Source organism: Eumetopias jubatus, unplaced genomic scaffold (genome assembly GCF_037043125.1).
Source record: "Eumetopias jubatus isolate StellerSeaLion01/CBP00866 unplaced genomic scaffold, mEumJub1_p1.0 scaffold_9, whole genome shotgun sequence".
In the NCBI taxonomy this organism is placed as follows: Eukaryota; Metazoa; Chordata; class Mammalia; order Carnivora; family Otariidae; genus Eumetopias; species Eumetopias jubatus.
Window position 1 is genome coordinate 94682493 of NW_028274815.1, and position 144179 is coordinate 94826671.

Sequence of the window (144179 nt, forward strand, 5' to 3'; positions counted from 1 at the left end):
TTTTAAGGAACCTCCATACTGTTTTCCAGAGTGGCTGCACCAGCTTGCATTCCCACCAATATTCTAGTTTTATTAAATCATATAAAAATTTAACTACTTGTGAACTTTAAACTTAAGACTTTAATAGATATGATTAAACCACTAATCAGAGTGGTAATGAATTGCTGGTAGCATAATTTTGTCAGGCTCTATTCTAAGTGTTCTGTATGCATTAGGTCATTTCTTTATTACAACAACCCCATGAGGTAGGTGCTGTTATCATCCACCTGTAGCCAACAGGGTGAATAAGCATGGTTTGTAGACTGTAATCCCAAAGTAGCTTCAATTGTGCCACTGCTTTTTGACATTTATTCTTTTGGAGTCATTCTCCTCTTGCCCATAGATGAAAATTAGGGTGTCTCATGCACTTTCTGGCCACTTTCATGTAATAAAATGCCATCTAGTCAATAATTAATATGTATAGCCCAGGTTGTAATCGGTACTTTGCACATGACTGATGGTTACATTTTTTCCCCTTCTCTGTAGGTGAGGGTAGAAGTGGAAAAGAAGTAGGTGGAAAGAATTGGATTGGGGATGGGCGGGGGTAAGGGGAGAAGCAGGAAACTTGTTATTTGGTCACTGGATAATGTAGAGAGTTGGTGTTGGTACTCTCTGGGTTAGTAAGTCTTAAGGCTGACCCTTTTCCTCAAGGGCAGGTATTTGTGGGTTCTCCCACTTGTTGGGGGATTTGCCACCTTTGATTCCCTTATTACTAATGAAAGCATCTCTCTTCAGATGGTCACTTATGACTCCTTCCTCCCCCAAAAGGCATCTGGTGGTACCTCTACCTTCTTTCATCTTTTTTGCTTCTCCAGATGACTCCCAGGAAGCTTCTAGGATGATGATATGATGACACTCCTTCATGGATGGTGTATGAGAAACACTCATACATTCTTTGTCCTTCCAGACTCTGGGAGTGAATGTCCCCAGGACAGCTACCTCGTGTTGCTTCTGCCATTAGAACAGCTGGCTTTTCTCTTGCCCTTTAGGGTCTCTGGCTCAGGTCACACCACTCCACTAAGTCTGCATGGCTGCAGGAGATCTCACCATGCCCCCTGACTTCTCTATAAAGTAAACAGGGGAACACCCAACTCTTCTCCAGTGTGAGAATGCAGAACTTGGAGCAGCAACTACTCTTTCAAAAATTTCCTCCTTTTTCTCCAACCCTTATATTTCACTTTTGTGGGTGAACAATTAAGAGTCATATAACCAGTATAAACCACCTCTTCACAAAACCTACATCATGGCCTTGCAACTCATTTGGAAGGAGCATGATTGTCTTGGGTTGAGACCCACTTGAATATCTTGTTAGATCCCATTTTAAAGTTGATGACCCAGTGGAAAAGAAGGATGAAATAGTCTGTTAAAGGTAAGTGGTAGAAGGTATAATTCCAATCTGGGTAATGTGGTTTCAGACTCTGAACTCTAAATTCCTCTGCTGAACTGAGCTCTCCCATACACATGTGCAAAGGACAAGTCTGGAATAAACTTACCAAGATGTTAAACAGATATATTTTTTAAAAGATTTATTTATATATTTCAGAGAGAGAGAAAGAGAGCGAGCATGGGGAGGGGCAGAGAGAGAGAGAAAAAGAGAATCCCAGAGCAGACTCCCCACAGAGCACCAAGCCCTATATGGACCTTGATCCCAGGACCCTGAGACCATGACCTGAGCTGAAATCAAGAGCCAGACACCCAACTGAATGAGCCACTCAGGTGCTCCCTAAACAGATACCTTTGAGTAGAGGGAGTAATTTTGAATTTCCTTCTATATGTTTGTCTATGTATTACACATTTTCATAATAGATTATATGTATATATGGAAAAGTTATATTTGAAATATATGTAAATATAAATAAAATATATATACATTAGGAAAAATTATGTTTTAAGGATTGCTCTGGCAAAAACATGCAGGGGATGTTTGGTGTGATGAGAAATTGGAGATGGGAGTAGTAGATAAGACAATGTCGAAAAATCAAGAAATAAGAATGCAACAATATCAGTTATAATAAAACTAACAGAGCACTGGCTGAGCACTCTGTGTCATTCTAACTTGATCCCCTCAACAGCCCACTGTGCAGGTACTCCTGTTATTCTAAATTTAGAGTTAAAGACAGAGTTGTCTGACCCTCTCCATAGATTGCAAATACCCTGATGGCAAGAACCAATTATGTTCATATTTTTTCTCAGTGCCTAAGACAGAGTTGGGACATTGTGTATGCTCAGTACACATTTGCTGAACTAGAGAGGGCAAGGTGATGGTACTTGGAGGTTGAACTAAATGGGAGGAACTAAATGGGAGGACCCTGTGATGAAACCAGGCGGTTGGCTGGATCGTAGAAGCAGTGATGGCTACCACCACATTCTACAACCAAATCCCTGCCAAAACTCATACACGAAAAAGAAGACTAAATAAAATTTTAAATTACTTGGATGAGAAAATTACAGAGCAGCCGGAAGTGAAGATAGTTTTAAAAATGCATGGTGAAAGGTTAAATACAGTGGGCCACAAATTTGGTCTGAATTTTGTGGTGGTCAATACAAAGAAACTGGACCAGATGATTATACCACATGACTCATGATGTAATAAAAACTTAGTTCTTTAGGAGATTTCAATTGTTCTAGGTACTAAAACGAGAAACAATCCCCCCCTGGCTTTCCATAGAGTGTCCTCAATAATGTCCTTACAGCAGATATAAGCATAACTATTATGAAGATTTTCTACATGATTTCCTCCAAGATATACTGATGGCATAATGCCAAAGCACAACCTAGTAGAAGATGCTCTGGGAGAATGAAAACAATTCAGTCCTAGGACATAGCTCTCTGCCACCTGGGATTACTACAGAAAGATGTTTTAGAGAATGTGGGCAATGGATGGATGGCATAATGTTCAGGCAGTCTTCTGTAAATATTGTTTCTTTTCATCAAGGCTTTGATAAATATTGAGTGGCAGGGAGTTCAAGGTTACCTGGAGTAGTTCAAATGCAGCTATTCACTATGTTAGCTAAACACAGACTTTAGCAGTCAGTCTAGCTAAGAGTTATGCTTCTAGGCAATTTGATGAGTCTGACAAGGACAGTTGTTTATATTTGTGGCAATCAACCACTGCCACAGTAATGGTGTGTAACAAATCCTCCCACAGCCCAATAGCTTAAAACAATGATTATTTATCATCAAAATGTCCAAGGTGGCTGGTTCAATGTGTTTAGCTCTGGGCAGCAGTTTGTCCAGCTCTTCTTCACATTTCCCCTCCTTACTTGATTGGTGTATTAGCTGGCACATGTTTTTCTCGTGCCATTGGCAGAAGTGTTAGAAGGCAAGGCTCACGGAACAAGGATACTACATACTTTTGCTTCTTTCATGTCCATTAATCTTCAATTGGTCAAACCAAGTCACACGGCCAAGTCCAATATCAAAGGAATGAGGAGGTGCACATTGTCACCATGGGAGGAGAGTCAATAATATTCACTCTAAATAATAATCCAAACCATCACATTTCCCTTAAAATTGGCCACGTTGATGAGAAAGGCTAAAATTAAAACGACTGACAAAACTGAGTATGGCAAGAAAGTAGAACAACTGGAATTCTCCGATACTTCTTGGGGGAATATAAAATGGCACAACCACTTTGGAAGACAGGTTTTAAAAGTTAAACTATCAGCTCTCTACTACTAGGTATTTACTCAAGATAAATAAAAATATATAATCACACAAAGACTCATACATGAATGTTCATAGTGACTTTATTCATAATAGCCCCAAAGTGGAAGAAACATAAATATTCATCAATAGGAGAATGGGTGGGCACCTGGGTGGCTCAGATGGTTAAGCGTCTGCCTTCAGCTCAGGTCATGATCCCAGGGTCCTGGGATCGAGTCCCGCATCAGGCTCCCTCCTCCTTGGGAGCCTGCTTCTCCCTCTGCCTCTCTCTCTCTCTCTCTGTCTCTCGTGAATAAATAAATAAAATCTTTAAAAAAAAATAGGAGAATGGGTAATCAAATTGTGGTATATTTACACAATGAGATATTACTTAAAAATGGAAGGAACAAACATATTAATATATGCAACAAAGATAAAACTCAAAAACATCATGTTGAGTGAAAGGAGCCAGACTAAAATATATATACTGTAAGAATACATTTATGTCGGGGCGCCTGGGTGGCTCAGTCATTGAGCGTCTGCCTTCGGCTCAGGTTGTGATTCCAGGGTCCTGGGATCGAGCCCCGCATCGGGCTCCCTGCTCTGCGGGAGGCCTGCTTCTCCCTCTCCCATTCCCCTTGCTTGTGTTCCCTCTCTCGCTGTGTCTCTCTCTCTCTGTCAAATAAATAAAAATCTTTAAAAAAAAAAAAGAATACATTTATGTCGGCCCCGGCAGAGAAGCTGAGGTCATCATTGAATTTGAAATATTTAAAGTGGTTACAAAACTGTTTCAGCAATGCAGACAAGTATGTTGTTGTGGGTGATGGTGCCATTGGTAAAACATATCTTCTGATATCCTACACAACAAACAAATTTCCATCTGAGTATGTACCAGCTGTTTTTGACAACTATGCAGTCACAGTTATGACTGGTGGAGAGCCATATACTCTTGGACTTTTTGATACTGCAGGGCAAGAGGATTATGACAGATTACGACCGCTGAGTTATCCACAAACAGATGTATTTCTAGTCTGTTTTTCAGTGGTCTCTCCATCCTCATTTGAAAATGTGAAGGAAAAGTGGGTGCCTGAAATAACTCACCATTGTCCAAAGACTCCTTTCTTGCTTGTTGGGACCCAAATTGATCTCCGAGATGACCCCTCTACGACTGAGAAACTTGCCAAGAACAAACAGAAGCCTATCACTCCAGAGACTGCTGAAAAGCTGGCCCGTGACCTGAAGGCGGTCAAGTATGTGGAGGGTTCTGCACTCACACAGAAAGGCCTAAAGAATGTATTTGACGAAGCAATACTGGCTGCCCTGGAGCCTCCCGAACTGAAGAAGAGCTGCAGGTGTGTGCTGCTATGAACATCTCTCCAGAGCCCTTTCCGCACAGCTGGTGTCAGCATCGTACTAAAAGCAATGTTAAATCAAACTAAAGATTAAAGATTAAAATTCGTTTTTGCAATAATGATAAATGCCCTGCACCTACCCACATGCACTCGTGTGAGACAAGGCCCGTAGGTATGGTCCCTTTCCCCCTCTCATTACTAGTTAATTTGAGTAATTGTGTATTGTCAGAAAAGTGATTAGTACTAGTTTTTGTTTTGTTGTTTGAATTTTTTGTTGTTGTTATTTAAAAGCAAGGCATGCTTGTGATGACTCCATCCACTCTGGAGAATGATCTGGGACATTTAGGTTTTGTTTTGTTTTTCTTTTTTCTTTTCTTTTTTTTGTGGGGGAGGGAGGTGGGGTGCGGGGAGTGTGTGTGGGGTTTGTTTTTATTTAGTCATGTTTTTTAAATTCATTAACCATTGGACAGCCCTTAAGGGGAGGAGGACAGATTGATTCCACATTCCACTTCCTAGATCTAGTTTAGAAAACTTGTTCCCCACCTGGTGCTCTTAGGAAGGAGTATAGTAAATGCCTCATTTAATAACATACTCCTTTTTGAAAGTTGCCTTTTCTCTCCACCCTTGAGTAGGCCCAGTATTTGATGAAACTCATGAAAGTGGGTGGAACCTGTCTTGCCCCTCCTCTTTTCTAGGATGCACTATATATGTGACTGTGACTTTCAAGGAAATTTGTTTGCCATTTGCTGATTTTTTTTCCTGAAGTTAATTTCTAACTTCTTTCACTGATAAATGAAGAAAAGTATTGCACCTTTTGAAATACACCAAATGGATTGAGTACATAATTAAAAAACACTTTTTTCCCTGTCAAAAATAAAAGAATACAATTATGTCAAGTTGTAGAACAGACAAAATTAATCTAAAATAGTAGAAATCAGACCAGTGGTTGCCTTTGACTGGAAGAGATATGAGGGAAATTTTGGGGGTATGAGAAATGCTCTGCATCTTGGCTGAGATGTTGTTTATGGGGTGTATACATTTGTCAATACTCATCAAATTGTTTACTTAAAAGTATGCATTTCAGTGTATGTAAATTTACTTTACTTAAAAGAAAACAAAACCAAAAAGTAAGAAGTGGAATTTGGGGTTTGGTCTGGCACATACAGACTGGACTACAAACTTTTTGGTACTGCCAGACTTTTTATGTATTAAACCTGGTTAATTCAGCCATTATTGAACTCCTCAGAAAGTGCCCAATCACTGGTCAATCCTGGGTAAGTTATACTCTTCAAACAAACTGGCTGTAAAATCTCCTTCCCTGAAGCTGTCTTAGTGGGGGCTTCTGGAAAAGCTAAGCCTGAGACAAGGACTTGGATGCAGGTGGTTTATCTGGGAGATGAGCTCAAGAAGAAAGAGGGAGGGAGCAGGGAGAGTGAGTTTGGGAAGAAGGAGAAGAGCAAACATATCAGTGTCATTGCCTTCTACAATTAAAGACAGTGGAGGGGGGTGTCTGGGTGGCTCAGTTGGTTAAGCGACTGCCTTAAGCTCAGGTCATGATCCTGGAGTCCCAGGATCGAGTCCTGCATTGGCCTCCCTGCTCAGTGGGGAGTCTGCTTCTCCCTCTGACCCTCCCCCCTCTCATGCTCTCTTTCTCTATCTCATTCTCTCTGTCAAATAAATAAATAAAATCTTAAAAAAAAAAGACAGTGGAGGGGCTGATGTTAGTGCCCTACAACAAATATGCCCAACTGCTGTGAGGATTGTCTTCTCAGGGTGTAGTTTCGCCTTCAAGGAACTCTCCTCAGCAAACAGAACACTTTGCCCTGGAAATACACCCAGGATGGCTTGTGGCATTGACTGACTGATATGATGGCATAAGAAGCTGGTCCCCTTGCTTAAAGATGGGACTGACCCTGGTAGAATTCATTCTTTAGAGCTCCCTATGGGATAGGGCTGTAGCTAGTCTTCACCTGAGGCCATGTCCTCACTTAGCAATTCCATTGTCCTCTCCTGCTCCCCTCCCTCCCCTTTTTCTGAGGGTACAACCTCAATAAATCATTGGAACAAGAATCCTCATCTCAAGCTCTGCTTCTAGGGAATTCAACCAAAGGTAGATGGTGTTATGGGTTGAAGTGTGTCCCCTTCAAATAGTTTGAAGTTCTAGCCCCCATCTCCTTGTACTTGGGAATGTGTCCTTATTTGGAAATAAGGTCTTTGCAGACAAGTTAAGATGAGGTCCTTAGGGTGGATTCTAATCAAGCATGATTGGTGTCCTTGTAAGAAGAGGGTAACACCATGTGAAGACAGAGACATACAAGGAGGAGATGAAGCAGATTGGGGTGTCACAGCTACAAGCCAAGGAACACCAGCAGTCACTGGCCACCACGAAAAACTGGGAAGAGTCAAGAAAGGAAGGATTCTACCCAGAAGGAGAATAGCCCTGCTGACAATTTGATTTTGTACTTTTTGCCTCCAGGACTGTGAGAGAATAAACTTCTGTTATTTTAAGCCACCCAGGCACTGGTATGTTGTTATGGCCACCCTAGGAAACCAACAGTAGCCCTGCTACTCAGATTGTTTTAAGGTTCTGCTTCAGTGTAGGCTTCATTAAGAAGGGGGGATCCTGAACAGGAGCAGCCAGCCCTCAAATCATGTCTTCCCATAGTCTTCAGCGAAAGGTAGAGAAGAATCAAAGGACTAGGAAGAAACATCTCTTTGACTGAGAAGGCTTGCCAGAGATGGTGAGTTTGGGGTTCTCTCACCCTCCAAACCTATTCATATACAGTAGATTCCTTCCATTTATCTGAGTCTTATTCTTTCTTGATCCAATGATAGAAGATGATTTCTTTTGCTTACTGCCCCATCCACTCACTACCTTCATTTTTGTCCATTACCTAAAAATAAACTCTTTAGTAATAACTAAGGGAAGGAAAGGTAGAGTTTAATACCCACCAGCTTGGAGATAGTTTTGTTTCAATGGAGGGACAACTCAGAATGATCAGTGTTTATTCGTGGGTTACACTTTTTCCTCATTATCCTTACCATCAGCAAATAATGGAAGGAAGCCAGAATGGTGCCTAAAACCATAAAGTCTCTGAGATCCAACCAACTGTATTCGTAGAAATTAGTTTGAATCTATTGCTAAAAATTTAATTTGTATAAACCCATGAGCTTCTTAAGAAGAAAAGAATACACTATGGGTTGTTTTTCAAAAACAACCTGCTCTTAACCTGCTCAAACTACCTCTGGCAGGTTTCTGTATGTGTACATTTCTAAATGGCCACTGAGGATGGAGTATAAGGAGTCTTTCATTGGATTAAAGTGCAAATAATCCCAAACCTGTTTTAACCTTCCTGGTCTTCCTCCTTAACAGGCAAATCAACAGTGAAATGATTGATGTACCCTGATCTTCACTTGCTGTTCAGTGCTCCAGAAGCTGAGTCCAGGTTTGGAAGGACAATGAGTGATGAGCCAGAAGACTGCAAAAATGTAGGCAGGAAGAGAAAGCAATACCACTATACAAAGCATAAATGATAGAGCATTGTGGTCTTTGTGAAATGCAATAAAATAGTAAGTGGATTCTGGGGGGAGTGTGAACTGATACCAACCTTCTGGGAAAGTGTTTAGCTATATCTACTAAAACTGAATATACACATACCCTATAACCCAAATTCCACTCCTAGGTGTGTACCTGAGAATTGAATACCTCTCTCCAGCAAAAGAGCAGCTTTGTTCATAAAAATCCCAAACTTAAACAGCTCAGCTTATTCATTGACAGGAGAGTGTGAAAACAAATTAGGGCATATGCATACAATAGCATCTGACACAGCAATGAAAATAAACTACCGCTACACAAAGCAACATGGATGAATCTCCTAAGCAGAGTGTGGAGTAGAAGAAAGCTAAGCACAAAAGCGTAGATGGCCTATGATTGCACTGATACAAAAATTTCAACACAGATGAAATGGATACTCCAGTGCAGGATAACACTTTTTCTTGAGGAACATTTTTTCTTTCTACACTTCTTGGGGTATGGAGAAGAAGGTTCAGGGGGGTTAAGTGCTGACTGCATACCATGTTTGCTTTGTGAAAATTCACTGGGCTGTAAACCTGTCATTTGTGCACTTTCTTCATGACTGTTAAACCAATTAAAACTCTACAAAAAAAAAGCAAGTGGAAATTCATCATCTTATTTTTGCACACACACACACACACACACACAAACACATCCCTTGATAAAGCGTCTTTCACGTGGCTGTAAAACAGGCTGGAAATGATTGAATAAAGAACACAAGTTAATGTTCTCTAACTGCAAATCTTTATGAAGAATGACAATTGCAAGTTAAGAAACATATGTGTCTTCAACATTCAGCTGTTACATTATGCACTGGTGTAGTACAGAGTCCTTCCAAAACAGATACAACAGGACCAACTCCAGCTTTATATTTAAGAATATCAAGAAGGCTGAACCAGAGAGGATTCTCAGATTAGTTTTCTTAAGAGTTTGCTATTATCCTGGAGGTTTGCAGAGCAATGTCCCCCACCACAAAAATAAAAGGAAATTTTTATACTTACTCCTTCAATGAAGATTTTGATGGTAAAATGGACACATTCCAACAACTCACATCAAATCAGTTTTCCATTTCTCGAGACCAACAGGCCCGCCTTTTCTTCCTTCATCACATATCAACAATTACCTGCTTCAGACCCTACTGAGTAACCAGCTAATGTTTGCCAAATTATTTGACCAACAGAGAGGTTTGAAAGGGAACCATTGGCTGATGTTGTTTGCTTCTGCCATCAGCTAGCTGAGTGATACTGGACACTTTATTGAACCATCCCATGCCTTAATTTCCATGTATGTAGTAGGGGATAATGACAACATCTGGATCATAGAGTTTTTGTGAGGACTGGATGAGTCAATGCCAGAGAAGTCTTGACACAACATACTAAGCTCTCATCAGGAGTTCTCTAATATTGTCATTATGCTGGCAACCTGACTTCAAATTCATCAATGTGGGATTGTCCTGGATGGAAAGTGGCACATAGTAAGAAGACTGGAATGGGCTGCAGTAGCATACTGCCTCTCAGAGCTCCAGCGGCACCGTGAGAACTTGGCCACGTGGGCGCCAGCCTGTGGAAGACATCCAAGCTCTGAGCTCACCACCTGCCCCGGGGCCCATCTGGGACCTAGCTGTCCCCCACCTCCCCCTTGTCCAACCCCCTTCTCTGCCTGCTGCTGTTGCTTCATAGCCTTCTAATGTTCTCCTAATTCCTTACCCACTGGGGATGGTTTTACCCTGCATAGAATACAGATTCTTTCCGGCATGGTGCCATTAGCAGAAAGAAACCCAGATCTGTAATAACTGCTTAAAATGGCCCAGCTGCCTCCATCAGGGGTCACCACACAGACCAGAAAAGAAGGCGGCTGTCTTATAAAATATAGTTTTATTTGAATAAGACCAGTCCACATGGGATTAATTAAATACATCCATAGTGAGTGAAAGGATGCATGTTGGATTTGCTCTTCCGCCTTTCCTATCACGGCTCTGGAAGGTTTAGCTTCTGTTGCTTTTGTCTGCATGGGATTAAGAAGGAGGAGGTTGGACGGGGTTATTAAAAGAAAAAAGAGCATGCCTAGTGACCTAATTCCCTTCTGCATCTTTATCATGTACCGGGATGTACAAATCCCCATATGGGACAACAATGCAAATGAGTTTTTCTGGAGAATAAAACATTTGAGACAAAAAAGAAACATGAGTTTGTCATACAATATCACTGCAACTCATAATGCTCAGACTTTTAAAAAATGACATTCTATTATGGAGTTTTATTTCCTGTCCCGGTGGGCAGCCAACCACGCATAGCAATTCAGAATTCAAATACTGTACAACGATATACAGTAACTGCGATTCTCTGAGGATTTGAGCAAATGTCAGAAAACCAAGCCCCAACTCAAATTTATTAGTTGGTGCTGATATCTAACAATTTTACATAGATGCTGATAAGGCCATCTGGGAATCCCTTTCACCATTAAGTGATTTAGAGGCCTCTACAGAAATTTCCTTGTCTGCTACATCTCACAAAGCAGCACCCCTCCCCCTGCAACAGCAAACCATGTGAAAACAGCAGTACTAGTTATGTACTCTCTCCTATAGACATCTTTTTCTTGGAATGCTCATTTCTATAAGACCCACAGACTGATGAGTTTCTCGTGAAATCTGTCAAAGCCAGAATGAGAGATGTGAAACAACTTCAAAATTTCAGTATTAGGGCTAAGAAAGAATCGTTCTCTTTCGGACTTACTCATCTCCCAAGCTCATGCTTTCTGTGTGGTCCGTAGGGTTCTGCTGGAAAAATAAGTTGTTGCTAATGGATGGAAGTTTCTGGCTTCATCTGGATCAAACTTAGCACTTGATGTTCAGTGGAAAGGAAGGCAGAAAGAGACCTGAGTGTTGATGATCAGGATTTGAGTTTAGACTGGCCTGGGACTGGCTGGATGCATGTAGACAAGCAGCTAAGTCATCCAGGACCCCAAGTTCTCATCGTGTAATTGACACTTGGACCAACTGAGCTGCAGCATTTCTTTCTGGGACTAAAATAGGGTCTCAAGCCACAGTCCCACTCCCATGCTCTTGATTTCTCCTCTCCCTCCAGCTGTCAACCTCCCTCTCTAGGGAGGTTGCCACTCTAGGATTATCTCCACCCTATAACTGCCAAATTGTTCCTCAACCCATCCCAGCAATGTCATGTAAATGACAAAATGTGGGGCTTTATTCTGCTATACATAACTTGCATGTTTGTTGAACTTGGAAATGATCTCAGAACTTTAAACAAATTTGGAAAATTTGTTCAACAACCTTTTGATTGGCAGTAGGGACAGAGTAACTTCTGGGATGGGAAGCATGAAGGCTGGTCAGGAGGGGTTTGGGGAGTGGTGATTCCATGCCTTGTAGATGTGCTCTGAGAGAATCCCCCCAAGGAGGGTTTCTAACATAGCTTAGGGGAATCCAAAAGTGCCTTCTTGTCCAAGCTAAGTCTCAAAGGGCAATTAGGAATCAATCAGGCAAATGCAAGGAAGGACTGGCCAGGCGTGAGTGAAACAATGGATGCTTTGGTGAGCTATAAGTAGACAGCCACTTCTAGGGTGCAAATTACAAGGCGGAGAGCAGTGGGAGAGGAACTGTCCACCATGGGGTCTCTTAAGATGCCACAGAACTTGACCTTTATTCTATACTTAACAGGGTAGGTTTCAAGAGTTTTAAAGAGTGGAGGAGGTGCAGGGTTAGATTTGCATTTCCATGGGGTCGCTCTATTCTGGTGAATAGGTAAAAGGCAGGTCTATGAAGGGCAGGGAGGATGAAGACCATGTCAGGAGCTAATGCAATAATGGCAGGATGACCCCAAATCTGAACCTGAGTAGTGGCAGCAGGACTTGTGTAATAATCAAGGGCACAGTGGCAGTCATAACACACAAACACTCAGAGTTCAGTGGGCTTAGTACCATACAAGCTTATTTTGTATTCATATTACAGTCAGGGTGGGGAGCGTTTTGCTCAGTTGGAGGGCTTTCCTTCACATGGGAGTGCAGCAGCCCAGTCCCTTTCCTTCCTATGGTTCTACAGTGCTGAGGACCTCAGTTTCCCTGCATCTGGGCAGAAGGGAGCAAGAGAAGTGGGAGAGGCTCACCCACTTCTTGGGGACCTTGGTCTGGAGGAGACACACATAATTTCCAGTTTGATAGATGAGCACTGGTCATGCAGTCCACTCAGATACAAGAGTGGCCTGGATGCCAGTACTGCAGACAAAAAGTATGAGGTTTTGGCAGACAGCTAGATGTCCCTGCAACAGATGAGAGGGAGGAGTGATGGTGGGAAACATGGAGGAGTTGTATTGTTGGGATTTGGGGAGGATTTCCATTCGGGTGAAAGTAGTAGGTAAATGGGGGAAAGATGTGACATATTCCTTTCTTAGGTGGTGGTAATACCACGTGAGGGTTGAAAAATAAGAGAAGGAACCATGTTTGTTGGGGAAAGAGAATGCATTTTCCCGGGTGTATATCTTAAGCCAGATTTGCTGGAAACAGACCTTGAAATAAGGATTTGTGTGCACGTAACTTATTAAGGACATGCTCCCAGGGGAGAGTAGTAAGGAAATGAGGAAGCAGGATAGGCAAGGGAATCAGCTGAGCAGGGTAAGATTTCAGGTCAGGTCCCAGCCTCAGCCTGGTCCCACAAGGGACCTTGGCACTTCTAGCTCTCTGGGTATGGAGGCAGGTAGAAGAAGAACCACACAAAAGCTAAGGAAGGAGAACAAGAGATAATAGAAGGGATCCAAGGGCATTTGGGCAGAGCATCAAACATGTCTGTTCCACAGTCCCTGTGGATCAAGCCAGTATGAAAAGTGAGCAGACAATGGGATATTTGAGTCTTGAACCTGATTGCTCAGGACGAGGGATGCAGATCCTGACTCTGCACAATAGTGGAGGTTGAAACCATCACAGTGCAGGAGATTGTCATGGGAAAGATTGTGCGAGAATAAAAGGTACAAGAGCTAGAACTTAGGGGAACACCAATGTTTAAGAGTTGGAAGAGAGAAGAGATAAGGAAGAAAATTGAGAACGAGTATCCAAAGAAGTAGGAGAACCAGGAAAATAGGTGGTCACCTGTCTCAAATTAAAAAGACAAGGACCAAAATTAAATCTGGCCATCAGGAGCCCATTCCCTATTTTGGCAAGAGCAGATCTGGTTTCATTCTGCCAAACACCTCCTTTTTTTCCTGTCTTTATTTTAAAAAAAACAACTTTATAACTTTGTATTTTATTTGGCAATGAGCATTTATGTGAAAATGCCATGAGGAAAGGGTTAAATGAATCTTTTGGCTTATTATTAATACCCAAAGGAGCTCACTTCTTACTCACTCTCACACTTAGGATATTTTATCATCCTGCAAGATAGGGGCTCCTCATTTCAATTAGTGGAAAGCTCGCCATTAGCTAACTAATTAATGCTCTTCCCTCACATCTACTTTCTAATTACAGTCACCACTGAGATTTTTTCACCCAAGTGGCCAGTGATGCTGTGGATTTATTTTAAATTTAGTTTGACAATAACAAACACCTAATTAATGTTTATAAATATAATAAAATCCCTCCTGATGAGTTGTGGGTATTGCATACACTAGCAACTGGTTTATTAAAACATTAATTGCAGTTGGATTTGTTTTGGGATTCATGCATAATCCATTTAGTACATAGCGGGACTAACTCATTTTGAAGGGATTATGAATGAAATCCTCCACAAAGTCTTCCGTTTAATTCACATTGCAGTCAAGGAAGGGAAGAGTTTGCTTTCAGCAAATTCTGTGGCTCTTCAGTGTTCTTCAGTGGGCTCCTTCATTCATTCCTTCCTGCCTTCATTCATCCATTTTGTAAGTATTTATCAAGCATCTATTGTGTGCATAGCTCTGTGAAGATACCCAAAATGTGTTCATGGGGTATAAAGATGAACCCTGCAAATGCCAATCGATTGAATTCTACTTCTGGCTGGAGTGTAAATTGGTACCCCCATTTTAGAAAATTTAAAGCATTTTCTAAAGCTGAATACACACTTTATGACAGCAATTCTACTGCTAGGTGTAGAAGTGACAGTAATATGTCCACATGTTCACTAACAAGACACATATTAGAATGTTCACTGCAGAACTAGTTATAGTAGTCCCAAGCTGGAAACTGCCTGAATACCCATCAGCAGTAGAATGGATAAATCAATTATGGCATATTCCCATAATGGAATAGTATATAGCAATGAGAATGAACAATCTATAAAGTTCAAAAACAAGAAAAACTAATCAACGATGCTAGAAGTCAGGATAGTAGCTCTCCACAGAGGTGGGTAATAAATGAAAGCTTTTGGGTTCTGGGTAATATTGTCTCTTGATCTAGTTTCTGGTTATAGAAGTGTGTTTGGTTTGTGAACATGTATTGATCAATTATGATTGGTGCACTTTTTATGCATGTTGTATTTTAATAAAATTTGTAAAACTCAATCTGTTAGCTAGAGACGTGCCTTTGTTTTTGTGTGTTGGTGCTTATTCTAATCTAAGTGGCTACATGATCATTTAGATCTGATCATTCATTCATTTCAAAAGCCTTTACTGAGTACCTAATTAATTTGTAATGCTGGTGGGTGTATGTATGAAGATATAAAAGCACATCAATCATGGTCTCTGTCCTCAAGGTTTTCACAAGGCACCTGTGGAGAGAATCACATAAAGTAACTGTTACAGTACAGTGTAGCCAATGTTAAGTTCACAGAGGAAGGGTACTTGGTTCAAGCTGGGTGGGTGTACTGAGATGTTCAGGAAAGGAGTAGAGAGCATTTGCTGCCTGTGTCCTTCGGCATCCCCTCACCCTATTTAGGCAGGAGCCCTGAGTTTTGTTTGTGGAGCAATTCATCACCCATTGGTTCAGACAAGGCCCTAGCCCCTGGCCCCAGGGCTAGAGCAAATGACCCCGGCCAAAGGCAAAGGCATATTTCTTCCCCTGGCTACATTGATTGGTTCAGAGATGAACATGTAACTTAAGCTGTCTAATGCTAGCAAATTGCAGGAGTTGTTTAAGAGCCACTGAAAAAACATCTCTTTCCTTTCCCTTGAAGATGGCGAGTCAGCGCTGTGGCAGCCATCTTGCTATTGAAAATAAAGTGACTATGTGGAGGTGAACAGGGCTGAATCCAGATGCCAAGAGAAACTATGTTCTGGTGACCTCAACTGAACCTTGGTCAAGCTGGGCCTGAAGTTTGATCTCCCGTGGGACTTTGCAGTTTAATGAGCCAATAATTTTGGTTGAAGCCTATTTGAGTTGAGTGTTGTTGTTTTAAAGATTTTATTTATTTATTTGAGAGAGAGAAAGTGCAAGCAGGGGGAGCAGCAGAGGGAGAGAGAGAAGTAGGCCCCTGCTCAGCAGGGGGGCTCGATCCCAGGACCTCGGGATCATGACCTCATGACCTGAGCTGGAGGAACATGCTTAACCGACTGAGCCACCCAGGCGTCCCGAGTGTTGTTTCAAATGTGTGACGGAAAGAGATTTAACTGATACTGAAAGGTTCCAAGAGGAGTCATGTTCATTTTGACCTTTGAAGGTAAAGTAGGAGTTAGAATGATGGAAGGGGAAGGAGCACCCCAAGGAAATGCTACATCATGCCAGGAGGAACTGGAATGAACTGTCAGGAACAGGTAAAGAACCCAAGAAATCTCATCCAGTTGTGGGTTTGATGAGAGGAAATGAGTTAGGTGTTGCACAAAGGGGCTGGACCATGTTGCCTGCAGCTGCTTGTGCTCTGCTCAGAGCCTGCAATTTGCTAGCATTAGACAGCTTAAGTTTCTGCATGTGTGACAGCTACCTCCGACAAGTACCTGTCTCTCTGGCTGTAGGAGTAGACACTGCTCTTACATAAATGAAGTTGACACTCTAAGGAGAAGCCCTCCATCCAGGACTAAGAGGTGTTAATGAATAAACACCCCAACTTCTTTACCTTTGAGGTATGTCCCACCCCATCTCCCAGAGGCCCCACACAGGAACCTGCCCATTCTTGCCACTGGCATTCATTTCCTTTAGTAGTCTCTTGCCGTACAATGATCCCCTCCCCCAGAGACAGGGCTCAAAACAATGATTATATATTGTTTCTCTCAATTCAGTGAGTCAGAAGTTTGAGCAGGACTCAGCTGGGTAGTTCTACTGCTCCAAGTGGTGCTGGCTCCATCACTTGGCTGCATTCAGCTGGCCATGGCGCTGAGCTGGAAGGTCCAAGCTGGCTTCACTCAGGCTGGGCACCTCTGGGCCTCTCTTTCCTGTGGTGTTTCATTGTCAGTGGTCCAGTCCAAGCTGCTGTACAGCTGGGTGGCAAGATTCCCCAGTGGAGGGAAAGCAGAAGCTACCAGTCCTCCTCTGCCTGAGCCCAGAAGTCCCAGAATGGCAGCTACAGAGGCTGCCCACATCCTGGGGGTGGGTGGCTGGGCACAGACTCTGCCAGTTTGAGAGCTGCATGCTGGCCAGGGAGGGAATGGCCATGGTGGATGTCCTTGGAGATTACACAAAGGTCCCACTTCCCCACTTCCACTTCCTACCAGTTAAATAAAAGCCCGGTCACAGGGTCTGCTTCTGGAGACCCCAAACTTAGGCAGCCAAATCTTGTTTTTAGACTTAATCTTGATTTTGCTAGTTATTTAATCCCCACTTTAGAAGACAAATATTTTTATAAAAAACTGATTCTAGCATGATATATAAGCTCTATGCTGGAGAATTTGCCATGAACAGAGTCAAGCGACCTGGGATGCCAGGAAGCTGAACAGATGACTTGTCAACTCGGGGCTCCTAACCACTGAATACCTGGAAGGCATCTCCAAGACAGCTCCCCAGAAACCTCCACCGCCTTCCAAGAGCTTTAACACAGAATGGGTCTAATTTCCTGATGCTGGAAGTTCATCTTTTCTTCTCTTTTCTCAATCAGTCTTGTTAGAGGTTTATTAATTCTGTTAGTCTTCAAATAGCCAGCTTCTGGCTTTCTCGATTTTCTGTCCTGCACATTTATTTCCTGTTTCATTGATTTTTGCTCTTGTTTTTTATTTCTTTTCCCGCATTTTGTAGTTCCTCTTTTGGCTTCTGGAGATGGTAGCTTAAGTCATGGGGCTTCAGCCCTTCTTCTTTTCTAATATCTGAATTAAAGGCTCTGCTGCATCCTGCAAGTTTGATGGATCACGGTTTATCTTAATGCCAGCAAAAGGATTTTGGTCTTTGAAAGCAGTTTCCTGTGACTTAAGTTTACCCACATGCAGTCCCGTCAGCTTAGAGCTAGAGGACCACAAAAGAGTTTTCCTCGTCCTGCTTTCAGAATGTGGATATGATCTAGATCACAGCAAACCCCTAGGAGCCCATTTATGTGAACATGAAGGATAATGCCAACTTTCATCCATACAGCACTTCAGTTTTCAGGCTGTTTTCATGTGGACTTATATGACCCAGCTTGACTACCAACAAGCTTCTGACTGAGCTTTTGAGGGATTCTGTGCTGCCCTTTCAGGCTGGCAATAATGTTGGCCTGTCGTGGCCTCACTTCCAGCTAGAGCTGACTTGTGTCTGCTCTTGACTTGCTTCCTTAGCAACAACCCCACTTTACCCCTGCTATGATATTGCTTCCCACTGCTCTTTTAATAACCTGCCTAGCCCAGCCCAACCCCCTGGACATTGTACCCCACATAGGTCCCCATGGCTCACAGCAAGCTTCAGTTCAACTGGTCTTGAAAGTTGGTCTTAGACAATGGCAACCATGTAAAATTAGTTAGTTAGTCCAGGAATTAAAACTCTCTTTTAGTTTGGGTCCTCTAGAGGCAGAGCCTGAAGCAGGGATTTTGGTGCATGTGAATTGTTGAGAGAGGGTTCTTAGTAAGGGAGGGAGCTAAGCAGATTAGGGCAAGGGAAAGCGCCCACCAAGGATGTGGTCCCAGCTGTGGTCTGATCCATCGGATGGGTATGGGGGCTCTGGAGCATTATCTAAGCTGCTCTGTATTGCTCCTCTTGGGGCAAGAGGTGTAGCCTTTTGTGCCTCAACGGCAGTCAGTCACTAGTTGGGAGTTGTCTGGGGAGGAGGCTCGGGGTTCTAATTTCCCAGGTGAGGCAGATCCATCAGATGAGGGCAGTTCTCTGGAAAGGTGGGAAGCTGTGAGTGGTCAGCAGCTCACACTTCCCACAGCATTGAGGGTAAATGTGCTGGCCCAGTACTGGGGATCTGGGTGGGACACTAAAAGCATCTACCGCTGGAGCCTGTTTTGCTGAAGAGCAAATCAATCCATAATTAATTGTGACCTAGATGTCCATAGATCTCACAGGGCTGTGGGTATACATGAGGTCACATTGACATTAGTAGCCAATTAAGCTAGTAATTAGGCCCTATCTCTTAAACTTTACCACTCTGTGCCAACATCAGTTATTTCAGAGGGGTCCCAGAGGAGCATCTCATATGTGCTTATTAAAAACTCTGACCTACTGCCTTCAGCTGTCCCTGCTCATTCTGTGACTTCGGGTCAATGCCTGATCCTATTGCCATCACCACTATCAGTTGGTTGCAATTGATGGAATAGTGTGGATATATTCATTTAAGTTAAAATGAAAATAAAGCAGTGGAGCTGTATGTTGCAACTTTACTCACTCATCAGTGACATGAGTGACTTCTTTCTGAATCAGATATGAGTTTTTCAATGATGAAAGAATACTTAAATTTTTTATGCTACTCCCAATGTAATGGCTACAAACAAAACAAAAGTTTAATCTGCATTATTCACATTTTCTCAACTATTTTTTAAAGCTTAAGCCCTGATATGAGCCACAATATTATTTCCCCTTTGACTTGACTTACTTTGTCACGCAGATGCTTTGCATTATATTCATTTCTATCTTTTCCTTTGTAACTTCTGGCTTTTGAGTCAGCATTAGAAAAGTGTCATCTCCTACAAGGTTATTAAAAATAATCCTCCTGTGTTTTTTTGTTTTTTGCTTTTTAAGTAGGCTTGTGGGGCCCAAACTCATGTGAGATCTGAACTCATGACCCTGAGACTAAGACCTGAGCTGAGATCAAGAGTTGGAGTCACCCAGGTGCCCCTCCTCTTGTGTGTGCGTGTGTGTGTGTGCGCATGTGTGTTTGTTTTGTTTTGTTTTTTAGTATTTCAAGTCAAAATTTATTTTTAAACATTTAAATCTTTGACTCATTTTGAATTAACTCTGTTTCATTAAGGTAGGATGGATCAAGCTTTATTTATTTTCAGATGGCTACTGAAAAACACTGTATAACACAATAAGGATAAAAGTAAGTTGCTGGGCAATGTGTGAAAATGTGATTTGTGACAATAACACATAAAGAGAGGAGAGATGGAACTTTATAGGAGCACTAGAAAGAGTGACTAGTAAGTTGTCCCAACTATTGAAGAGTTCACTTACTCCCCACTGATTTGAAATGCCTCCCCAATCATATACTACTTTCTTTTATATTTGGGGGTCTATTACTGGCTCTTTTTTTGTGTTCAATGGGTACATGTGCCAGTATCACACTATTTTAATTGTTAAAGCTTCATAAAATATCAAACACCGTATGCTCTAATCTCCCACGAATATAACACTTTTTAAGATTGTTTCTCACTATTTAATAAGTCTTTTTTCCCCTATTAACTTAAAAATGAACTGGACAATCCCGTTTTTAAAAAATCTTAAAATTTTTATTTGCTTTGTGTTCAGTTTCTAAATTAATTTGAACAGAAATGACATCTTTATAATATTGGCATCTCTTGTCCAATGGGCTTTCCATTTATTCAGTTTTCTCTTTACCCTCCAGTGATATTTTAGTTTTCTTCATAGAGGCCGTGCACATTTCTTATATAAGTGCTTCCCCTGTACTAATGTTTTTATAAGCAGGGCCTTCTGTTATGTCGTTGATTTGGTTGTTATTTGTATTTATGAAAGGTGTTGGTTTCTATGTATTAATTTTGTATCTTACTTCTTTGCTGACTTTCTGTACTGTTTGTTGTAGTTTTTCAAGTGTGTCTTCGAATCTAAAGTGTGTCTATTGTGGATAGCATTATATACTTGAATCATGTTTTTTTTTTTAATTCATTCATTCCCTTAACCTCTGATTTTTAATGGGAGAAATTAATCCATTTTCATTTAATGTAATTGTTGATAGGGGAGGATTTATATCAGCCAAGTTGCTATTTGTTTTCCATATCTTATGTGGGTTTTTTTGTTGTTCCTCAATTACTCTATTACTGCATTCTTTTGTGTTTAATAGATATTTTCTAGTGTACATTTTTATTCCCTTGTTGTTTCTTTTACTTTACTTCTGCCTTATTTTCTTATTAATTTCCTAGGAATTGCCATTAACATCTTAATTTATATCAATCTAGTTTGGATTAATAGCAACTTAATTTCAATAATATATAAAAACTTTGCTCCTATAAAGTTCCATCTCTCCTCTCTTTTTATGTGTTATTGTCACAAATCACATTTTCACACATTGCCCAGCAACTTACTTTTATCCTTATTGTGTTATACAGTTGTCTTTTAAGTCAAATAGGAGAAAAGGAGTTACAAACCAAAAATACATTTATACAGTCTTATATTTACCTATGTAATTACCTTTGCTGGTGCTCTTTATTTTCTTCATGTGGATTTGTCCTTTCTTTCATTTCTAGTCTGAAAGCCTGCCTTTAGAATCTCTTATAGGCAGGTCTGTTAGCAATGAACTCTCAGTTTTGTTTATCCAGGAATGTCTTAATAGCTTTTTCATTTTTGAAGGATAATTTTGTCAGACATAGATTTCTCCATGGGCATTTTTTTTTTTATTTCAGCACTTCATGGATTTTTTTACGCCATTTTTTTTTTATTCAAGTATAGTTAACATACAGTGCTAGATTACTTTCAGGTGTACAATATAATGATTCAACACTTCTATATGTTGGTGCTCACCAAGATAAGCACTCTCATTTCCATTTATCTATTTCACCCATTCCCCCCAACCACCTCCCCTCTAGCAACCACCAGTTTGTTCTTTGTATTTAAGAGTCTGGTATTTTTGTTGTTTGTTTGCTTTGTTTCTTTTTCTTTTTCATTTTTTAAAAGATTTTATTTATTTATTTATTTGACAGAGAGAGACACAGCGAGAGAGGGAACACAAGCAGGGGGAGTGGGAGAGGGAGAAGCAGGCTTCCTATGGAGCAGGGAGCCCAATGTGGGGCTCAATCCCAGAACCCCAGATCATGACCTGAGCTAAAGGCAGACGGTTAAAGACTGAGCCACCCAGGCGTCCCTGTTTGCTTTGTTTCTTAAATTTCACACCTGACTAAAATCATGTGGTGTTTGTCTTTCTCTGACTGATTTATTTCACTTAGCCTTACACCCTCTAGGTCCATCCATGTTGTTGCAAATGGCAAGATTTCATTCTTTTCAATGGCTGAGTAATATTCCATTGTGTGTATGTGTATATACATGTATGTATATGTATATAGATACATATGTACCACATCTTCTTTATCCATTCATCTATCAATGGACATTTGGGCTGCTTCCATTTCAGCACTTTGAATATGTCATCCCATAGCCATTTGGTCTTCATGTTTTCTGATGAGAAATCAGCTGATAATTTTATTAAAGATCCTTTGTACATGATGAGTTCTCTCTTACTAGATTTAAGATTTTTATCTTTGCCTTTGGCTTTTGGTACTTTGATTTTGATGTGTCAAGGTATGAATCTAAGCTTATCTTGTTTGGAATTCATTGAGATCCTTGGATGTGTGGATTAAAGTTTTTAAAATCAAATTTGGGTAATTTTCAGATATTATTTCTTCAAATATCAACTTTGACCGCTTTTTCTCTCTCCTCTCTTTCTGGGACATTTATTATGTGTATATTGGTATCTTGATGGTGTCCCACAGGTCTCTGAGGCTCTTTTCATTTTTCTTTTTTCTTTTGCTTCCCAGACTGGATAATCTTGATTGACCTATCTTCAAGTTCACTGATTCTTTTACTGTCTCCTGAAATCTGTGGTTGAATCCTTCTAGCTAATTTTCCATTTTAATTATCACACTTTTTAACTCTAGAACTTCTGTTTGATTCCTTTTATAATTTCTACATCTTTATTGATATTCTCTGTTGAGACATCATTTTCATACTTTCCTTTAGCTCTTTGGACATATTTAAAATATCTAATATGTCTTTGTCTAATAAATCCTATGTCTGTGCTTCCTCTGGGACAGTTTCTATGAATTGCTTCCCCCCCCTTTATGTATGGGTCATACTTTGTTTATTTGCATGCCTTATAAAATTTATTGAAAACTGTACATTTCAAGTAATATAATGTCGAAATTCTGGAAACTAGATTCTCCCCTCTCCTCAGGATTTGTTGTTGTTGCTCATTGTTGAAATTATTGTTTATTTAATGAATTTTCTGAATGAATTCTATAACGTCTCTATCTTTGTCATGTGTAGCTACTGAAGTCTACTCAGTGAGCTTATGGTAGACTAATGATTGGACAGAAATTTTCTCAAATGTCTGGAGGCTATAAGCCTCCAGTTTTTGCCCTGGGCCTATGTGTATCTTGCTACATGAGTTCATCACACAGCCAGGCAGTTTACAACTCTGCTTTAGCCTTCATTTTCTGCTTGTGTAGAGCCTCCAGGTAGTCAGAGATGAGAGCTTAGAGACTTCTCAGGTCTTTGCTGAGTATTCTCACAGCTACACCCAGCCCTAGGCAGACAAGTAGCCTTCTAGATTCCTAGAAATTCCTTAAGTGAGGCCAAATAAAAACAAGCTATTTGCTTGTGGTCTTCCATTGAACCACCATGACAAAAAACCATGATTATTTGGAATTGAGGTTCATTCTACTCTCTCTGGAACTAAGAATACAGACTGTTATTTTTTACGGCTACCACTGAGCTGGGGAGCAGGTTATTGGGGGTCAAAAATGCCACAGGTTTTTGTTCTTACCAAGATTCAGCCATATTTGTATATGTTCCCAAGGATGCTAGAAGCCTTTTGGTTAATTTTCAGAGTTCCAAAAAAGTTGGTTCCAGCCATTTTTGCCATTTGATTCATTGTGTTTATGGAGGGTTGAACTTTCAGAGATACTTATTATGCCACTTCCCACTGCACCATTCTTGCCTCTACTTCTCTTTATACATCTGCCCACTCCTCTGTTGTATGTGCCCTGTTACTGCCAGCAGAACTAAATGACTATATTTCTTGTGCTAGTCATTCCCTAACTGGATTCTCTGTGTCTCTTAGTTCAAATTGTTGTGAGAGAAAATCTGATTGAAACATCTCAGGCAATGGAATGATTCACTCTGTACTAGTCATCTATTTTTGTTTGGAGCGAAAGACAACATATAAACATGGCCACCTGGCCTCTTGTCTTATGCAGGAGTTGTGTTGGGAGGTAGTGACAAGGAAAAGGAAGACAAGCAGTCTTGCATTTCCAGCACAGACTTCATAGTTTATTTCTGTCCATGTGCCAGTGACTCCCATTCTCTCATGCATATTCTGAAAACTTGTTACTGGGAATGCAACCCTCAGGTCACTCCCCTCAGGACTAGGCTGGTACTCTCTTCCCACATTTCTGTCCTCTTTCAGGCCCTTTCTTTTATTCTGCCTGGGTCATCTCTTTGCAGGGCCCCTGAAGACCAAGAGAATCAACTGCCCTTGAAATAAGCATACAAAACCATCATTTTTCAAGAATGTTCAGAAGAAGGAGACACCGTTTAATAAATTAAAAAGTTAAGCCATTTCTTCTCATCTGCCTGCATGGTTCTGCACCAATATTGTGCTAAACTTTGGGTGCTGGTTACCTCTTCACTTCTACCTGCCTTTGTGTCTTATCCTTTACTTTGGTCTTTGATTTATGTGGTCTCCCAGCTCTCTAACTACTTTCTAACTCCTCTTGACTTTGCATTATGCCTAGTTTTTCTAGATTTTCTGTTTTGAGTTTATCTGCTGCTATTTCCAGGGTGCAAGACTACTCATTCACTTATCAAATCCTTCATAAACAAATCATTCAGTATTCAGAAATATCATATGATAGGCAAAGTTAATGGTTTGTCTTACACAAGCTGTTGGTTTGTGTAGCAGGTGATATTGATGCTCCTTCATATCCGATTGGCCCACAATAGAAATCACCTTTAGCTTGAGTAAACTCTTCTTATATAGGCTAATGGCTTTCTACCTTAAACACCTGCATCTCTCTCTTCCTGAGGCCTTCATCTGGTTATAGGACATTCTTGGCCTACAAGATGGTCATGCTGGAACTGTTGGAGAATTAATCCTCCCAGGAGCAGCCCTCAAGCAATGATAGATTAAGGTTGATGAATAAATGCCCTGGCTTGCTCAGGAGGATAACCCTGAAGTGTGTGTTTGAGAGTCCTAGAGATTCAAGCAGGATTAAACCCTAGTTATTCATAGCATTATTCTACTCTTTAACACTCTGTGTTGGTTCTTTTTCTTCCCTCACTTCCTTTTTTCCTCACAATATTTCCTGGAATTGCTTCCCAAATAAATTACTTGTTCCAAAATTCTTGTTTCAGTGTCAGCTGTTGGAGGAACTCAAGCCAAAACAGTAGGATAATTGGCTTTACTCAGAGTCACTGAAGACAGTGATGCTATCTATGGTAGGAAAAGGGAGGCTATGATTACCCTTTTGCACAGATACAACTTTGAAAGTGTTACACATATTCTAGTATGGGACTGAGTTGGGGAGACATCTTGAACTTTGGAGAGAATTCAGAGAACCAAGATCGAGTTTTGACTGCCTCATGAAGCCATGAAGATTTTTGCCAGGAGAGCTCTAATCAGAGAGTGCCAGGTGGTTTTCATAAAGCAGAAACAAAAGGTATGCCCATTTTATGCAAGAAAACTGCTGCACAGAAAGAACATCTTTATCAACTTTTAGCCCAACATCAGGGGTACTGATATGGTCTCACCAAAAGCCATATTATTATCACATTCAAGTCAACAGCCACTTAAGAATCCTTATGTTTTTGTAAGAACTTGTTGCAAGGTGATGATGAGAACAACTAGACTAAATATTGCTTACCACCATGGTGAGTTATAAGGCCAGCTGAAGGTGCTCTCTTGATCACAGTGGCTCATTAGGTAGTTGAAGATAGAAGAGTCTCAAGCAGACCCATCCAGGTGTGTAGTGAGGTTATAACAAACGCCAGCTGCTGAGAGGTTAGAGAAGCTTTGGAGAAAATTATCTGGGTCCTCAGATACACTACTGGAGAGGCAAATTGAAAGTTACTGATTCACTTATGTGTATCCAACTCCATGATACTTTCTTCAAAGGAGAGATTCTGCAAGCTCATGTTGGTATTTCTGGAGGAAAAAGCATGGGCAGGATTGAAAAGAGAAAAGACATTGCAATGCTACTATTTGTGTCCAAGAAGCAGAGAAATACATGATTACAAGAGAAACTCTTTATGTCAGACATCTCATTTGCAACCCAGATTTTGAAATCTCAACCATTTACTGCCTCAGGAAAGGGCACCTATCAGAAAGGACAGAGGGTGATCTGTTATGTAGTTTCACATATGATTTCCTATAATATAATAAGAGTGTATAAGCTATTATCCCTCATTTTATTGGTAAGGGAATTGAGATTTGGGGAGAAGGCATGACAACCAAGATGTAAGGAAATACCAAGTGCTGATTATCTCTAGTTCTGTCCACTCCTTAAGGTGGGCTACTATTCCCCAGACCCTGGGATTGCCCAATACAGTAAGGTGGCTGACCTCCCAGGTGTGATGGTGGAGATGGAGGCCAGGCCTACTCTGCCCCTCTCCAATGCTGCCTCCTCCTCTCAGCGGGGGACACAGGTCTCCTTTCCAGCATCCACCATTTCACATGGTCCTGGTTCTGTTTATGTGTTTTCACAATGCAGATCATTTATGCCCCATGCCTTGCCTTGTCCTGCCTCTTCTGTAAAATGAAAAATTTGATAAAGGGCATTTAGAACAAATAGTTTACAACTGTAAATATCAAAATGGAAAACCTGAATTCATCTTGGTTCTCCTTCCACCTCCAAGAGGAGAAAGAACTCCCCAGGGCTAAGGTTTTTGACTTATATCTAATTCTATGTCCCACCTCCCACTATACTGTGGAAGCAGAAAATCTAAAACACTAGACTCCCTAGCCTTTCCAGGCTCCCTTGCAGCTAGGGTTCTAGATTCTTCTAGATCTTATATTTATTCATGCAAAATTTGGATGGTGGAAGGGATGTGGAGGCCACCTTTCTGCAGAGATGGTGGCTGGTGGGCAGCTGTGACCTCCATGTTTGCAGTGATGTGTTGTGAGGGGGACTGTGCTGGTGGCACTTGTGAGGGCAAGAGCAAACACAGTATCGTGACCTGCTGCTGCAGTGGTGTGGTTCAGCAGTGGCCCCTGACTTCTTTATTTCCAGCTTTTCCACAGATGTTGTGAGCACCAAAGTACCTTATTAAATGCCTTCTAAGAATAGCTGCTTACCAATTCTCTGGCTAGCCCTCTGTTCCAGTTGCTACCACTGTATAAGAAACAATCCCCTGGGGAGGGTATGTGCTATGGTGAGCGCTGTGAATTGTGTAAGACTGTTGAATCACAGATCTGTACCTCTGAAACAAATAATGCAATATATGTTAAGAAAAAAAAAAGAAGAAGAAGATAGCAGGAGGGGAAGAACGAAGGAGAGTAAATTAGAGGGTGAGACGAACCATGAGAGATGATGGACTCTGAAAAACAAACTGAGGGTTCTAGAGGGGAGGGGGTGGGGGGATGGGTTAACCTGGTGATGGGTATTAAAGAGGGCACGTTCTGCATGGAGCACTGGGTGTTATGCACAAACAATGAATCATGGAACACTACATCAAAAACTAATGATGTAATGTATGGTGGTCAACATAACAATAAAAAAATTTAAAGAAAAAAAAACAAACAATCCCCAAACTTAGTGGGACAAAATAACAATTTTATTTTGCTCAAATAAGGCATAGTGGCTATGGTTTGTCTCTGCTCCACAATATGAGGGGAATGAAGCTATGAAGACTTAATGGCTGAGGGTGACTTAGTTGGGGGCTGGAGTCATTTAGAAACCTCTTTACTCACAGGTTTGGTAGTTGATGCTAGCTAGGCTGGAACATAAGCTGGGTCTGCCAATAAGAGCACCCACACAGCTAGGGCTTCCTCCTAGCACAGAAGCCTCGGGTTGATCAGACTCCTTATATGTCAACTAAGGCTCCCACAGTGAATGTCCCAAGAGAAACAGGTGAAGATTCCCAGGCTTCTCTGGCTTCAGAGGTCATACCTTGACATTCTCACTGCATTCTTTGGGTTGAAGCAGTCACAAGCTGGCCCAGACACAAGGGGAGGGGACATGGTTTACATCTCTAGATGGGAGGAGCTTCAAAGAATGTATGGCCTTAATTTAAAATGCCCTTAGCCCTCTTGGGACACCTGGGTGGCTCAGTCAGTTAAGCACTGACTCTTGGTTTGGGCTCAGGTCATGATCTCTGGGTCCTGGGATCGAGCCCCATATTGGGCTCCTCACTCAGTACAGAGTCTGCTTGTCCTTCTCCCTCTGCTCCTCCCTCTCTCTCTCTCATAAATAAATACAATCTTAAAAAAAAAAAAAAAACCGTTAGCCCTCTTTCCACAGGGTATCTCAGTAATTGCTCTTTTTCCAGTTTCACTGTGTAAGTTGAAGGCGTACAGCATGATGGTTTGATTTACACATATTTGTAATGGTTACCACAAGAGGTGCAGACAACATCTATCTTCTCACACAGGCACAAAATATGGGATGCTTCCCAAATTTGCATGTCATCCTTACACAAAGACTATGCTAGTCTTCTCTGTGTCGTTCCAATTTTAGTATGTGTGCTGCTGAGGCAAGCACTTCAGTAGTTGTTTAATGGTGGAATGGGTATTCAGACACTGAGGTTTTATTAGGATAATGATGTCCTTGGAACTACTTCTGTTTCTCACTCAAACCAACAAATTTCAAGTTAGGAAAGAAAACAGGCACTTTAACAAATATAGAGGTAAGAAGAAAAATATACCTGCTTAGTATTATATACTTTGAAGAGTTTCTCTACCAAAAAAAAAAAAAAAAGAAAGAAAAAGAAAGAAAGAAAGAAAGAAAGAAAGAAGAAAGAAAGAAAGAAAGGAAAGGAAAATGGCTTTCATAATATATTTCCAAACACAGTATTTTTTATTATGTTATGTTAGTCGTCACACAGTACATCATTAGTTTTTGATGTAGTGTTCAATGATTCACTATTTGCATATAACACCCAGTGCTCATTACAATGCTTGCCCTCCTTAATACCCATCACCCGGCTACCCCAACCCCCACTCCCCTCCCATCTGAAACCCTCAGATTGTTTCCCGGGGTCCATAGTCTCTCATGGTTCGTATCCCCCTCTGATTTCCCCCCCCTTCAATTTTCCCTTCCTTCCCCTAATGTCCTCCATGCTGTCCCTTATGTTCCACGTATGAGTGAGACCATATGACACTTGTCTTTCTCTGCTTGACTTATTTCACTTAGCATAATCCCCTCCAGTTCTATCCACGTTGATGCAAATGGTGGGTACTCATCCTTTCTGAGGGCTGAGTAATATTCCATTGTATATATGTACCACATCTTTTTTATCCATTTGTCTGTTGAAGGACATCTCAGCTCCTTCCACAGTTTGGTTATTGTGGACATTGCTGCTATGAATATTTGAGTGCATGTGCCCCTTCTTTTCACTACATCTGTATCTTTGGTGTAAATACCCAGTAGTGCAATTGCTGGGTCATAGGGTAGCTCTATTTTTAACTTTTTGAGGAACCTCCATACTGTTTTCCAAAGTGGTTGTAATAGCCTGCATTCCCACCAACAGTGTAAGAGAGTTCCCCTTTCTCCACAACCTGTCCAACATTTGTTGTTTCCTGCCTTGTTAATTTTTGCCATTCTAACTGGTGTAAGGTGGTATCTCAATGTGGTTTTGATTTGAATTTTCCTGATGGCTAATGACGTTGAACATTTTTTCATGTGTCTGTTAGCCATTTGTATGTCTTCTTTGGAGAAGTGTCTTTCATGTCTTCTGCCCATTTTTTGACTTGATTATTTGTTTTTGGGTGTTGTCTGAGAAGTTCTTTATAGATCCTGGATACCAGCCCTTTATCTGTAATGTCATTTGTAAATATCTTCTCCCATTCCATGGGTTTCCTCTTAGTTTTGTTGACCGTTTCCTTTGCTGTACAGAAGCTTTTTATCTTGATGAAGTCCCAAAAGTTCATTTTTGCTTTTGTTTCCCTTGCCTTTGGAGATGTGTCATGAAAGAAGTTGCTGTGGCTGATGTTGAAGAGGTTACTGCCTATGTTCTCCTCTGGGATTTTGATGGATTACTGTTTTACTTTGAAGTCTTTCATCCATTTTAAGTTTATCTTTGTGTATGGTGTAAGAGAATGGTAGAGTTTCATTCTTCTGTATGTAGCTGTCCAATTTTCCCAGCACCTTTTATTGAAGACACTGTCTTTTTTCCATTGGATATTTTTTCCTGATTTGTTGAAGATTGGTTGACCATAGAGTTGAGGGTCCATTTCTGGAAACTCTATTCTGTTCCATTGATCTATGTCTCTGTTTTTGTGCTAATACCATGCTGTCTTGGTGATCACAGCTTTGTAATATAGCATGAAATCAGTCAACATCATGCCCCCAGCTTTGTTTTTTTTTTCAACATTCCCTTGGCAATTTGGGGTCTTTTCTGGTTCCATACAAGTTTTAGGATTGTTTGTTCCAGCTCTTTGAAAAATGCCAATGGTATTTTAAGTAAGGATGGCGTTGAAAGTGTAGATTTCTCTGAGAAGCATAGCCATTTTATTATTTATTTATTTATTTATTTATTTTAAAGATTTTATTTATTTATTTGACAGAGAGACACAGCGAGAGAGGGAACACAAGCAGGGGGAGTGGGAGAAGGAGAAGCAGGTTTCCCACGGAGCAGGGAGTCTGATGCGGGGCTCTATCCCAGGATTCTGGGATCATGACCTGAGCCGAAGGCAGGTGTTGAATGACTGAGCCACCCAGGCACCCCAGCATAGCCATTTTAACAATGTTTATTCTTCCAGTCCATGAGTCCGGAATGTTTTTCCATCTTTTTGTGTCTTCCTCAATTTCTTTTGTAAGTGTTCTGTTGTTTCTAGAGTATAGATCCATTATCTCTTTGGTTAGGGTTTATTCTGAGGTATCTATGGTTTTTGGTGCTATTGTAAATGGAATTGATTCCCTAATTTCTCTTTCTTCAGTTACATTGTTAGTGTATAGAAAAGCAACTGATTTCTGTGCATTTTGTATCCTGCCACATTATTGATTTGCTGTATGAGTTCTAGTAATTTGGGGGTGGAGTCTTTTGGGTTTTCCACATGAAGTATCATGTTATCTGGGAAGACAGAGAGTTGACTTCTTTGCCAATTTGAATACCTTTTATTTCTTTTTGTTGTCTGATTGCTGATGCTAGGATTTCTAGTACTATGTTGAACAGTAGTGGCGAGTGTGGGCATCCCTGTCATGTTCCTGATCTTAAGGGACATGTTCTCAGCTTTTCCTGATTGAGAATGATATTCACTGTGGGCTTTTCATAGATGGATTTTATGAGATTGAGGAATGTTCCCTCTATCCCTACACTCTGAAGAGTTTTAATCAGGAAAGGATGCTGTATTTTATCAAATGCTTTTTCTGGATCAATTGAGAGGCTCATATGGTTCTTGTCTTTTATTAATGTGCTCTATCACAATGATTTATATGCGAATGTTGAACCACCCTTGCATCCCAGGAATAAATCCCACCTGGTCGTGATGGATAATCCTTTTAATGTACTGTTGGATCCTATTGATTAGTATCTTGTTGAATATTTTGGCGTCCATGTTCATCAGGGATATTGGTCTGTAATCCTCCTTTTTGATGGGGTCTTTGGTTTTGGGATCAGGGTAATGCTGGCCTCATAAAATGAATTTGGAAGTTTTCCTTCTGTTTCTATTATTTGAAACAGCTTCAGAAGAACAGGTATTATTTCTTCTTTAAATGTTCGGTAGAATTCCCCTGGGAAGCCATCTGGCCCTTGACTCTTGTTTTTTCAAACATAGTATTTTTAAGTAAATAGAATCAATACAGAAAAGCAAACATCCTTTCCTGCCAGGGAAACCTCCCTTGGGCTCCCTGTTAATCCGGCTCACCTGTTCCAGTTCCTCATGGTCCCCCGTTCTTGGTCCTCATAACATATGTCTCCATTTGTAACAAAATATTTGCATGATCTTTTCTATAAACTTTTTATTGTGACAAATTGCAAACATACAAAAGTAGACAACACAGTATCATAAACTCCCATCATTATCAGTTTCAGCATTTTGTCAACTCATGGGCAGTATGATTTTATCTGCAGCTCCTGTCCACTTCTTCCCTTTTGAAGCCAATCCGAGACAGCCTATCGTTTCATCTGTAAAAATTTTAGTATGTATTTGTTAATAATAAAGGCTCGTTTTTCTAAACATAACTGCCATACTATCACATTGAAAATAAGAACAATAATTATTCAACAACAAAGATCCAGTCAGTTCCAAATGTTTAGCTGTCTTACATAAGTTTTAGAGTTTGTTTGAATCAGCATCTAGGGATGCCTGAGTGGTTCAGTTGGTTAAGTCTTCAACTCAGATCATGATCCCAGGGTCCTGGGATCGAGCCCCACATCTGGATCCCTGCTGGATGGGGAGTCTGCTTCACCCTCTGCTCCTCCCTCTGCTCATGCTCTCTCTCTCTGTCAAATAAATAAATAATCTCTTTATGAATCAACATCTAAATAGGAGTCCCATTATAGGATTAGTTGATAGGTCCTTTTTTTAATAATTTTTTTGTTATGTTAATCACCATACATTACATCATTAGTTTTTGATGTAGTGTTCCATGATTCATTGTTTGTGCATAACACCCAGTGCTCCACGCAGAACGTGCCCTCTTTAATACCCATCACCAGGCTAACCCATCCCCCCACCCCCTCCCCTCTAGAACCCTCAGTTGGTTTTTCAGAGTCCATCGTCTCTAATGGTTCATCTCCCCCTCCAACTTACTCCCCTTCATTCTTCCCCTCCTGCTATCTTCTTCTTCTTTTTTTTTCTTAACATATATTGCATTTATTTGTTTCAGAAGTACAGATCTGTGATTCATCAGTCTTGTACAATTCACAGCGCTCACCATAGCACATACCCTCCCAGCCACCCAATCCCTCCCACCCCCCACCACTCCAGCAACCCTCAGTTTGTTTCCTGAGATTAAGAATTCCTCATATCAGTGAGGTCATATGATACATGTCTTTCTCTGATTGACTTATTTCACTTAGCATAACACCCTCCAGTTCAATCCACATCATTGCAAATGGCAAGATCTCATTCCTTTTGATGGCTGCATAATATTCCATTTTCTGTATATACGACATGTTCTTTATCCATTCATCTGTCGATGGACATCTTGACTCTTTCCACAGTTCGGCTATTGTGGACATTGCTGTTATAAACATTGGGGTGCCATGTACCCCTTCCGATCCCTACATTTGTATCTTTGTGGTAAATACCCAGTAGTGCAATTGCTGGATCGTATGGTAGCTCTATTTTCAACTGTTTGACGAACCTCCATACTGTTTTCCAGAGGGGTTGCACCAGCTTGCATTCCCACCAGCAGTGTAGGAGCGTTCCCCTTTCTCCGCATCCCTGCCAACATCTGTCTTTTCCTGACTTGTTAATTTTAGCCATTCTGACTGGTGTGAGGTAGTATCTTATTGAGGTTTTGATTTGGATTTCCCTGATGCCGAGTGATGTTGAGCACTTTTTCATGTGTCTGTTGGCCATTTGGATGTCTTCTTTGGAAAAATGTCTGTTCATGTCTTCTGCCCATTTCTTGATTGGATCATTTGTTCTTTGGGTGTTGAGTTTCATAAGTTCTTTATAGATTTTGGATACTAGCCCTTTATCTGATATGTCATTTGCAAATATATTCTCCCATTCTGTCGGTTGTCTTTTGGTTTTGTGGACTGTTTCTTTTGCTGTGCAAAAGCTTTTTATCTTGATGAAATTCCAATAGTTCATTTGTGCCCTTGCTTCCCTTGCCTTTGGCGATGTTTCTAGGAAGAAGTTGCTGTGGCTGAGGTCGAAGAGGTTGCTGCCTGTGTTCTCCTTTAGGATTTGGATGGACTCCTGTCTCATGTTTAGGTCTTTCAACCATTTGGAGTCTATTTTTGTGTGTGGTGTAAGGAAATGGTCCAGTTTCATTCTTCTGCATGTGGCTGTCCAGTTTTCGCAACATCATTTGTGGAAGAGACTGTCTTTTTTCCATTGGACATTCTTTCCTGCTTTGTCAAAGATGAGTTGCCCATAGAGTTGAGGGTCCATTTCTGGGCTCTCTATTCTCTTCCATTGATCTATGTGTCTGTTTTTGTGGCAGTACCATACTGTCTTGATGATGACAGCTTTCTAATAGAGCTGGAAGTCCAGAATTGTGATGCCGCCAGCTTTGCTTTTCTTTTTCAACATTCCTCTGGCTATTCGGGGTCTCTTCTGGCTCCATACAGATTTTAGGATGATTTGTTCCATTTCTTTGAAAAGAGTGGATGGTATTTTGATGGGGATTGCATTGAATGTGTAGATTGCTCTAGGTAGCATTGACATCTTCACAATGTTTTTTCTTCCAATCCATGAGCATGGAACGTTTTTCCATTTCTTTGTGTCTTCTTCAATTTCTTTCTATATATAGAAAACTATATACTATACTATACTATATTTCTATATACCATATATAGTATATAGAAAACTATAAAAAGTATTTTATAGTTTTCTGAGGACAGATCCTTTGCCTCTTTGGTTAAATTTATTCCTAGGTATCTTATTGTTTTGGATGCAATTGTAAATGGGATTGACTCCTTGATTTGTCTCTCTTCTGTCTTGTTGTTGGTGTATAGGAATGCCACTGATTTCTGTGCATTGATTTTATATCCTGCTACTTTACTGAATTCCTGTATGAGTTCTAGCAGTTTTGGGGTGGAGTCTTTTGGGTTTTCCACATACAGTATCCTATCATCTGCAAAGAGTGAGAGTTTGACTTCCTCCTTGCCGATTTGGATGCCTTTGATTTCTTTTTGTCGTCTGATTGCTGTGGCTAGGACTTCTAATACTATGTTGAATAGCAGTGCTGATAGTGGACATCCCTGCCGCTTTCCTAACCTTAGGGGAAAAGCTCTCAGCTTTTCCCCATTGAGAATGCTATTTGCTGTAGATTTTTCATAGATGGCTTTTTTGATATTGAGGTAAGTACCCTCTATCCCTATACTCTGAAGAGTTTTGTCAAGAAAGAATGCTGTACTTTGTCAAATGCTTTTTCTGCATCTATTGAGAGGATCATATGATTCTTGTTCTTTCTTTTGTTAATGTATTGTATCATGTTGATTGATTTGTGGATGTTGAACCAGCCTTGCAGCCCAGGGATAAATCCCACTTGGTCCTGATGAATAATCCTTTTAATGTATTGTTGGATCCTGTTGGCTAGTATTTTGGTGAGAATTTTTGCATCCATGTTCATCAAGGATATTGGTCTCTAATTCTCCTTTTTGATGGGGTCTTTGTCTGGTTTTGGGATCAAGGTAATGGTGGCCTCATAAAATGAGTTTGGCAGTTTTCCTTCCATTTCTATTTATTGGAACAGTTTCAGGAGAATAGGTATTAATTCTTCTTTAAATATCTGATAGAATTCCCCTGGGAAGCCATCTGGCCCTGGGCTTTTGTTTGTTGGGAGATTTTTGATGACTGCTTCAATTTCCTTAGTGGTTTTAGGTCTGTTCAGGTGTTCTATTTCTTCCTGGTTCAATTTTGGTAGCTGATACATCTCTCGGAATGCACCCATTTCTTCCAGGTTATCTAATTTGCTGGCATAGAGTTGCTCATAATATGTTCTTATAATTGTTTGTATGTCTTTGGTGTTGGTTGTGATCTCTCCTCTTTCATTCATGATTTTGTTGATTTGGGTCATTTCTCTTTTCTTTTTGATCAGTCTGGCCAGGGGTTTATCAATCTTGTTAATTCTTTCAAAGAACCAGCTCCTAGTTTCGTTGATCTGTTCTACTGTTCTTTTGCTTTCTATTTCATTGATTTCTGCTCTGATCTTTATTATTTGTCTTCTCCTGCTGGGTTTAGGCTTTATTTGCTGTTCTTTCTCCAGCTCCTTTAGATGTAGGGTTAGGTTGTGTATTTGAGACCTTTCTTGTTTCTTGAGAAAGGCTGGTATTGCTATATACTTTCCTCTCAGGACTGCCTTTGCTGTATCCCAAAGATTTTGAACAGTTGTGTTTTCATTTTCATTGGTTTCCATGAATTTTTTTAAATTCTTCTTTAATATCCTGGTTGACCCATTCATTCTTTAGTAGGATGCTCTTTAGCCTCCATGTATTTGAGTTCTTTCCGACTTTCCTCTTGTGATTGAGTTGTAGTTTCAAAGCACTGTGGTCTGAAAATATGCAGGGAATAATCCCAATCTTTTGGTACCGGTTGAGACCTGATATGTGGCCTAGGATGTGATCTATTCTGGAGAATGTTCCATGGGCACTAGAGAAGAATGTGTATTCCGTTGCTTTGGGATGGAGTGTTCTGAATATGTCTGGGAAGTCCATTTGGTCCAGTGTGTCATTTAAAGTCTTTATTTCCTTGTTGATCTTTTGCCTAGATGATCTGTCCATTTCAGTCAGGGGGGTGTTAAAGTCCCCCACTGTTACTGTTTTGTTGTCATTGTGTTTCTTTGCTTTCGTTATTAATTGCCTTATATAATCGGCTGCTCCCATGTTAGAGGCATAGATATTTACAATTGTTAGATCTTCTTGTTGGATAGACCCTTTAAGTAGGATATAGTGTCCTTCTTCATCTCTTATTACAGTCTTTGTTTTAAAATGTAATTTGTCTGATAGAAGGATTGCCACCCCAGCTTTCTTTTGGTGTCCATTAGCATGGTAAATGGTTTTCCACCCCCTCACTTTCAATCTGGGGGTGTCTTTGGGTCTAAAATGAGTCTCTTGCAGAGAGCATATTGATGGGTCTTGTTTTTTAACCCAATCTGATAGCCTCTGTCTTTTGATTGGGGCATTTAGCCCATTTACATTCAAGGTAACTATTGGAAGATATGAACTATTGCCATTGTATTGCCTGTAAGGTGACTGTTACTGTATATTGTCTGTGTTCCTTTCTGATCTATGCTGCTTTTAGGCTCTCTCTTTGCTTAGAGGACTCCTTTCAATATTTCTTGGGGGGCTGGTTTAGTGTTTGCAAATTCCTTTAGTTTTTGTTTGTCCTGGAGGCTTTTTGTCTCTCCTTCTATTTTCAATGACAGCCTAGCTGGATATAGTATTCTTGGCTGCATATTTTTCTCGTTTAGTGCTCTGAAGATATCATGCCAGTCCTTTCTGGCCTGCCAGGTCTCTGTGGATAGGTCTGTTGCCAATCTAATATTTCTACCATTGTAGGTTACATATCTCTTCTCCTGAGCTGCTTTCAGGATTTTCTCTTTGTCTCTGAGACTCGTAAGTTTTGCTATTAGATGTCGGGGTGTTGACCTATTTTTATTGATTTTGAGAGGGGTCCTTTGTGCCTCCTGGATTTTGATGCCTGTTTCCTTCCTCACATTAGGGAAGTTCTCTGCTATTATTTGCTCCAATATATCTTCTGCCCCTCTCTCTCTTTCTTCTTCTTCTGGGATCCCAATTATTCTAATGTTGTTTCATCTTATCATATCGCTTATCTCTCGAATTCTGCCCTCGTGATCCTGTAGTTGTTTCTCTCTCTTTTTCTCAGCCTCTTTATTTTACATCATTTGGTCTTCTATATTGCTGATTCTCTCTTCTGCCTCATTTATCCTAGCAGTTAGTGCCCCCATTTTTGATTGCACCTCATTAATCGCCCACTCCTCAGTGCGCCCCCAGAGAAAAGCAGTCACTCCCGCCTCCCTGGTCTCCGGCCACACTGCGTGCTCACCCGGCCTGTGACCGAGCATTTGTATCTCTGGCACCTGACCCCGTGTGGAGTCTCCAAACCCAGCAGATCCCTGCGGTGCGCTCCCATGCTGCTCTTCCCCGGGGAGGAAGGGGAGTCTCCCCGGCTCTGCCACTTGTTGGGTCCCTGCTGGAGGAGCAGTGGCCCGACTGGGCCGCAGATCACAGTTTATGGCAACCCCGAGCCGAGAGCCTGCGCCTCGGCTCCGTCTCTGCAGCCGGCTTCCCCGCTCCAATACCTGGGAGCTCTGCTGCACTCAGGCGTCCCCGGTTTTTCTGTGACCCCGAGGGTCCTGAGACCACACTGTCCCGCAAGGGTTCTACCCCCCTGCTTAGCCACTGGAGCGACGTCCCTCCACGGAGCCGGCTTCTAAAAGTTCCGATTTTGTGCTCCGCGGCTCTAGCACTTGCCAGAAGCAGCCGCGGAGGCCCCCTCCCCCACCGTCTATCCTCCCAAATATTGCCTCAGATTCACTTCTCCACACGTCCTACCTTCCAGAAAGTGGTCGCTTCTCTGTTCAGAGAGTTGTTGTTACTCTCTTCTTGGATCTCCTGTTTAGTTCGTAGGTGTTCAGACTGGTTTGATCCCTATTCAGCTGAATTCCTGAGACCAGATGAAATCCAGGTCTCCAACTCCTCTGCCATCTTGCTCCCCTCTCTTTTCCCAATTAGATCTTACCAGAAAATCTATATGATTCTTTTGATTAATGCCTGTCCCCTTCTTTAGACAGTGAACTCCATGAAGGTAGGCTCATGAGTATTTTTCTCGCAAGTGAAAATTTAGCATTTAGCATGGTGCCTTGTTTATGAGAGGTACTCAGTAAATAGTTGAATAAATGAATGAATGGGAACACACATGGGAACTATGCACCTAGGAGTAAGCAGCTACACTTCTAGGCAATGAACTGTAATGCTCCTGGGCCCCATCAATACCTGCACTTAGGCCCCTGAAGACGTTGCAGAGTTTAGCTTCATTCATTCATTCATTCATTCATGAGTGCATGTCATATGCCAGGCACTGTTCTAGGCACCAGTATACATCAGGAAACAGGGCAGAGTCATACCTTCTCAGGCCTAATAATCTGGGTCAGCCGATTTTTCATAAGGTGAAAGCTTAGAAGGGTCCCCAGAGGCCCCTGGATGCACAGCAGCCATTTGTGACAGCAAAGAGGGAGATTCTGGGGCCAGTTCAATCCAGGTGAGGATCCTAGCTCCATCACTGGCTAACTGTGTGACCCTGGACAGATAGTCTAACCTCAGAGCTTCATTTCCCCAGTCTGTAAAATGGGGTAGTATTGCTGTCCTCATGGCTTGTGTGAGAGTGTAGCTGACTCTTGGAGCTCTGCTCTATCATCTTGGCCAGTTCTTGTGTCTTTCTGCCTGAAGACTTTGCCTGGTGCAGCCATGATGCAGACCCAAAGTGCCAAAGAGGTGACTCCCCTCAATTTCTCCAGCAATCTTCAATCAGGGGAGATGGTAAATAAATACTCCAATTTTCACACTCCTCAGCAACCCAGTAATGAGGTATGTCCCTGCTGGGTCTCAGAGGGTCCCCATTGCATGTTCCTGTCACCCACACGGTAATCTGCTCATTAGCACCCCTTTTGCTGGCTGCCTTCCATTTTCTCCTTCCTCCCACACACCCTCACTCTGCATCCTGAGATCACCTCCCAAGGACTATGTTCACCCACACCTTTACTCTGGCTCTACTTTGGGAAGGAGCATCAAAGGAAATGAGGTAGAAATGATAGCTAGTATGTCCCCCAAACAGAGCAGGATCCAACATATATATCCAATAATATATATTATATAAATATAAATATTTATATTTAAAGGACAGCTGAAAGTGAGAGAAGCAGCAGAAATGTTCAAATCAGAAAAGAATTCAAAATCACAGGGATTGGTAAAGATTCAAAGTAAAGGAAGGGTCCCCATCCACTCAGGTCTCTCTCAGATTGGGCACTGAAATGTCACAGCTCAGGGCTAGTCAGGACTATGCCCCAAAGCATCAGGAACTGGTTACATGAGGATCACTGTACTCTCAAGGCGAAGATAAGTGTGGGATCTATTTAAAAAAGATTTCCATCAAAAAATAAGTAAATTAAAAAAAAAGAAGTTGGCACTTTAAACAGATGGTAAGCTTCTATTATTTTGGAAAATTCACCAGCGTAGCTGGCTGGGCTCCTTCCTGGGCAATGGCAGATAAATGAGATGTGATTGTTCCAGCACCTGCGCCAGCGTTTGTCTCGCTGCTGGCAAGGTGTAGCCGGGCATTGTCAATGGAGTGGGCTCCTCATTATCTCAGCTATTGTTCCAGGAATCAAAGCTGTAATCAATGCCCATGACTTATTCTGCATAACTCAGCCACAATATGTGGAGGAGTGAGAAAATAGGTGATCGAGTGAATAACGTTCCCAGGACCACATTGCATGCGAACCACTGCATTTCCCAGCGGATTCTTTTTATTTATTTATTTTTCATTACCAGGGTAATACATGATCATCACAAAACGACGAACAATGAGAAATATAGAAAGTGAAAGCCCCTCTCCCGTCCTCCAGACCCACTTCTGGGATGCACCATTATCGGTGTCGTGTGAAACAGCCAGAGACATGACCCCAGGCACACACCCGCATTGCTTTGCTGTTCTCATTCCGCCATCTCTCCATCCCCATTTTATTCAGTGGGTTGTCTCACGGATGTCCCAAGCTCTATCCAGTCCCTTTTCGGACATTTATTTTGTACAAATATTTAAACACGGGACATCTTTGAACATAACTTTGTGTATTGATGAGATAATTTCTGCAAAATGAATCACTGGAATTAGGAGTAGGTTTAAGGGCATATGCACATTTTTGCCTTTTGCTTAATGCTTTCAAACTGCCCTCAAATCAAGGGGAAAAAAGCATTTCATGGTTGTTTATATTTGCATTTCTTTTAAAATTAGTTACACTTAATCTCCCCACCCCCACACATTTATTGCTCTTTGGCATTTTCCTATAAGCTGTGTGAAATAAACAAGGACTACCCAAATGAGAACAAGTAAAGGCTATTTACTCAGAGCTTGCTCGAGCAAAGGAGCTGGCCACAGTTTTTTTGTGTTTGGCAGAGTCTCAAAGGCAGGCAGAGGAGCTGGAAAGGTTTGTAGTGTGAACAAGGGAGGGCTTCAGGTCAGGGGTGCTCTGATGGCAGGCTGTTGGCCTGGGGAAGCCGGAGCAGGCTAACTAGCAGCCAGCGTCCTACGGGACTGGTTAGGGGCGCACGTTTGGCTTTTTCTAGTCTGTCCCAAGTTGGATGCAGGGGCATAAATTAGGGAAGCTATCAGTTATTGATTAAGTCCTGGCTGTGTAGGGCCAGTTGCTGTGGAGATGGTGGTTTTGGCTTCCTGGACTGATGGCTCCACAAGGTGGATTCAGTTTCTATTTTCATGTATGGTCCAGCCATTGTCTGTCCATCTGTCCAGTCCCCAACTGCTTTCATTTCTGTTACCTAGATTTCTATTGGGCTGTTGATCTTGTTTCCTAGCAGGGACTCCAATGGTATGGCTCCCATTGTCAGATTTCGTAACATAAGTAAAGTCAAGCTCGTTTCTGTTGGCATGGTGGGGAGACTTTTCAAGACTAAGAAGCACATGTGGACAGTCTTTCCTGCAATGCAATTATGTTGCTCAGGAGGAAAAAGGGGATTTTCAACCCCACAAAATAAAGTTCTCTGCAGAAACAAAGCAAACCTGTCTGACTCTTGTTTGAGGCATATATAAAGTTGGAGGTAGGGGTGCTACTGGGGGCAGAGTTTATGGTACCTTTACAGGGTGGGACAGAATGGAACCCCCAGAGGCTGTGCATTGTGGGGCCTCCAGAAGGAAGATGCCTGTATGCTAGCTCTTGTCGTTGGTGCCACTCTGCACAAGGCTTACATTTAAAGGCCTGAGAACCTTCATCATACTTCAAACTAAAATTTGAAATGAATGTTATCCATCCATTAATCTTTAATCTTGGGAGAGCGAGCATCAAGTCACTTACCAAAAGGTCTATATGTGCCTCCTTTGCAGGGTGGGGCAGCAGCATGGGGTCAAGAAAGCTTGGTTGTCACATTAGCTACCTTCCACCTGGCTTTGGAGTCCCCTTTCACTGATTCTGAGCTCTGTCCCCACCTGACATCTGCAGTTTCATTTCTGGAGGACTGCCCTTGGGCTACTGGTTCCTGGAAGTTCATTTCCACCTGCCTTTTAACCCATGAAGAGGGTGTGCAGATGTGAAAGCTGATCCATTCCTTGGGCACGACTTACACTCCAGCGCTCCCCGTGGGACCCCCTTCCCTGGCAGGTATTTGCCTGTGAGGCACCCTGCCTGACCTGCTCCTTTTCTCTGTCCTGCCTCTCTCCCCTGGGAGCACCTCCTTAATAAATCACTTTCCCACCAATCATTGTTCCAGGGTCTGCTTCTAAGGCAGCAGACTTAAAATAGCATCAAATTCCTAACTCTGTCACCAATTTGTTGTGTGACTTTCATACCCTCTCCAAATCTCTGCCCACATCTAGAAAATGAGAATATGGAATAAGTCCTTTCTAAGGTTCTTTAATGAGTTCACACCCCGTGACTTCTTTAAATCATGGTTACATGTTATGTTTCCTTTAGAGAAGGCGTTCTTTTTTATTATTATTATGTTATGTTAATCACCATACATTACATCATTAGTTTTTGATGTAGTGTTCCATGACTCATTGTTTGCGTATAACACTCAGTGCTCCATGCAGAACGTACCCTCCTCAATACCCATCACCAGGCTAACCCATCCCTCCACCCCCCTCCCTTCTAGAGCCCTCAGTTTGTTTTTCAGAGTCCATCGTCTAGAGAAGGTGTTCTTAATGTGAGACTCATGCATGACTTTCAGATGGTCAGTGAACCCCCAGGAACTGTATGCAAAATTGTAGGGGGTTTTTCTGGGGAGTGTTCATAGCTTTCATTAGATTTCCAAGGAGCCCATAACTCCCCACCAGTTAGTAACCACTCTTTTTTTTTTTTTTTAAAGATTTTATTTATTTGAGAGAGAGAGAGACACAGAGAGCACAGAGGTAGAGGGAAAAGCAGACTCCCCGCTGAGCGGAGAGCCTGACATGTGGCTTGATCTCAGGACCCCGGGATCATGACCTGAGCCAAAGGCAGACACTTAACCATCTGAGCCATCCAGGTGGCACTAGCAACCACTCTTTCCAGCTTGTTTATAGACTTCAGAAGGACTGTGGAGAGAGCATCGTCACTTTCCCCAAATGTTGATCTTTTCAGATTAATAATGATTTTGTTGAAACCACTTAATATTTATCTTTAAATGGTATAAAGTATGTTCTAATTGTAGTTGCACAACAGAGTTAACACATTCTTCCTAGCCCAGTTTTTAATGGCATTTTCTCTTGTAGATACAATCTTGTGGGTTCAGGCTGCTTTTGACCTTGCAATTGCGGTTTAATATAAATGGCAACTTTTTCCTTTTCAGTCAAGTTTGGCCAACTTGACATTGCTAAAGGGGAAAATATGTTTGCCTGTGATTAATAAAGAATATGAAATCCACTTACCTGAGTTCCTCTCCATGTACCTCTCTGTCCCTCTCTTTTCATACACAGACAGACACGATAGTATACCAGAAAAACACCCTAAAAGCTTCCATCAAGTTTTCAAAGGATTCAAAATCCGGTTTTGACAAAAACAGCCCCAGCTGGTAATAGTTAAGACCCACTTGTTATGCACACAGTAGGTCAATAAATTATAAGCCAAGCAGCTGCTCCAATCTTTAGAACCATTATGTCCCACGGGTAAACCTCATGGAGCAGGGAGGTGGCGGGGCTCACAGAAGGCTCTTCTTGAGAAATGAAACATCTCCTCTTGTGCATCTGGGTCAGCCATGTATAGTTCCTCTTATAAAGGATATTTTATGAACCTGAATCATAAGAATTTATATAAATATACATGCACAAACTCACACAATGCATATGGAGGTAATAAAGAACAAGTAAGTAATGGTGAATTAAATGCATTGAAGTGTTCAGCCAGCCTTATAATAAACCAAGAGAGGGAGGCTTAAGTAGTGTGATGCCACCTTGATATTGAAGGGTATTTATATCTTTAAACAAGGCTTCTATGGGCTGGAGGCTTTGGGAGGAGGGGACTGGACTCCAAAACTCAAATGTAGGCCCATTGCATACACTCATTTATGACTTTGCTCACTTTCTCTGTGGCTTCTTCGTTAATTTATTAAATATGTAGTAACTGAAAATCAGGTCCCATACTCATTGTTCAAATACTGGTTTCTGTCCTGGAACTTAAAGTTTAGAGAAAAAAAAGAAGTAAACTAGCACACAAACACATGAATATCTAATTACTGATTGTGAAAAGATTTATTAGGGAAGTGGCCCCAGAAGAAATCAGCAAGTCCTGAGAAGCAGGACAGAGAGGCAAAGGGGAGCCCCACAGCAGGCTACCTAGGGCAGTCTTGCAGAGGGTGCTTTCGGCCTGATCCCACAGGAGGCTCTGGAGTGTAAGGTGCCATTGAGAGTTTGTGTTGCTCCTGGAAAGGGGCTGAGCTGTCATATACATCTATTGGTCACTGCCTAGGGGCTGTAAACTCCCAGGCACTCTGGTTCTTTGGGAACAAAGTGGCTCCAGTAACCTGATAGCCATCCTCTAAATAAGAGTCATTGGCATGAGCCAATACGGAAGGGCTGGGGAGAAGCACACAGACACTGTGGTGGAAGGGCTCAAGGGAATCTGGTCTGAGTGCTGACCGGGTCCATTGCAGGAGTGAGTGGTGCTGAGATCTGAAGGTGGTAAGAATCAACTAGATGAAGCGATGCATTGGGGGTGGGGTGGGTAAGAGCATTTGAGACGGAGAATAAAGCCTGCACAAGTTCCTGGTGCAGAAGGAGCCTAGAGTAGCCAAGGAGCCAGCTAAGAACAGGGGATGGAGGCAAAATGAGGTTGATAAGGCAAGTGAGTCTTCTGGTCAAGATGAGCACTGAGCTCCCACTTCAATAAGCCCTACTTCTCCAAACACAGGGCAGTGATGCTTGAGATATAAAGAGACAAGCAGTGATTACTCATCTCTGAAAACAACAAATATAACAAAAACACAAAACAGCACATATAGAGCTGGGGCCTCCAGCTTGCTGGGCTGCTGTCCTGAAGAAGGCAATAGCAGCTGGGAGTTCAGCTTCTGAGAGGTCTAAAAGCAATACAGACCTGATGCAGGCTCTCTGCTTAAAGCAGGGAATTCTATACTGAGAAACAAATGTAAAAATAAACAAGACCAAACCCTGAGTAGTCAGGCAAAAATCAACAAAAGTAACAAATATCTGGCCTCCTCTTGGCATGTGTTTTTGATTACAAGGGCAAGAAAAGCATTGCTATTTCTTGAGCATATGCTATATGCCAGGCACTAGTCTAAGGCACTTGTCTTTCATTTGATTCTCATGGTGACATGGCGACATGATTCGCATGAAGTAGGTGTTGTAATACACATTTTCAGATGAAATAAGTAAAGCTCACAGCATTGAAGTAATTTATCCTAGGTCATAAGTTGAAACTGGAGTCCAAACTGCCTATTTCTAGAACCCATGAATGTTAACCACTTTGCTATATTCTTCAAACATCCAGACAGGGATCAAAAGAGGAAAGCATATCAGCTGACCTCATTTCACTACCACTCTAAGTGGCAGAAGACAATGAATGTTATCAACAAAATGCTGAAGGAGCAAAGTGTGTTCAGTTTCATTTTCTTTCCTATGTGAAGTCAAAGAAAGATATTGTCAGTCAAACATGCAAAAGTAAGAACAAGTCCAATGTACTCTCTTCAAAAGACTACTTGAAAATGGACTCTGGGCAATCAACAGAGGGAAGGGAGGGAGGGAGGGAGGCTACTGGGTTTTTGTTTTATCTTTGTCTTTATTAAATTCTCAGGTTGAAGCTTTCTTAACCAGGTCAATATATTTCTTCTCAATCATTTTGTGAGATACACATTATCCCTTTCTAGCCACCCATCCCATAAGCATGTAAACCATGACTCAGAAAACCAAATTCTGAGGCTTGGTGTCATCTGAGACCATAACACTGCCATATTCTCTTTTAAGATTTACTTATTTATTTTAGAGAGAGAGACAGAAAGACAGCATGTAAGCAGGGGGGAGGGACAGAAGGAGAGAGAGACTCTCAGACTCCCCACTGAGCAGGAAGCCTGATGCGGTACTTGATCTCAAGACCTGAGATCATGACTTGAGCCGAAACCAAAAGTTGGACGTTCAACCGACTGAGCCAGCCAGGCACCCCTGAATAATATTTCCTTTAACAAATATTACTGAGCACCTGCTCCAGCCCAGGTATTGTAGGACTGCTGGGAATTCTACAGTGGAAAAGACAGATGAGGTTCCTGTGTGTCACATGCCCACGGGGATAGGCCAACAATGAACAAGTAAGGTGTCATGACTGTATCGGACATCAGGGCCCAGATTATTACTGATATCGGCAACTTGGTGGCTGGCAGTGCTATTCACTAAAATGAAGAAGACTTATTCGAATTAAGGAAGCCAGGGACCAAAGGCTCTATGTGGACCTATGAAATGTGAAATGACTGTTTGACATTCATATGGAAATGCTGAGCAGATAGGAATAGATGCATCTAGAGCTCAGGGGAGAGGAGTCTATTTAACTAGAAATAAAATGGGGAGTCTTCAGCGTGGACTGATACTGCACTAAAGCTGTATAAGAGGCCATCATTGGAGGAAACAGGGTAAGGGGTACACAAGACTATTTTTGCAACTGCCTGTGACTTTATAATTTTTTCAAAACAAAAAGTTAAAAATAAAATCCATGGGTCCAGACAAGATAACCTAAGGATGAATTTTAAAAAAGATAATGTGACAAAATACTTAAAATTTAAGCCATCCCAGAAAATCCAGAAATGTGGATTCACGATAACTATGGGCTTTGTTTGTTCAAGTCCTCCAAGAAATGGATACCAAGATGAGATTAGATATGTAGGAGACTTGGGGAGAACACCTGTGAAGGATAAAGGGAGGCAGCCCAGGAGGTAAGGAGAGCATTCAGACCATGATACAGACCTGATCCTTGATGGAAAGAAGGTGGTAGGAGGACTGATGAGGAAAGTCCCAGACTGTACTGCAGTTCTCAGGGAATTGTAACCAGGCCCGTGGGAAGTCTTTGAGCCAAAGTTATCCCTTAAAGGAGTCCCACAAGTCACAGAAATGAGCCTTAATCAGTGCCCCGCCCCCGGTGCTTATCTTTGGTTGGGAGCAGTCCTGGGAAGCATGGGGTCTTAGGGACATGCCTACTTGGAGCCTTCTCCCCTGGACCATGTTGGAATAACCAGGAACCCAGAATTCACAGTCCATACAGCCTTGAGCCTGCAGGTGAGTATGGATGGGTCTCCATGCTCATGTCCAGGCATTTCACAGTGAAGGAGGGAGGTAGAAGCAGAAAGAGGACAGGTGGCCATGTGTTGAGTACTGCATTACCACATGCTGATGGGAACTCAGAGGAGTCCAAGAATCCTGAATGCAAACCTGGTATTCCAGTTCATTTTACAAAGGAATATTTTTCAAGGTAGAAGGATAAACACCTAAAAAAACTTGATGCATAAGTCTCAAATATCTGGACACATGTTATGGCAGCTTCCACCTGTACCTTGTGTTGGGCTTTGCCAATATTTACTAGAAGCCATGGTTATACGTTCCTGAAAAATCCATGTATAGACAGATGATAACATTCGGAAGATTTAACAATTTTGAGAACTGGTAAGTAATATAAATTAATACACAAGTCAACATACAAATCTTTTAAAATTTCTAAATAAGCTAGATTTATGTATATATTTATCTTATATCTCTCATATATTATATGTCACATATAATATATATCTTATAATAAAATTTCTTACCAGGTAATATAATTATAGCTAATCAAGTCATTCTAATGATTTTTTACTGATTTTAGAACTGTTAGTGTGACCTTTGGTTTAACTCACTGTCACTAGCTGAGTGACAAATACTACCGAGCACCTGCTCCAGCTCAGGCATCGTAGCAGGTGCTGAGGATTCTATAGTGGGAATGATAGACAGGGTCCATATATAAACAGCCTTTGTCTGTATGATATAACACAGGAAAGCACATCAAACTCTCTCTTATTAAATTGGTGGTCATTAGGTCCCCAGCTCTGGGTCATTTTTACAGCTGGAAGGAGTATTATACCTTAGCCTGCATATCTGGAATGGCATGACCTGGAGCCTCAGCTCCTGACAACAAGGTTACCCTCCTGCTTGTCCTGCAGCTCCCGCCATGCACGCCTGTCCCAGGGCAATGGACAGGCACTGCCCAGGCCCTGCTGCCCTGCTGCCATCCCCACCTTGGTCTACTCAGAGTTGCCAGGGGCCACCCACTTCCACAGAAACCCTGTTCCCAGGTTCTATTTCCTATAGCCAAGTCTAGTCACTTTTATACCTATCAGACTGGAAGCATTTCAATAACCATCGGTACAGGCAGTACAATGCTTATTGGAAACTGTCATCCTGCGCTCACATGCGAACCTGATGCAATTCCAGATGGTTTCTGACCTCTGAATCCCCCAGGATTAAAGCCCCAGTAGGAGTCAATGGTACGCCAGAAAGCTACATGGGAGCATGAATAGATGTCACCTGTCTTAGCTGCCCTGGTATCCACAGCTTGGAATGTAGCTGGAACTCTACGGACATCAACTGATTGACACAACTCTCAGCCCGTCAATTCAAAGGCATCCAAAGGATGATTTAGCTACAGGTCTGTCCAAATCTTCAAGTTCACTCAGCTCTCTCATAAATGAAAGGCTTTCATATAGGAGAGGCTGCCAATACCTAATGGCTTGGATTATATCTCTTTTTCTCCTTTTGGACCTCGACCCCCCCCTCTTTTAAAAATACACACCAATCCCATTCTTACATCTGTTGGATTAAAACTTTCAAGTTCCACTGAAGACTCTGAAATGCAGAATGAAAGGAAGTAGTACAGTTGAGTTTGCAATTTCAGAAGGGACTGGAGCTGGGATGGGGCCTGGGTACAAACCAGAGAGTACTATTTTGAAAAAAGCCTCAGATTAAGAGGGTCTTGGTTCTAGCTTGTCTCACAGGGGGCCAATAGTGCCATGAGCTGAATGTCTTAGGTAACTGACCCTACTCACAAATTACAGATGCACTAATTTTAAGGTTGGTCAATCAACTAATTAAGCGTGAGAAATGGTTCCTAATGAGGCAAAAAGAGGAGAGTTCATGAGGATGTTTAAAAAGCAAGGAGAGGGACAATGAATTCTCAGCTGCATTCCTCCAAGGTGTCATGAGTGTATCAGATATCAGGGCCCAGTGAGGCCAAACCCGGGAGGTGGGGGAGAACAGAGGCGTCAACAATAGCAAAGCCCGGGGGCCCATTCCAAATCAAGGCAGACAGATCAGATAATACATAAAGGAGGATAGGAAAGCAGAAGACCCTTTCTATTGTCTACATGCTCAGGCTGCATTATTCAAAGACAGATTTTTAAATATGTATCAGCATTCCAGTAAACAGGGTAAGCTTGCTAATAACAGTGCAATTCAACAATCGCTACTCCAAATAAATACATTAGAAATGTCATTACTGTAATCAGATTAACCGTTGTCCTTCATGTTATGTTTTAAATAATCATTAAAATTATTCTTAGTGAATTTGGCAAGTACATTGTCTAGAAATGCACAGAAGAAACAGTGGTGCACTAGTATTTTTCCTCTTTAAGTTCCCTAAGTACTTTTAAAGGCATTGTTTTTTTTTTCCCCACGTAGGTGACTTCATATGGCAAGACCAACTGCTTTCAGTTTATGATTTCTACCAGCAGGATGTAATTTTTATGCTGGATTTTATTATTCATTACAGCAGTTCATGCTTTCTTTGAGAACAATTGCTCTAATAGGTTAAATGCCATTTTTTCAAAAATACCCTCAGAGATTAGCTGCTACATCACCTTCTGGACACTTGCACTTGAATATCTGAACCATAGCTCATAATTGTATTATTCACTAGGCTGATTCTTCTTGCTAAGAATGCCTATAAATGCTTTTTCAATAGCCGGAGATCCAGTCCTGTGAACCAAACCGTCTCTACCCATTTTGGCATTGGGCGACAGCTGGGATCTTTTGTAAGTAAATTGAGATCTAGTGATGTGTTTATTTTTTTATTGTAGTTCTATTCATGATGTGCAGGGCATTAAAATTGGGACTTGTGTTATCTGATGTTCAAGATTTTTTTTAACTCATTGAATTTAAGAGGGAGAAATATGATTGTGATCATTCATTAAAAGAATTTTTCTAGCAAAAAAAAATGTTCTTTTATGCTAGAGAATATTAGGAGATTAATATTTAATAAACAGATATATTGAACTAAGCTTCAACAAACATCTAATGAACACCTACTTTCTTCCAAAGGCAGGCACTTGCACACACGCTAATAATCAGCCTGAGATGGGAACCAGAAGTTCTAATGTGACTTTTATTTATTTTGCTTTGTTTCTTTCTTGTAAACACTTGACCCTTTTCACCATGCTTTTCTATCTTGAAAACCTCAAAAGTCATTATATGCTGTCCATATATGGGAACAAGAGAAGGAAACAGTTGGAAATTCAGCCAATGGCAGTTGCCCAAAAGTAGCAATAGAAACAAATCACACAGGCATGCCCAAATTGTCTATTTCCTTCTTCAAAATTCACCCCTCTCCCCCAGGCACTTTCTTTTTTTTTTTTTTTTTAAGATTTTATTTAATTGTCAGAGAGAGAGAGCGCACAGAAGCAGAGGGAGAAGCAGGCTCCCCGCTGAGCAAGGAGACCAATGTGGGACTTGATCCCAGGGTCCTGGAGTCATGACCTGTGCCCAAGGCAGGTGCTTAACCTACTGAGCCACCCAGGTGTCCCTCTCCCATGCACTTTCTATTCCTCAGCTTCAACAATGGTACTTCTTTGTAACTGGCTTTCTTAGGTCCTTTGTGTCTCTACTGGCCATACCTATTCCCAGTAGGAATCCCTGCCATCCCATAATGTCTTGAAATGCAACAGCACAGTCTTCTTTTTCAAGAGAAATTAATGGGGATCTAGAGCCAAGGCTGTTGCCAAATATGCAAAGCAAAATGGGGGAGTACAGGGCGCCTGGGTGGCTCAGTTGGTTAAGCAACTGCCTTCGGCTCAGGTCATGATCCTGGAGTCCCGGGATGGAGTCCCAGGATCGAGTCCCGCATCGGGCTCCCCGCTCAGCGGGGAGTCTGCTTCTCCCTCTCACCCTCCCTCCTCTCATGTGCTCTCTCTGTCTCAAATAAATAAATAAAATCTTTAAAAAAAAAAAATGGGGGAGTACAACTTGGTCCCAGGAAGGAGTTTCTGACTATGGAAATGTGCACAAGGTTCTTTCATGAGAAGACTAGACTGATAATCTTACTTTTCAACTTAGAATACCGTAACAAAGAACATTTGACTCTGGTTTTTGGAACGATGAAGATTTCTTTGGGCTGTCTAACTGTTCCTCCAGATTTACTAGGATAAAAGAGTTATAGGTGGGAAGGAAACCTTCCGCTCAACCCATTCTTTAATTTTTCCCGTAGGGAAGTGACACATGGTTCAGTGGAGATAGAACACAACCAGAAGCATGGGTGTACTTGAATGCAGTTTTATGCCCCTTCCTTCATCCCAAAATTGTTTGTGATTTTGTACTACATTGCCCCTCCCCCTTATCTTTCTCCTGAACCCAGTGAAATGTACCCTCATCAAAATATAATTAATCCAACAGCTCTCCCCACTTGGGTTTCCTAGGTGGTTGTGCGTACCACCCCGAGGGCTCAAGTTCTCAGCTGCCAAAACCAAGAGGCCACACTAGTGCTGCTGTGGCAACTTCCCAAAGGAAGGGTGGTATTTCTCCTTCCCTCTTTTTTCCCTGCCAAGCCAATCTTTTGAGTCTGTTGCATCTTTTCTTTTTTCTTTTTTTAATTTTTAATTGTTATGTTAATCACCGTACATTACATCATTAGTTTTTGATGTAGTGTTCCATGAGTCATTGTTTGTGCATAACACCCAGTGCTCCATGCAGAACATGCCCTCTTTAATACCCATCACCAGGCTAACCCATCCCCCTACCCTCCTCCCCTCTAGAACCCTCAGTTTGTTTTTCAGAGTCCATTGTCTCTCATGGTTCGTCTCCCCCTCCGATTTCCCCCCCTTCATTCTTCCCCTCCTGCTATCTTCTTCTGCTTTTTTTTTCTTAACATATATTGCATTATTTGTTTCAGAGGTACAGATCTGTGATTCAATGTTGCATCTTTTCTTAAAAGGAGGCAAACAGGAGTGATCCCAGATTCCCTAGGCTTATTCCTGGAATTCATTCTTTGCTTTCACAGGATTGTCCAGTCAAATGAATTCACATAGCTGCCAAGAGCAACTTTTCAGTAAAATTGGCCTCAGGCAATATTTGTAATTCCCCTTACTTTTCAAGCAAGTCCTTCTTGCTCCTAAGGAGAGGCTTCCCTCTTTCTCCAAAGCTTCAAGTTTTCCTCTCCTCCCTGTGGGTAGTTTATTGATTTTTTCCAGACTCTAAAGCCAGAATCTATCCATCCAATCCTCATTCTGAGGACTTAGGCCAAAGATGAATTGTTGAACTGGAGTCTCAACTTTATCAAACCAGGCTGCTTGACTGAATCTACACTACCTCCAGTACATATCGCTTGAAGTCATCTTCTGCATGGACTAAACTAGCATATATGTGTTCATAAAAGTCAAAGGGCCTCTGACTGAAGTATTCTTATATTCAGTGGGAATTTATTGACCCTCAATTACATGAGGCTCTGAGCCATGAGTTAGGGCTACAGCAGGGAAGGCCATGATCCCTGACCTCCCAGAGCTCACAGTCCAGCAGAAAAGTGGGTATAAACCTCCAGAATCCCACGGAGAGCAAACTCTCCACTCAACAAATAACTGATATTAAAAATATTTCATTGGTCAAAAGGTGAATTCCTCTGAATTCAATGGGAGCCACTTGTAGATTGACTTTGCTGAAGCGCGCGTATTCCTGCGGAAAAAAATAATGGAATTAGCAGGGAATTCTTTTGGTTGCTTTGTATTGAATTCGAAGATTGCTTCTGGGGAAATTCAAATGATAAGGTGAAAAACTAAGGGAACAAGGTGGACTCAGCACGTACAGGAAAACAAAGACAGACCTAGCGTTTATGTGCAACTAATTATTGGGAGATCATGAGGTTGGCCAGAACTAACCACAGATATCACGGTGTGTGTTTTAGCCCTGGAGCTTAGTGCGTAAATTTTGCCGAACACCTGATTTGAGCATGGCCCTGAATGTGCTGGCCGCAGGCATAACCCATACGTCCCTGAAGTCACTTTGTAAGAAACGGCATCACATCACCTCTGTAAGTCCATCCTGCAATTTGAAAAGATCCTGGTGTGATTTCTCTTGCAAGGGTTAAAAAAAAAAAAATCCTTTTTGAAAGCAAATCTTTAGCCCTCTATCAGTCGGAAGAGGCTCTCTGAAATCTGAACCCCCAAATTTCAGCAGCTTAACACAATGGAACTTTCCTTCACACTCACATAATGCTTCAATAGAGGCAGCCTTCCATGTGGTGATTCTGAGACCAGTCTCCTTCCAGCTTGTGGTTTCACCGCCCCTTAGAACCTGAAGCTTTGTCTTGATGCTTCTGCTTCCAGCTGGCAGGTGGGAGGAGGGAAAGAGATCCAGTGGGGGGTTTCTGTGGGCCAGACCCAAAAAGGCATAAATCACCGCCACCATTTTTCATTGGCCAGAAGTCACAGTCAAACTGGACTCAAGGAAGAGACACGTGGTCTAGCTACTTGCCAGAGGAAAGGGAAACTGAGTCAGTGAAAAACTCACCAATGCCTGCCAGACGTCCCTGATGTCTCTGGTGTGGCTTTCAAGAAGAAAATGCATCTGCATATTAAAATCGTAACAGGACAAATTCATTTACTGAGTGTGTGCCATTGGAAATTATCTTAATGTTTAAGGAAGGGTCTTCATGGATTTGATCTTCAAGCCAATAAACCAATAAAAACAACAAGATCAGGAATTATTTTGGCCAAATTACTTTGGTATCAACTGGTTTACAGCCTAAGACTATTATCAAGTGCTGCTGCTACTGACCTTCGATTCACAAAGCATAACCCTCTTTAGGAAAGACCTCAACTGATCAAATGTCAAGCAAACAGCTGTTCATAAGCAGCTAAAGACAGTACTGATGGGAATCATCTCCAAGATGGATTGTTAAGTGGAAGAGAAAAGCTACACAACAGTACACACAGTACATTACTTGTTTCAGTTTTTGATTACTGCGTAATAAATTACCACAGAGGTAGCAGGTTAAAACAACACAAATTTATTATTTCACAGTTTCCAGGGATCAGTAGTCAGAGGAGTTGTTGGCTGGGTCCTCTGCTGCTCAGGGTCTCCTGACACCAGATTGAAATCAAAGTATCAACCGGGACTCCAGATCCCACCTGCGGCTCAGGCTCCTCTTCCAAGCTGGTTGTTGGCAGAATCTGATGCTTGCTGACCCTCAGCTCCCATGGACCACCCTCAGTCCCACCTTCTCCCATACGTGGCAGCCACCGCTCCAATCCAACTAAGGCTGAGCCTAGGACATGTGTCCTGTTGACTACTTTGCTAATTTATTTTGTTTTCACATCTGGCTTTATAGTGATTGTGCCAGTAGTAAAGAGGGCAAGAACACTGCCATGGAGTATAATGCTACATGGCAGTGTCTTTCTGTGGCTCCAGAATAGCCTGAGAAGTGGGAGTGCAGTTTTTCCTACTTGGTAAACCTAATCACGCAAAAGAAACAGGGATTTTAATAACTCCATCCTAAAATGCCTATAAACCTGCCCAATTCAGTAACTTAGTATTCAGTAGAAGGACTCCAATGTTTCCATCTTTCAGAGACGCTCATGGGAATGAGTGCCATGTGTCTGAGATAGTCAAGAAGCACACACAAGTATGCTGTTGATCTCCATCAAACATCACAGGAGACAGGATCCAACCAGTAGAAATCCACACCGTGTCTGCTTTCATCCCAGGCACCCATGTGGGTGAGGGACAGTAATTGGCAGGGAATTAAGGAAACCTCAGGAAAGCACGGGGAAGTAAACCAAGGAGAGGAAAGGAGTCAATAAAGGTTATTCACAAGCAGGTTTCTACAGTGGGCAATGGGGGCTGCATCCCTCTGGGAGCCCTTGGGAACAGTGTAGAGAACACGGAGCCCCCTGCCCATGGGCATGGGACTGGCATTTCTCCACCAACACCTCTGAGTCATTATTTGAAGACTGCTTCCCAGTATTTCTGACCTGCCCCGCACCATGGGCCAGAAAATACCCCAGCAGATAAGACCATGGGCCTGTAGATGGAAAGCATGTGCTGGGTGTGTGAGTGGTGGGGAGTGCTGAGGGTACATAGTGGATCAGCAGCCGTGTGTGCAGTACTCTGTGGCTACAAATTAAAAACGAAAATTTTCCACTCTGGCTGAAATTCAACCCCATGCTTTTTGTTTGTTTGCTTTTAAATTAATAGACTTTATTTTTTAAGAGAAGTTTTACTGAAAGGTTTACAGAACCTTTATAGCAAGTTTATAGAAAAACTGATGAGAAAGTACAGAGTTCCCAGCAGCCCCTCCCCACAGTTTTCCCTATTATTAGTATTATTATTAGTGTGGTTTATTTGTTACAATTGATGATCCAATATTGTTACATTATTAACTAAAGTCCACAGTTTACCTTAGGGTTTACTCTTCGTGTTCTACATTCTATGGGTTTTGATGGCATATATCCATCATTATTGTATCATATAGAATTCCCAAAGTTTTTTAAAACTGTTATTTTTAGCTATTCTCCCACAAAGACCCCCCCATGCAAATTTGAAAACTTTATACAAATCCAATTTTGATTTGTTACAGAAGAAACAATTCTCCGGAAGCAATTATTTTGGTTGGAGAAGATGAAACTACCCTTAATTCTTCCAGAATTTCCAGGATGTGTCTGCTTCACACCTTTCCAGAAAAGGGTCTGTTATTGATTGAATTGTGTCCTCAACCCCAATTTGTATGTTGAAACCCTAACTCCAAATGTGACTGTATTTGAAATGGGGCATTTAAGGAGGTAATTAAGGTTCAGTGAGGTCATAAGAGTAGGGCCCCGGCCTGATAGGGCTGGTGTCCTCACAAGAAGAGGAGGGGACACCAAAGATCTCCATCTCTCTCTCCTCACACCGACAGAGGAAAGGCTGTGTGAGGAACAGCAAAGAGGTGGCTGTCTACAGGCCAAGGAGAGAGACCTCACCAGACCCAACCTGCCTGACATCCTGATCTTGGGCCCCAGCCTCCAGAACTGTGAGAAAATTAATTTTTGTTGTTTAAGCCATTCCCAGTGGGTGGTATTGTGTTATGGCATGGCAGCTCCAGCTGGCTACAACAGTATCCCTTTGGGAAAATGGAAAAAAAAAAAAAGAAAGAAAAGAAAAAAAACGGGACTCCTAGCAAAATCATTCTGTTCTTCTGTTTGAATCAGGAAGAGGCTCTAAGGGGACCAAGGTGACACCTGTAGCAGGGTTTTCTGAGGCTGACATGGTGACTCTGAGGAAGGAGCGGGAGGTCTACCAGCTCCGGCCTGCACCCAGGTGGGGGTGGGGGTCCCTAGGCTCTTTTTCCTGCAGCCTGCCAGTCCTGGAGAGGGACACATCAAGCAGCTGTCAAGACAAATCCCCAGCTCCTGAGTAAATCACAGAATAAGGTTGTCAGTACAACCTAAAAGTACAACATCCATGAAATGTCACTGTGTCACAGCCCGATGGCACCCACCGTGCCCCCTGCCAGGTCCCCACCCCCTCTCTGGCACCTCCATCACCAACACTACTATGGTCACAGTCCTGGCTGCCCAGCGCCATTCTTTTTGAGAAATGTTATCTCTTGACCTGAACCACAAGGAACAATGCTGAGTTACAAGTGGTCATCCCCATGGATACCTTGGGTGTTGGATTGTGCCCCACACATAGCACCATCCCCTTTCCTCTCTCTGATTGTCACTCCAGACAGGCTCTTCAGGAAACCAAGAACCCGTTTTGCAAACTCCCATCATGAATCCCGTGGGCAAGTCCAATGTGCCCACTGGTGCTCTATTTTTAAAGCTGTAAAGACATTTCCCTGAGGAAACGCAGCGTGCCGTTTGGGTCGGCAGCAGCATTACTGACTATTCCAGCGGTGAAATACATTTCGCATGAGGTGAACTCCTTGGAAGAAGTTGTTGGGTTTGTTTAATCCAATCGGTAGATGGGAGATAAATGAGCGCCACCCAAGTCGAACGCTGGACTCCTCTGGCAGGCTCAGACACAGAGCTTACAAGAAGCTGAAAATACATCCCGCCCAGACCCTTCTTGGCTTATTGCATCTTTTCCCTGGGCCTTAATAAGTCATTAAGTTTCTTCGACTCCAACAAGTCTCCTCATTATGAGGTTCCCATAAAACCAACTTCCTGTTGCTCTGAGACCCGCGGATAATGGCCCTGACACAAGGAAGTTTGAATACACGTCGATAAAAATCAGATTTTCTGCATGCGATGGATATTAAAAATACCAAACTTTTATGATATTTGAATGCTAAGCAGCGTCCACAGGGCCGAGGTGACCTTGCGGTGTGCAGGACCGAGAGAAGAAGGGAGACAGGGCAGAAGCCCTCCCGTCTCACGCAGTTAATAATTTGCCGGTTTATAGAGGCCGCCCGACCACGGTCGTGTTTGGTAAATACTCGTGAAAGCAACAGTTTCCCAATGGTCTCATCCAGCTGCAGGCAGCCCGCCTTCCCGAGCTTCACAGGAGGCCCAACTGGACCAACTTTCATTTCGCTTTCCCTCCTGACACCATGTTAATCTAAATTCAAGAACAAAAGCATTCATATTTGTCCTTGTATGTCAGGGATTACCGCCATTGAAGGGGCTTTCTATGATCCGCTTGTCACTTTCTTTGCTCCTTAATCTCTTTCTCTTGCTCAATGGCCTCTCTTACTTTCTCTCCTACTGAAGAAACGAGAGGTTTTTTTGTTTTGTTTTGTTTTGTTGTTTTTATAATCTGTCTCTCTCTTCCCTTTCTAAAAAACTTCAGAAGTTAAAAGGCCAGCTCCTCCTGACCACCTCAGCGTTTGGGAGGCCCTGTGGCCAGGCGCCCAGCCTGGAGCCAGCTGTGACATTGTGTCCCACCAGCTGTGTTAAGGCCCCACTCCAGGGATTGTCCCGGCCAGTGGCCCATTCCCATTGTCTTCTACTTCCCTTACTTAATGCTGTTTTGCAAATAACTAAGCCCTAGAAGTCTGTGTGAGGCCACACAAGAGAGGCAGAGCTGGGTGGGGAGGCCCGCTGGCAAGGGCGAATGTCTTGGTGGTGGCCCTTTCATACCCATAACGAGATCATTACCACTAACTAAATACAAGCCCGGCCTCATGACCCTGTAGCGAGTCAGGGGGGCCTGTGAGGGAAATATAGCATCCCGAACTCCCACTTTGCTGCCCTCCTGTTCTGGAAGCTAACCATGTATACAAAAGTTCTCTAAGCCCTGCTCTGGTTCCCCTAGTCCTTGGTTCTCAGGTATCTGAGTGACAACCCCCTCTCCCCGCCCCGTGGGTGCTGGCCTCAGCCCTGCCCCAGGGTGGTTGGGAACCAGTTGGCCCAGCACAGTTCTAACTGGACCAGCTGGGAAGCTGACTGTACCTTCCACAGTGCCCACGGAGCCCGGAGACGTGCCCAGGTGACTCTTGGTCCTATGTCTGGGCCCAACTGGTCTAGATGGTAAAGTCCAGGAGGTGGACCAGGAGTAAGGACTTTGTTGTTCATAAGCCATGGGCATCTTCGAAAAGATTGTCATGAGTCTCTTTGGCATAATGTGCTATTTTATTCAGGTCTCAATGTACCTAAATTGAGAGTGAATTTCTTCATTCACTGGAGATGTGAAGATGACCACTTGCACCCACTCTTGTAAGCAAAGGTAAAGTGTGCATGAGCACGTGAGTGTGCGTGTGCATGAGTGTGAATGTGCACGAGCACGTGAGTGTGAGTGTGTATGAGTGTGAATGTGCATGAGCCCGTGTGTGAGTGTGTATGAGTGTGAATGTGCATGAGCATGTGAGTGTGAATGGAAGTTTCTGTGTGTATGAGTGTCTGAGCACGTGTGGGCATGTATACAGGTGTGAGTGTGTGTGAGTGGGTAAGAGTGAGTATGTATGACACGTGTATGAGAGTGTGTGCGTGTGTGTGTGTGCGTGTGTGTGTGTGTGAAGTAGGGAAAAGTTCACCAGGGTTGTTTGCTGTTCCACAGCAATGGAGTTAAAATTCTGCCTACCTACTTGATGATGACAACCGTGATGTGATGGGTAGATTTCCTATAGAAGGAAAGAGCTGGTGATCAATGAATTCTCTTTCCCTCTCTCCTTCCTTCTCAAAAGAAGTGGTGAAATGCTGCATCTAAACCCTGTTGAGCTGGAACAGTAATAACGCGAGAAAACTGGATAAACCGAGAGAAGAAAACAAAAGGCAGGCCTGTAGGTCTAAAAAAAGCACAAAAATGCTGATGGAGCTGGTGGTGCTTCTCATGAATGACTCCTCTATAAATGTAGTACCTACACCCAGACCAGCCACAAGATTCTGGTATCAGGTTTCATTTATAGCAAATTATTGAAAATACTCTTGAAAAAGTTAACGATGAACAGGCATCTGTTTGATGTCTTTCTTTTCTTTTTCCTCTCTGTTTCAAAGAGGCGTCACCATGCTCACAAATGTCCGTGAATGTGGCTTGCATGTGGATGGGCTCCTTCTTCCACTAAAGCACTACAGTGTTTGGGGTCCTGTTAGTTCATCTCTCCAGAGACTTCATCCCCAGTAGCTAACTTCACCCAAAGCAGGGCTGGGAACTATTTGCAGGGATCAGAACTCAGAAGCTTTCACACAAAGAGCTCTCACGGCTGCAGATAGCAAATAGTTTTTGGTTATCTTGCCATCCTGGTATGTCCATGCTCCCTGCTGATGAAAAATGCTCCAAAACAAATCTAACTTCTTCCATGATGCAAGATGGGTTGGAGACTTACAAATAGGAAAGTGCTGAGTATCTGTCTCCAGGGGACCACGCAGAACCCCACACTGGCATCCTTGGCTCCAGGAGGGGGAGTCTGGAGCATCCCTCTCAGGGCTCACCTAAGATGCTCTCCAGTCTTTCTCTCCCCATCTCTCCAGGGACAGGACTCAGCAGGACCCACGGCACCCCGAGGAGGCTAGGGGCTTGGGCTGGTTATGTGATGCTTGCCTGAGCATTGCGTCCCTCTCTGTGCAGGTGAGAGTCCGATTGGACCTAAATAATGTGCAAGTGGTAGCATTGTCTCCTGAACTCTCCTCAGCCCTCTTGTGAATTTACAGCCCTGCATAGGATGTGTTAATTCTGCATCTTCTGAGCATCTCATTGCCAACGCTGGCTCTGACTGGAGAGGAAGAAGAAGGTGAGCTCACGCAGAAAATGACTATGTGGTTTGATTGTCCTGGATCAGACTCTGCCAGGAGGACGGCAAAGGGCTGAGCCTTCCCACCCAAAGCACTGGTGGGTGGAAACTGCTCAACCTCATGGCCAAAAGGAAGATTCCCCGGGGCTGCTCACTTATTAACCTTCACAGCACACCAGCCAAGCTGCACCATTTTCACTTGGATGGTGGAATTGGACAGAGTCTAAAACTTGAACCCTTCCTTGCCCGAACTTGAACAGAAGAGTTTTGCTCTCATAGGTTGTGACAGGGAGTTAATGGCAGCATGAACCGTGAAATTGCTCCTGTGGCCTGTGCCTCCCCACTTTGCTATGTGAGGCTGCAGGAAGCACCTTCAGGCAGAAAGCCGCGTATGTTTTAAATAATTATGATTAAATAAATATCAGGGTTTTCATCAATCAAGGGTAGCTTACCCCATCCATGACTTAGCAGAGCAGCATTCCTCTTCACAGAACGACGGCATTTTTAAAACATTAAGCTTGCTTCCTCTCCTTGCCTGACCACCTCCGAGGAAATAGCTAAACCAGAACAGATAGGGAAAAGTGTAAAGGTTTTTCATTAAATCCTTTTTAAGTTTTATCTTGGGCAAAGGAATTTTCATGAAGTAGAAATACAATTTTCAGGTTCAGGCAACTGGAATATAATTTTGGTGAGTCTTTCAAGGAATATAGCTTTATCTGAGTGGGTTTATTATTTTATAATGTACACCTACTTAATCTCATGCCAGGCTCCTCTTTGTTCCTTTCGCTATGGCCACTCCAAGGCCGATCCCACCCCAGGGCCTTTACATTTGCTGTTCCCTCTGCCTGCCTCTCTTTTCCCCAGATCGCCACTCAGGTCTTGCCTCAATATGCTTTCTATTTGAAAAGGACTTTTGACTATCATAGCACAAGTACCTCCTAACCCAACTCTGTTGTCTTGGAGGTATTTCCCTCCTCAAATTTGTCTCATCTGACTGTTTTCCTGTGCATTGTCTGTCTCTATAAAGGCCTCATCCCTTATTATCTTGGAACAAAAATGCCTGGCACATAGTAGGCACTCGATAAATATTTGTTGGGAGAATTCTCCTTGGAAGATAAAGACGCTTTTTGTTTGGGGCTTACTTGGATATTTCTTGGTTCTCTTTCGAAATTATATTTTATGGTGGCATCAAGCAAACTAGTCCGCTGGAATTGCCCCATGGAATCTGCACATTTACATATATTTAAAATACAGTTTTCAGTATTTTGCAATTGTATATGTATATATAAATACGCATGTATGTAAAATCTTAAAATCACTCACCTTTAGTAACCAAATGTCTGCTGTGATTTTTACCCTCATGCTTATTATCTATAAAACTGAAACCTCTTCAAATTGCTCCTACATTAAGAACCCGTGAAACCACATGTTACAAGAGCTTTGAAGGATCATTTCATGCCCATTTCAAAAATCCATTCTGCCAAGTTTTTCCACCCCTCCTCCAGAGGTCTTTTTGCACAAAAATACCATCTCCCATGCTAAAGTAGTCTTGTAGGGAAATAAAGCACCTGAGGCCATCACTGGTTCAGACCAACCATTGCCCCCTTCACGGTGGCCACACTATCCGCTTGAAAGACAGTCACGTTTATTTGTCTCGGTTAATATTTCATTTTAGGGTTTTTCCACATTGTTGTTCATCTAAGTCTTTTTCCTGAGTATGAAAAAATTAACATAGTTCAAAAGTCAAATCCATACTCCAAGAAAAGTGGCATTTCCGGCTCCTATGGCTCCCTCTTTATCCCAGCCCTGCCCCCTTCACTCCGTGCTTACCCCACCATCTCCTTCGCCCCATTCCAGCCCATTCCCTGAAGGTAAAAAGTCTTGTCAGTTTCTCATGTATCCTCCCTGTATCTCTTTCTGCCAAAGAATTACAAATAAATGCATATTTTCTTATTTCCCACTCTTCCTTACACAAAAGGAGGCAGACTAGGGTTTCTCTTTTGTGCTTCACTAAACGGCATATCCTGGAAGTCACAGCATAACAGTTCACAGTAAACTTTCTCAATATTTTTTTATAGCTGCCTAGCACTGCATTGTGTAGAGGGACCACAGTTCACACAAATACTCTCCTATGATTAGGCTACCAGGAAGTTTTCAGTATTTTGCGATTATAAACACTGCTGCAAAGGATAACCGGGTTTATATGTATTTTTGCATTGTTAAAGGTGTGTAAGTTTGTCAAATTGGTACAGCTAGGTCACTGGCCAGTGCCTACACAGTGTATTAGCTATTTCTAAGTTCCCCTGCTCCATAGTCAGAGTAATTTGGATTCTCGCCAGCGCGTATGAGAGTATCTATTTGCCCTACAGCCTCATTAACAGTGTGTTGTGGAACTTTTGAATGTTTTCTAATCTCATAGAGGAGAAATGGTGTCAGTGTAATTTTAATTCATGTTTCTCTTAATATGAATAAAGTCAAACGTCTTATATTTAAGGACCATTTTTACATCCTCTTGTGAATTGTCTGTTCATGTCTTTTACCTATGTTTCTACTCCATGCTGGTCTTTTCCCTTCAAGTATTAACAAGTGTCCCTATATTAGAGATACCAGCCCTATGTCTGTAATACACGTTGAAATCACTTTATTTGTTTTGACACTTGTCTTTAGGCTCTTATTACAATGTATTCTGTCAGGCAACCTTCAAAATTCTCTTACATAGTCACAGTTATCAGTATGTTCCTCTGTCACCTCTGGATTTGGGGACACAGTTAGAGGGTCTTTCCTTGACTGCAGGTCACATGGAAACTCATGCATTTGCTCCAAATGCTGGTATAGCTTTCTTTTTACATTCAGCTCTCGAATCCTTTTGGATAATTATTCCTGCATCTGGTGTGAGCTATGGATCTAATTTTATTTTTGTCTAAAACTATTCAGTTTGTCCCAGTACCACTGATTAAAAGCCCCATCCTTAAGAGAGGCCCTTGGGAGTGAGGAAGGGCAGAAAAGAAAGGGAGGAAAAGTCAGGAAGACAAACCTTAACTCTTTTCTTTGCATGTCCCTCACCCTAGACACATCCCAAACGAGGAGCATGCCCAGCAAGGGTGTGCCTGATTTGCAAGGAGTACGGCAGAGCTGCTGTTCCCACTCCAGCCTGAGCTTGTGTCCCAGACCTTGGGCTAACAGCCTAGTTCAGGTGACCAGCGGAAGGGAGGCTTGGGGTCAGTGGCTCTGAAGTGACAAACAGTTCCTTGCAGACTTGATAGCAACCACCTTGTCACTGCCATCATTTCTACTCTGCTGGTCCCTGATGCTCACTACAGCTTTAACTATACAATTGGAAGAGTCATAAAAAGAACAAGGGTCCCCAGGCTCTGGGCTGGAAAGCTGTACACAGTGAGGCAGCGAGATCTATAATAGGGGATCTTTGTTTCTGCAGGCACCAGGTTTCCCTGTCTTTTTGGTGACTCATCTCCTTCTCTTTCTGATCCATGTTGGTGTGGAAGTCCCCAGAAGCTTTGACAGTGGAAGCTTCCTGAGGTGTTCGGATTTTTGCTTTGTTTTGTTACCTGGATTTCTGTAGTAGGTCAGAATCTTATTCCAAACTAAACTATTATCCAGAACTATGACAGCTCTGCAAGTAGCTAGCCTTCTCTGAGGACTCACCCTGGCCAGCTACTTTGTAGACACTGCCTCTGTTACCTTCCCACAATCCCATGAGGATTGCTTAATTATTATATCCATTTTGCAGAGGGGAAAACTGGGGCTCAGACAGGTTGCATTACTTGGTGAGATCATCCAGTGGATGGTGGAGTTGATGGCGGAGTAGTATTTGAACCCAGCACCCACCTTCATAACTATCATGCCTGTTCCCTGGTGAGACCAGTTTCTCACTGTCACTGTGTTTAATAAGCGAAACAAACGAATAAAAAGTCAGATGGACTTAAGACGCTGAATTTTCCCTTGCTCAATTCACTACTGGCAAGAAGTCAATTGTGTCCCCGCCAATTTGCACCCCAACTTTGGATTTTATGAACAAACCCAGGCCCACCCAGCAGGACAGTCTGAAAGAAATTGACAGGTTGAACTGTCCACATGACATTTTAAAAAATTCCTATTATGCTTTCCAAAGGTAATATAATATTAAGGAGAAAAAATTATTTTCTAGGTAGACTAGGTGCCAGTTATAAATTTAAAATGAAAATGGTGTGAGCCACTACACTTTAAAAGTCCTGAGGTACTGCAGACTAATGTTAAATACAAAATGTCCTTCCATCTCTGGCATTCATTTGCCAGTCACATTGTTGGTTAAAAGTAGTCATTTTGAAAGCAGTAATTCATTCTCTACAGTCCTTCCTTAACACAATTTCAGCCTGCAATTTTGATGATAGGAAAATTACAACCTCAGTGTACTATATTATGTGATATAAATGTTATTGCAATTAAGCCTGGTAGGAACACACACACACACACACACACACACACACACACACAAATACAACTGGCCCATGGCCCGTGGTTTAGTCTAAGTAACTATTTCCTATAAACCAAGAGGCTGTTGGGCAAAACCTGGAGTGGAATGGAAGCAGGTAGGAGATGAACTGAGAAGCTCTGAGTTTTACCTTTATTGGTCAGGATAAAAGTGTGTTACACTGACCTGAACACCAGAAAGGTTACCAGCCAACCAGCCATTACAGCTAGAACCGTAGAGTGATTCAAGACACCTTTGCCCTCATCCCCAAAGCCAAGCAGGCACTGTGACTTGGACCTCCGAATATCTTGATTCTGTCCCATCCTTTACACACCTACAGCCACTTTCTTGGATCAGTCCATCCCATTTTGTTCTATATCATCACAGTCGTTCCCTACCAGTCTTCTTTGCCAACAATCTATTTGCTCCTCAGTTTATCTTTAACTCCGCTATTCAAAAGATGGCTCTTAATCACAAACCTAGGGAGATTATCTTCTGTCTCAAAACCCTTCAAAGGCTCCCTGACATTGTTCCATGCCAGACTGTCATTCTTTGTCAGGAATCCACTCCCCAACTCACCTCCCACCTAAACTTTCCACTTGGACATTCCTTGTCATCCTTTATCAGCTGGTTGAGACCCCTCTCTTCTGGAAAGTTCACTCCACTAACCCCCAGTGGAGTAAATCTCTCTATTTCTCTATCCCTGTGCCTTCTATATCTGCTTTATATGTTTTTTGCAGTACTTAGTGGAATTTTGTGTGTTCATGGCTGGACACTTCTTGGCAGCAGGGATTACGAGACAATCAGTCCTGTTCCATTTCAGAGCATTCCTGATATGTTGAGAAATGAGAGGAAAAAAATCAGGAAATACCAATAAAAGTTTTCAAAATAGTTTGGGTGTTGTATGATGAATGTCTTCTATTTAATCTTGTTGGGTGAATTTTGTGATTATGTGGTTATAGCCTTATTTGGGTATAATGCCAAGAGACTAAATCTAATGCCTTGTAAATGACAAGTTAGGTCAAGTCTCTCTCCTGTTGCCTATCCTGACCTTCCATATCTCCCTTGCCTACCCTGATAGGCCCTCGTCTTCATCCTCCACTTAGGTCCCCCTGCCTGGTCTGGAACATCATAAACAATCAATAAATGTTAGTTAAATTGAATTTGAAAGAGCAAAGATTTCAAACTTTAGGTAAATGAAAAGAAATAGTTTTAAAATATATTATATATAAAATATATATAAAATATATTATGTATAATACACAATGATATAACTTAATATATTTATCTATTATATATCAACACAATAATATATAATAATATACAATATAATATATAATTACATATAATACTTCATATTATTATAATATATATTATAATGTATATGTTAATCATCGCTTTTCTCTCCAAATTAGACAAAACTAGCCACTATGATAAATAAATTGAAAGGTGTAAAATGACTTAAAGATTCTAAAGATTTTTGCCCCATGCACAAAGTCCAAAAAGAGTGATCTGATCATTAGGCATCTGTCCTTCAAACAGTAATTTAGGGTACAGGATCCTTCCATCCCTGGACTCTGCTATTTTCCACATGTGGCTTCTGAAGTTTTCTGCCTCAAGTTAGAAAGTGGGCCAGAGCATGTCTATTTATGAGCGGGAGGTTTCCATTCACATCCCTTTGGCAGAATGCAGTCACATGTGCACATGTCACTGCAAGGGGTTCTGGGAAATGTAGGAAAGCTGTGTTCAGTAAGATGAGAAGACCAGCCTACTGAGCTTGGAGTCAGCCTAGTGGATGTTTTTTACATAAAATTTGTGCTGCTTATGGCAAAAGGCAATTGCAAATCTTAGCAAAGAACATGATAGCAGAAAAAACTATTATCTCCTGAGTGTTTACTTCATACCAGGCACTGGTCTCTGACTACATTGTCCCATTTTTGTTTAGAATAATCTGCAACGTAGATATTATGGTCCCCTGATAGTAGATGAAAAAAACCGAAGCTTGGTCAAATTCCAGAGGTCACACAGTGGAGCAGGAATTCAAATTTGTGTCTGACTGAGTTCAGAGCCCAGGATTTTTCTTTGTTATCATGCAGTGTTTCCTAAAAATTAACCTTCAAAATGGATGATAAGATTCCACACATAATAGAGTGAATTTCAGGGAGCAACAGTATGTAACTTGTTAGAGAGAAAAGGAACACAGGGAAGATACTCACTTAACCTCTTTACTTTACAGGTGAGAAGATCAGAGAAGACAGACATCTGATTAGCGGTCCAGCCACCATTGGCACCTGTAGTGCTGACTCCCAGTCTTTCAAGCCACTGTCTTACCTAAAAAAGTTCAGCTATTTCAACTATTTCAACAATAGTTGTACTGTTTGAAAGGGCAGGTACATATGTCCATGGTAGACGCTAAACAGTTTGCCTTTTGTAGTATATTGTTCTATGGTGGATCTCAATATCAACTACCCTTAAGAAACCTCTGGAAGGGCTAAGAGAAGATGATGTGGAATGATCTCAAATTCTCGGTTCCCTTATTACCCACTTATTTGACGAGGGGAGACTCAAATCCTCTGCTTTCCAACATGGCAATGACCTTGGATTTCCTTGTTTGGGCTTAGGACAAGATTGCTCTTAACCTACCAAGGGACATAGTGGCTAGTTTCATTAGGAATCCCCCAGTTTCCTATGCCTGAGGAGCAGGGACCAGGACTTTTCCATACTTTGCCACTTCTTACCTCACCATCCACACTCCAGCACAACACCAGATAGGAGATATTTACACAGGTAAGTGAATTTGCGAGAAGGAGATAGAAATGCCAGGGAGGTACACCAAGGAAATCAGAACTTCCTGCATAAATAAGAGAGTCTCTAAATTTGCTCAGTGTCTCCATACTCAAATATATACATTTCTTATTCTTCTAATGATGAAATGGTCTCTTCCTACCTTAGCTTGCCTGTAATGTAGTCAGATCTGCTTTATAGCGTTTCCAAAACTAATAGCTAATTTTATTTATCTTTTTCTACCTCCAGCCTGTCTTTGAGCTTTACTACTTTTTCTGCCTGATTTATAAAGCAATGACTCTTTTGTGGCCATATGTAAAAGTTCAATACATTTCACTCTACATTCCAGATGTTGTATAAATATAGCATATTTAAGTGGAAAAATAGCAAAAAGAAAAAGATAATGGCATTGGACAGGATTTTATTCCACCTTTGTTGTCCCAGCTTATTCTCTTCTTCCAACCCAAGAGTCATTTTTATGACCTGGCTGAAAGTTAAGATTTCCAAAGCTGTAAGCAATGTTATTAATTCAGAAAATGAGTCCTGACTTACCTGGCTTTCAATTAGTCCATAGGAACTGAGCTATTTTGGATTTCATTTCAGACTTGTCAACCTTTCATTGCAAACATGCACAGCACACTGCTGGAATGACAACCAGCTAAGGTTAATCAATTCACTAGGAAATGTTTCAAGTGAATGTACAGTGTAAAAAGGCTCAATTTTTGATAATGAATGTGCCTTTCTGAGCTTTTAATTCCGGGTTTAATTTGGCACAAAATTCAGGCTCTCAGATTTAGTGTGGGTGCTGGCCAGAATAATCAAAAGAGCGGTAAAATGAGTGGAGTGGCATGGGACCGCCAACTTTGATTCAACAGCACCAAGAAAGCCCTCAAGTGAAGTCTAGTTTTAAAATATATTTCTAATGACCAGAAAATTGTGAGAAATTGCCTTGATTAGGCTAAGTGCGTTGCTGACATGGAAGAATGTTAAATAACGCACAAGGAATTTTCTAGCTCCGTTTGCTGAGAAACCAGCCAAATTCCAAGCCACCAAAGCCGGCCGGCCACGCCCTCCCAGCTTGATATAAGTTAAGCAGGCACGCTAGTGGCACCTCTCCTCCCTCACCTTTCTCTGAGAGACCCATTTCGTAACACTCACGCCACGGTGGGGAGTCGCGCACCAGCTAAAACTCTCACGCACCATACTACTTCTTTTTGATTAAACAAATGGAAATGCTATTTTGAAAAGATTCCCCAATCGTGGTTTGAATACATAATTTTTAATAAGTGATTTATCATAAACCATTACTCAGTAACCACAGTTTCCGCAGAGAAACATAAAATGACCCATTTTCCGTTTTATTAATTCCTGTTTCTATTGCAATTCTCTCCTTCTTGCTATTTTTCCCTTACTAGGTAAGATATACTTATTTCCCCATTTCCTAATAACTGCATCAAAGATTAAAGATTTTCTTTTCAGAATAACCTTGGTTCTGTCCCACCTATTGTGACCTATAGTGTTTTATTACTCTGGTCTAATGAATCTTTCACTATTCTTATAATAGTGAATACTTTTACGTGAGTCTCCACTATTATTTCTTCTTTAAGCCATGAAGTTTTACAGATAGGTGTTTTTTAATTTCCAAAAAGTTGAAGGGGTTTTGGCTATCTTTTTAGCATTAATTTCAAATTGAGGTTTATTTTGGACAGAGAATAGCTTTCTAATCTCTCAATTCTTTGAGGCTTCTTGAGAATTCCTTCATTTAAATATTCTGTGTATGTTTCAAAAATGAAAACATATTCTCTATCCGGTTGAGATGTCTGTGTCCATCTCTCAGAGCTTATTTGTGTCGTTTATTTGTGTTATTCTGAGCAATTTTCAGGTTGCTTTAATCTTTCTGCTTCTAGGAGTCGGGTTACAATTCCACATTATGTAGATTTATTTATCATGCTTCTTGGCCATCCTTTGTTTTCTATATTTCAAGGTGAAATTATTAAGTTCATGAAGGTTTTATCATATGTATGGATGTTTCCTTTTTAAAAACCTGTCATGTCTGTTTTTTCCCCATATTAAGACTTTTTACCCTAAATTCTACTTTTGTCTGCTATGAATTTAGCTACAAGCTTTCTTTGGTTTATTGCTTACCTGGGGTATCTTTCCCAGCCCTTGATTTTCAACCCTTCTGTGTCATTGCAGAGTAGTGTGTAAGTCCTCTTTGACTTATTTTGTTTTTCAAAAAACACAAAGAGCTTTAAGACCCTTTAGTAGTAAATCCAGCCCAAGGCTCAGAGATAAAGGGAACTATCCTCAGAATGAGGTTCTTCAAATACTTTCAACAACTTGAAAATCTATAGGAATTACAGAAACAAAATTAGTTCCCTTCTTTATTTGCCCATCTGGACTCGGGAGTTTTTGAAAGCTGGCGATGCTGGCTTATTTTCTTTCTTATCTTTCAAGGAAGCCTGGAAAACAGCTCTGGGATGCTCAGTCCTAAAGATCATTTCCCCAATACGGAAGGCAATAATGGTGTAACGGCTCTCCACGCCCTTCAGGGAGTGTTATGTTTAGAAGAGAAAACATCCCTAAAAGCATTTGTGAGAGATGACTGAGTGTTTTTATCATCAGTGATAGGGACTTTTCCCCCATAAATATGTGGCATTCAATAACACAATCTCCCTTCCCAGCTACATGCACGCGTCCTTCAAAGCCACTCTCCCTCCAACCATGTGACCATTCAGCAGAGAAAAATCAGCCCGTTTACATAACAGCTGTTAGTGCGAGCGTTGACATATTACTTCAGGGCCTTCCGCCTATAATGGGTTTTTCAAATGTGTTGCCATGTTCAGTTGATTAGTTGTGGGTGATCTGAAATGTCAAACTATTAGCCTTGACAACTACTGCCAAGGTTACTATCTTCGAAAAATATCTTTTTAATAATATAACTGTTTGTAAGTGGAAAAGGTGATGCTCAAAATACAAAGTAACAATAAGTGTGGATTACCGAACCACGGATGGCTTCAGTTTTTCATTCTCCTTGGTGATGCATGGTCTGGGGGCTTCTTTTTAATGAGCAAGCACCACCAGCGCACCCCTAGGTTTCCAGGAGCTACACAGATATGGATTTCAAGATAGGAAACAGAAGGCAGGGAAGAGAGGGAGACTGATAGAAATGAAAACTTTCAGTTGAAGAGTTCTTCCAGCTCCTGTGGGGAAGATGTCGGAGAGTCACTTCAAAACCTGCCCACACATGAGGGTTTATAAATCTAAGATTTGGTACAAAGGAGGCCTGAAGGTCCGAATTTGCACATCTCAATCATCAAGATGGTCTTGGCAGTCAGGAAATCTAGGAAGGAGGCCAAATTATTTGCTGGCCCCTTCTCCTCTGCGCTCCTGGTATGCCGTCACCAAAGGGCACCTGGTGTTTTTACCAATTTCTTCTAATTAGTGATATTTCTATGGATAGTCAACTCTGTCCTGCACCTTTACTCCACACATAAACTACACTTCATCACCTTCCATTTCTTCTGTTCCATTCTTATACTTGCCGGCATGACAGGTATTCTCAATAAGCGGGCCACTAGATAATGTCTTCTAGCTAAGTCAGACACTTTCCAGAGTGAAAGGCGTGCTATAACAACGTATTTGCCCCTCTTGGGAAAGATATTTCCATTATAACCCAGGGTTTCCTGGAGATTACACTTCAGTCCAGGGATGTTTGTTAGGCTGGGAAATATTTGTAGAACAAACCAACGGACACCTACCTTCTATTATTGGAGTGATATTGATACTTAGTGCAAGAAATTGAAGCCCACAACCGGACGCCCCCAGGACTTCATAGACTAGTGCTGGGACTGACCCACGCAGTCAAGGTTTCAGCAAAAGGGGGAAAAACAAGCTGCTTTCATGTTAACAAGCACAGAGAAACTGTGATGTTTTCTTTTTCTTGATTTCACAAAACCAGTTGAACTCTTCCACGGGAATCTATATTACTCAAGGGGTTAAGTGGGGAAAGAGTTTATACAGAAAGAGAGGATGAAAGAGGCATTTTATAATGTATAAAAATAGGACAAACCGTGTGTCTTTTCTGCATTATTCTTTAGAGCAGTGGTTCTACAACTGTAACACCTTAATCCCAAATCTAATTAATAGTAGAGATTTCAGGCACTGTGTCAGGCTGGTGGGGAAGATATTTGAGCAGGGGCTCATTTTCTGTTATTGTTTAAAGGATCCTTGGGACGCCTGGGTGGCTCAGTTCGTTGGGCGTCTGCCTGTGGCTCAGGTCATGATCCCGGAGTCCTGGGATCGAGTCCCACATTGGGCTCCCGGCTCAGTGGGGAGCCTGCTTCTCCCTCTGACCCTCTCCCCTCTCATGCTGTTTCTCTCTCTCTCAAATAAATAAGTAAATAAAATCTAAAAAAAAAAAAAATTAAAAGATCCTAAGGACGGCTGCCGGCTCTTGAGGAAGGCTGAAACTCCAACAAGCAAGTGGTCTTTCAAATCTGTCCTCCCCTCACCTTTCCCCCCACCCAAGAATACCTGGAGGTATAGAAAAGTGATTTTGATATAATTTTTTTCCTGTAAGATATATGAAATTTCAAAATATGGTTTATCTAATCATCACAATACAAAATGTTGACTAATTAAAAACTATTAATAGATACAGATTCTGAAATTTGTTACAGATTTTAGTTAAGACAGGTATATGGGTATAATTTGAAGAATATTGACTTACACTGAATGAAGTCCAAAGATCACCAAACACTATTGCAAGGAAGTTATAATTTTAAACATGTGTTTTGTTATTTGTTCCTAAAGCAGGGATCTTGACTTCATTTTGTTGAGAATAGTCTCCAAATAATATTTTAAATGCACGAAATACAGAGAATTATAAAGAGAACCGATACCTTGCAATACAGTTACCAAAATATTAAAAAAATAAATGTATGATATGGCATATGCATACTTCTTTATTAGTGCATTAAATATCAGGATCTAGTAGTAAAGTCAGTTATGTCCACAATTTTGAGGTAGTGATGAGCATGTCTGATACCTCTTGGTAACAAAGTCACAGGCACTGTTGATACTATTACAGTTTGTTGTCTCCATTCATAATTAAAGGAAATGCTAAATTTCAGTCACAGGATTTTGAAAATAGAGATATAATTTTTTTTTCTCATTCAAGTTCAAGATTCTCTAAAATCCAGCCATGGTCCTCTTCAAGGGCCAATAGACTTCAGATTAAAACCCACTACAGTTCTTGTAAGGTAACATTTACTGCGCTAATGGCCTGCCTTTAGCTTGTTCCACGACACAAGTGTAAGCCCCTCCCACTAAGGCCCATGGAGGCCATCTTGGAAACACTGCTCTACCCAGTCTTCATCCCACAGTGGGGCAACAGTGTCTACTCACAGATGCTGACAACACATCTCCATGGCATATCAATCTCACCAATTGGAAATCTTTGGAAAGTTGAATCATTTCATCATAGCAATGAAGTAAAACAACATTGTTCACGTATATAGTTCCTTCTGGAATAACTGCTGAGCCTGGAAATTTCAAAATTCCCAACTCTTGATCAGAAGCTCTGACAGAATAGTCTTTTTGGCTGTTGGGTTTCTGAAAGAGGGAAAAAAAAAGACCTTTTCTGAGTAGAAATTTCTTTTACTCAAAAAAAAAATTTTTTTTTTTTTTTTTAAGAGTGAGAGAGGGAGAGGGAGACACAGGATGGGCAGAGGGAAAGGGAAATAGAGAATCCCAAGCAGGCTCCACATCCAGTGTGGAGCTGGACACCAGGCTCGATCCCACAATCCTGAGATCATGACCTGAGCCAAAATCAAGAGTTGAATGCTCAACTGACTGAGCTACCCAAGCACCCCTCAAAAAATTTTTTTAATTAATGTCATTAAGGAAACAAACAGAGTGGACTATCTCGAGAGGCGATGTAACATGGTACAAAGTGTTTCAGGGTCAAACAGATCTGGGTTCAAATTCCAGTCAAATATTTACTAAATAGGACCCTGAGTAAGTATTTAATCTCACTCAGCCTCAGTTGCCACAGAAATAAAAAGTAGATAGTAGCACATATCCCTGAGCGGCAGTGGTGGATGAAATGAAGCCACGAGATGCTGCACACACTCAGAAGGGTGCCTTAAACATAGGGCTCAGTAAAGCAAGTGCTGTTCTTCCTCTCTCTCCAAAACCATCATTCCTGCCACCTCCCTTTTTGGTAAGGTGACTCCTTCTAGAAACAGTACCATTGTCAATTTCCTCATCTGAGAAATGTTGTGCTCTGCTCTTAAGATTTTGTATGAAAACATTGATTTGAAAAGATATTTTTATAGAGCATGCCAACTCCCCAGTAAAGAATAAAGGCTAAGTTTCTGGCACAGAGAAACAATCCCAAATAGGAGAGGGGGAATCAGAGCAAGCAACTGTTAAAAAACAAAAAAGAGTCTGTTGGTGGTCCAGTAACAGAATCTCAAGGAGATAAATCAACACCAAACTAATAGGCTATTATTCTGCTTTTCATAGGAACAGTGCTATTGATTCAAATATCAAAGAATGCTGTGTAAATTGCTGTGTTTTTCTTCTTTTTTATTTTAGTCTGGCAAAATCGATTCTTTGAAACCTTGTGCACCTGAAACTAATGTAACATTGTATGGTAATTGTACTGGAACTTAAAAAACTAAATAACTAAATTTTTTTTAAATCCATTATATCATGAGTGGTGGGATCATTGTAACAGAAAGAACTTCTTGAAGAGATGAAAAGTGATAAGCATTGTCATCAGAGAGTTAATTTTTTTTAAAGAATTTTTTTTATTTATTCATTTGAGACAAAGAGAGAGAGAGAGCAGGAGCAGTGGGGAGAGGCAGAGAGAGAGGGAGAAGCAGACTCCCCACTGAGCAGGGGGCTCAACGTGGGGCTCGATGTGGGGCTCGACGTGGGGCTCGACGTGGGGCTCGATGTGGGGCTCAATCTTAGGACCTGGAGATCATGACCCAAGCTGAAGGCAGATGCTTAAATATCTGAGCCACCCAGGCACCCCTTCATCAGAGAGTTAATTTTGACAATAAGGACACATTCCTTCCAGAGAAGCTTAGAAGCTTAGTTTCTTGAGCTATCTATTCTCCTTCCCTCAAAATGTGATCGCATATGTAATTTTCCCTATAGAAATGTTAATCTCAGGTGAAAATCTAGCTTAGGGATCCTGGAACTCCCACCAAGAGCCAAGGTGCTTGCCCTACAATGCTACCAAAGAAAGGATCACTTCTAGATTTTCAGAATGAGAGTTTCACTTTTAAAATCGTCTATATCTGCTGAGATGAAGTATTCGAGATATTGCTGTTGTTTTTTCCTATCGATTAATTTAGGCTTACTTATGTAAAACAAGTCAGTGAAATTGAGACATTTTAAATCAACATTCACTTATCTTTAGTTTGGCTTTTGATGATGTTAACAGCTGTTTCTAGGAGAGTTTAATATTTAGTTTACCCAGAATCTTATCAATCCACTAAAGAAAAATGACAAATGTTTTAATTGCATACTAAATTTCCACTGTCTCACCTTTAGTAGTAAATATATCCTGCCCACATATAGAAATGGATCGAAGATCAATGAAAGAAAGATCGAGATCGTTAATACCATGTAAGGGCCATTCTACTCCAGTTGGTAGGTGGTTACTTGTTGCCTTCCAACTTCTTAACCTTTCTATAGGCACTGAGGAATGCATGAGAAAGAAAATTCAACAAGAATATCACCCTAATTACCATTTATTGAATATTTATTACATGCCAGGCACTATTGCTCACATTGTACAGTCATTGATTTCTTATTCCTCCTCTGGGAGCTAAGTATTTCCATTTTGGACATAAGGACACTTAGATTCACAGAGTTGAGGGAATTTCCAAGCTCCCACAGCTGGTAAATGGCAGAGCTGGGTTTGAACCCATGCTCTTGGCCATGGAGCCTCATGTAACCTCTGCCCTGAAGAAATTTATACACGGTGGGGAATAAAACTCGTGCACACAGCCTGGTTGTGTAACCCACCTGGAAAACACTCAGAGGGCTGTCTGGAGGTACAGAAAATAAGTTGGCTATGAAATAAGCAGACCTGTTTATGGCTTGGCTTCCAGAATCATCTCAGCAGGATTTTAAAGCTCAAACGTCTCACATTCTACTGAGTCCCAGTCAGAGGTAACCTGAAGTCTATATTTGAATTGTACTAATTTATTGGAGGCAGCTTTTCCCATTTAGACCATAACAAATAGGCTTGAAAAACTTCAAAAGTGATGATGTTCCCTTTTGTATTCAAATTGACTTCTAAGGATATTCTAGGGAATCATTCAATAATAACTATTACAGCATCTTGATAAAAAGATAATAGTATATCCACTGGGTATCTTTTTGTGTGCCATGGTTGAAAACTGAAGGCATAGAAAGGCTAATAACATTATCTAGGGTTTAACAGCAAGTCAAATGAAATTACAGGTGTGAAAGAGTTTTGCAGGAGTGAAGAGCACTATCCAAATAAGCATTATTAGGAAGAACGTTGGTACTCCACGATGTCTTGACTACCACACCCCAAGTACATTTTGCTGACTCTAACCTAGGACATCCTCTTCTAAGCCTGATTTTTAAACTTCATTCACTTGTTTAACAAACACTCATATGCTAGTTACTGCGCCTATGAACTGGGAACCAGAGGGTACAGTGGAAAACAGAGAGGAAGCAGCAGAGACCGGCTTTTCTAAGTGCTAGCAAAAATGTGAATTCAGCGCACCAGGAATTATATACTAAGGAACATGCTGAGCTGAGAAACATTGGTTTCAGTCTGCATATACCATGCATTCAGTAAACGGTACTGATTCACTGATGGGCTAAACCGAAGTCCCTGGGGCAGGTTGAGGGAACTAGCTAATTTAAAAAGATGCAAGATGAAATTGTGGCTATAAATCTCTGCTGGTTTTCTATAGCAAGATATCAAGGGGTATAAATAGTTTATAAAAAACATTTTTGCTAAATGGTTTCTTTGTAACTCTTTCCTGGCAAGCAATGTCTACACAGTTCATAGACACACAGGTTTGGAATCCAGTTTTTCCCTTTTAAGTATTTGAATGAGTTTTGTTTTGTTTTAAAGTGTGACCCACCCCTATGTCATCATCCAGCCAGCAATGTAGGATCATGTCTCTTGGAGCTTGAACTCATTGTGGAAAGGCTGGGCCTCTCCTCACAGCCACAAAGCCCATCCAAGCTCCAACATCTCCACCTTCAGGAAATCATGCAAAACTCGCCTCAGTACCCAGCCCTTTTTGGATATCAGACCAAACCGTACACCCTACAGCAACCTCCTCTGCAAGTCCTTTTTCCTTTTTCCACCCCCAACCACTCAGATCTCGCCCCATAAAAATAGCCTGATTCTTAAGGCCAGTCTCAAGCCATGTGCTTCCCCTAGACATCAGAAGATGATGGGAAGAAAGAGCATTCCACCCTCCTCCTCTGCTGAAGAGCCAGCCTCTTTTAAGGGTCTTTCCAGACCATGCAGCCGACACTCAAAACCTGATTTAGAGCCAGATCTCTAATTGCAATTCTGGAGGAAAAAAACTAGAGCAAAAATAAAGATTCGAGGATTCCACACGTTTCTCTGGCTGCATCAAAAATACTGTCTAGAGATTCAGAGAGTCGTGAAGTTAACAGTTGAACAATCTCGGAAGAGCTCAGGCCAGCACTGAGGTATTCCAACAATGCACATTTCTTTTTGTCCTTTAACCAGGGTCTACTGGCTTCAGCTTAAACCAGTGAGGGATTTAACCCTGACACTATCCACCAACATCAGAGAACAAGGACCACCTTAGTCATGGTCCCACTGCTTGTGGGGCCCTATATCTACCCCAGTGGTTATTCTAGACCAGGGCTGTCCAACAGAACAGCCTGTGATGATGGAACGGTTTATCACCGCTGTCCACTGCAGTAGCCCCTGAAAGCATGTGCCCCTTGGAGCATTTGAAAGGTGGCTATTGGGACTGAGCAATGGAATTTCTAGTTTTTTTTTTTCATATTAATTAATTTAAATCTCAGTAGCCACTCAAGAGTAGTGGTTACTGTCTTGGCTGACACGTCAATGCAAAGGCACAGACAGAATCAGGAGTTTCCCACAGGAAAGCCTGGAATGGTTTCCACCAGCTGCATCTGAAACACTTCTTTCTTAACCTTTTCTCTGCTTCCATATGCTAATCCTCTGATTTTCATTTTCCCACGATGACACACTTTATAAATGCACTCCCGCGCTACTAAAAACCAGTCTCAGCAGAGGTAGGCAAACATCACAGAAAGAATCTTGGGGTTCACAGTTAAAGTTTTTTCAGGAGTTACATTTTGTTTCCATGTTTACTATATTACCTAACACTTCATGACATAATTTGTCATTTGGCTCTGTTATTCAGGTAGAAAGATTTCTAGTAGCTCTACAGACCAGAGCCCTTCTAGAGGATACAGGTATAGCACTTACCTGTGGTTTCCTCCTTCAGTGAAGTTCCCAGAATCCCTCGTAGACCTGATGAATCAGAATGTGCAGAGGTGGATACCCCAAATCTTTACATTTGATAAGTTTTCCCGTGCCACAGTCTCCACACACTTGTACTTGGGTCAGACTTTGGGAAGTCCTGGCCTATGCAAAATTGGGCATGAAATTATCAACAGAGATGTCTTTCCCACTCTAGAGGTGTTGAGCAGAAGGGAATTTCAGTGGTATCATATAGATAGGAACCGTTGTGATTCCAGGGAAGAAAACCATCTTCAACTTAAACTCTTCTCAGGAAGAAGTTCTTTCTCCCCAAGGAATTTGGAATCCCCACCCTTCCATTGCGGTACGGCAGAAAATGCTGCATAGCCAACCAGGGAACACAGACAAATGCTCAGTGCCCAGGTTAGAAGGTGTGAGAAAGCAGGCTACCATCCTAAGCCGCCATTCCCAGGGTCTCAGGTAGAGTTGAAGGCCAACTCTACGTAAGAGATCAGGAGCATGGACAGGACAGAGTGAGAATGACACTGGCCCTCAGAAGACATCAGGAGAAGAGGAATTCCTCCCCCCACCCCCCACCTCTGCACTTTCACCAATTCTTTTGTGAGAAGGAACTAATAGTTCACATCAAAATCTTTTAGTGGTGATATTTCCAGTTTAGTTTCTGTATGGTAAAATGCACATTGTTTTAATTCCCTGGGTATAGGTCTAATCATTGACACGTCCATTTGTCATCTTCATAAAAACTACAAGTTGATGAACCTTGCAAAAGGGTGTGTGTGTGTGGCCACTAGGATTGAATGGGCCATGCTTAATTGTGCCATCAGGATCCTGGAGTATAGAGCAAACCAGGCAAGCAACTGCCCACATGGAACTGTGCCTTATGTAGGCTTGTTTCTATCAGGTCATTTAAAGGCATAATACTAAAATGTTGAGAATGAAATACCAAAAAAATGGTGCCTTTATTTTTGAATATGTATTTTCCCTCCTTTCCATTATATTTCTATGCCAAAGACTAAAATATTTGCCCAAACTGTGCTGGCTCCATCTTTTCCCTCCTCTTCAAGAAATCTCTTGATGGTGGGAGCTTTCCAGCGTGGATAAGGAGAAAATGCCTAACATCAACCACATTGGGGGTGAGTAAGGGGATAAACAAACGGATTAGATGGGGCAGTGCAGAAAGCCATGTCAATTTGTTTTAGATTTTCCTTGGTGTGTAAGAATTGAGGCTGAAATCAATACATGTGTCATTTCCCTTGAATGTGGGGGGACTTTAGGGACTCAATCTCCCAATCCCATCAAGTGCTCTATAACTCAAGGACTTCCTCTTTATTCGTACACTAGAAATTTCTTGGGGTTTTCTGGAAGTGGGGACCGGAAACCCAAAAGGGCTTCCCTTTCACTGTGACTCTGACCTTTTGAAGAATGTGGCCACAGAAGAGAAGGAGACATGGGCACCATTCCCTCACTGACTGCACACTAACGTGCTCATAGTGATTCCGTGTGCTCTTGTTTTCTGCTGTTGAACATTTCTGTTCTTGCCATATTATATTTCTACGCCTCTGTTATTAGATGCATCTGCTCAGACAAGTTTGCTATCATTTATCTCACTTACAGTAACATCGAGAACACCATTAGTGTTGCTGAGAATTACCCTGGCTCCATGAAGATGTCTTAATAGTTTTGAAGGAAAGTCACCCAAATTACAGTGTATGGGGGAGAGAGTTCACACCAGTCTATAAATGTGAAGATCCTCGAGCATTGTGCTGCATTCTTTTTTATTCGTTTTCCCTGGAGTAGGTTAAACCTCTTGAATTAAGATCCATGCTCAGATGCCAATGGGAATGGAGTGTGTACAGAAACTGATACATTTACTTGAATGTGTTTATTGCTTAAGTATCATTTCTGCCTTCATCTCTTTCATTGCCTTTTCTAGCTTTCAGAAAAGAATCTGGTATTTACGATTATTTTGTCATTTCCCCCAAATGTGTACTAGGAGTCTGCTGGGAGACATAACAAGTTTTTTCTTTCTTTAGTTCTTTTAAGTTATTGCTCTGGTCAATTTGTAAAATAATGGTTCTGGAAGCTTTAGTTGGTTTCTGATTTTTTAAAAAACAATTAAGAGATGCTACATAATTGCCTTTAGTTCTGACAGTAAAAAGAACTTGGATTACTTTTTAGGATTCTAAATCCATGTACAGTCTGACACCAAAGCCATTCCCACTTGAATGTTGGAGGCAGGAGAGAATCGTCGCCCATGATAGAATTATAAGCAGGGCTTCTGCCTCTGCCATGATTCTGCATGTGTGTGCCCCCTGCTGGCTCAGATTATGGTAACAGCTGTTGAGGAATTTATTTTAATACTCACTGTAACAGGCTCCTGGCAAGATGCTTGGTCATGGAGCGGGTAGCAGGGTGTGTGTGTGTGTGTGTGTGTGTGTGTGTGTGTGTGTGTGTGTGTGTGTGTGTGAGAGAGAGAGAGAGAGAGAGAGAGAGATTGATTTAGTCCAGCTTGCCCATTTCCATCAGCTCTTCCATTTTTAAAAAAATATGGGCAAGTGGCATTTCCTCAAACTTCTAGAGGGTGTTATACAGATACACATCCAAGATCCCCACTTCCACCACTTGCAGCTACATGACTGCTTCTAGATCGAAACTGTGGACCACCAACCCACTTATAATGCATTGAAATGCATCTGTTTAACTGTCTAGTTATATGTAATGGAAATGTTACCAAATGGTGACTCTGAAATTTCCATGTGCCTCCAAAATACAGCTCATTTTCCAAAGCAGCCATACTCTGGTAACAAGGCAGTTCCCTAAATATGAACATCCCACCTCTAAATAGTTGGCTGAAGCCCAAGCGGTGTTCATCTCTGGATTCCAACACTCCCGGGCACATTAGGAGCATGGAGGGACTGACCTGGGAGGCACACCCTGGAATGAGACATTGTTAGTATAAGTCAGTGCTCCAATGGGGCTAAGACCTCAGGCTGGCACAATAGGAGAATAGAATCTCCTTGGATTGATGCAGAAAAAACATGGTGTCTGGTACTTGGCCAGGGTGGGCTCCAGTGAAGGAGCAGTGCCTGGTCCAGTGGCGGGAAGGACCTGGGCTGTGGTGGCCTTCCATGTCTCCACCATGGCCGCACCCTGTCTGTGCTACTGCTATGTCTCCCACATCCTAATAAAAGTCTCACAACTGCCCTCCCCATTTCCATTTGTCCTCCTGCAACCTATAATTCCACTCTGAGTCAAAGTGACCAAACTGATCATGTCATTTTTTGGATTAAAGCTTTTCAGAGGTTTCCAGTGTTTTTAGAATAAAGACTAAAATCCCCAACCCATAGCTTACAAGGCTCATATCACAGTGGAGCCTCATATTGATCTTTCCAATCAACCTCAAATCTAAAGAGTCTTCTCCATTTGCCTTGCTTATTTTGTGAGTGCATCTAACATCAGATTCTAAGCTCCATAAGGGCAGGGTCAGAACTAGTCACTGTACCCACAGTGCCTACCTTATTGATAACCTACCTCAAGTAGGTTATCAATAATTATAACTACTTATTGTATAAATAAAAGAATAACTCAGGTGGTGGCATGCATAGCTTCAGCAGCATGGAGGCAGTGCCAAGAACAAGTAGGCACCAACCCCGTTGGGACTCACACACAGGGAAGAGCTATCTTGGCAGGAACATTGGTGACAGGAGCCAGCCTTCTCTTATGGCTTTACTGGCAGCAAAATAATCAGCCACAGACATCACCAAGTGGGGTCAGAGCAGGGATGAAGGAAGATGGGGGACACCATGCTTTAACTGGGAGAACTTGACGGTAAGCAGAGCTGAGACACCTCCTGGCCATGTGTTGAGAAATGTTGGGAGGAATGGAATTCCAGAAATCTCCCTGGCAAGGGCTAGAGTTCCAAGAAATATGCGTTCTTTTCTCATTATCGCTTGCCAAGATTTTAGGAGTAGGCATATATCAAGTTACCAAGCATCAGGTATCTTTCTGGTACTAGAACATAGGGAGAGGAGTATAGCAGTTCAGAGAAGGAACAACAAAGACTCAATGAGCTTCAAGGATTTCAGTCAATGTCAATCAATGGGGTCCTACCCCAAAAGGCTGCTCCAAGTCACTGAGATGTTGTCTCATCTGACTGCACTTCCTCTAGCACATATCAGAGGCGTAAAAATGCTCATAACTTCAAAATGTTGTTTAACTGTATCTCAATCCTCTTTATAAACCTGTGTTTCTGGGATATTATAGTGTCTTTTAAATGTTTTTTCTTAGATACCCTTTGTCATTTATGTGTCACATCACCTTGAGGGAGAGGGATATCTTTGGTTCCTCTCACATATTTCATGGCAGCTGCGGTTAAGTCATTTGAGCCTTTAGCAACCTTGTAGGAGTCAAGTTTACAACATTATGTCACATTAAACTTGTTCAGATTTCCTAGAGAGTATAGTAAGATTCTCTATGACATAATCAGAGACAACAGAAAGAGACCGAACTGGGTTCCTCCAACTGGTTTGCTCCAAACATCACCATATAGACACTAGAAAATACCATCTTACTGCCCCCTGCCCTTCCCTATGTGATCCTTGGTGAATGACATCTGCTGGAGCTTTTCTTTCCTCTCCTTGGCAAGAATGACAGCCTCTGTGGCACCTCCTGTATCATCCAGAGCTTCTTAAGAAGGGAAGCCACCCTCCTACCCTGCTTCCAACTCCAGGGATATTCCAACATAGCATGAGTCCTTACGTGTGTTCTGGGCACCAAAGGTCCAGTTAACCCCACCCAGAGAAAACTCCAGATGACCATGAAGCTCTAATCTCTTGCACCAATCTAACCAAATTATTTAAGAGAAAAACAGAAAGTGAATCAAAAGATGAGCAATGTGAAGGTCTTTCCAAGCCTAGGAAGGAGGGTTCAGGATACTCTAAAGTGTCATATTGCTATTATTTCTTTTAAAATGTACCCCCTGTAAAACATAGATAATAATAATAATTTATAAACATTATAAATGTTTTTATATGTAAATATATATGTACTTATACATATATATAAGTATAGATATTTTATACATATATAAAGTGATTTATAAACATTATAAATATTCCCTTAGAACATCAAGCTCAACATGTCAAGACACCTTTCATTACGTTCTCCTTCCAGACATGCAGTCTACCCTCAACTGTCTGATTTCGGTCAGTGGCGTGACCCATGTCTCAACAAGAAGGTTGGAAGTTACTTTGATTTTTTTCTTGCCTCCTTCATTCCATTGGTCCTGCTCCTCCACATCTCACTCACATCCACCTTCTCTTTTTCATTCCCACTGCCACCTCCTGGGACTGCATTAAAAATACATCCCAACAGATCTTTCTGAAGTTAGTTCTTCCTTCTCACAATGTGTCTGCATAAAACCATCAGATTAATTTAGTGTAGCTCCTCTATGGTTTGGTCAGGTCACCTGCTCATAAACTTTCTATAGCACCTCATTGTTGACTTAATAAACTTTCTAATCCTTTTGCAGATTAGGATTGCAAGGCTGTCGGCAGGCTGGTCACAACCTGTCTTTCTAATCCCTATATTCAAAACAAATCTCATTACTTCCCATTTATATGCCTTTCCCTTTGCAGTCCTATCTCCCTCAGATGGTAGACTCCATGTTGTAACTGAGAGCACTTATGGTTGAACACCTCTAGATACCTTTGGGCAGGGGGTTCCTTAAGTTTTACTAAAGTAACTGTTCCTCCAAACAACTCCCCTATTGTCCCAGGATGGATTTCTTGCTTTCTTTGGCATTCTCCAAACTCCTCAGTGGTATCATCTGATGGTCTTTGTGTACCTGCCTCTCTTCTTAGAGGGGAATCACCTTCACAATTAGAGGCCACATTTTTATATGTTTCCGCCACCACCACCCATAGCATCTTACTCAGGAAGCACTCATCGTTTTATTAATGGTTTGCTGAAGGGAAGAATAGTCAGTAGGTGATGTTGTCTGGCTTGAGTGTCTTCCTTTCTCCCAAGAGCAAACAAAAGGGCACACGTACAAATGGCATGACATCCACACAACAGCAGATACACATCTCCACCCACAAACGCCCTTAGGCACTGAACCAGAATGACCTTATTGGGAAATTGAAAAATACATGTTTCTTTTCTCATTTTTCCCCAACTAAGAAGCTAAGTGGCAAAGGCCAAGGAAAAGAACAAGTGGTTTTCTAAGCTCATGAAGAAGAAGACTTGTAGATTGCTAGGCTCAGAGCCAACAGGAAACTCAGGTGGGAAAAACATTGACTACCTTCATGTAAGAATTATTCCCCCTATTTCAGAAAGCTTTTATTCAAAATGGCTCTTGTGGACATTATCCTGCTTTTATTTCAAACAAACACATGGCTTTTATTCCCTTTGGCTAAACAAACAAACAAACAAACAAACAAAACTGATAATATGAACCAGAAACAATAATTCGAGCAGATATTTTTCCAGCAGGAAATCTTTTTTCCTAACATTAAGTCCATTGGGAAAAAATTTGGTGTATATAGTATCCTTTACCTTGACTAGTAGTTCCCATATCTGCTGCTATTAACATTGATTTTCAAGAATTTTTTCACCAACTGGAGGACAGTTAGCTAGGATTTGACAGAACCTTATTTTAAATATGGTGCTTGAATCCACAGCCACTCTTTCTTCATAAAGGTGATGATTCCACCATCCTGTCCTGTAATGTCTAGGCTGCACACCTGGAAGGAGCCACCTGCTCCTGGAATGTCAAGAACCCACCTGGAAGAGTCAGCAGTGATATAGCAGCTGTTCTTGTGGATGAATCATCTCTGCCTGCCTCCCAGCCCCTCCTGATCTGAAGGATTGATGGACATTTCGATCAAACCCAAGGAAATGAGTTTTCACTCTCTCCCCATCTTTCACTTCCTCCCTGGGTTTTCCTGCAATAGAAATCTCAACTAGGATTTCTACTAATTTAAATACTCTCAAGACAAGATGAAAACTCAGAGATTTCTTAGTTCATTTCTTGCCCCTTGGTCCAACTGCTCTTAATCCATCTGGCAGGTGGTTCTATGGACAGCTATGAAATATCTGCACAGAACCAACTGTAACTTTCCCCTATGGTCTTTTTGGTCTTATTTCTATAGTCTATTTTGTCTTATTTCTCTTTTAAAAAAGATTTTATTTATTTGTTTTTGTGAGAGAGAGAGAGCGTGCAAACCTACAAGTAGGGGAAGGGGCAGAGGGAGAAGCAGACTCCCTGCTGAGCAGGGAGCGCAATGTGGGGCTCCATCCCAGGACCCTGGGATCATGACCTGAGCCAAAGGCAGACGCTTAACTGACTGAGTCACCCAGGTGCCCTTTTTTGTCTTATTTCTGATCCAAGGCCTTATTAAAACTTGTTATTTGCTTGTTTGACTATTTTCATCTTCTGGCACTTAAGTCCCATGAAAGCAGGCCTTTCTCTCAGCCACCGCTGTGTCCCCAGCACTTAGAACAGTGTTGGGCACACAGTAGGTGCTTAATCAATATTTGCTGACCAATTGTCAAAGAATGAAGCATCAGCAATTTTCCCGATATTTTCACACAAGATAGAGAACTATGCAAAATGATGGAGCTAAGTACAAAATGGATCTCTCTATCTATCCATCCATCTACCAATCTAGAAACAGGCAAGCAGAATATGAGGAAAGTTGAAACAGGTCCGTGCCAGCTATGAGCACTAAGCAAAGTCAATCTACAAAAAAGAAACCCCCTAACCAGACACAGCCTTGAGACCAGGGTTTTTCCAACTTTTATATGCACTGGAATCCCCTGGGGATCTTGTTAAGAATACAGATTCTGATTTAGGATGTGTTGTGGGGAGTGCCCCAAATTTTGCATTTCTGTCAAGGTCACGGAGGATGCCAGTGCTACTGGTCCGTGAACCACATTTTGAGTAGTGAGGCTGTAGATAACCAAACGATGTTTAAAATAACTGAATCTCTTATTATGTCTTGAGAACAGAACACTGACCAGAAAACAAAGTTGTTTGTTTTTCCTTTTCTTTCTTTCTTTTTTCTTGCCAGACATCCTAACTCCAGAAAATACACTAACATATAATCACAACAGAAATTATTCCAAATACAGAAATAAGCAGCTTGGTAGTTGTCAGGCTGCTTAATACACTGGGAAAAAATAGGGTTTGAAAAATTATATGGAAGCAATTTCATGCCCATTAGATGTTTTAACCTGCTTCTTTATGACTGTTGATGTAAAACAAATATACTCAGATTGATCCAGAAGGGAATCTTGAGTCTTCATACATATTATTTCATTGCTTCACAGATGTTTGGAAGAAGAAGAAGAAAGTGATTCATAACAGGAAGAGTGACTGTCCTTCAAATCCACTCGACACAGAGATTTTCCAGTTCCTTTGCTGGTTCAGCCCACGTACCATTTTGCCTCTTTGTGGGGAAATATAAGATGTGTTCTTCCTTTAAGCTATTTACTATGACTAAAATGATACTCGGCCCTCCAGATGTTTATGTAACAGAGAGCTAAAGAGAGAGAGACAAAAGGAGAACAGTTCTGCATCAGAGACACTGAGAGCTCCATTCATTGGGAAAGACCCGCTGACTTCCACGTTCAGCCCTGCTATTTATTCTAAAGTCACCCGGACTGTGGAGGACTGCTGACCCAGTGCTGGATGATCCTGGCCAAAGATATCAGAACAGAAGGGTGTGAGTGCCTCTGGTACCCCCTGGGGTGTTTACGCCTTGTGAGGCCACAGAAGGGGCACTTGAGTGTGAGGTTGCTCAAAGCTACGGCTTACTTTGGAGCCTGATCCCTCTGATGGCCATGGCCCTATCTCCTTCCCTTGCCCAGCCCCCTTTTCTGAAGCACAGGGATCTTCAATCTCCTAGTGTCTTGAACACTCAGACAGAGGCCCCAGAAAGACAAACACAAATATAAAACTTCTTCTGGCTTCCCTCTCTGGAGCCCTCTGTTCAAGGCAAAGGAAGTTGTTTTGTCAAAGCTCACCTATCAGTTTGCCCATCTGGCAGGTGGAAATTAAACATGGATGAACGTTTTCTGAGAAAATGAAAGTAGACTCCAATCCTTCTCTTGATAAACACAGCCCACTGTTGGACATGGGGTTATTGTTCTCCATCTTCTGGCCACCAGCATCCAAACTGCTCCACACACACACACACACACACACTCACACCTCTGCACACACTCACCATTGTACACACACATTTCTGCCCACACTCATATACTCACACCCCTGCACACACTTATCTTTGCCCACACTCACACACCCCTGCATACACACACATACACATACATTTTTCCACACACTCACAACCCTGCACACACATCTGCATACACCCACACACACCCTTATACACACGTTCCCTTACACACACTCTCACTTCCACTCCCTGGGCACACACATAGACTTTCAAATCCACGCTTTTAAACCCAAAAATATCCAACCAAGTGCCCCAGCACAAAAATGCTCCACCTGGTACCCCACTTCTCTCTGTTGTTTTCATATTTAGCACCACACAGTAGGCCGTCCCAGGATGGAAACTTTAAAGTCCTAAGAAAATTTTTCACCAACTTCATAGTTCTGCAACCCTTAAGCTACTTTGGGGTCTGTTTGCCCTCAATAGTCTTGCCCCACCTCAAGCTCAAGTTCACCTACTTGCACCCACATCTCTTCCTCCTGTGCCCACCTCCTTTTGGGTAACTTTTGCATTAAGGGAACATTCTCTCCCTCTTGCTCTTTCAGTGGACTGGCATCCTGTCTCTACAGCTGTCCCCAGTGCTGACCCCCTGCCTGGGTGTCTGAATAGTGCCTGCCTGCATGGCCTGCTTCTGTGTGCACATCAGTCCCCATCATCTGGGCCCACAGTCACCCCTTGATGAACGTCCCCCAACCCCACTTGTTGCCTAGCACCGAATTTTACCAGCCAGATGGGCTTCCTATCATTGGCCATCCTGGGTCTGTCACTACCCTTCAGCACATGGGCCACCAGATTCCATCTCCTGGACCACCCCAACCCCCCATTCCTGCATCCATCTACGTCAGGAGATAAAATTCTTAGATAAATAACAGTAAGAGAACCCATTCTAACAACCTGCTCAGTATAATAACACTGCTGTATTATTTTAACCAAGGGACACTACCTACTAAGAAATGGATCACAAAAGCTGCCCCTCCAACTCCTTTTGTAATCTGTAATTCTTTTCCTGATGTTCCATTACAACAGAGCTCAGAGGTTTCACAGGACAGAGTGGCTGTTACAAAAAGCACATGAGGCATTCGAAGGAAATAAAAAGAACTTCTTTAAGCAAATCAAAACATTTTGTCAGCCCAATAATGTTCAAAGTAGCAACACCAAATACTAAGATGATGTCACATCACCAAATAGAAACTAGCCACTAAAAGTAAACTTTTAACTGAAGAAAAGTATATACATATGTATTTACAAAATAGAAAAACCAAGCTAGCAATAGTTTCTACTAGAAGATATTTGGTTTGTTGACCTGTTTCCGTGAATCTGAGCTGTTTTCTGAAGGCGGATTGTCTGAAGATGCTAAATAATCCTTCTGAATCCACACTTTGGCTTTTTACCATGAAAATGACAAATTCAGGTTCCTGGCAGGACAGGCAAGTGTTTATTTTTTTAATTTTTTTAAAATTTAATTTAATTTTATTATGTTATATTAGTCACCATACAATACATCATTTGTTTTTGATGTGGTGATCCACGATTCATTGTTTTCATATAACACCCAGTGTTCCATGCAGCACATGCCGTCCTTAATACCTATCACTGGGCCAACCCATCCCCCCACCCCTCTCCCCTCCAAAACCCTCAGCCTGTTTCTCGGAGTCCATAGTCTCTCATGGTGCATCTCTCCCTCCGATTTCCCCCCCTTCATTTTTCCCTTCCTTCTCCTGATGTCCTCCATGTTATTCCTTATGTTCCACAAATAAGTGAAACCATATGATAATTGACTTTCTCTGCTTGACTAAACTGGCTGTCTGTTTTTTCTTGCCTTAGTTAATGGAGACACAAAATGAAAGTCTTTTCTGCTCTCTTTCTAGCTTCATAGGGCATATGACCTTGAACTTGCACAAAGCATCTGAAGACTGAAGCACCAAGTCATTGAACAGAAGCTCCATACCTCAATCTCCCACTCAAGAAGCTACTCAGAAACACTCCACTTGTTTCTGGGGGAGCCTACATGCTGGTACAAGCTGCCAGTGTGGAGAGAGGATGTCTCAAGTTATCTTTTTTACAAACCTACAGAATATGCCATGTTGGGGCAGGATGTTTTCTTGCATTTATAAGAACAATTCTTTCTTCTCCTCCTCCTTCGTCTAGCAGTGGTTCCTAATTTTTTGTCTGTCACGGATTCATTTTGATAACCTCCTAAAGTTTGGAGCTCTCTCCCTAGAGACCATGCCTGGAATACACATGCAGAGCATGTTGCAGGCTCCATGATGCCCAATCTTGGATCTCACAAGCCCCAGGTGAAGAGCCCCTGCTCTTTGTCATAACTGTTGGGAGATAGGGTACTTCTATCAACCTGGTCAAGGGAAGATGCCTAGAGACAGCATATAGGCCACATTACCCTGCAAATTTCACCCTACCGGTTGTGATAGAGACCTTCTCAGATCAAAGATGGTACTTCCGGATTAAAGGGGGAAATGCAAACTTGATTATGGGGTGGCTATCTGGAGCAAGAAAGAATTTCAAACAGGAAGGAAACCTCTTAGAACCCTTCACAATTTCATTGTCTAGGACACTGCTTTTGCTTTTTCTTTGTCTTTGTGAACATACATGACACCATTTGTCTGGATGCTTCCTGCATTATACAACACCTCTGCCTGCCTCGGTTCATGGCAGCCTATTCTCAGCCTGTGTAATTGTTTTGCCGATACATTTAGGCATGCGGGTCATTCTTTCCAACACAGCAAATGAACAACTCCAGTTGTGAAACAAATGAACACACACACAAACCAATAATGTTACAAACACAACTTGAAAATCAAATATCCCTCAAGGGATGCTTTTGGGAGGATGAGAGTTCTTGGAACCTTTCTGTAAAATACACCACAGTGATGGCTTTCTGTATGCTCTCCCTTGGCCCTCTCAGAAGCTCACTTGTGGAGCGTGGAGGATCCCAGTCTGAAGAGTGAGGAGCTTTCCTAGCTGGGGAGGGGTCCCCCAGGGGAAGCAGTAGCTGCCAGGCTGCAGGGAGCAGGGGTCAAGAGGGGGCGTGAAGGAGTTGGCAGGGGAAAGTATTAATGACTGTAATCATATCGGCCACTTAGTGAGTGTCCACTGTGGGCAGGCCTGCCACTCCTTCTAAAAGCTCTGTGCAGGTCAAGGAAGGGCATGGGGTGGGGCAGAGGACGGTGAGAAGCAGAGGAAGCACACGGAAGAGTGTTGTCCTGCAGCTCCCCCTCCTGACCTCTCCTGGGGAAAAGGAGAACTTTCAGGTATCTTCACACTGGGGAACTGGAAGCCGGCCAAAGGCCTCCAGAGCCCCACCAAGCAGGCACTGTGTCATAAGCCAGAGGATGCCAGAACATTTTTGCAGTTTGGGAAAGTAGATTCTGACCAGTTCCGTGATATCTTTGAAATGTCACAATCAGAAGTCTAAAACCTTGTTAAATTTCAGACTTCATGCTGCTGGAATATTATCTTAATACTTTACTGTCAAATCCTGTGAGGTCTGGGAGTATAATAAGGAAGTGACAACCAAACATGGGGAGTGCTAAGGCCTTGCTTTGGGGGAGCCACTTAGCCAACCGGGAAGAAGAGCACATGCGCGTCCCCACACAACACAGCATCACTGGGGATGTGCCTGTACCTTTCCATCCAAAGTCCAGGGGCCCCGGGATTCCTCACACTCCATGTGGCCTGGAAACCTTGGTAAAATGATCCAAATACCGGTAGATGATGTTTTCTTCTGGTGGGAAGGAAGCTCAAGAGATACTATGTTTAAACATGTATTTAAATGCACAACAGGGGCACCTGGGTGGCTCAGCCCGTTAAGTGTCTGCCGGCTGCCTTCGGCTCACGTGGGATCAAGCCCCACATCAGGCTCCTTGCTCAACGGGGAGTCTGCTTCTCCCTCTGCCTGCCGCTCCCCCTGCTTGTACTCTCTCTCTGTCAAATAAATAAATAAAATCTTAAAAAAATATAAATGCACAGCAAATGCTCCATTGAATCAAGATAAAGCACTTGAAAGAGAATCCCATAAAATGGCAGAGGACGGAGGCACATTTCTGTTCATCGTAAGCCAGAAATGAAATATGATTTTTTCAATCTTTAATGTGCAAAATGTACATGAAATGTAAGCTGTAACACACACATCCTCGCAGTCTTCTGAATCCTCCATTCCATTAGGAAACATCCCGTCCCTTCCCTCCCCTAACACATGACACTGAGTGGGGTGTAAGTGTGCATGCTCCTTAGCTGATGACTTGGCAGTTTCCAAGGAATGTATTTTCCTCCCCAGGTAGAGTAAGCTGCTCAGACATAAGTGATCTCTTTTGTCTTTTCTTACAGCTTTAGCAGCATCAGGCATTGTCTTTCATCTGTTGTAATATACTTTCCTCTATAGTAATACATTCTTGTAAGACTTGTTTTATTCAAAGGCCACAGCGTTCCAGATGTGGCACTTCGTGCACTATACCCTTCCTGCCAGTGAGTTCAAAGGGGGAAAAAAATGAAAGTTTGGGACTATGGACCCTGCCAGGGTTATGCATTTCCCTTTCACTCAAGGGAGATGAGTCTGGAATCAGGAAAGCAGAGCTCCATTCTCAGGTCTAGCCTTTACATGTCATGGGATCTTAAGCTTCAGCTTCCCCACCTGCAAGATGGAAATTTTGGTCACTGTCCTATGTACCTCTGTGCATAAGTAATCTCATGTGAAGAGTGCTCTGTGTATCATGACACTGCTCCAGTAGAAATACTGGAGAGAAGCGTGTTATCCTATGGGTATAGTTCATCAGGGCAATGTGCCCAGGCATCATCCAATGTTTATTTACCAAGAAGAATGGAGTGCCCTGAGCTTTCACAGCCTTATAGATTTGAATGAGGTGTTATCTACCTTGTATGTCATGGCCTCTTAGTGTGGTAAAGTGATTTTAGGTCCTGAAAAGGAATCACTGAAACCCAGAGAGGAGACGGCAAAGTGCCAACTGGAAGGTGGGGGTCAGTGTCTGGACTGCAGGCAGAGAGCAATCAGGCAGAACTGGACTTTCACCCAGGAAGGACTTGGACATGAAGCTGGAATTTAGGTCTATTCCCAAGGTTGGATCAACAGCAAGAAAGGAGACCCAGGCAGGGGACAGTGCAGGTGCCCTGAATCTATCACTTAGAGGTTCTTGTCTCTGAGTTTAACTGGAATTGATGTGGCTTTGAAGGCCAGGGTCCGAAAGGGGTGGGTAACTTAAAGACAGAGCTCAGGTTATTAAGGCAGGTAGTATACTGCCTCCCATAGGGTTTGGTCTGGGACCTAAGGCAGGCCTGGGTAGGTTGAGAGGTAGATTTATTTAAAAAGCTTGAGACAGATTTCTGACAAGTGATGTTAACAAGGAATGGTCTACTAGAAACTTCCAAACGACGGTTAATTCCCAAGAGGATGCAATGATTTAAAGATCACTAGGCCACAGAAACTGAACTGGAGCCTTATATTGTAAAATCTTTGATTTTGAGCTCCCAGCAAGTTAAAGATGTTATCACTGGCAAGGAAAACATATTCGTTTATTTCACTTGCATATGAATGTACTTGTGCCAATTAAAGTTAGTTTTATAGGTAGTGGTATGGAGAGGACTGTATACCCATCAACTGGAGCTATTCCCCATAGCAAGGTTCTGGGTAAAGAAATTTCTTGCCAGAACTGGTCAGCCACTTCATTCTTCTGCTGCTTAACAAAGCATCCCTAACTTAGTGGAGACCAGAGCAATGGCGGGGGGCGGGTACCTGAACCAACAATCCCATGTCCTCCAGCAGGTTACCTCAGGCTTGTTCATGCAGAGCTAAGGTAGGATTCTAAGATGCATAAAGGAGGCATGCAAGACTCCTTGAGATCACACCATTGCTCTGCCACATTTTATGGGCCAAAGCAAGTCACAAGAGTAGTCGGAGTCAAGGGGTGGGAAAATAGACTCTGCTTTTTGGTGGGAGGAGCAACAGAGTCACATTGAAAGAGGCATAGATACAGGCAGCAATTTACCAGAGCCTCAACCCCCAATGTATCCCAAGCTCTGGTTCAGACTTTGGGCCCTTGCTCTTACCCTGTAATGAAGAGCTTGACCTTAATCCCCAGAAGGCATCTCTCCTACCTTCCCGAGTCTTCCAGGAGTTGGGTTGGAACCTTCTGGCTCAATTGACCTTCTTGTGGCATTCACTGGGTCACCGGCCTCTGCAGGAGGACTTCCAGCTCTCTGGAGGTTTTATTCTCCTGGAAGAGGAAACCATGGACTGGAGGGGCCATATATTTCCCCAATGCCACAGGAGTGGTCAGTACTGATGGGACCAGCCTCACAGCCCAGTGCCCTCTCTCTGCCCTCTGCTGTGTTGTCTTGTGTAAAAACTTCATGCCTGAGTGTAAGATAATATGGAAAGTGCTTATCTGTCCCAAGGTCTGTCTGTGCCTTCAGGAAATCATTTTGGGAGGAAAAAATGATAGGATATGCTAGTTAATTTTATGTGTCAACGTGGCTGGGCCACAGTACACAGATATTTGGTCAAACATTATTCTGGCTGTTTCTCAGAATGCATTTTTGGGGGGCGCCTGGGTGGCTCAGTTGTTAAGCGTCTGCCTTTGGCTCAGATCATGATCCCAGGGTCCTGGGATCGAGCCCCTTGTCAGGCTCCCTGCTCCGCGGGAAGCCTGCTTCTCCCTCTCCCACTCCCCCTGCTTGTGTTCCTTCTCTCGCTGTGTCTCTCTCTGTCAAATAAATAAATAAAATCTTTAAAAAAAAAAAGAATGTATTTTTGGGATGAGATTTACATATAAATCAGTGGACTTTGAGTCAAGAACATTGTCCTCCATAATGTGGGTGGGCCTCATCTAATCAACTGAGGGTTTTAAAAGAATAAAACTCACCTCCCCAGAAAAAGAGGATTCTGCCAGCAAACTACCTTTGGACTAAATTGCAACTCTTCCCTGGGTCTCCATACTGGCCTGCACACCAGATTTTAGACATTCCAGTCTCCATAATGATGTGAGTTTATTTCTTAAAATCTCTCTCTCTCCACACACACACACACACACACACACACACACACACACCATTGGTTCTATTTCTCTGGAGAACCCTGAGACAGGGATGAAAACACTTGGTGAAAGAACAAGCTCCATCATAACACCCCAGATTCTGAATTAAACAAGAAGTTTAACAACTGGATCTAAAAACTGGATGAACAAGCTCCACCATAACACCCCAGATTCTGAATTAAACAAGAAGTTTAACAACTGGATCTACATTTCTAGTATCCTGGGCTAAATACTACTTTTTTAGTAGGTTAGTGGGAGAAGAAACAAAAAATGTGCACAAGGAAGGAAGAAGAGCAGAAGAAAACATTTGTAAATTCTATTCTCATATATTATTCCAGTTCAATAACTGAAGTGAGTTGAAGCTAAGAGACCACATTTTACATTGATAGTCATGCTGATATGACCTATTTATACTTTCATTTTTATTTCCATGACTTTGTTTGTTACTTTATTACCAGAAAGATTGTTTAAATAGGATTTCTTATGACATTTTCCCTGAAGGACTCACTCTTTTTTTTAAATTTTTTTATTGTTATGTTAATCACCCTACATTACATCATTAGTTCTTGATGTAGTGTTCCATGATTCATTGTTTGTGCATAACACCCAGTGCTCCACGCAGAATGTGCCCTCTTTAATACCCATCACCAGGCTAACCCATCCCCCCATCCCCCTCCCCTCTAGAACCCTCAGTTTGTTTTTCAGAGTCCATCGTCTCTAATGGTTCGTCTCCCCCTCCGACTTACTCCCCTTCATTCTTTCCCTCCTGCTATCTTTTCTTTTTCTTTTTTCTTAACATATGTTGCATTATTTGTTTCAGAAGTACAGATCTGTGATTCGACAGTCTTGCACAATTCACAGAGCTCACCATAGCACATACCCTCCCCAATGTCTATCACCCAGCCACCCCATCCCTCCCACCCCCCACCACTCCAGCAACACTCAGTTTGTTTCCTGAGATTAAGAATTCCTCATATCAGTGAGGTCATATAATACATGTCTTTCTCTGATTGACTTATTTCACTCAGCATAACACCCTCCAGTTCCAAGGGACTCAGTCTTTTACTTACATCTAAGTCAGGTGTTTTGCCAAGAACAGGGAGTCGAAGAAGAATATTTTAAAAAATAAGATGACCTTATTTTCATGTAAACCATCTGGGAATCCAAGATTTAGAAACAAAAATTTAAAAAACAATAAAAAACAAAAAACAATAATGTAAACTGCCTTTACGTTGAAGATTTTTTTTCCCCATTGGGTTGTAATACGATTTCCATAAAACTTTGAGCTGAAGCAAAGAACAGCAAGGGAGGGAGGGGGGAAGAAGCCAGAATGAGCCAAAAGCAGAACCCACCAGGTTTAACCCAATGAGCTACCTAAGTCCAGTGAAGTGAAGGAACTCGGGGAGGCCACCCTGGTGACCTCAGGCCTTCTGAGCCGGGCATCTCCACTAGCTGCTCTGAGGGGTGGCCCTTTCCAGCCCCTAGAGCCTTGTGCATAACATGACTCTCGAACCCCTTATCAGAAGGCCTTCTGCATGGATGACTAAAAGTCCTTTTAATTCAAAAGCTCTTCAGAAGTAATAAACCTGGAGTATCTTACCCCAAAAACCTGACAGCTGGAAAGGAGATATGTTTATTTTCTGGTCCACACTGCCACCTGCTGGTTCAGCCATCTCTCTACATTAGACATCTGCTGTTTCCTTCCTGTGGATCCAGTCATTTATACCTTCCTGGAGAATTCATGTATTAGAAGTGTTACCTTACCATATTTCCAATAACATTAAGGGAAGCACTTGATAAGCCAATCCATGGAACTCAAGTTACTGATATTGACTGTGGACATGAAGCAAAATAAGAGTCAAGAAGCTAAAAATATAAATAGGTGACTCTGCACATCCCAAGTCTCATTTGGATAATTAATACCTACACTTGTTGGTTGTGTGATTGCCCAGTAATTATAGTTTAAGTTAAACAGGTAAATCTGATGGGTACGTATTTGTTTGTGGACGGGGTTAACAACACCTGCTGATGAAGCATCTTCTCGTCATTCCTTTGGAACTCCATGGTAATTAGTGGGCTGTTAAGGGGTTTTTATATATGCAAATATATCTTTAACACGGAAATATCTCTGGATGACAGACAACAGGTTCAGGAGAAGCAGCGGTTTTTCATTAGCACGGACTACTTCAGGGACATCAGTTAATACGGGTAGTCAGGAAACTGTCAACTTGTGTTTGGAAAGCCATTACAGAGGGTTTTTGAATAATTTGCTTATTTAGCTGTCAAATACATAATGAATTTGCAAAGTCCTTCAGAGGTTAATAATTCTTGTTCTCCCCCTTTTAGCCTTAATTTTCCCCTCTCTTCTCCTCAACTCTCACCACTAAATAAATAAAGGAGAAGAAACTAAGGAGGGGTTAGGGGATGGAAAAAGAGTGAAAAGGAGAAGAGAAAAAAAAAACAAACAGATGTGAAGTTCCCAGGGGTAACTATCACAGAGTTGCATACATTTAAGTGAAATCCCTAGCCCCCCAATAATATATTCGGATGGGGGTGGGGCTTGGAGACCCCTGTGTTTACTCTTTCAAGAAACACGCCTATACAGGAAATGTTTTCAATGAACACAGAGCTTCCATTATTCTCTGGTGAATAAATAGCATGTGTAAAGCTAAGTGCATCTTGGGGGGCAGGGGAGGAAGGGGTGGGCGGTTGACTGAGTCACAGGCTCTCAAATGATCAAACACCAGATCTTCAGAGGGACAACTTGTTCTTCATCAGCTGCCCTTAATTTTCCGTGCCCCAGTGATATGATAACTAACGGAGCTGGAACCTACCCTCCGCAGCCAAAGGGACCAAGATCCTTCTCCACTTAGTGCTAAGACGATCAACAGGCCACTGGCAGGTTCTGAAAGAAGCATGACCTTAGCTGAGGCCATGTCCTGCTGTCCCGAACTCACAGCTCCTTTGGACAGAGGAATGTGGTGTGCAGGAGATGGGCATGAGGCTTCGGGGCCCTAGATTCTGCTCCTGGCTCTGACGTGAGCAGTATGTGACTTGGCACCAGCCCCGTGTGCATACCACGTGGCTGGAATTATTACTGCGTCCCCTGCTCTTAAACAGAGAATGAAGTCACTGAAGTAGCTTCACCACTTTCTAAATGCCTGGAGCTTATCAAGAGGACCCTTTAAAAATCCTTCTTCTTCTCCTCCAGATAAAAGAAATGTATAAGCATGGAAAAAGAAAGGAGAGCAGTGAGGAGATAAAAAGCAGAGAAAAGAAGAGGAAGCATAATGATCATCCCTCCAGTGCCCCTTCCAGGGATAGCACCTCAGCCCTCTTCCCTCATCACTACCTTGCTTTTGAAAAAGAGCTGCCTCTTGCTCTCAGTTGGTTCACTTTCTGGTCTCACCGTAACCCTCCCCTTCTCCCAGACCTTGCACGCCATGCGGCTCAATCGATGGACATTCTGCAAACCTTGCTCTTCACTTTCCAGCTGCATCTCCCCTTGGCTGCTGAGGCCCCACATGCCCCTAGTTTCCTCTTGCTTCTCCGGCCACCTCTTTATCTTTATTTGGAAGACTCGTCCTTGTCCACCTGGCCATAATCTGGTGGACCCTTTTCTTCCCACTGGACAATCTCCCCTTTGGCCTGAAGTTCCAATCCTGTCTGTTATTAGAATTGCCTGGGGGCTTTTAAAATCTACTTATCTCTGGTAAATCAAAATTTCTAAAGAAGGGTTCTAGGGAACTCAATATTTTAAAAAAATTCCCAGGGGATTCTTACGTTCGGCCAGGATGAACGCCTGGACCCTTCCCCACTTACACTAAGATCATCGGCAGGCCACTGTCAGTTTCTGAAATTAGCACAACTTCAGCAGTGACCTTTCCCTGGGGTCCAAAGCTGACTGCTCCTTTGGACAGGGACGCTAGTTCTTAAACTTGGCTACCCAAGTGGAATCACCTGTTGAGTCGTAAGAGCTTCTGATGGTTGGATCTGAAGTGTCAGCTTTGGGGGGTCTCCTGGGATGTAGGACTTTCAGAGTAAATCTGGGAAAGTTCTAGATAGCCCTGGGCAAGCTTTGGATCCTGGCCCCAGAGATTCTAATGTAATGATACACAACCGGCATTGGGAATTTAGAAAGCTCCCCAGGTAAGTTTAGTGTGAAACAAAGTTTGAGCTTTCCTGTGCATCAGAATCCCCTTGGGAGGCATGTTAAAATACAAATGGCTGGCCTCACCTAGCTGTTTCTGACTCTGTGGGTCCGGAATGGGGCAGGGATTTGCATTTCTAACACATTTCCAGATGCCGCTGCTATTCCTGTCCAGAGATCGCACTTGGGGACTCCCATCCCTGACTTCAGCTCAAGTTACCATCCTCACAGTAACAAAGGCAATGTGCATCTCTGGCCCAGCCCTCCTTCCAGCTGCTCACTCATGTGACCAGCTGTGCGTTTATTTAACTTCTCTACTGGGTGATTTCAAGGCACCTCAAATTCAAAATGACCACAGTGGAATTCATGATCGTCTTCCCCAATCCTGTTCTTTTTTTAAGATTTATTTATTGATTTATTTGGGGGGCAGTGAGGGGCAGAGGGAGAGAGAATCCTCAAGCAGACTCCCTGCTGAGCGTGGAGCCCAGTGCAGTGTTAGATCCCAGGACCCTGAGATCAAGACCCGAGTTGAAATCCGACTGAGCCCCCCAGGTGCCCTTCCCAAGCCTGGATTCTTCTGATGGTCCCCATCTGCCATAACTCAGAAAACTGGGTGGCAGTTTTCTGGACCCAAAATCTCCCTCTGTCCATCCCCAGACCTGAGTCACCACCAACTTTTTGTTGGTTTTGTTACTTCTGGGCATCTTGGGTTCTATATATTTCTCTCCCTCCATCACACCGGCCCCTGGTCTAAGCCCCACCATGGCCTTCTTTCTTGCAGAGCACTGTCTCTCCTGACTCACCACCCCCACAGTGGCCCCTCCACTCTGCTGTCCGTGGTGTCTTTCCTGCACTCAAATCGGATGGCAGCTGCCCTGGCTCAGATCCTTCAGCAGTGTGCATGCCTGGCTTGGACCCTGCCTCCCTAGGCCGGCTCCTCCCATCCTCTCCCTTCCCAGGCACACTGTCGCTTCTCAGACCCTTTCCTGTCCCTGCCCCCCACCCCCAGAGCCCATGCTCACTGTTCTTCATGCCCACATACACACTTCTCCACTTTACTAGGTCATTACTGGATCCCGCCCTTGTCACCATCCTGTCTGTGCTCTCTGTCCCTGCACAGCTGCCCAGGTGTGGCCATGGTACCACCCAAGGGAGACCTGTTGGGACCATGACTCCCACTGATCTCTCATAAATCACCATGACCTCCCCGAGACCTTCATGGCCTCCCCCACAACTCTCCCCATGGCCTCCCCATAACCTTCCATGGCCTCCCCATGGCCTCCCCACAACTTCCCATGGCCTCCCCACAGCCTCCCCATGACCTCTCCCCACAACCCTCCCCACTGTCTCCCCACAGCCTCCCCACGACCTTCACACAGTCTCCCTACTGCCTCCCAATGACCTTTCACAACCTTCCCTTGACCTTTCCCACCAGCTCCCTGCACCAGCCCACCTTAGTTACTGGAAATACTTGTTCCTGGACCCCTCTAGCACCGACTTGCCTGCCCACCCCAGGGCTTCACATGAACTGTTGATGCCTCCACTGGTCCTCCACACTGCCTTCCCAACCCTACGTCCTGGTTTCCTCCTTTTGTGAAGGTCTAATCCCTTAATGACCCCTTTGTTTCTTGCTCCTTGCAGGACTCTGGTCCCCTGCGTGAGCCAGACTGATGGCAGTATTCAACCCAGCTCTCGGCACACTCTGGTCTCATGGTGGCCGCCACTCACTACGGCTGTCACCACAGTTTAGTTTAAATTATTGTATTGTCTCTCTCTCTCTAGACCCACAGTTTCTCAGCCTTGATGCTAATGACGTTTGGGCCAGATAATTCTTTGCTGTGGGGGCTGTCCTGTGCATGAGCAGCATCCCTGACTCTGCCCATTAGATGCCAGTGGTTCCTCCCCTCCCATTTGTCTCTGGACATTGTCAAATGTCCCCTGGGGGGGGGGGTGGCAAAATCGTCCCCTGTGGAAAACCACTGTTCTGGACTGTAAGAGGGCAGGAATGGAATACGTGCCCTGAATGCTCCTGGGGATGACCTAAAAGGGCTTCACGTCTTCATCTCTGATGGCAATGAGCATCAGCTCGTGGGGTCAGAGAGCAGGGTGGAACAAACAGGTCCTGAACTTTGGATCCTTGGGTGTCAGACAAAGTGACTGACTTTGGGACCTTGGCTGATTATCTTTCAAAGCCTCAATTTCCTTACCTGTTAAATGAAGATAAGATTTTTCGCCAAAACACTGGGGGTAGGGGCTGATAAAATATAAGGGGGGATGAAAAAATATTGGCTTGGAAAACATATCACTCAGTGACTTAGATGTGACAAAAGAACTATTTCATTAATCTAACATTATTTTTATTTCATAAATACTCTTTCTATAATCTTACAAAGAGTTTATCTGCATCCTGTGCAAAGAACAAGTTGGGGTCTGGCTGGGGTCTGACCCTTTGTGTTGCCTCATCTTCGGTGGATGGGATGGCCACCCAAGATTTATCTACCTAAGAGTCATCCTTCCAGAGAATGCAAATAATTTAATATTTATATAAAATTAGGTAGCCATTAAAAAGTGCTTGGCTTGTGATAGACTCCAAGCTGTGTTAACTCCTACCTAGAATATGAGAGAGAAGAAATACTTAAGACAGTCGATACAAAATTTTGTGTAATGCTTTGCAGTTTACAAAGTGCCTTTCTTCCAATTCCCATCTGAGTCTCAGAGTTGCCGCAAAAGGCAGGCAAGACCATCATTATTTCTCTATTGTCGAGGAGCTAATGGAGATCCCAGCAGGGTGGAGTGCTTCACGGGGTCACGCAGCTAAAGGGCCGCAAAGCTGGGATCATAAGGTGGTGTCCCTGCCAATGCCAGGGGCTCCCCTTTGTACCCCACTGCCTCCCTGCATTTCTCACATCTGAGAATCTCAGACAAACCGGTGTCAGACCAGAGAGTGTCAGAATCTTCACACATTTCCCCACGACTGTATCAACATGCATGTTAGCTTGGGTTCTCCAGAGACGAGGATTCCAATGCAAATGGTTTATTTGGGGGAGGCAGGGTATGCAGAGAACATGGGAGGGGGGAGGGGGGAGTGAAATGAGGGTGGGAATTTGGCAAATAAAAGGTACAATTAAGCTTTGGGCTCCTCAGTGTAGTCCTGCAGGGATAGTCGGGAAGCAGTCTAGAGCACTCTCCCCAGAATGATCCCACAGGTTGGGTGTTAAGAGGGGGTGGATGGTAATTCCCTGGCATTTCCAACCTGCTGGGCATGCACAGAGATGTGTCTGAGGCTCGAAAGAAAGTTGCCCAGGGCTGGGTCAGTCAGACCCCAGGATGTGGACTTCTCGCCTGGCATTGTCTATTACAACCTGACTTTTCCTCCTCTGCCACCTTTGGCTCCCAACCCAGGTGAGCTTTCTTATAAATGCCCATCACTCACCACAAGAGGGACTAGACAGTAGAGGACAGGTAGCTCCAGGTAAAACCATTCCCCACTTATAGACAAGCCAGCAGTTAAATACCACCTTTACATTTCTCATGGATCAATTAGGTAGATCTCGAGGTGTACAACCTGAGGGTCCTGGAATTTTTCTCTGTAAGCAAGATTCTTGCAAATCCAACACTTTCCCCACAGGTTTTTTAAAGGTTTCCCTTGTGACAACTTTTTTTGTCTTTAATTTTATTTTATTATGTTATGTTAGTCACCATACATGACATCATTAGTTTTTGATGTAGTGTTCCATGATTCATTGTTTGTGTATAACACTCAATGCTCCATTCAATATGTGCCCTCCTTAATACCCATCACTGGGCTAACCCATCCCCCCACGCCCCTCTTCTCTAAAACTCTCAGTTTGTTTCTCAGAGTCCATAGTCTCTCATAGTTCATCTCCCCCTCCGATTCCCCCCCTTCATTTTTCCCTTCCTACTATCTTCTCTTCTTCTTCTCTTTTTTTAAACATATAATGTATTATTCGTTTCAGAGGTACAGGTTTGTGATTCAACAATCTTACACAATTCACAGTGCTCACCATAGCACATACCCTCCCCAATGTCTATCAACCAGCCACCCCATCCCTCCCACCCCCCACCACTCCAGCAACCCTCAGTTTGTTTCCTGAGATTAAGAATTCCTCATATCAGTGAGATCATATGATACTTGTCTTTCTCTGATTGACTTATTTCGCTCAGCATAATATCCTCTAGTTTCATCCACATTTTTGCAAATGGCAAGATTCCGTTTTTTTTTTTTTTGATGGCTGCATAATCTTCCATTGTATATATATATACTCCCTTGTGACAATTTTTGAAAAGCTATGGCCCCTGCCAATTGTTCTGGGGGCATTGGGATCTTTCACAGAGACACGGATATGCCCATTAAGTAAAAGTCCATTAATTTCAAAGAATGATGGGTACAAAACAGAACATGGGTTCTCAGAGGTTCGGTGGATCAGGCCCTGGAGAAAAGGGAGCCAGCGTGTAATGTGCAAGTGTGTAGAAGGGACACCTAATCTGGAACCTGCATCCCCGCCTGGGCCAAACACCATCACAGGCTCCAGGCAGAGCTGCAACTCAGCAGTTCACTTTCAGGGTCCTCTGACTTCATTTTTCATACCCTCCCACCTTTCAGTCACCATACATTGGTCGAATGCCCATATATAGGGCATTTTCTGGGGCTCCCTCCACTCCCTTCCACTGAACTACAGCTCTCCAGTGAACCTCTTGGTTTCAGGTTCTCCTCTGCAGAGCCCCACCTACCCTAGAGCTGTCTTACCTAACAACAGGAGTCAATATCTGTTCCTAATGAGAGAATGCATAAAATGCTTTAACTAGTGGAGCCTCAGCCTCAGTAAACACCTTGTGAATAGGACCATGCTCTATTTTCCATCCCCCTTCCCTCTGACCCCTATCACATTCCCATGTCTTAATAAATCTCAGTGTTAGTGGGAAAGCAATTCTAGTAACTAAGGAAGAAGAGGCAGGAGGCAGGGATGGGAAAAAAGAAAAGAGAAAGACAAGTATTCAGAATCGTCTGTGTGCCAAGAATGTCACATTATCTTGTTTCTCTCCCCAAGCCTGAGTGGAGGTGTTACAGATGAAGAAAGAGCGGCTCAGAGAGGTTCCAAGACTTGCCCAATGTCCCACAGCCAGGAAGTGGGGTTGAGTCAACACTGGTCTTTGCAAAGTGTAAGTAAACAATTAAAGGGCTTAACTCTTCCAAGGAGTATTTGCATCTTAAAAACAGAACTTGTGGTCAGTATTTCAGATAATAAAAAAAATTTTATTTGGCTCAATTAGTTCAAGGTGACAAACAGTCATAGTAGATAGCATATGTTTATCCTCCAAAAAACTCAGGGAGAAAGGCAATTGGCATTTGAATTTTGCTTTTGAAATTATACATATAGTATTTTTTTATTATTATGTTATGTTAATCACCATACATTACATCATTAGTTTTTGATGTAGTGTTCCATGATTCATTGTTTGTGTATAACACCCAGTGCTCCACGCAGAACGTGCCCTCTTTAATACCCATCACCAAGCTAAACCATCCTCCCACTCCCTCCCCTCTAGAACCCTCAGTTTGTTTTTAGAATCCATCATCTCTCATGGTTCGTCTCCCCCTCCGATTTCCGAACCCTCAGTTTGTTTTTAGAATCCATCATCTCTCATGGTTCATCTCCCCCTCCGATTTCCCCACCTTCATTCTTTCCCTTCTGTACTTTTGTTATTAATTGGCTTATATAAGTGGCTGCTCTCATGTTAGGGGCATAAATATTTACAATTGTTAGATCTTCTTGTTGAATAGACCCTTTAAGTAGGATATAGTGTCCTTCCTTATCTCTTATTACAGTCTTTGGTTTAAAATCTAATTTGTCTGATATAGGATTGCCACCCCAGCTTTCTTTTGGTGTCCATTAGCATGCTAAATCGTTTTCTACCCCCTCACTTTCAATCTGGGGGTGTCTTTGGGTCTAAAATGAGTCTCTTGCAGACAGCATATCGATGGGTCTTGTTTTTTTATCCAGTCTGATAGCCTATGTCTTTTGATTGGGGCATTTAGCCCATTTACATTCAGGGTAACTATTGAAAGATAGGAATTTAGTGCCATTGTATTGTCCATAAGGTGACTGTTACTGTATATTGTCTGTGTTCCTTTCTGGTCTATGTTGCTTTTAGGCTTAGAGGACCCCTTTCAATATTTCTTGTAGGGCTGGTTTTGTGTTTGCAAATTCCTTTAGTTTTTGTTTGTCCTGGAAGCTTTTTATTTCTCCTTCTATTTTCAATGACAGCCTAGCTGGATATAGTATTCTTGGCTGCATATTTTTCTCGTTTAGTGCTCTGAATATATCATGCCAGTCCTTTCTGGCCTGCCAGGTCTCTGTGGCTGTTGCCAATCTAAGGTTTCTACCATTGTAGGTTACATATCTCTTCTCCCGAGCTGCTTTCAGGATTTTCTCTTTGTCTCTGAGGCTTGTAAGTTTTACTATTAGGTGTCGGGATGTTGACCTATTTTTATTGATTTTGAGAGGGGTTTTCTGTGCCTCCTGGATTTTGATGCCTGTTTCTTTCCCCAAATTAGGGAAGTTCTCTGCTATAATTTGTTCCAATGTACCTTCTGCCCTTCTCTCTTTTTCTTTTTCTTCTGGGATCCCAATTATTCTAATGTTGTTTTGTCTTATGTTATCACTTATCTCTCAAATTCTGCCCTCATGATCCTGTAGTTGTTTATCTCTCTTTTTCTCAGCTTCTTTATTGTCCATCATTTGGTCTTCTATATCACTGATTCTCTCTTCTGCCTCATTTATCCTAGCAGTTAGAGCCTCCATTTTTGATTGCACCTCATTAATAGCCTTTTTGATTTTGACTTGGTTAGATTTTAGTTCTTTTATTTCTCCAGAAAGGGTTTCTCTAATAACTTCCATGTTTTTTTCAAGCCTAGCTAGTATCTTTATAATCATCATTCTGAACTCTAGTTCCAACATCTTACTAATGTGCATATTGATTAGATCCCTGGCAGTCGATACTGCCTCTTGTTTTTTTTGTTGAGGTGACTCTTTCAGTCTTGTCAATATGTCCAGAGGAGAATAGATGAATGAGAGAACAAAATGCTAACAGGGTAACAACGTCCCCAGAAAATATCCACTAAACAAATCAGAAAAGTCCTGAAACTGGGGGAAAAGAAAGGGAAAGAAAGAGAAAAGAAAAAGATAAAAACAAACAAACAAAAAGAAAAGAAAACAAATAGATCAAATATGATCAGGCTGGTGCATAGATCAGTGCCACACACTAGATTTTGGGCATATTTTGGTCTGTTAGAAGAAAGTGCCTCCCAAAATTTTAAAGAAAGAAAAACTTATATATGTACAAAAATAAGGGTTGATTTGATGAAGGGATGGAATATGACTGTAAAGATGAAAATTATAAAATATTTTATAAAAGGAATTGATAAGATAAGAATTTGGTTGAAAAAAGAAAGAAGAGGATTTTAAAAAAGAAAGAAAAAAGGGAGAGAATGTGATCAGGCAGGAGACTAGAACAAAGCCATACACTAGAGATTTAGAGTATATTTTGATCTGTTAAAAGAAACTGTATCCCAAAATTTTAAAGAGAGAACAACTTATAGATAGATGATAGATAGATAGATAGATAGATACCAAAAATAAGGGTAACTACTATGAAGGGATAGAATATGACTCTAAAAATGAAAAATAAAAGAGATTTTTTTTTTTAAAAAAGGGATTGATAAGATGTTGGTTGAAAAAGGGAAAAAGAAAAATTCAAAAAAAAAAAAAGACAGTTAAAAAAAATTAACTTTGAAAGACTAAAGAATCATGGGAAAAAAGCCATGAATTCTACGTGCAGTATTCCCCTAGCGCTGGAGTTCTGCCATTCTCATTGATCGGTAAACTTGGTCTTGGCTGGCTGTTCTTGCTGATCTTCTGGGGGAGGGGCCTGTTGCCGTGGTTCCCAAATGTCTTTGCCGGAGGCAGAATTGCCCTGCCCTTGCCTGTCTGGGCTAAGTAATCTTCTTGGGTTTGCTCTCAGGAGCTCTTGTTCCCTGCAAGCTTTCCGTTCTGCTTTGGAGGACGGGAGTGAAAATGGCGACCTCCCAATCTCTGCCCCAAAGGAGCTGAGAACTTGGGGCCCCACTCCTCAGTGCACCCCCAGAGAAAAGCTGTCAATCACTCCCATCTCCCCAGTCTCCAGCCACACTCAGTGCTCACCCGGCCTGTGACCTAGCGTTTCTATATCTGGCACCTGACTCCGTGTGGAGTCTCCAAACCCAGCAGATTCCTGCTGTGCGCTCCCATGCCGCTCCTCCCGGGGAGGGCAGGGGAGTATCCCTGGATCTGCCACTTGTTGGGTCCCTGCTGGAAGAGCAATGGCCCGACTGTGCTGTGGATCATGGTTTATGGCAACCCCGAGCTGAGAGCCCACTCCTTGGCTCCGTCTCTGCAGCCAGCTTCCCTGTTCCAATACCTGGGAGCTCTGCTGCACTCAGGCACTCCCAGTCTTCCTGTGACCCCGCGGGTCCTCAGACCACACTCTCCCAGCGAGGGTTCCAGCCCCTGCTTAGCCACTGGAGTGACATCCCTCAGGGGAGCAGACTTCTAAAAGTTCCGATTTTGTGCTCTGCTGCTCTATCACTTGCCAGAAACGGCTGATGGAGGGCCCTCTCCCCTGCCGTCTATCCTCCCGAATATCGCCTCGGATTCACTTCTCTGCACGCCCTACCTTCCAGAAAGTGGTCGCTTTTCTGTTCAGAGAGTTGTTGCTATTCTTTTCTTCCATCTCCTGTTGAGTTCTTAGGTGTTCAGAATGGTTTGTTCCCTATCCAGCTGAATTCCAGGGACCAGACAAAATCCAGGTTTCCCACTCCTCTGCCATCTTGCTCCTCTACCCCGAGGATCTATAGTCTCTTAAACTCAGGTCATAGTAAACTGGAGAAAAGGGAATACCCAAGCTTTTCAAGGACTGTTAAACACAGCAACTGAATTGGCAATGATACCTGAGAACCCAAAATATCCTCATGGACCCTTGTTAGAGAGGGTGCACATAGGGGCCTGGCAACATATGGAGGATCAGATCCAGCTCACAATGGGTCCAGAGGGCCCAGTGACTCCCATGGTGGTCATGTTCAAGGCCTTGAAAATATCATCGGTGAGTACATACTTGATAGCTGGCAGAATTCTCACATTCCATCCTTTAAATGTGGGGTAGGGGCTATGATGTAGAGATGGCCAAGGGAAAGACCTGGAAACTGCCTCCTCTCAGGCTAGTAAAATAAAATTTTAAGATGTTTTCCAAGGGCTGGAAGGAGGAGGTAATGGGAAGTTCTGATTAATGGTACAGAGTTTTAGTTTATAAGATGCAATGAGATGTGAAGATGGGTTGAGGGATGTTGTACAAAGATATTAATGATTTAATAAAATTAGAATGTACTCCAGGAATTTTAATGTCCTTCATGACATTAAAATAAATTGTATTTAAAAACTGCAAATATGGAGAAATGAACACAGGACAATTTCGTCTTGCCATTTATACTCTTCCATTTAGGTCCAATCTCAGTCATCTTATTTCAGCCATTTTCCTTGAGACAATTTTGATCAAACAACATGTTCTCATTCTGTGCCCACATCAAAGCTTAAAATCCGAATTCTGAAAAACAGGAAAAGTTTTTTGAAAAGGTAATTTTCGGAGTTAATCTATTAAGACATTTTATTCCTTGATCAATTTTTTAAATATAACACAAATTTAAAATTCTATTTCATCCACTTTAATTTGAATTCACTGATTTTTAAACTCAGAATCCACTTTTTAGGCAAATGGCTTGGATCTTTTTTAATCCATATCATAATCTACTGACTTTAGCTTCTGTTGTTTTCCTGTTTGTTTACCTGTCATTCTTTTTACCACGTCAACTTTTCTGATGCTCATTTTGAATATGAAAATATTTGTCGCCCCGGTTTTATTGATATAATTGACATAGAGCGCACTGTGTATGTTTAAGGAACAGGGCATAATGATGTTAGTTTCATATATCTTGAACCGATTACCAGAGTAAGTTTAGTTCACCACCATCATCTCTTAAAGATACAAAAATAGAGTAAATCAAAAAGAAAGAAAAGGCTTTTCTTTGTTATGAGAACCCTCAGATTGGCTCTCTGAACAGCTCTCAAATACGCCATAGAGCAGTAGTAACTGTAGTCATCTGGTTGTACTGTAAATCCCTATGACTTATTTATCTTAAACCCGGAAGTTTGTAACTTTTCACCATTCACTCAATCCCGACCCCACCCTCTGCCCTCTGTTTCTTCTCCTTACTTCAGTCCGATCTCTTTGTCTGAGTTAATTTTTTCCTTTTCTTTTTTTTGTATTCGATTCCAATGGGAAAAGAAAAATTTATCTATATCTATTTATGTATATATATCTATCGATATATGTAGTATCTATCACCTATCTATCTCTCTATTTACATCTTACCTACATAGATATAGTATTAGCCTTTGTCTGTTTCACTTACTTCACGTGGCATAGTGCTTTAAAAGTCCAGGACTGTGATCCCATTTAGTAGGATTTCCTTTCCTTATGGCTGATTAATATGCCATTATATGCAAAACACTTCTTTATCCATTCACCACTAATGGGCACTGATGTTTTCTGTGTCTTGACTATTGAAAATAAGGCTTCTTGACATGGAGGTGGATGCAGGGATTTCTTGGACATATTCCTTTGTTTTGTATGAGTATGTCTCCAGAAGTGGAACTGCTGGATCCTATGGTAGTTCTATTTTTCCTTTTTTGAGGAACATCCATCCTGTTTTGCCTAGTGCCAGTCCCAATGTGCATCCCCGCCAATGGTGCCCAAGGGGTCCCTTTTCTGCATATCCTCACCAGCATTTGTTATCGCTTGCCTTTTTTTGGATAGCTATTGCAATTGATGTGATGTGATATCTCATTATGCACTTGGTTGTATTTTTCTGTGGCTTAGTCATGTTGAGAACCTTGTTTTCTATGGTTTCTCATCTATTTATGTTCTCTGGGAAAATGCCAGAGAACTAGACACTGTGTCTGGGGTCCAGGAGCAAGACTCCATTAGATCTTTAGAGTCCTCATTTGCACATGCGGGAATGGAAGCAGAACCACTCTGTTGGCTGATGTGAGGGGGCTGGAATAAGAAAGAGGACACTGCGGGAGTGGACAGAAAAGGAAGAAAGGGAGGGATCTGAAGTCCTTTACTCTGCCATGGAGCCTGGAGAGCCTGCTCCTTTGCCCCCGTGATGCTAGAAAGCCAGTGCCTTGAGGACCCACGAGAAAAGGCATCCCTTTCTTTGTTGGTGTGCCTGCCCGGGGCTGTCCCATGAGATCTGGAGAACACAATACAAGGCGCCTCCTTGTCCATGGTACCTAGTGAGTTCTGCCAGAGGAACTGGAGCAGGGAGAGTCAGGCACAGGCCATTGTGGTTGTCCCCCTACCCAGAAATAGCTTGAAACTTTTAGTAGCATTCTCCCTGCAGTCTAGGTGGTTAAAGGGGTGGGTGGGCTCCTAGAGCTTCTCAAATAATCACTTAGTAACTAGACACTAAGCATTCCCCCATGCCAGGTACCTTGGTGGGCCCATGCGTGGAGGTGAAAATTCCTAGGGCTCCTCTCTGCCTCTAGGAGCTCAGAGACTAGAGATGGACCGAAGCACAAAAGCAAAGACATGTGAAAGAAAAGATCAAGTACACTATACTACAAACGAAGTGTGCTATGAACGAAGGCTGGAAAGTCATTGGATAGGAAGGCATGAAAGGCCTCACGGAGAGGTACTTGCTGAGAACAGAATGATAAGAGGGAGCGAGATGTGCACAAGTCAGGGTGCAGTGTGTCAGGAAGAAGGTACCACTGCTGCAGACACTCAGTAACTGAAGCTGCTTTGGCCAGAGGAGGTGAAAAAGGCAGGCAGTGTGGCTGGAGGGAAACTAGGAGGAGAACAGAAGGGAGGGCGGGAGGGAGGAGGGCAGGGAGAGATGCTGAAGCCAGGGAGACTGTTAGTTAGCAGTTGTTCCTCTGTGATGGCATTGCCCCAATACCTGCATCTTACAGTGCATATACTTAATTTCTCTCCAATTTGTGGATGAGGTATCCAGGCACAAATTAGCTTGGTTCCCCAGGCTCAAGGTGTGTCAGAGCATGTGGCTGTGACTGAGGCTAGACTGGCAGAGGATTTTCTCCCATGTCAGCTCCCATGATTCTGGAGGCCATTTGGACTCAGAATCTGAGTTCCTGTGCCTCTTTCGGCCTTGGCACTGCCTCAGTTCTCTGCCCTGTGAGCCTCTATAGATGGCAGCTCAAAACATCTGTGCTTGCTTTTTGGTTCAGAGTCAGAGAAGCGAAAGGGAAAGGGAAAGAGTGAGAAGTGCACCAGGAGAAAAGTAACTAGGAAGGGAGAAATTCTCTGCATGACATCTAGAGAAACTCTAGACATGATATTTCATTACGTTGACTGTATGCTATGGGTCAGAAGCCAGTCCCTAACCACCTAGAGGTTACAGAGCGATGCCTAGAACAGAGATCAGCATCCCTGGGAACCCTGGTGAAGGCTGTTCCCCTCATAGACCAAAATGAGGCAACGGGGTCTCATTTTTAATGTAACAGGAAACAATTAAATGACTTTACTACAGAGGATGACAAGGTCTACATCTTCGAGGATTTCCACCCCATCATGGTGTCACATGAAAATGAGGACAAGGGACACGTGACTGTTCCAATTTTACATGGCTGGGACCCCGGCCTCCTTGGAGCGGTCCTCCATGCCAAGTCCCACCCTTTCTTATAATCTTCCATCCTCAATTTTGTGCCACAGATACACAGGATACCATGCCACACATGGAATCAATATTATCCACATACACCTGATGATGTCCCATGGAAGTCAATTCTAGCCTGATCCCTACTCTGCAGGTTGGCAAAGTAGGGAATCCGTGAGAGACACAATGACTGAGGACACAGTACTGGGAAAAGAATCAGAGAAAAAAAGGTCTGACGTCAGCTCTGTCTCCAGAAAGTTAGGGCCCTAGTTACATTTCCAGAGATTTGTGGCCATGGCATTTTTGGCACTTTGTGTACAGTTAAGGAGAGGACATGGGAGAGAAAGGTAAACAGTCAAGTGCCCAGAAGGAGCTCTGGAGAGTCCTGCCTGAACGAAGTGGCCCAGGGAGTAGAATCTTGACAGAGTCACCTCGCTTCCTTTGTGATGGGGCCCAGCTGAACTTAGAACTCTGGGAACATTCAAAAGACAACCTACTCTCCAGCTCACTTGAGAGGAGACGTTCAAGAGAACAAGATGTTCTGTTGTTGTGTTCCCACTTTCAGGAGCTCTGGGCCCAAGACAGCCCAGAGTGAGAGACTTTTATGTAATTGTAGACGTTGGCTCAGCCCTCTTTCCCGAATCTTCTGGTCATGTGGCAGGAGACACCAACAGGTAACACAAGGCAGCTCAGGGCAGCCCCCTGGAGAGCAGACAACAACTGTAATCCCATCTCAGCAGGCCCACACCTCTTGCCCCTCATTGTGTTGTGTGTGTGTGTGTGTGTGTGTGTGTGTGTGTGTGTGTGTGTGTAGAAGATGGGACAGCGGCTGAAGGATATGCCCTTCCCTGGCAGAAGCAATCTGCCAGGGGTTGGAAGCCTGGCATATCTTTCATGTTCATACCGCAGATCATAGCGGGCAGGATGAGAAGGTGAGTGCTGAGAACCAAGCTCACCTACCTGTATGTTAATCAGGAGCCTTAGAGTGTCATCTGGCTACTTCCTTGCTCAAGGTCTTTTCACCTGCCCCACTTAGCCTGAACTGGAGTGCACGATTTCTTTCTTTCTTTCTTTTCTTTTTTTTGAAGTTTTAATTATTTATTTATTTTAAAAATTTTATTATGTTATGTTAATCACCATACATTACAGCATTAATTTGTGATGTAGTGTTCCATGATTTCTAATGAGGGTGTCCCCTTTTGGCAATGTCCCAGGAAGACACTAATGTCTCTTGCCCTGTATATATGGGGCACTGCCCTTTCAGAGCTGCACCCAGGAGATCTTGGATGAGCTGGTCTGGGACTTCAACTACTCCAACTCCCTAGACATGTGTCAGGTGCGCCAGGCCACCCAGGATCAGTGCTGCTGTGAGGTGAGAACGGGAAGAGGGTTGTCCACACTCAGGGCCCCCACACAAATATGGGGACAAACCTGGAGCCCTCCCATAGTGTTTCCACATGAGTGTCCCACAGACCCAACCCCAGAGTAACCCGAACAGCCACACCTCCACCACCATTTATGGGAGAAGGGAGAAAGACACTCTTCTCAGATGTGGGAATGGTACTGGATATAGTTAAAGACTTTTGTGGTTTGGAGGGCCGTTATTTGGTTTCCTTTGCACGAAGCCATGAGGATCTTTGCATTTTACTACTGTTTTGATTACTTTCCCTACTCACCCCAGCTACCCTGTGTAGAATCTAAAGCCCCTGTTCTTGAAGAACTTGTCCGAGGCCTTCTAAATCCTCACACTTAATAGGATGATTGAACATAATAGGGACGGTGGAATGAAGCCATTCTGTATCCTTCTCTGTAACTTATCATCTCTCAGAACAAACACATCACATCATTGTAGGTCCACCAGGTCACACACTGTGTCCTTCTATGTCTCCATAGTCCTCCATAACGGAGGCCATCTACCACAGTGATTCAGCCTTTCAAGGCTGGTGGAACGTGACATTCAATTCTGTTGTCATTTCAGCAGTGCTGCAAGGAACACCTTAAGTGTCCTAAAAGACTGTTTTAGTGGCTATATCTGCCAGAACATAGAACCACACAGAGGTTGGGGAAAGGCCTCTGATGCCTCCTGGCCCAGGTAACTGGCTCTGCCTTTGCAGAGTTCCACCCGGGACCTCTTGGATGAGCTGCTCTACACGTTCAGCTACTCCCTGTCCCTTGACAAGCAGCAGGTGTATCAGGCCACCAACAACATCCAGGGCTGGTCTGGCCTGAGAAAAGGTCCCGATTCATGTTCAATCTCAGGACTCAGGGCAAGGCCGGAACACAGACTAGAGATCATGGGCTCCCCTGGGGCCTGCCGAGGAAGGTGGTTTTCCCCTGAACCTTTCTCCCCATGTCAGGAACAGACCAAGCCTCATCAGCATAGGGGAAATGCCAGACAGCTCATGCTTTGGACAGTCCTCAGGCCCAACATATATGATCCTGAGCAGCGTTTGAGATTCTCCCCCTCTGGTTTCTCCTTCTGCAGTAGGGATGTTTATGGATGACTCAAAGGCCTACAAGTCTTAATAAAGGCTATTAGGAGAGAGAAATGCTATTGTGGCTCAGCTAACAGAACATGTTGAAGTGACCAATGGTTTATCATTTCACCCCTAAATCCAATTGTACTTTTAAGCCTAGAACCTTTCTCTGGGTGGACACTCAAGGCCCTTCTCTTGCACAAATTCACAAAGGGATGGGAGTCTGTGGTCTGAGTGCCAGACCCTGATCATCCTGTGGATTGGTTCATGGTGTTGAAACTGACTACATTGCCCCCCTCCCTTGTCTACCTCGTGGGAAAAGGAATCAACCCTGTCCCTGGATGAGGCTTGCACGATGCTGATGCTCAAAGAAGGCACAGTGGAGAAATTCCTACACTCCCGGGTACCATCCTTCCCGGATAGAAGCATCTCAAATATCACCACCAATTTCTGCATCGATCAGGTGTTCATCTCAGCCCAATGGGTCCTGGGCCAGCAGTTCAATAGGTTAGTGCCCACGCCATGCTCAGCACAGGGGTGAGCCTCCCATCTACTAGCTGTATGTCTAGGGAATGTCACAGCACCTCTCTGATCTTCCCTTTCCTCTTCAGAAAAGTGGGGTGGTAAGAGGGTGAACCTCATAGGGTCACTGTAGGAAATCATGGGAGGAAATATGGCCTGGATTTATCTGGTTCCTGGCTCCGTGGAAAGACCTGCTGGATATGCTGGGCATCTTCATGGTTCATAGTTCTCTCTCTCTCCAGGGAAGAAGCTCTCAAGCTCAACCCTCACAGGCCTGTGGCCTGTGGGTTTACAAAAGGCAATGGAAAGTAGGCAGTTTTCCTATTTGCAAAGGACCTCAAGATTCCATCTAGCTGGTCCTGGTACTTGTCCTTTATGTGACCAGATTAGGGGGAGAACAGCCCAAGGGCCGCTCAGTATTTGGAAAGTCCTGGTGGGGATTTATTCATTCGATAATGGATATTAAGCAGCTAGGAATGCAGGCACGTTCTAGTCACTAAGATAATGGAAGGGATAAAGGAGATTCAATGTCTGGATCTCCAGTCTAGTCAGAGGGTCAGATCGTCACTCTACACATCATAAGCATGCATGTCCAGAGTTGGTTAGATGGGACATCTTTATGGCCTACTCTAGGTATGAATGGATCTACTTATATTTGGAGGAGGATGACAGACTATTTGCTCAAGGAAAAACATGATAGGTCTTTGAATCCAGAAGGAAGTCATGCTGCCTCGACAGAGCAGGGTGGGAGACTACAGGGGTTGTGGCTGGGGAGGGACTTTTAGAACCTCAGATCTCATAGATCTCTTGAATACCATGGGAGGGCTGAATTTGGGGGGCTTCCTGGGAAGAAGCAAATGAGTCAAAGAGGGCTGTGGATGGGGTCCCAAGCCCTGTGGGAGGCAGAGCACAGTGTGGGCTGATTTGGTGCCCAAAACACCCATCCCTTCCATGATCCCATCTTGCTCTGCCTGTTCCTCTCTGCTGACCACCACAACTGGGGTCAAGAACAGAAGGTGTGGTGAGCAGACCACTCCCACATCTGCCTCAAACCTGAGCCCTGATACTGGCCTCCATGCAGCATAGAGTAGACGAGGCCCATGGCCATGAAGAGGAGAGGATAAGTGGACAAACCAGACTCATTCAGGTTTTCAGGACGACCAGGCCTTCTACTGTAAGGACAGCTCCAGAGGGATTGGAAGTGGGCTGGGGCCCTCCTCTGGGACCCAGGCAGTGAGAATGGTGCTGTGGGAGTAGCAGCTGGAATGTAAGGCCAGGCCTCTGACTCTGCTCCACATATGACTCTCCCCAGCACCCTGTCTCCCATCTTGGGTACCTGGCCTGACCAGAAATTGCAGGATATCTGGCAGTCCCTGCACTGTGCCTGTTTGGAGGTCAAGAGGACCTATGAGCATCTGAAGTGGCCTGCCTGGGACCTGAAGAACTGTGCCCCCCTTCTCCTGCTGCATCGGGAGCTTCTGGGGCCCACTGAGGCAGAGGCGGAGGGTAAGGGGGATTGCAAGCTGGGAACGCTATCTGGGCTGGGTTTCTTGGGCTGGATATTCCTTGAAAGGCCATGGATCTGTCCTGTTTTTGTTTTTGGAAAGGCACATGGAAAGTCAGGGATGTGGAGGAACCTTTCTCTTTCTCCTGCCCCAGGGCCAGCTCCAGGGCTCCTTCCAGCTGCAGAGCCAGAAAAAGGGCTTCCTGTGGAGCGAGAGGCAACCCCGGCTCTGTTTCAACCATCACCTCAAGGGGCAGAGTCAGCCTCACCTCCATCAGCCGTTCCAGAACTGGAACAAGTGCTCGCAGCTTCCATATGTGTTCTGGACCCTGAGCCACAGTCAGCTGGACCATCAACTTTTCTGGGAGTTTTCACTCCAGCTGACAAAACAGAAAGTGAGCCCACTCAGGTCCCAGAGGCTTCCTGCCACCAATATGTCACCCCAAAGAACCAGCTGAATGAAGAGAAGTCCGACATCCTGGACTTCCCTCCCAAGCTGGTGGCAGAGCAACTGACATACATGGATGCGGTGAGCAGCTGGGCTCTAAGGGCCGGGCAGGGGCAGGCTTTTCTTCTGCTCTCAACTGCCCCACACCTGCCTTTCCCTGTTGGGGCTCCTATGGTCTGGGACCCAATCTTAGCTCCACAACTTCCCAACCCTGTCAACCCATCAAGGTCCTCAACCCAAGCTTTCCCTGCCTAGCCGCGGACTGTAGAGTTAGACACTGAGAAGAATGGGGGCAGAGTTACTATGCAGATGAAATGAGCCAGAACAGATAGACAAATGGGCAGGCCCTCGTCCCTTGGCTGGAGGAGGGCAGCTCCTTGTGTACAGCCAAGGCCATGTGTTGCCCACCCGTCTGCCTTGGAGGCTGAGCACCCTCAGCATTAATTAGGCATCTGATGTGTACTTAAGGACAGGGCAGACCAACAAACCTGTGGTTGCAGCTATCATGGCAGAATGTGCATCTGAAAGAGGAGAAGGACCCGAGGGATGAATAGTTGGAAGGGTAGATGCCCCCTTCGGAGGAGCCACTTTGAACTACAACCTGGAGCTGGGAGTTCCTGAGGAAGGTCCGGGTGCAAATGCCCTCCTTTCTTCCCTTGCCACTATTTGCTCCTGGGTCATCCTGTACTGGTTTCCCTCAGTGAAAAAGAATGGAATGAAATCCAGGGTCTCCCACAAGGCTCAGGCCATGTTCTCAGCTTCCTGAACTCCAGCTCTGATCTGTGGCCCCTATCAAGGACATGAGTCTTGCATGAGAAATGGCTGGGTGAGCCAACGTCCCCCTGTTCTCTAGGAGCTGTTCAAGAAGGTGTGTGTCCAACACTGCCTGGGCTCTGTCTGGACCAAGCGGAATAAGCCTGGCAATGAGCACCTGGCACCCACAGTCCGGGCCACCATCGCCCAGTTCAACAGTGTGGCCAACTGTGTCATCACCACCTGCCTTGGCAACCCAAGCATGACAGCCCGGGACAGGGCCATGGTGGTGGAGCACTGGATCAAGGTGGCCAAGGTATGCTATGGGAGGCCTGGCTGAGTTGCTCTCCTGAGCCTCGGGAACTGCTCTTCCCTTTAGCACTTCTCAGGGTGGAAGTTCCTGGTCTTAGCCTTAGGGCCTGTGCAGTGCCTAGGCTCTTCCTTCCAGGCGCCTGCTGACTTTGACTTGCACGACCCATTGGTGGGATGCTCAGTTCCTCCCTGGCTCCGTCCTTGGGGTGAGGTCAAGTCCTCCTTCTTCCCAGCAGTCTTCCCCTCTGGGCCTTCCATGTGTCCTTCTGCATGCCCCTGGACATGTGCTTTATCCAGGAGGGGAGATGTCCACTGAGGGGGACGGAAGCTCTAGAGCATGTAGGGCTCCTACTCCCCAACTGACAGCTCCTTGTCCCTCACCAGGCCTGTCAAATCCTGCAGAACTACTCCTCCCTGCATGCCATCCTCGCGGCTCTGCAGACTGTCTCAATTCACCGCCTGAAGAAGACATGGCAGAAGGTTTCCAGGTGAGGAGGCCTCTCCCCATGGAGGGACCAGGATGGAGGAGGGATCTCCCATAGGCCTGTCCTTTTCCCCTCAGTCATCTTGGACCTCCTGGGTGGCAGCAAACCCTGGCCACAGGACCTGGACTGCTGGGCAGGTCTCTCAGCTCCCCCCTGGGAAGAGGCACCAAGCCTGCTGCTTTAGAAATCAGTTTTCCTCAATATCTCACACTGGGCTGCGTTGAAGGAAATATTTTCCCAGGTTTACTTGACAGCCCCTCAACTCTCTGCCCATTGGAAACCCAAATTGACCAAAACAGAGCTGCTCCACTCATATGGGAAGGGAGACCCACGTGAGAGCTCCCTCCCATGTCCTACAAAGACCTGAGTGCCCAGAGGATCCCCGAGAAACCCCTCATCCAGGCAGTTTGACACTTGGGGTTCTCACAGAAAAGGGACTCACACTCAACCTTGCCATGGTATTCCTCCATTGATCCTGCCTCTTTTCCTCAATTCAGGAAGCGCTTTCAAAAATTTAAAAAGCTGTGTACCGAAGACAACCCCCAGGGCAGGAAACTGCTCATCAAGGTAGCATGGAAGGGGCAGGTCTGGACAGAGAGGAGGGCTGTGAGGGAACAGGGTCCTGCGTGGCTGAAGTAGGGAATGGCCTGTAGCATTCCTTGGGGAGGGGTAGCCTATGGCATGAATGTGATGACAGCCTGGGGGGAAGATTCCACTGGGGCTGGGACAAGCAGGTGCTGCCCAACCAGACTCCCTAACCTAGACCCCCCTGTCTCTCTGTGTCGACACTGGCCCCGACGGGGGCCCGTACAAACCTTGAGAGCCCAGAGGACAGGCCTCTGCTCAGGGATGCGGCTGGGATGGGTTGAGGGCCAGAGCAGTGATGATAGATAGTAAGAGGACCCTGAGTCCTCAGGAGACCATGAGAGTTAGGCGGAGTTCTCACTTTTCCTGATGAGAAAACAGGCTCAGGGAGGCCAGGCTGCAAGCTCAAGGTCACACATGGATGGTGTGTTGGAGCTGAGATTGTTCTAAAAGCACTCACGGCATGCTTCAGGATAATGTAGCATCAGCTATCAGCTGAGTTAGGTCACATGTGTAGGGTCTGAAGTCCAAGATGGTGGGTCAAGTGGACTGAGGGTATTCTGGTCTCAAGGAACTTGTCCTTGGCCCTGCAGGAGCGGCCACCTAATAAATTTGCCAGCCTGCTGATGGACCTCCAGGGAGCCCGTAAGAGGGTACAGAAGAAGGTGGGTGTGCCTGAGGTACAGGGCCTCCAGTGTCAGAGGAGAGGGGCTCCTCCCTGAGAGCTGGAAGCCTCCAAATCAGGACTGGTGGGGCCATCGGACTCCAGCCCCGCCTCCTGTTGTCAAGGCTTCTCAAATTCTTCTTTCAATTGGACCAGGGGGAGGGGCTAGAAAGCTGGATACAGAATGGGCTTTGTGGGTGGGGAGGGTCCCGGGGCTATGTACCCTGTGATTTTCAAAATGCAGGACCTGGAGGTGAGTAGGAGGAGTCCGATGTTCTGGGAGCGTGAGGGGAAAGGGCATTGCGGTCAGGTGGCAAAATGTCCTGGGCCGCTTCATGTGGGCACGTTGCGCGGGGCGGGCAGGAGGCTGGAGCATTTTCAGGGGAGGGTCCCTGTAGGCACCAGAGAGTAGGGACTCATCCCAACCCTACCCCTCATGACACAGGGTGTCGTCCCCTACCTTGGCACTTTCCTCACTGACCTGGTGATGCTGGATACTGCAATGGAGGACTATCTGGAGGTGGGTGAGCCTGAGGATTGTGGAGGAGGGCCCAGAATTCTGCGGTTTGGTAGCAGAAAGCCCCTGTCCTGAGCCCTGAGGTCTCAGTACTTGGCAAACCTCCCCTCATGACAGCTTCCCAGCTAACCCCGTGAGCTGGCGTCTCCTGCCCAACTTAGTGATGAGTAAGGGGAGGCTGCACTTAGGACACTGGTCCAGGTGCCCAAGACTGGTGAAGCAGCAGAGCTTCCTGAAGGCAAAGCTGCATGAGGTCTGTCTGAGTGGACCTCAGCCTCTCCCTCTGATGTTGCCTGTGGGGAGAGAGTGAAGTCAGGACCCTCCACATCAGCAAGCACTTCAGTTGCCTAGCAGCCCCTTCCTGCCTGAGGCTTCGGCCTCCCCTTCTGTCATCAGAGAGGGTTGTGTGACTGGGTCCATCCCTGTAGGTGGACCATTTGCCCCATATCCTCCTTTCTCTGGCCCTCAGAGTCTGGCTGAGAAGCCAGGCCCGTTATCCGTGTATGCACGGCCCCCTCACATGTCCTGGCAAAAGTGCAGGTTGACAAGTGGTGGGAATAAAGTGCTAGTAACAACCTGCGGGCTCTTTCTGATAGACTTTGGTTGTCTGCTTTCCAGGGGAATGAGATCAACAACGAGAAAAGGAATAAGGTGAGCACATGTGGCACTTCCTGTAGGGAAGGGTAGGGGACTGGATATCAGAGATGTCCCTGGGAAGAACATTCCTTGGCTCCATCCCCTCCATCTCACATGGACAGGGACTGGTTGATAATAGAGAGGTGGAAGACCTATCCATTTAGAAAGTGGGGACAGAAGAATGGCATCAAGGAGAACCTCCTGCAGGAGGGGCTATTTAGATTCACCTCTGAGAATAGGTTGGGACTAGATGAATTTGCAGGCAGGAGGGTGGCCACGTGTGCCAAGCCACAGGACAGGTCTCTGTCCTGCTACTCAACCCTCACCAGGCCCTGTAGCTTCCTGCTCCAGGCCCTGGAAGCAACCTGTGCTTCTCTCGGCCCAGGAATACAAAGTCCTGACGGAGATCATGCTGCTCCAGGTGGCTGCAGAGAATTACAACATAGAGCCCAAGGATTCATTTCAGGCCTGGTTCCAGTCTATGGAGCGGCTCAGCGATGATGAGAGGTGAGGCCCATGAGGCGCTGAGTGAGGGTTGGGCTGGACTCTTTCTGCTGGCCATTCCAGGGTTCCTTCATCCCTGGGCAGCCTCAGGCCTTGTTGCTGGGGTGCGAGACTCCAGCTGAGGGAAAACACTGGGAGGGACTCCTGAATGGCAGCTCCTGGTCAACTCACAGGGGTCTCTCTGTCCTTAGCTACATCCTGTCCTGCCAGCTGGAGCCCCGGTCCTAGCTGGCCAGCAGCACTCAAGAAGGAGAAGAACTGGCCACAGTCAACCTCAAGGCTGAGTGTGTGTCCAGTGGCAGTGCCAGATTCCTCAGCAGTTGGGGTACTTGTGGTGCGTGTGCCCCATCTGCTCAACACTGCATCCTCCCATCTCTTTACTTATTGGGAGATACAATATTGAATTGTTGTAAGTAGTTAAGTGATGCTGGAATATTATTCGAGTAAAGCCCTTTTGTTCCTCTAGAGCCCAGGAGTGTGGTTTGGTTCTTTAACTTCCTACAGTGATGGAAAAGATGTACAGACTCTCACAGTCATTCCTGAGCTAAGGGATCTTACAGAGTCATCAGCTCTTGTATGTGGGAGGAAGGAGAAGAGCCAGCCCTCCTCCCTAGCTACCGGAGGGAACCTGCAAAAATCGCCTTACTCAGAGGACACGTTCATTTCAGTAGAAGGAATTTGGGCAAAGAGCAGAGACAGCCCCTCTGAACTCCTGAGATTTAGAGGCTGCAGGTCCTTTCACAGGAATAGCAACAACCACTGAAATTGGGAGTCTTTCAGAGTTACACTCCCCAGAACGACTTCCTGCCCCAGAACAGGAGCTACCTTCCTTTGTGCACTCTAAAGCAAGGAAGATCATTACCTGCTTCTTCTGTTGAAGTGGTGTTTTGTTTTTGTTTTTGTTTTTGTTTTGTATTTGTTTTGACCCAGTATTTGGAACTTGTAGTTTCCTAGTTCAATCTCTGGAAGTGCATCAGCACTAAGTGGGGAATACATGTAAGGAGATCAAATCCTGCATCTGGATGGATCGAAGCCAGAGGAAGATAATTTGCAAATTGCCAAAGAGCAGGCAGGTGTTTCCATCCTCAGTTTTCTTCTAGGCACTCCGGGTTCACCCTTGCCAAGATTGAAATCCTCCTGGGATCCTTGTCAATTATCTCTGGATTCCTTTTCCTGCTTGTTTTGTGTGGGGGGGAAAGATGGGAAGTGTACCTTTAAGGCCATTATTGAGCCTAAAATCATTAACATGTATGCTGACCTAGGAGCTTGGATTTCCAGCATGCCTGCATTTCCTTTTGCATTTCTTTTGAATGCAATTCCCTACAGGCCCCAGCCTCTTGCTCAGATCCATGGGAGCCACTGTTCCTTTTGGGACCTGATGGATCAGGGATTGGTTCTCTCTTGCCAGGATAAAGGTCCATATCCTTGCCCAGAGAAACCCCACACTCTCCTCACTAGCCAAGGGGACTTTTTTAGGTCCCCGTTGTTCTGATATCCATGGTCTCAAACATTCACCAGTTTACACACTCAGTCTCAGTTTATACAGTTACACTGACTTGTCCAAAATTGGGAACTGGGCTTGACCCCCTCGACCTAGGGACACCTGCAGATTGAAAGTGAGCAGATAAGAAGCATCTATCATGCAAATGGATGCCAAAACAAGGCAGGGGTAGGAATACTTCTGTCAGACAAAACAGACTACAAAAAAGAGTGTAATAAGACACAAAGAAGGACGCTACATCAGAATAATGGAGACAATGCAACATGAAGATAGAACAATTCTAAATATTTAGACACCCAACATAGGAGCACCCAAATACATAAAACAGCTAATAACAACCATAAAGGGACTAACTGACAGTAATAAAATACAGTAGGGGACTCTAACACCCCACTTCTATTAATGGAGACATGATCCAAGCTGAAAATCAACAAAGAAATGATGGCTTTGAGTGAAGCACTGGTTTTAATAGATATAGAGTAGAATAGAACATTCCACCCTAAAACAGCAAAATACTCATTCCTTTCAAGTGCACATGGAACATTCTCCAGAAGAGATCACATATTAGGCCACAAAACAAGTCTCAACGAATTAAAAAAGATGGAAATCATCTTTTTTGACCATAATGCTATGGAACTAGAAATCAACCATAAGAAAAAACCTGGAAAGACCATGTATACATGGACATTAAATAACATGCTACTGAACAACGAATGGGTCAACCAAGAATTCAAAGAAGAAATCAAAAATTACATGGAAACAAATAAAAATGACACGACAAGGGTCCCAAAATTTGGGATACAGCAAAAGTGAATCTAGGAGGACAGGTTACAGCAATACTGGCTCACCTCCAAAAGCAAGAAAAATCTCCAATAACATAGCCTGATACAAAAGGATCTAGCAAAAGAACAACACAGAGCTCTAGAGCAGTCAATCATCCTTGGCGAGTCGGAGCTCTTGCTGTTGGGCCCATGCATAACTTCCATGTCTGCTCTATGTCTCAGCCTGGATGGTGTTCTTTCCTTTCTTCCAAAATAATTCCTACTGGGGCCACTGGGGAATCAACACTTTAGGGAATTCTAGAATGAGAGAAACTGCCAAAAAGGCCTGGGAAACAACCATCCCTTTCCCATTTGTTGTATCAAAGTGGCCAATTAGCTTTCTCTTTCTGGAACATACAACAGTGGTTTTTTTGAGAAGATCCTCTCAGGTTCTGATCCCCTGGGGATCTCATGAAAATACAGATTCTGATTCAGTAACACTGGGAGGGACCTGAGACTCTGCATTTTCAATATGCTCCCAGCTGATGCCGAGGCCACTTGTCCAGGGACCACACTGAGAAACAAGGTGCCAGTGGACCATTCGACAAAAGTTTTCTGTTTCACCACCAAAAACAGAATTTTCAGCAACATTTTAGCAGCAACAAAGAGGTGTTTTTATTGTCAGGAAGATAAACAGCCAGGGTGGGGCTTTGTCCACACCTGCAGGCCTCTCCTCTCATTCTCCTCCAGGATATATCGAGGCAGGATGGAAGGGGTCAATAGTGTGTGAGTTTCATTAGGCCGGTGGCTTTAATTTCCTTTGCCCTCCTATATCTCTGTGATGTGTGCAGAGCACAAACCCCTTTCAAGAGGAATGGCCGAGGCTGAAAGGGGGTAGGGTGGGAGCCTGAGCTCCTGAGTCAGCCCTGGCATGTGGGCAGAGGCAGGTGCTGGTGGCCACTCCATGTGTGGGGCGTGGGGTCACTTGGAAATCCCCATGAACCAGCCAGAGGAGCTTGAGAGAGGAGTGGCATAAGACACTGCTATAAACTACACTGATTTCCCAAAGGATTTTACAAGTGCTCACAAGTTTTAACCTGAGCCCTGTGGGTCCTTTATGAACAGGGAGATTATGGTCAGGCTTCACCACAGCCTAAGGGTGCAGAACAACGGGCTTTTGTGGAGCCAGGCATTCATATTGAAGATAAAATATTCGCTGGGTGGTCCAGGATAATGAAGGCATTTATTACTCCAGCTAAGCACATGTATGTCAGACTGATCCACAGATTACCCGTACAGAGTCTGTGCTCATGAGGGCTCCAGAAGGGTGAGGCTGGCCGGGTATAGATTTGGGATTAAGGCACCAAAGATCAAAGTGGCTCAGGAGGACGAAAGAGCTGTGACCTGAGGATACAATGGAAGGAGGAATACCATTGCACTGAAAACAGACTGGTTTCCAAGAGTGTCTTTAAAAACTCTGAACTACAGAGAAATTGGTCTCAATCCAGCCCTCAGAGGGAAAACACACACCAAAACAAAACAAAACAAAACAAAACAACAATGGAAATTTATTAAGGGCTTAGGAAGCCAGGTGTCCTGGTGACCTGAGCACAGATCCACAGTTAGAATCTGGGAGGACAAACCACTGGGTTGGCCATGACCTGATAAGTGACCTTGGACCAATTGCATTTGCCTTTCATTTTCCTCATCTGCTGGGGACAGAGATTGACTCTAGGTTCCAAAGTTGGCAGGCCTCCAGCAGAATGCAGCTCAAAATGCATATTTACTCCATTCCATTTTGTCTACAAAAGATAATTTGGGGGCACCTGGGTGGCTCAGTCAGTGAAGCGTCTGCCTTCGGCTCAGATCACCATCCCAGGTCCTGGGATCGAGTCCCATGTCAGGCTCCCTGCTCAGCACAGCGTCTGCTTCTCCCTTTTCCTCTGTCCCTCTTCCCTGCTCATGATCTCTCTCTCTCTCTTAAATAAATAAATAAAAATATGTTTTTTTAAAAAAAAGATTATTTGTAAGCCTTGGTGGAACACCTCTCTAAGAATGCCAGGTAAGGAGTAGAATTTTCCAGAAGAGGAGTACCAAATGTGCCAGGCACCACATCCTCTTATTAGCTTTAGGAGAAAATTTTTCTAAACAAACACAATTCAATGAGTTTTGACACATGTATATACCCATGAGAATGAACATATACATCATTCTCAAAAGTTCCCTGATACCCTTATAATCCTTCTCTCCCCTAACTGTCCCATCACCAGGTAATAACTGATCTATTTTCTGTCACTGTATTTATTTATTTATTTATTTATTTATTTATTTATGTGCAAGGGTGCTCTTTATTTTATTTTTTTATTTAAATTCAATTAATTAACATATAATATATTATCAGTTTCAGAGGTAGAGGCCAGTGATTCATCAGTCTCATATAATACGCAGTGGTCATTACTCATGTGCCCTCCTTAATGCCCATCACCCAGTTACCCCATCCCCTTGCCCCCCTCCACTCCAGCAACCCTCAGTTTGTTTCCTGTGATTAAGAGTCTCTTATGGTTTGTCTCCCTCTCTTTCGTCTTGTTTTAATTTTTCTTTCTTCCCCTATGATCCTCTGTTTTGTTTCTTAAATTCCACATATGAGTGAGATCATATGATAATTGTCTTTCTCTAATTAACTTATTTTGCTTAGCATAATACCCTCCAGTTCCAGCCACATCATTACAAATGGCAAGATTTCATTTTTTTTGATGGTTGAGTAGTATTCCATTATATATACCACATATATGCCATTCCATATATATACCACATCTTCTTTATACATCCATCTGTCGATGGACAGCTGCGCTCTTTCCATAGTTTGGCTATTGTGGACATGGCTGCTATAAACTTTGGGGTACAGGTGCCCCTTTGGATCCCTACATTTGTATCTTTAGGGTAAATACCTAGTAGTACAATTGCTGGGTCATAGGGTAGTTTTATTTTTAACTTTTTGAGGAACATCCAAATTGTTCTCCAGAGTGCTGCACCAGTTTGCATTCCCACCAACAGGGCAAAAGTTTTCCCCTTTTTCCTCATTATCTCCAGCATCTGTCACTTCCTGACTTGTTAATTCTAGCCATTCTGACCAGTGTGAGGTGGTATCTCATTATGGTTTTGATTTGTATTTCCCAGATGCCAAGTGATGTTGAGCATTTTTTCATGTGTCTGTTGGACATTTGTATGTTTTCTTTGGAGAAATGTCTATTCATGTCTTCTGCCCATTTCTTGATTTGATTATTTATTCTTTGGGTGTTGAATTTGAAAGTTCTTTATAGATGTTAGATACTAGCCCTTTATCTGATAAGACATTTGCAAATATCTTCTCCCATTCTGTTGCTTGTCTTTTGGTTTTGTCAACGTTTCCTTTGCTGTGCAAAAGCTTTTTATCTTGATGAAGTCCCAATAGTTCATTTTTGCCTTTGCTTGCTTTCTGTCACTTTAATTTTGCATCCCCTAGAATTTTATATACATGGAAACAGGATATACAGTATGTACAGTATGGCTTGTTTTGCTCACCATAATAATTTTCAGATTCAACTTTGTTGTGTGCATCATTAATTTGTTACTTTTCATTGTTGAGTAATATTCCATTATAAGGATATACTAAAATTTGTTCATCCATTCACCTGTTGATGAACATTTCAGTTTTGTCCAGTTTGCTTTTCTAGATTAAGCTGCTGTGAACATTCACGTTCACATCTTTGTATGGACATATGCTTTCATTTCTCTGGGAATGGAATACCTACATTGAATGGGAAACATAACTTTTTAAGAAACTGCCAAATTATTTTCCCAAACGATTGTACCATTTTACACTTCTATCAGCAGACTGGGACAGTTCCAGTTGTTTCATATCCTTGCCAACACTTGGTGTGGTCAGTCTTTTTAATGTTAATTATACTTGTAAATTTTGTAGTGGTGTCTCAATATTTTCATTTGCATTTCCTTAATGACTAATGGTGTTGCACATCTTTTCATGCATATATTTGCCATTTTAAAACTTTCTTTGGTGAAGTGGCTGTTCAGATCTTTTTCTGTTTAACAAAAAAACTTGGATTGTCTTAATACTGAGTTGCAAGAATTGTTTATATATTCTAGATACAAGTCTTCTTCAGATATATGTTTTGCAAATATCTTCTCCCATTTTATGCCTCATGGAGGATTTTTGAGAATCAAGAAGTTACAGATTGGCAGGGCAGATGGTACTGTAGGCTGGTGTGTTTCATTCTAGAGTCTCTGGTACTTTAGTAGCTGCTTCTGCTGCCAGATCCTCCTCCAATTCTCTCTCACCACAGTGACATGAAAACATCAGGTCACCTCCACTTAAAATTGCTGGCCAGCTCTGGCCTCCACTGCCCACCCTCCACCTCATTTGAAGCAATGGTGCCCTCCTTCCATAATTTTCTTCCTTATTTGGTAACACATAGGGGCATTTTTTCCTTGTATATCAGATTATCACATCGTATGCTTTAAATAAATGCAATTTTGTCAGTTATAATGCAATTTTTAAAAAATCAAGCATCATATAGCAGTTACTATTGCTGCATAACAAATGACTCCAAATCTTATAGTCCAAATAACCATCCTTTGTTATTGCTCAAAAGCCTACAGTTCTGCTGATAGGAGGCAAGCTCAGCTGATCTCAGGTGGGCTTGCTCGCACACCTGCAGTCGTATGGAATCTCAGTCTCCCTGTAAGTTGTTCAACAGAATTCAGCCCCCATATTACCATTAGCCTGCTGTTTCTGTCTCTGTGGTTCCAGTTCACCACATTGTAGTACTAACACAGCTTCCGGCAGGCTCTGGAATCCCTCTTGTGCTGCTGGGCTCAGAGGGTTTGTAGCCCTCTAGGACTGTCTTGATTTGGTTCTCTGAGAAAAACATTTAAGTAAAGTAGCTTATTCCAAGAAATTGAGAAATGGAGAAGGAAAGGAAGGTAGAGGGGCAGCCAATAGAGTGTCTGTGTTAATAAAAAGGCTACCACTGTGGGAAACTGGGGTACAGTCGACAAAACCAAAAGACAGGTACAGGGGATGTGCCTCCAGATTGTCCCATCCAAGGGACAAAGAATGGAAACTTTGCTGAGGCTGAGAATCATCCGGTGAGAGTTACGTGAGCCTCTTTCCTCTTTAATCAGTGCTTTCACTCTGAGGTTTCTCCCTCAAGGCTTTACTGCAAAGGAGTTGCTGGCCCTAGAGGCTGGGAATCGTCTTGTGAGCTAGGTTCCCATTAACCTATTTTAAGACCACTACAAGTAGGCAATATTTGCCATGTTCAGGGACCTGGTGGGTAATCACAAAATGCAAATGGACTCAAACAATACCAGAAATAAGTCTGACCTGTTTTCCTTTGCGGCATAATCATCTAAAGCCACTTTTGAGGGATCAAGGGGGTTGGATTTCTGCATTTAAGGGTTCTGGTGTGCATTGGCTGTACCTGTTACAGCAGGTAACAGCTTTGCTATGGATCAGCAGGATGGAATACCCGTCAGAAGCCACCACTCCATCATCTTGTGCATGCATCACCAAACAGAAATCTGCTCTTAATGAAGCAGCAGATATTTTTAGTGATTTATCAGGAAACTTTTTGTTACACGGGATGATGGATTACTGCAGAACATTAGAGTAATCCCTGTGGCCTCATGATTTGAAAGTCTACGAAGGAATTTAAGCAGTTGGATGCAAGCAAGCTTAACAGTAGGAAGAGTTTAAAATGGCCTAATTTCTCAGAATATATTGTGTCAAAACTTGCACAATGTGGCTTCTGAGCTCGCTGTGCTCAAAAAATGAACAAGGGTTGTGACAAGTCCCTGGTTCAGATCCAAAGATTCTCTCCCAAACTCTGACTAAATGTTTCTGGACCTGCATATTTTTCTGCCTTTCAGATTTTCACCATCTCACAAGGCTGTGTTGGACCACCATTTTGGCTCTTGTCCCCTCCCCTGCCTATCACCAGCCACACTTTCAATCTATTGTATAGATTGATACCAGTCTGAGTAACTTCTTGCTTCTAGGCTGAATAGCCCCAGGAATATTAAGATTCACACACAGGTTACTGGATTAGCACATTCATTTATTTCAGGAAGTAGTGTTGAAAGTATCTGTGTGACCAATATTAGGGGGCTCAGCAAACACAAACCTCCAATATTTACTTACACTGTCTCAATGTCAAACATTCCAGTTCAAAGGCAGGGGAAAAAAACAGTGTTCCAGTTCAAAGGCCATGAGGCAGGAGGGATTCTCTCTAAGTCAGGAGAGGGACAGGCTTTTTGTTCTATTCTGGCCTTCAAATGATTGGATGAGCAATTGCTTCATTGTCTACCAATTTAAACGTTAATCTCAGGGGAGGAGCAAGATGGCAGAGGAGTAGGAGACCTGGATTTCTTCTGGTCCCAGGAATTCAGCTGGATAGGGATCAAACCATTCTGAACACCTACGAACTCAACAGGAGATCAAAGAAAAGAATAGCAACAACTCTCTGAAGAGAAACGCGACCAATTTCTGGAACGTAGGACATGCAGAGAAGTGAATCTGAGGCGATATTTGGGAGGATAGACGGCGGGGAAGGGGGCCTCCACCAGCGACTACCGGCAAGTAATAGAGCAGCAGAGCATAAAATCGAAACTTCTAGAAGTCTGCTCCGCTGAGGGTCGTCGCTCCAGTGGCTAAGCTGGGAGTGGAACCCTCGCTGGGACAGTGTGGTCTCAGGACCCTTGGGGTCACAGAAAGACTGGGGGTGCCTGAGTGCGGCAGAGCTCCCAGGTATCGGAGCAGGGAAACCGGCTGCTGAGACAGAGCCGAGGAGTGGGCTCTCAGCTTGGGGTTGCCATAAACCGTGATCCGTGGCACAGTTGGGCCACTGCTCTTCCAGCAGGGACCCAACAAGCAGCAGAGACGGGGAGACTCCCCTTCCTCCCCCGGGAGGAGTGGAACGGGAGCACACTGCAGGGATCTGCTGGGTTTGGAGACTCCACACCGAGTCAGGTGCCAGAGATAGAAATGCTCCGTCACAGGCTGGGTGAGCACGGAGTGCAGCCAGAGACCAGGGAGATGGGAGTGATGGACTGCTTTTCTCTGGGGGCTCACTGAGGAGTGGGGCTCCAAGTTCTCAGCTCCTCCAGGGCAGAGATTGGGAGGCAGCCATTTTCACTCTTGTCCTCCAAAGCTGTACGGAAAGCTTGCAGGGAACAAAAGCTCCCAAGAGCAAACCTGAGCAGATTACTTAGCCTGGACTCAGCAAGGGCAGGGCAATTCCGCCTCTGGCAAACATTTGGGAACCACAGCAACAGGCCCCTCCCCCAGAATTTCAGCAAGAACACCCAGCCAAGACCAAGTTTACTGATCAATGAGCAGCAGAACTCCAGCACTAGGGGAATCCTGCACATAGAATTCATGGCTTTTTTACCAAGATTCTTTAGTCTTTCAAAGTTAATTTTTTTTCAACTGACTCTTCTTCTTCTTTTTTTTTTTGAATTTTTCTTTTTCCCTTTTTCAAACATCTTATCAATCCCTTTTTTTAAAAAATACCTTAAATCTCTAGTGTATGGCTTTGTTCTAGTCTCCTGCCTGATCACATTTGCTCCCCCTTTTTTTTTAATCCTCTTCTTTCTTTTTTCAACCAATTTCTTATCTTATCAATTCCTTTTATAAAATATTTTATAATTTTCATCTTTACAGTCATATTCCATCCTTTTGTCATATTAACCCTTATTTTTGTACATATATAAGTTTATCTTTCTTTAAAAGTTTGGGAGGCGCTTTCTTCTAACAGACCAAAATATGCCCAAAATCTAGTGTGCGCCACTGATCTATGCACCAGCCTGATCATATTTGATCATATTGGTTTTTTTGTTTTGTTTTGTTTTTGTTTCTTTTTATCTTTTTCTTTTTCTTTTTTTTTTTCCTTTCCTTTTTTCTTTCTTTCTCTTTCTTTTCCCTCAGTTTCAGGTCTTTTCTGATTTGTTTAGTGGTTATTTTCTGGGGACATTATTACCCTGTTAGCATTTTGTTCTCTCATTCATCTATTCTCCTCTGGACAAAATGACAAGATGAAAAAAATCACCTCAAAAAAAGAACAAGAGGCAGTACCGAATGCCAGGGACCTAATCAATACGGACATTCATATGATGTCGGAACTAGAGTTCAGAATGATGATTTTAAAGATACTAGCTGGGCTTGAAAAAAGCATGGCAGTTATTAGAGAAGTGCTTTCTGGAGAAATAAAAGAACCAAAATCTAACCAAGTCGAAATCAAAAAGGTTATTAATGAGGTGCAATCAAAAATGGAGGCTCTAACTGCTAGGATAAATGAGGCAGAAGAGAGAATTAGTGATATAGAAGACCAAATGATGGAAAATAAAGAAGCTGAGAAAAAGAGAGATAAACAACTACTGGATCACGAGGGCAGAATTCGAGTGATAAGCGATACCATAAGACAAAACAACATTAGAATAACTGGGATCCCAGAAGAAGAAGAAAGAGAGAGAGGGGCAGAAGGTATATTGGAGCAAATTATAGCAGAGAACTTCCTTTATGTGGGGAAGGAAACAGGAATCAAAATCCAGGAAGCACAGAGAACCCCTCTCAAAATCAATAAAAATAGGTCAACACCCCGACACCTAATAGTAAAACTTAAGAGTCTCAGACACAACGAGAAAATCCTGAAAGCAGCTCAGAAAAAGAGGTCTGTAACCTACAGTGGTAGAAATACTAGACTGGCAAAAGACCTATCCACAGAGACCTGGCAGGCCAGACAGGACTGGCATGATATATTCAGAGCACTAAATGAGAAAAATATGCAGCCAAGAATACTATATCCAGCTAGGCTGTCATTGAAAATAGAAGGAGAAATAAAAAGCTTCCAGGACAAACAAAAACTAAAAGAATTTGCAAACACGAAAGCAGCCCTACAAGAAATATTGAAAGGGGTCCTCTAAGCAAAGAGAGAGCCTAAAAGCAACATAGATCAGAAAGGAACACAGACAATATACAGTAACAGTCACCTTACAGTCAATACAATGGCACTAAATTCCTATCTTTCAATAGTTACCCTGAATGTAAATGGGCTAAATGCCCCAATCAAAAGACACAGGCTATGAGATTGGATAGAAACACAAGACCCATCAATATGTTGTCTGCAAGAGACTCATTTTAGACTCAAAGACACCCCCAGATTGAAAGTGAAGGGGTGGAAAACGATTTAGCATGCTAATGGACACCAAAAGAAAGCTGGGGTGGCAATCCTCATATCAGACAAATTAGATTTTAAAACAAAGACTGTAATAAGAGATGAGGAAGAACACTATATCCTACTTAAAGGGTCTATCCAACAAGAAGATCTAACAACTGTAAATATCTATGCCAGTAACATTGGAGAAGCCAGTTATATAAGCCAATTAATAACAAAAGCAAAGAAACACTTGACAACAATACAAAAATAGTGGGGGACTTTAACACTCCCTTACTGAAATGGACAGATCATCTAAGCAAAAGATCAACAAGGAAATAAAGACTTTATGTGACACATTGGACCAAATGGAGTTCACATATATATTCAGAATATTCCCTCCCAAAGCAACAGAGTACACATTCTTCTCTAGTGCCCATGGAACATTCTCCAGAATAGATCACATCCTAGGTCACAAATCAGGTCTCAACCGGTACCAAAAGATTGGGATCATTCCCTGCATATTTTCAGACCACAATGCTTTGAAACTAGAACTCAATCACAAGAGGAAAGTTGGAAAGAACTCAAGTACATGGAGGCTAAAGAGCATCCTACTAAAGAATGAATGGGTCAACCAGGAAATTAAAGAAGAATTTAAAAAATTCATGGAAACCAATGAAAATGAAAACACAACTGTTCAAAATCTTTGGGATACAGCAAAGGCAGTCCTAAGAGGAAAGTATATAGCAATACCAGCCTTTCTCAAGAAACAAGAAAGGTCTCAAATACACAACCTAACCCTACACCTAAAGTAGCTGGAGAAAGAACAGCAAATAAAGCCTAAACCCAGCAGGAGAAGAGAAATAATAAAGATCAGAGTGGAACCATGAGAGATGATGGACTCTGAATAACAAACTGAGGGTTCAAGAGGGGAGGGGGGTGGGGGGATGGGTTAGCCTGGTGATGGGTATTAAAGAGGGCACGTTCTGCGTGGAGCACTGGGTGTTATGCACAAACAATGAATCATGGAACACTACATCAAAAACCAATGATGTCATGTATGGTGATTAACATAACAATAAAAATTATTAAAAAAACTAAGGATGTAATGTATGGTGATTAACATAACAATAAAAAAATTAAAGAAAAAAATAACGATCAGAGTAGAAATCAATGAAATAGAAACCAAAAGAACAGTAGAACAGATCAATGAAACTAGGAGCTGGAAAAATTAACAAGATTGATAAACCCCTGGCCAGACTTATCAAAAAGAAAAGAGAAAGGACCCAAGTCAACAAAATCATGAATGAAAGAGGAGAGATCACAACCAACACCAAAGAAATACAAACAATTATAAGAACATATTATGAGCAACTCTATGCCAGCAAATTAGATAATCTGGAAGAAATGAATGCATTCCTAGAGATATGAACTACCAAAACTGAACCAGGAAGAAAGAGAAAACCTGAACAGACCTATAACCACTAAGGAAATTGAAGCAGTCGTCAAAAATCTCCCAACAAACAAAAGCCCAGGGCCAGATGGTTTCCCAGGGGAATTCCACCAAACATTTAAAGAAGAATTAATACCTTTCTTCTGAAACTGTTCCGAAAAGTAGAAATGGAAGGAAAACTTCCAAACTCATTTTTTGAGGAGACCATTACCTTGATCCCCAAACCAGACAAAGACCCCATCAAAAAGGAGAATTACAGACCAATATCCTTGATAAACATGGATGCAAAAAGTCTCACCAAAATACTAGCCAATAGGATCCAAGAGTACATTAAAAGGATTATTCACCATGACCAAGTGGGATTTATCCCTGGGCGGCAAGGTTGGTTCAACATCCACAAATCAATCAGTGTGATACAATACATTAATAAAAGAAAGAACAAGAACCATATGATCCTCTCAATAGATGCAGAAAAAGCATTTGACAAAGCACAGCATCCTTTCTTGATCAAAACTCTTCAGAGTATATGGATAGAGGGTACATACCCCAATATCATAAAAGCTATCTATGAAAAACTTACAGTGAATATCATTCTCAATGGGGAAAAACTGAGAGCTTTCCCCCTAAGGTCAGGAACACGGCAGAGATGTCCACTATCACCACTGCTATTCAACATAGTATTAGAAGTCCTAGCCGCAGCAATCAGACAACAAAAAGAAATCAAAGGCATCCAAATCGGCAAAGAAAAAGTCAAACTCTCACTCTTTGCAGATGATATGATACTTTATGTGGAAAACCCAAAAGACTCCATCCCAAAACTGCTAGAACTCATATAGGAATTCAGTAAAGTGGCAGGATAAAAAATCAATGCACAGAAATCAGTGGCATTCCTATACACCAATAACAAGACAGAAGAAAGAGAAATTAAGGAGTTGATCCCATTACAATTGCACCCCAAACCATAAGATACCTAGGAATAAATCTAACCAAAGAGACAAAGGATCTGTACTCAGAAAACTATAAAATACTCATGAAAGAAATTGAGGGAGACACAAAGAAATGGAAAAATGTTCCCTGCTCATGGATTGGAAGAATAAATATTGTGAAGATGTCAATGCTACCTAGAGCAATCTACACATTCAATGCAATCCCCATCAAAATACCATCCACTTTTTTCAAAGAAATGGAACAAATCACCCTAAAATTCGTATGGAACCAGAAAAGACCCCGAATAGCCAGAGGAATGTTGAAAAAGAAAAGCAAAGCTGGCGGCATCACAACTCCAGACTTCCAGCTCTATTACAAAGCTGTCATCATCAAGACAGTATGGTACTGGCACAAAAACAGATGCATAGATCAATGGAACAGAATAGAGTGCCCAGAAATGGACCCTCCACTCTAAGGTCAACTCATCTTCGACAAAGCAGGAAAGAATGTCCAATGGAAAACAGACAGTCTCTTCAACAAATTGTATTAGGAAAATTGGACAGCCACATGCAGAAGAATGAACCTGGACCATTTCCTTACACCACACACAAAAATAGACTCCAAATGATTGAAAGACCTAAATGTGAGACAGGAGTCCATCCAAATCCTAAAGGAGAACACAGACAGCAACCTCTTCGACCTCAGCCACAGCATCTTCTTCCTAGAAACATCACCAAAGGCAAGGGAAGCAAGGGCAAAATGAACTATTGGGACCTCATCAAGATAAAAAGCTTTTGCACAGCAAAAGCAAGTCAACAAAACCAAAAGACAACCGACAGAATGGGAGAAGATATTTGCAAATGACATATCAGATAAAGGGCTAGTATCTAAAGTCTATAAAGAACTTCTTAAACTCAACACCCAAAGAATAAATGATCCAATCAAGAAATAGGCAGAAGTCATGAACAGAAATTTTTCCAAAGAAGACATCCAAATGGCCAACAGACACATGAAAAAGTGCTCAACATCGCTCAGCATCAGGGAAATCCAAATCAAAACCTCAATGATCTATCACCTCACACCAGTCAGAATGGCTAAAATTAACAAGTCAGGAAACGACAGATGTTGGCGGGGATGTGGAGAAAGGGGAACCCTCCTACACTGTTGGTGGGAATGCAAGCTGGTGCAGGCACTCTGGAAAACAGTATGGAGGTTCCTCAAAAAGTTGAAAATATAGCTACCACATGAACCAGCAATTGCACTACTGGGTATTTACCCCAAAGATACAAATGTAGGGATCCGAAGGAGTACATGCACCCCAATGTTATAGCAGCAATGTCCACAATAGCCAAACTGTGGAAAGAGCCAAGATGTCCATCGACAGATGAATGGATAAAGAAGATGTGGTCTATATGCACAATGGAATATTATGCAGCCATCAAAAGGAATGAAATCCTGCCATTTGCAACGATGTGGATGGAACTGGAGAGTGTTATGCTGAGCAAAATAAGTCAACCAGAGAAAGACAAGTATATGATCCCTCTGATATGAGGAATTCTTAATCTCAGGAAACAAGCTGAGGGTTGCTGGGGTGGTGGGGGGTGGGAGGGATGGGGTGGCTGGGTGATAGACATTGGGGAGGGTATGTGCTATGGTGAGCACTGTGAATTGTGCAAGACTGTTGAATCACAGATCTGTATCTCTGGAACAAATAATACATTATATGTAAAAAAAAATAAAAGAAGAAGAAGAAGATAGCAGGAGGGTAAGAATGAAGGGGGAGAAATCGGAGGGGAGATGAACCATGAGAGAGCATGGACTCTGAGAAACAAACTGAGGTTTCTAGAGGGGAGAGGGGGTGGGAGGATGGGTTAGCCTGGTGATGGGTATTAAAGAGGGCACGTTCTGCATGGAGTACTGGGTGTTATAAGCAAATAATGAATCACGGAACACTACATCAAAAACTAATGATGTAATGTATGGTGATTAACCTAACATAATAAAAAATATAAATAAATAAAATAGGATGAAAACATAAGGCAAACTTTTAGTGATGTCACTTTAAGGTTTGGTCGATTTGTCATTTTGCTATTATTCTTCGGGATATTTATCATCCAATTGACATAACTTCTATTCAAAATAGGCATATTTTACATTAATGAGCAGATTCAGTCTCTACTTCTCTTTCTCTTTCTCTTTCTTTTATCTCTCTTTTTAATCATTAGGTCCTAATTTGTGGCTTTGTTTATAATAACTATTCAATAAATCTTTGGAAACAATCTCTGTAATTGAAGTTCATGCCACGTTCAGAAGTACCATTAGCCTATTTAACAGGTGGGAACATGACCATTAGGTTTAATGAGTTGCCATTAGTCAGAAATCAAGTCCATGGTTGATATTTCAAGTGCATTGAAGTGTTTTCATTGAGCCAAGTTTTTATAGTGCTATCTGCTGAGAAACAGGTGATCATTTGCGAATTCAGAGGTGTTTACTAACTTGTCTGCTTGCTTTTCTCTCCCTCATAAGTAATGATATAAATAAGTAGTCACATTCATGAACATTCACTCATATCCTTTACATAATCCCACGTAAGCCCTTTCTCAATTAAAAGCAAATGATTTCCCATCTATGTTTGTCTTGTAGTGGGGGCCAGACTGATTGCCAGGATTCCAGGGGCTTCGGTCTTGGAACCGGCAGATCTGGTGGAGGTGGGGAGTGAGGAATGGAGCTGGACACAGTGCAAGGGAGGAATGTTTACACAACTGTCCCTGAGGGTCCCTATCTGCCATGTGCAGAATCCCTGTCGAAATCTGGGGAACCTTCTCGGAAAAATCTGCATGTACTGGGAGGGGTGTGTTCTCATGAGTGGATGTCGGTGCTTCTCAAGTAAAGCCTTCCTAATTCTGCCCTCTGCAGAGTGTGCAGCTTGCCAGTTGGCCCAAACCTACTCAACTGTATCATCAGGTCCTGACACTCCAATTAGAATAATGCACGGTGGGCTTCTCTATAAGGGCTGTACCAGACTCCTCTAACACCGCTTCGGGTCCTCTGGGCCTTACTTGTTTCTTGGTCCAGCCACTGCAGACCCCAACTTCCTTTTCACAGGTGCAATTCAGTAATGTCCGTGGAGCCAGTCCTTACTGGCTTGGGAGGATTAAAATAGCCATTTAAAAATTAAGTTATATAAATTTACAAATAAATAAATTATATAAGAAACAAAAGCAATTAATATTCAAAACTCATTACTTTTTACCTATTTCACTACATTTTACTATTATTTATACTCTGGAGTATATTCTATTGTATCTGTATGATGTCTATCGTACTTGTATGATGAACATACCATATAAGGGATATCTATATTGAAATCAGGCATGGTGAGAATTCATACCATGGAAATAAGAGAGCCAGTTGTCAAACATTTAGTACCACCACACTGGTGCAATCTGCCAGCACATGCCCTCATACCTGCCCTGCACACATTTTACTTCCTGCCCTGGGGCTTAATTAGCAAACTGAGTTGGGCCACCAGGAGATCATGCTTGGAGCCCGCCACGTGCCACCTGAAAGTGCTGGGACATGAACACCTTGTGGAGTTACTGCCCTTTGACAAATGGGAGATGGGAGCCAGTGGATAAATTTTTGCCCCTGTCTTCCCTTGGACAGCCTGTCCTATTTACATCCCATCTAAGAACACAGTCCTGTTCTTAGGACTGAGCCACCAGCTGCACTCAGGGGGCAGCCAGCACCATCCTATCTCCTAGTATTGGCCCCCCCCCCCCCCCTTAGCGCCATTTCCTTATTCCTCTGCTCTGGGATTGAACTTTCTAATAAAAATAGCATGTTGCCTCTGGCTCTGCCTTCTAGGGAAGTCAAGGTAAGATGAGTCCTAATAAGGAAAGTGAATGAGGGGTGCTGTAAAGACAAGGGATGGTGCTAGACCCAAGGCCAGAAGCCGCGGGCTGTCATAACCCCCAGTTTTAAGAGGCAAGGGCAGGGAGCAGTTAGCAAAAGCTGGAGGGTAAGTCATTTTGAAAAGATCTGAGACCTTCTGCTGATGAGCACAGACAACCTGAAACAACACACAGGGAGGAAGACAGGAAAGTAAACACACAGACCACACTCTGTTCTCTCTGTCTCTTCTCTTACCAGCAGGCCTTATTGACCAAACACAACTGGGAGGGAAGAGATCAGGAGAGGGTTGGGACAGGGTGGAAGGAAGGGCAAATGGAAAATTTCCTCACTTTATCCTAGAGCAAAATCTGTCCATTAGCATTCACAGGACTCAGGTGTACTTTCCACCCAGGAGAGAGTCTGGTCATAATATTGACCAGCTGTCTCAGTAGCAAACAGACAGCAAATCAGCTGTGTGTGTGAGAGAAAAACCAAAACAAAGAAAAAACTGATTCTGGAAGAAACAAAAGCACTTGAAAACAAACTTATTATATATCTATACAGTGAGAACAGGGTGTTATGAGTAAAAGGAACAATCAGATAAACAAGAAAGAGTTTTTAGAAATTAAAAAATGATTATGGAAGTAAAAATTTCAATAGATGAACTAGAAGATAAATGAAAAAAGTTTTCCAGATCCTAAGGCAAAGCCTTAGAAAATATGAGTCCATAGATAAGAGTCAAAAAAGTTTAATCCAAAATAGTAACTGAGGAAAAGAGAAAAAAATTGAAGAACATATCAGCTGTAGCAACATTTTTTTCTAGACACATTTCCTAAGGCAAGAGAAACAAAAGCAAAAATGAACTATTGAGACTGCATCAAATTAAAAAGCTTTTGCATATAACACCCAGTGCTCCATGCAGAACGTGTAATGTATGGTGATTAACATAACATAATAAAAAAATTTAATAAAAAAGGTAAAATAAATAAAATAAAAAGCTTTTGCACAGTGAGGAAACCATCAACAAAACAGAGACAACCTACTGAATGGGAGAAGATATTTTCAAATGATATATCTGATAAGAGGTTAATATGGCCAAAATATATAAAGAAATTATACAACTCCACACCAAAAAAAAAAAAACACAAAAAACAAATAATCCACTGGAAAAAACAGGCAGACGACCTAAATAGATGCTTTTCCAAAGAAGACATACATCCAGATGGCAAACAGACATAGGAGAAGATGCTCAACATCACTAATCATCAGGGAAATGCAAATCAAAATCACAATGAGATATCATCTTACACCTTTTAGAATGTCTGAAATAAAAAAGACAAGAAATAACAAGTGCTAGGCGCCTGGGTGGCTCAGTTGTTAAGCATCTGCCTTCGGCTCAGATCATGATCCCAGGGTCCTGGGATCAAGCGCCACATCAGGCTCTCTGCTCCGCGGGAAGCCTGCTTCTCCCTCTCCCACTCCCCCTGCTTGTGTTCCTGCTCTCTCTCTCTCTGTCAAATAAATAAATAAAATCTTAAAAAAAAAAAAAAGAAATAACAGGTGCTGTTGAGGGTATGGAGAAAATAGAACCCTCGTGCACCATTGGTGGGAAAGTAAACTGGTGCAGCCACTGTGGAAAACAGTATGGAAGTTCCTCAAAAAAATAAAAATAGAATTACCAAAGGATCCAGTAATTCCACTATTAGGTATTTACCCAAAGAAAACAAAAACACTAATTTGAAACGACATATACACCCCTATGTTTACTGCAACATTATTTACAATAGCCAAGCTATGGAAGCAGACTAAGTGTGCATTAATAGATGAATAGATAAAGAAGATGTGGTACACACAAACACACACACACACATATTACACTGCCATATAAAGGATGAGGTTGTACTATTTGAGACAACATGGATGGACCTAGAGGGTATTATGCTTAAGTGAATAAGTCAAACTGAGAAAGATAAATACCATATGATTTCACTCATATGGGGACTCGAAAACAACAACAACAAATGAATAAACAAAAAACAAAAACCAGACCTACAAATACAGAGAACAAACTGATAATTGCCAGAAGGGAAGGGGTTGGGAGGTTGGGCAAAATGGGTGAAGGGAAGTGGGAGATACAGGCTTCCAGTCATGGTATGAATAAGTCACAGGAATAAAAGACACAGCATAAAGAATATAATCAATGGTATTGTGATGGTGATGTATGGTGACAGATGGTAGCCACACTTGTGGTGGACTTAGCACAGTGTATAAACTTGTTGAATCACTAGGTTGTACACCTGAAACTAACGAGTATTCTGTGTCAACTATACTCAATTTTTAAATAAAAAGAACATATTGAAAATAGATAGATAGACAGATAGATAGATAGATAGATAGATAGATGATAGATAAAACATGAAAATGTTCCAGGGTTAAAGATCCAAGTCTTGAAAAGGACTAATAGAGCTTTGTACTCCTTTATTGACCAGTCGCTGGACATGGGCTGCCATGTCCATGGGAGGGGATGGATAAAACCTGGAACAAAGTGGCTCCCTTCAGCCAAGGCAATTCCTGGAGAGGGACTTAGCTGTCAGCCATCAGCAATCAATACCTCTGGCAGCAGGGAAAGAAACCTGGGTTTTAAAAGGGAATCTGATGGTACACCACTTGTGCTGCTCAAGTTCAGTTGCTGAAATAGACATTCATCCCATCTGGGAACAAACTTCAGGATTCTAGTTGGGCAATTCTCCTGGGAAAACATAGAAGAGGAAGGGCAGTGAGATCAGCTGTAATGCCCATACCTGCTGCTGGTCTGGAGGCTGCAGCTGATTCTCATCTTCTCCCTCCTCTATGTTATACGCTTACCTCTTGTCACATCTGACACCTCTGCTGCCCTGAGACTGTTTCTCTGGTATATACTGCATACAGCTCTAGATGCTGGGAGTCTGAGATCAGGGTGCTGGCATGATTGGGTGAGGGCCATCTTCCGGGTCTCTGACTTCCTGTTGTATCGTCAGGTGGTGGAAGGGGCAAGGAAACTCCCCCAGGTCTCTTTTATAAGAGCTCTAATCCCATTCAGGAGGACTCTGCCCTAATCACCTCCCAAAGGCCCCACCTCCTGAGGGTTAGGTTTCAACATATTGGGGTGGGGTGGGGGGGACACATTCAGACTATAGCAACCTCTATGTCAGCGGCTCTCAAGAGGGGGATGATTGTGCCAATAGGGGATATTTGTGGATGTCTGGGAACATTTGGATCACAGTGAGAGGGGGAGGGGCAGAACTACTGGCATCTAGCAGGTGGAGGCCAGGGATGCTGCTGAACATCCCACAGTGCACAGGACAGCCCCACACAAAAAGAACTACCTCACTCAAAATGTCGGCAGTGCCAAAGTTGAGAAGCTCTGCTCCATGTGATAAAACACAGGGCTTCATTAGCACAGGCTATTTCGGCCAAAACTGCAACTTAGCATGAGCTTTAAGAAAAGCATCCCTCACTTTCACCTGGTCTCATTTCTTACTCCGTCAACAAATGACTGTGGATTCAGAAATTTACAGATCCTCTTTGTTCCCCATCTCTGAATCTGGACTTAAAAGAAACTGATTCCCAATGCTCATGTGATCATGGGCCTGCTGCACCTTGACAGTTACCAGTGAGGCTATGACTTGTTTACTTTTTCTTTATGGAAATGAGGGTTCTGAGAAAAAAGTTCATTTGGCAAACTACGAGGGGAATACAAGGAAACAGGAACATTCCAGAAAGATTTTTCAGGGTCTACCTGGCTCTGAGGTAGCTAAAGTAAAACGTACAATTTTTAAAAAGAAGGGCGCCTGGGTGGCTCAGTTGTTAAGTGTCTGCCTTTGGCTCAGGTCATGATCCCAGGGTCCTGGGATCGAGCCCCGCATCAGGCTCCCTGCTCAGCGGGAAGCCTGCTTCTCCTTCTCCCACTCCCCCTGCTTGTGTTCCCTCTCTCCCTATCTCTCTCTCTGTCAAATAAATAAATAAAATCTTAAAAAAAAAAAGAAAGAAAAGTAAGACAAACACCCAACAAACCGCAGAAGTCATAGGTGTTGTCTTTGCAACCTGGGACTTTTGCAACTGCTTTTGCAAGCTGAGGAAAAGGCAGCGGGCCCAGGAGCTCCAGAGCGAGGGATTGCCTGCTGGAGGAGCCCCACCCTGCAAAGAAAGGCCAGGCCCTGCACCTGTGCCTTGCTCAGTCTTTGGCCAGGGGCCACCCCCAGAATAGCATATTGTCAGCCAACCACATTCCAGGGCAGCACCTCCTTTCCTAAATGGGGAACTGAGTTGTGTCTCAGCCTGGATCCCCAGAAGCAGACCCTGAGACAGGCATTTGTGTGAAAAGGATTTATGATGAAATATTCCCAGGAAAACCTGAAGTGGGGTAGTAGACCAGAGAAGGGAGCAAGGCTAAACCGGTGACATCTCAGGCAAAATCCCACTGAGGGCAACTTTGGCTCAGCCCTGGTGAAGGACATGCTTGGAGCTGACCAATCAGGGTGGCCAGCCCCAGTCTCCACCCCTGCACCACCCTGCCAGACCCTGGTGAGTCACAGGTCAGGGCTGCCCCCAGGGGCAGTAAATTCCCAGGCACTTGGGTTTTCTCTTCCGCACTCACTCAAAGTGAGTTCCCACAGTTTAGGAACGGCCTGCTAAAGAGACTCAAGCGCTGGCTGTAGAAGGTGAAAACATCCCAAGAGTAGGTGTGCTTGAAAGTGCAAAGGGCCCAGGGATGCATGGGTTGAGCTCCAACAACACCCAATCCAGACTGAAACCCAAATCTACAATGATTGAGGCAGAGATGGAAAATCGAAAATAGAGCCAGTTATTTTTAAAGTTTGTATAACTATTTAAAAGTAACTCTGACATTTTTTTTTCTTAAAAACATCCGGGCATGGGGGCAGGGAGGGCAGGTAGGGAAATGTTGGTAAAAGGGTACAAACTTTCAGCTATAAGATAAACAAGGTCTGAGGATCCAATGTAAAATATGGTGACTATAGTTGATCACATTGTATTATTTAATTGAAATTTGCCAAGAGAGCAGAACATAAGTGTTCTAACCCCCCCAAAAGATAAATATGTGAATTGATGGATGTGTTAATTAGATGGTGAGAACCTTTGTATGATGTATACATCTATCAAATCACCATGGTGCACATTTTAAATATCTTACAAATTTATTTGTTAATTATACTTAAGTAGAGGTGGAAAAACTCAGCGTAGTATTAATGCTTCAACTTCTCCAGAGCTCACATGTCTGTAGGACTGAGGCTTCAGCAACCCCGCCTGGGATATTGGAGGGGTCTTGCAGACACAAAGACTGATCAGAGTCTTCCCAGCAGCATGGTATCTATAGAGAGCAAATAAGCCAAAGGGGTGGGAAGCCACTTGCTTCAGCCGGCAAATTCAATGTATTTCCCATAGCTACAGTAATGGACTTTGCTTCAATAAGGCCTTTGGGTTGTGAAAAAGAAAGTCTATCAGTTGACTTCAACAAGCACAGAGGATTTAGTTAAGGTGAATCAGAAGTTAACCTCAAAATGCTTTTCCCCTAAGTCATACTGCAGAAGCTTGCTTACAGACTTACTTTTCTTCCTCTCAATATTTTTTTTCCTTGAGTCTCTAGATAGAAGCTTCCAGAAAGAAATTTTAGAACTCTTATTTCTTTGGTTCTTGTAGGGGTGGGAAATGGATCAAAGATGTCTCCCCACCACAAATTGCAGCTCAGATTTGGATTTCCCATGATGAATTTGATCATT

The 144179-nt window shown here is 42.9% G+C and overlaps 1 protein-coding gene, 1 non-coding gene and 1 pseudogene across 2 annotated transcripts; 2 read left to right on the forward strand and 1 right to left on the reverse strand.

The window, feature by feature from the left end:
- The first annotated feature begins 4404 nt into the window (after nucleotides 1-4404).
- Nucleotides 4405-5177, forward strand: LOC114224523 (cell division control protein 42 homolog pseudogene; annotated as a pseudogene).
- Nucleotides 5178-28389: 23212 nt separating this feature from the next.
- LOC114224554 (U6 spliceosomal RNA) lies at nucleotides 28390-28496 on the reverse strand. Its single transcript, XR_003612396.1, has one exon. It is a non-coding gene; the product is annotated as a U6 spliceosomal RNA (small nuclear RNA).
- A 30271-nt stretch (nucleotides 28497-58767) lies between these two features.
- On the forward strand, nucleotides 58768-120885 carry LOC148163570 (ral-GDS-related protein-like). Its single transcript, XM_088026635.1, has 16 exons — nucleotides 58768-58797; nucleotides 60154-60233; nucleotides 111816-111924; nucleotides 112515-112622; nucleotides 114050-114234; nucleotides 115562-115755; nucleotides 115909-115931; nucleotides 116013-116282; nucleotides 117055-117270; nucleotides 117651-117754; nucleotides 118249-118336; nucleotides 118930-119001; nucleotides 119446-119520; nucleotides 120136-120168; nucleotides 120539-120660; nucleotides 120849-120885. The coding sequence occupies exons 1-16, from the start codon at nucleotides 58768-58770 to the stop codon at nucleotides 120883-120885; spliced, it is 1746 nt and encodes a 581-aa protein (XP_087882761.1).
- The last annotated feature ends 23294 nt before the right edge of the window (nucleotides 120886-144179 follow it).

Coding starts and splice junctions, on each gene's coding strand:
- LOC148163570 (XM_088026635.1), top strand. CDS start 58,768: ATGAGTGTGAATGTGCACGAGCACGTGAGT. Junction 60,234..111,815: donor GACTGGAGAGGAAGAAGAAG/GTGAGCTCACGC, acceptor TCCCACTTTCAG/GAGCTCTGGGCCCAAGACAG. Junction 118,337..118,929: donor AGGTAGCATGGAAGGGGCAG/GTCTGGACAGAG, acceptor TTGGCCCTGCAG/GAGCGGCCACCTAATAAATT.